The following is a 144,179-nucleotide window of genomic DNA, read 5'->3' as shown; positions in this document are numbered from 1 at the left end:
TTTGTACATGTAAGACACCCCTAGGGTAGGCCCTAGGTAGCCCCATGGGCAGGGTGCAGTGCAAGTTAAAGGTAGGACATGTACTGATGTGTTTTACATGTCCTGACAGTTAAATATTGCCAAATTCGGTTTTCACTGTTACAAAGCCCTCTGTCTTATAGGTTAACATGGGGATTGCCTTTAAATATCCTTAAAGTGCAGTTTCCCGTGGAGAGCACATGGAAATATGAAGTTTGGGGTCTCTGAACTCACAATTTTAAAATACATCTTTTGGTAAAGTTGGTTTTTAAATGTTCTGTTTGAAAATGCCACTTTTAGAAAGTGGGAATTTTCTTGCTTATACCATTCTGTGACTATGCCTGCTTATGTATTCCCTGTCTGGGTCAGACTGACAGTTGGGCTGTTTGTGAATCTCCACTAAACAATGACACAAAGGGAGCTGGGGTGTAGCCTGCATATCTGTATGAGCCATCTGGGCTAGAGTGGAGGGAGGAGTGGTCACTTACACCTGAATGTGCTGTGCCTGCCCTCACACAATGCAGTCTCCAACCCCATGGTATGAGTATGGAGCCAGGCCTAGGCAAGGCAGGACCTTGTGAATAACTGATACTTTACCTTTAAAGTTTACTGACTTCAAAGGCAGAAAGGGGTATAAGTAGTGGACCCGAAACCCCAGAATTTCAGATTACTTCTGGAACCAAGAGGAACACCTGCCAAGGATAAGAGCTGAAAAGCTGGAGGAAGAGTACTGCCCCTTTGCCTGTGACTGTGCTTTGCTGGGTTGGCCTGCAGCTGCTGCTCCGGCCTAAATGGGACAAAGACTGGACTTTATGGTATATTCCTGCTTGTGAAGTGTCTCCAGGGGCTTGGTTTGAGCTTGCTTCCTGTTTTGAAGTCTCAGGGCCATCAAGGACTTCCTCTACCAGCATCTTGACTCTCTACTGAGACTCCTGCCCTGCCAAGTGGTGCCATATCCAGTCCCTGGGTCCTTGAAAGGTGAAGCTGGTAGAACAAGGACTGAAATTCACGCACAGGAAGCGGGAAAAATGTTGACGCAACACCTACTTGTGGCTGCTCAAATCGACACAAACCCCACGGAGCTCGCTTTTCCATCACTGTGCGGCCAAATTTCTCACACATCATCGCTGGGCGTGAAAATAATCATGAACCCTTGTGGATCCGAGGTGCCCCATTCAGAAACTGACGCATCGCTCTCTTGCGGAAGAGAAAAACGCTGCATCGCCTACCCAACTTGAGAAGAAACGACGCACAGCCTCACTCACGAGTAAGGAATGAACGCATCTATGACTTTTCTGAAGCACGCTTGCCCGTGTGGCTTTTTTGTATGCAAACTAGGTACTTTGTGTAACAACAAAGTTTTTTATTATTTTCTATGGAGTAAGATTCTATCACTTTAAAAATTCATAACTTCACTTGTGTATGTTGCCTTTTTCTCATTTTGGTCTTGTTTGATTAAGATAAATATTGGCTATTTTTCTAAACTGGTGTGGTGTCCATTTAGTAGTATTTTCACTGTATTACTGTGTGTGTTGGTACAAATACTTTACACATTGCCTTTGAGAAAAGCCTGACTGTTTGTGCCAAACTACCAACGGGGTGAGCAGGGTTTGTCTTAAGGGTGTAACTCCCTTACCCTGACTAAAGTGTGAGTCCCTGCTTGGACAGAGTGCAAACTAACTGCCAACCACAGACCCCATTTCCAACACCATGGCAGACTGTGTAGGGGATGCTGTTAAAGCCCCTGGCACAGACAGATGCAAGGTGTTATAAAAAATATACATCTGGCAGCTAGGACATGTCAAAAAGAGCAAACTAACACCTTTTGTTAGAAAATCATTCTTGCAAGGCCAGAGAAAATAGCACCTGAAGCTCGCCGTCTGCCTGGACTAGGCAGGAAAAAGAGCTTATAGTGCTTCATTCTGAAATCCTGCTATTCCCTTGGGGAGGGCCAAGCCCACAGGGTTTGGCACATCCTTGTTTAATTAAAGAGGGAGAGGGGCATGTGTTTGCCCCCCTCCCCAAGACCTTCTGTAGCCCTATGGACCCCATATCCTGGTCCCAACAGTCTGACTCTGAAATGAGTGTCCGGGTTACCCATCACCCTGGGACACAAAGATGAGTGCTGCCATGCTTCCAGTGGTGGTGTGGTGGCCTTGTTCCCTGTGTCCATGACTGGTAGTGGCTGCAGGGTGGGGAGCCGGCAGGGCATCGTGGAAATGTGATGCCCATGCTGCCCCAACGATGTGCAGCACCCAGGTGCCTGATTTGGCATCCATCACTACAGAAAAAAAGGAAAAACGCAGTGGGAGGCTGAATGTTTAAAAAACAAGCAGCAGCGGTGTGAGGCCCCATACGGAAAGAGAGTGGAGAGCGGCTCATTAGATATGCAGGTTCGAGGGCAAAGGTGTAGCTCATAAGTCCCACAAGGAGCCACAAAGTGCATGTGTGGTCTCTGTGGTGCCCCAGGAAGGTGCTAACGCGTCCCTCTCTAATATAATTTATTCTCTCTGGGACTCGTTTTAGGCCAATGACCCTGATTGAAGACACCTTAGAACGAGATAACTAATCACCATGTCAATCAATATGTCAATAACGTCATCAATAAGACTCAGAAACGACCATGACCTTTCAGTCATGAATAACCACACCAGTTTTGTACGATTTTGTGATATTTATACCCTGTTGATTACAATTCTACTAGCAAGTTTATTAGTCTCAAAAGGAGGAAAAGTATATAACGGGCAAAGTAAGGCAAGGATAGTTTGAAGAACCAAACAGCAAAGTCTCTATGCAGAGTTACAAAGTGTCTGGGTCATAGCAAAGTTCGCAACGGCATCTCCTAAGGGCTTCTCGTGTCATAGGGTTTTATCCCTTTTCTGTTGTACAGTCCCCTAATTTTTGATTGGATGGGGTCGGTACCCCACTATCTCCATCCAATGGGTTTGCTTTGATTTAATCAAAATTGTCACCCCATAACAGTTCTCACGTAGTTTATTGGTTCTTATGATTGACATCTCCAGCGGGCAGAATATCTGGTATGATTTCATACTCTCATGGTCCTCTCGCATCTTCAGTCAGTAGGTCCATTGTTTGTACCGGTTTAGGCGACCTTGTACCTGTTCTAGTCTACACTGTTGCATTCGGCAAAAATGGTTTACTGAGCAAGTCGAATTTCATGGGAACGGATCTACTACGGTTACATTCATCCTTTAGCTTTGGAAAAATACGAGTACATTTCCTTCAGCAAGTCAGCACACTGCAAGTCAGAAAAACACATTTAATATGAAACCGGGTAGCTAGGACTCGACTCATGCTAAATAAAGCCTAATGATTTATTAGCAAAACCTTAACATATAACTTTTTAATATTAGTGTAAAACCATACATTATCATATCATTTTCATTATTATTGGTCAATTTCATTAGTCATTGTATATATTGACGGCCACTCCCCGTGGGCACATTTCAAGCGCACGTTTAGCAAAAACACATTAATACATTTTCTATGCAGCATTATTATGCATTAGTTCATAAACATTTCATGTTAATTTTGAGTATAAGTGCTATGCTCTCTCAAAGGTCATGGACAACACCATTGTGTTGTGAAAGTGCTTGCGGGCACCCTGCAGTGCAGCAGCTCGCCCCCCCAATCCATCAGAGCTTCACCCATTAAAATGTCCAAAATGTCTCTCAGGGATAATCATCCCCTGGAAAACGTTTTTTTTATTTTATTCAGGCACTTCTGTAGCTGGTTCTTTTGCACATAGCCTCTGAGGCGCTAGGACCCCTGTTGATTAGTTGGTAAAGTGCAGTAGCAGCATGATATATGCAAAAGACAGACTGGCGCTCATTGAATGATACCACTAATTCTTTATGACAATGCAATGGTATATGTTTTAATGCAGGTTATTGGAACATGATGCTGTTAGTGGTGTTGCATTCATTTGGCATGACGCATTTCTGTTTCTAGAAATATGGTGATAAAGTGATAGCCAGCCGGTCTACTTTTTTGATAATGCTTTATTTGTGTCTGGTATAGGTGAGGGGGATATTGATTGTAGGATTCACAGTTTGCTTTGGGAATGACTGTTCCGATGGTGTCACCAATGGTATTTCCATTTACATAATTGTATATATTTGTAAATTAATGCATAGTACTTAGTAGCTTGTGCATAATAAATTACATTTCCTTTTTATAAGAAAATGCACTGACTGGATAATGATTTGTTGAGTGTTATTGTTGTGTACTAGCACGTTGGAATTACTAGCCCACACCACGTCCCTGGAGTCGTCCTTGGAATGCTCTGCTTTGCTACCCTGAGAGTCAAGTCCTATAATGGGGTACTTGTTTCCCAGTAAAGATACTGTTGTGGACTGGGTACGGTGAAGGAATCACATCCTTTGCAGCTCATAACCTAATTCGTTACAATGCCAGTGTGGCATATTCTGTCCCATGCTTTTCACCTGTCTCAGAGTCACATTCATTCTTTATATTTCAGGTGAGCTGCTGAGCAAATTACCAACGCCACATTTCCCATGAACAAGATGATGATGTGCACCTTGCCAAAGCTCAACTAACGGCTGAACTAAATAAGCAGTACTTTTTCTCAGGTCAATTTTTGCAAGGACTTTCCCAAATCCCAAGGAGAATGGCACTAATGTAATTGCTCAGTGCCACCCCAGAGCGTGCTGCACTTTCAGTCATTTCAAAATGCTTTGATCCCATGTAAAAAATTCCAGTTTCCCACTGGGTGATGGCCAGTAAAGCAATAAAAATCGAATCATGGGCCCAGAGGAGCACCAGCACTCGCCTGCTAATGAGTGCAGCTGGCGCGAAAAAAGGCACGTGGACAATTCAACCTGGCGCTTTGTCTCTGTTCGTGGCAGGAATGCACCTTCATGCTCGCTCCCCTCCGAGCAAGGCACATAATTACCTGCCTGCTTCATTAAACTGGATTCCAGCCCTGCCTGATGCATTCAATTGTAACTAGTGTACATTAAATTTAATTAAAGTCCTCATTTGCTCTTCACAGCAATGAACTTTGAGTTGTTATGCTTGCTGCTGCCACCTCGTTGCATTTGAAATCCGCTTCTACATTACATACTGTATCTTTCAAGCTGAAGGCTCTCCCCCCATCTTTCAAAGCTCTCGCTCTTCCTGTGTCTCCATAAAGGCCTTTGCTGAAGTGCACTAATATGGCTGGTTAGACAGGGCAGGGCGATCATGGAACACTATGATGTTCCATTTACTGTTTGAAAGCCACTGCAGGGAAGACCCCGTGAGTCTCCTCTTGTTTTTGACTGGACCGTCACTTTCCTTTGACAGTGTACAGTGTACCAACCAACAACGCTCACACATTCTGGGGCAGATTTAAGAGTTCCTAGCGCCTCCTTGTGCCAAATTAGCGTATTTGTTTTTTGTTTTTTTTACGCTAACGTGACCCAAACGAGGCCAAAATCACAGCACCAAAGTTACAAAGTAGTGCAATGCATGCATTGTGCCACTTTGTAACCCTGTGCGTTACATTATGCCTGTGCCAGGCATATTGTGTGCAAAGGGGGCTTTCTCCCGTTTGGGGTGGGGGCTGAAAAAATTGGCGCATAGAAATCTAAGCGATTTCTTTGCATCATTTTTTTGGCACTTTTAGGCCATATTTATACTTTTTGACGCAAAACTGCGCTAACGCAGTTTTGCGTCAAAAAAATTAGCGCCGGCTAACGCCATTCTGAAGCGCCATGCGGGCGCCGTATTTAATCAATGATGTTAGCCGGCGTTAGCCGCCGGCGCTGCCTGGTGTGCGTGGAAAAAAACGACGTACACCAGGCAGCGCCGGCGTAGAGGGATATGGAGCTTGGGTGCCAAAAAATGGGGCAAGTCAGGTTGAGGCAAATTTTTCGCCTCAACCCGATTTGCGCCATTTTTTTCGACTCCCAACCCCCATAGAAATTACTCCTGTCTTAGCAAAGACAGGAGTCATGCCCCCTTGCCCAATGGCCATGCCCAGGGGACCTATGTCCCCTGGGCATGGTCATTGGGCATAGTGGCATGTAGGGGGGAACAAATCAGGCCCCCCTATGCCACACAAAAAAAAAAAAAAAATGACTTACCTGAACTTACCTTAATGTCCCTGGAATGAGTCCCTCCAGCCTTGGGTGTCCTCCTGGGGTGGGCAAGGGTGACAGGGGGTGTCCCTGGGGGCATGGGAGGGCACCTCTGGGCTCCTTCAGAGCCCACAGGTCCCTTAACGCCTGCCTTTTCCAGGCGCTAAAAAACGGCGCAAAAGCAGCCGTATGTAATTTTTTGGGACCCACCCACTCCCGGGCGTGAATTTTGCCCGGGAGTGTAAATACGGCGCACATGCCTCAGAGTCAATTTTTTAGACGGGAACGCCTACCTTGCATATCATTAACGCAAAGTAGGTGACCACGCTAAAAAATGACGCAAACTCCATGGACTTTGGCGCTAGACGCGACTAACGCCAAAGTATAAATATGGAGTTAGTTTTGCGTTGGAATTGCGTCAAAAAAACGACGCAATTCCGGTGCAAACGGAGTATAAATATGCCCCTTAACGCCTTCTTAGAACAAGCGTTAAAAGGAGGAACACTATTGTTTACAACAGGCCTCAATGGGCTTTGCAAGATTAGTGTCAACATTTTTTATGCTAATCCTGCAAACCTCTGAACTAGCGTCAAGCATTTTGATGCTTGTTCCCTAACTACCGCTATGGTGCGCCATATCTTAGATATGGCACACACATAGTGGCGTTGGGGGTACTAAGGGGGGCAAGAAAAGTGGTGAGGCATTGGATGCAGCACCAATTTTCTTAAAACTGCCCCCAGGTTCTAGAATTTCATAGGCAAAAAGAGGTTGTATTAGTGGTTACAATTAAAAAACAAAATCTTTCAAGCTGCGTTCACTGTAATTAGACTTAACTAAGCGTGTATGGGTATGTTAACACACAGAAAAACCTACAACAATTTGACCAGAATAAAGATTATTTATTGACAGGAATACAGCTACCACCCAGCTGTGTCAAAAGTTAAGTAACTGCCCTTGTTCAAAGTACAGGCTCCCAGTGATTGAAATATTGAATAGCAGAATAATCATGCCCACAGCTGCATCATAATAAGGAAAACATAACTCATCTCTCTCCCTAAAAAAGCAAACAACACTCACACGTATGCACACACCCACACATGAAAGACAAACAGGAACTGATGCACAGTTCCTCCTTCCTGGGCACATAACTCATATCAAAGTTGCATTTCTTGGTCGCGTTCCTTGTTTTGATCAACTTCACCATGATCCTCAATTGCATCCTCCACTACATTTGGTAATGATTCTGCACAGATTCCTTAAACCCACTCTCCAATTTGGACAACTCCCTCATACTCTACATAGTCCCATCACTCAACTTCACTGCATCCCCTACAACTTCTCAATTATTTAAGAAGGCCCAAAGAACGTTGATCATGATTTCTCAGATTCTGTGCCTTGCGTTTCAGTCCCACTGTATCTTCTTCCTAACTCTTTTGCATGGGGCTCTTTTCAACGTCTCCTCATACGTCCTCGCTGCAACGTATCTTAGTAACCTACCTTCCAAATTTGAAACAGTAATAACTCCTACATAAATGGGTATTAATATGGTATGATGGTATGATACAGATGACTACTAAATGGTGCATGTCAACTTAATTCAATGAACGTTGTATATTCTGCTAGTTTACCCTAATTGAAATATACAACTAAACAATGACAGAGGATTGGTAGGGTGATGACCGGACATATCTTTTTCCTACTTCATCTAATAAAACCCTCTGAAACTAGATAAGCCCCATTTATCTAGCTAGCTCATCAATCAAGACATCCTACCTTTCCAAAAACAACGCTGGCTTTTAGGCTAGGTCCTTTCTTCAACGTCATGCCCAAACTTTTTGCCTTCACTCTCTTGTTTTCTGAACCCATTTTTGCTGGCTTATAGGACTCTGTGCACTTTACCACTGCCAACCAGTGCTAAAGTGCTTATGCTCTATCCTTAAAAAATGATAGAATTGGCGTATACCAAGTTGGCTTATTTAATTTACTTGTAAGTCCCTATTAAAGTGGTACTACATGTGTTCAGGGCCACAAAATTAACTGTTACTAGTGGTCCGGCAGCACTGATTGTGCCACCCACTTAAGTGTCCCTTAAAGCACATATTAGCCTGCCATTGCAGCCTGTACAGTAGTTTTTCCAAGGCTCAAAGCTCTCATTTTAATACATATAAGTTACCCCCTAGGGTAGGACCTGAACAGCCCAGTGAGCTGGCATTTTCTTGTCCTAACCATTTGGTGCCTGTGCCTGATCCTGGGTCACATGACTAAGTGTAGCTGGCAGTTTGTCTTTGTGTATTGCTCCCAGACAGTGAGGCAAAGGGAGAGTAGGTGTTGGCAGGATGGGCCACTCTTAGTTGCTGAGGGGGAGGAGCTGTCACCTACCACACCTGCACATCCTCTGCCTGAGAATTCTCACAAAGGGCTTCACACTAGTCTCTTGTGACACCAGATAAGCTGGGGTCAGGACAGGGAGAAAAGGGAACCCTGCCACCCCATAGGGTGGAAACCTCTAGAAGTGTCCTGTATTTCAAAGTAGTCTCCAGGTATAAATATTGAACCTTGGACCCTAACTCTTCAGTACACTTCTGGACCTGTGGACTCTGCCAGGCAGAAGGACTGCTGTGCTGCTGAAAGGGCTGCCACTCTGCTGTATGCTGCCCGGAAGGGCTTCCGCCTTATGGTGCTGGCCTGCTGCCCTCTTGCCTGGGTGAGAAGGACTAGACCTTCTAGTCTAAATCCAGGACCCCAGACTGATTCCAAGGGATAGTTGGCTGGCCTCCTGATCAGAAGTCCCAGGGACAGAAAAGGCATCTAACAACCTATATCTCAGCACCTGGACTCTGCCATCTGTGAATCCTGTCCTCCCAAGTGATGCCACAACAGTCCTGGATCCTTGAAATTAGGCCTGAATGTGCTCTGCCAGCCCATGTACGGATTGAGCAGAACCGGCGCATCTCCTTCATGGTGCAGCTCATCACCCGCAGAACCATGGCATTGCCTCTGCTCCTTGATGCAACACTTTCAGAACTGACGCATCACCTCTGCTGAGTGGACTTCCTCAATGCAAGGATTTTGCATCACACATCACAGCCCATCAGAACCAGTGCTACATGATGCATATTCATGCAAGGACGTTGTCTTGCCCAACGCAGAGCATTGGAACAACCACCACTCCCTGGAACTGCCGCTGTGTGGTGCATCTCTTCGCCCAGACCCTGCTTCACCTCTCTTGTGTGACACATCTCGATGCGGAGCTCCACATCCCTTCGCAACCAGAATTAAGGTATTGTGTTCAGTGAACCTATGCTGGTCCTAGTAGCCAGCCAACATTCCATCATGGTGGGCCTGAACTTGTGACTTTGTCCCAGTCCAGCAAAACCAGATAATCACAGTTGGCACTTTGTGCTTTTGGCACTATTTTTACTTAAATATTTGAAATTGCATATCTCCTGTTCTAATGATTGGATTTTTTGTTGTTTTGATCTTGATTCATTTACTAAAACTTACTCTATGTTTCTAGCTTGGTGTAAGATTTTTCTTATGTTTTCACTTTATTAGTGTTTGATGTGCTGCAGAAATACTGCATACATTGCCTCTAAGTTAAGCAGGACTGCCCTGTCCCAAGCTAAAAGAAGGCTAAGCACAGGTTATTTTGGGGTTTGCTTCTGACTTCACCCTGACAAGGATTAAGGTTGCCTCTTAAGTATGGATTCACCCCCCACCACCAAGTAACCCTCTTTCTTACACTGGTGAACTTGATGTCTGCATGAATAGCAGATTGATCCACATATCTAACATCAGGCCAGCTACTGCACTGACAGGCTGGGTGCTGCCAGGAAAAGGCCTCTTGTCGCTTGTTGTTTCCTTCTAGCCTTACAGAAAGTCTGCCAAATGATCCTTAAAGACTACTTCTTTGTCCTGGGTACAAGAGGAAGCAGGTCCACTCTTTCAGAGCTTCTCTCACGTCACAAACAGCAAGTCCAGTCCTCTTCTGATCTCACACATGCACAAAACTGTTCTGAAGTGGGTGCCTGGAGGGGGGCACATGTATTCCTGGAACCAACTAGGGGGTAGGGTGACTCATAGGAAGGTCCAAACAAATGGGATAAAAGTTCTCAAAGCAAGCCCAACCCACTATTTCAGTAATTCTTATTTACCTAATTGCATACAGGCTCAAAATGCCATAATTCAGGGCATTTACATGATGGTGAAAGACTTCAGCTACATTCATCTTGGGCTCTGATGGCTGGAGGTGTGTGTGAGGAGTGCACTATGGTAATCATAGTGTTCTCCCACATCTAACAGTAAGATCCAGTTTGAGGCTGGCACTGTACCCACAACAAATACAGAGACAGACGTTTGATAGGACAAAACCAGGGTCCTCCAGGAACCAGAAAGAAAAGGAAAAGGAGTCCTGATAGTCAGGAGCAAGAGTCCTCACACACCGCATTTGGTGTCATGCTTCATCATCGGACAGCTCCTCGTCAGGCCGGCGCTGCAATGCCTGACGGGCACCCCCCGAAGGGGGGCTCTTTGCCGGAGATCTTTTTTGTTAACGATGATGCCGTGGAACCAAGTATGGTTCCAAGAAAGAGGACGGAGAAACAAGAAGAAAAAGTAAAATTGGCTCAAGACCTTCACTAAATAATTTATTATTTGCTGTTGGGAAATGGCCAAGATTAAAAAGGTAACAGCGGAGTGATACAAGAGATAATGCTCAGACACCCACACAACAATCAGGATAGAGGAAGACGGTGATTATCCGATATCCCTCAATGTATGGTCAATATGCGTTCGACATGTTTCGCGTCTCTTATGGTCCAACAGGATCCCCTGACGCTTCTTCAGGACCTACTTAATCATTGGAATTCTCCAATTGAAAACAAAGGTAAAACCAATTTAAGCTCCTACGATCTAGCGCTCACCGTCAGAACGTCATCAGTCACTTACTGGAGGTCAACCGGACTGGCTTTCCTTTCCTATCAGTCACCCATCTCCATTAGAAAAAGGGCTTCATGGGATCACGCAGGCCTGTTGCCCGGTTCACAGCGAATTTGTGTGACAGCCGGCTCTTCGAACAGCACCTACCCCTGCGTCTGCGTTCCCGGAACTTGAGCCAATTTTACTTTTTCTTCTTGTTTCTCCGTCCTCTTTCTTGGAACCATACTTGGTTCCGCGGCATCATCGTTAACAAAAAAGATCTCCGGCAAAGAGCCCCCCTTCGGGGGGTGCCCGTCAGGCATTGCAGCGCCGGCCTGACGAGGAGCTGTCCGATGATGAAGCATGACACCAAATGCAGTGTGTGAGGACTCTTGCTCCTGACTATCAGGACTCCTTTTCCTTTTCTTTCTTTTTCCTCCTGTTAGCTTTGGAACAGTGTATTATATTTTATTATCAGGTTGACTGGAGGGTATACACTGGACCATAGAATCCTCCTATCCCTTCTCTTTATTTGTAATCCTCCAGGAACCAGGCAGTGGATACATACAAATTGTTTTGCAGTTTTGTTCTCTCCTTTGAAGTGTCCCCAAATTGTTACATGTGACTCAAAAGACCTGTCAAGCAGGATTTGACACTGTAATGCCAAAAAGGATACCGACAGCCTGCTCCCTACATATGTTGTGGATTTCAGAGGAATCATCTTTGCCCGTTCAGGTAAGCCTATTGTTTGCTCCTGGGAGGCATTTCACACCTTTTTTACACCTATTCAAGGCTGAGCATGGGCTAAGTGTAACTTTCCAAAAGATACTTTTCCTTATTATTTATGAAAAATTAAACATATATTTTGAATTGGATTTTAAATCATTATTAAAGGAGATGTTTAATTATTTTTCTAGCAGTCCCCATTTCCAAGATACAGTATTAATTGTTTAATCTCTACTCTGGTTTTCTACATAGGACAGCTCATGTTAACACAGCTAAAATAGATTCACAGCCTTGTCACTGTAGGGACTTGGTAATATTACTTTTCTACGTGTCCCACTTTTAAATACCAAGCACCCTGACTTATGGGCTACAAGGCTTACATAGTGGTGACATCCTAATTTAAAAAGGAGGTTTTTACCTGCCACTCTAGTGGATGGCATAATATGTGCTGCAGCTCACTAGTGACATTTACCTTCATTACCATTGGACATATTTTGTACCACATATTAGGATCTTGTAGGCAAGTTATATAAACTAATTAGGAGTATGCCAATTCAACCATGTTTTAAGGGGGAGCACCATTGCTTAATTTGAGTCAGTGGTTTCCAGTGCTCGGCACCAGCACTTAATTGTCAACACCGGCACATGGTTGCACTGTTTATCTAACGTAGAGATGAGCACATCAGCAGTTGTTTATTAATTCAATATATATTTTTTTTTAAAGCCTCATATCTGCTGCCAAAGCCATTCTAATAGCTTTGAGGGCCTGGAATAGTCTGTATTGCCACACTTGAAGGAGTGCTATGGTCAGTAATTGTGGTGGTACTGTCAGTGGCAGAGCTGATGGGCCAAGGGTGGCACCTGCTGCAGTCATCTCCTGACGAGGGCTCTGGTGCTTATGTTTCTTTACAAATTATCACTAGGGAGCACACGCTTACTACTGGTTAGCAGAAATAAAGAACCCAGAGTTCTAAAGCCAGCAAAAGTATATGGTCCAGCAAAAGACAGAAAAACAGGGGTGACCACACAGAAAATGTAGATTTCCTACAGCCCTAAATATTTATTGCACTTCTTATTAATTCCAGATTAATTCAAACAAATGTTGATTGTAAATGTGTTTATCTGATGCATGCAAAGGCGCCATGGCATCTCTACTGCTCATCTTTACCTGCAAGGAGTAGGTGAGCATGTGTTGTGTTATGCCAGTTTCGTTCCCGGGTGCTCTATCATTTTGTTTGGTATTTTAAGCACATTTTCACACCTACACAAATGGTGCAGATATTATTCTTTAAAGTGTTGAGAGGCAAAGGGGTTTCAATAGAATGGGATGCTAGGATGCATGTAAAAATGAAAAAAAGAGGCAGGACAAAGCCCATGGGCCTTATTTACAAAGGTAAACTTACACTTTTGGTCTACGTTTACTATTTTTTGCTATTCACAAACTACAAGCATAGTTTTACTTGTAGTATCTTACGACTGCAGAGACTCACCTATCTTTGTATGTGCAGAGTTCTCTGCAGTCATTAATATAATACACATAAAACCACACTCATATTTTTTAACTAGCACAAAATAGTGAACTTACACCAGAAGTGTAAGTTTACTTTTGTGCATAAGGCCCTACAGACGGAATTAGAAACTAGGCTACCTCTATGGGTATAGCTGGAGCAGGTGTTTGAGGGGATGCCTAAAGTAGAGGGATTGGGAAGTGGTTATGGAAAATAGGGATACGTGAATGGAGGAAGGGAATGGCAAGATAAAAATGATATGTTAAAAAAGGAAGTGGTGGGATTTTGATTGTGGTTGAAAAGCCTAATAAATGTTCTACTAGGACAAAGAAGCGAAAATAAATGAAGGCTGCTACTGCAGTTTGCAGTCGAAAGAAGGCAACCAGAGTGTTCCTGGGGAACTGAGGAAATGTATATGGGCTCAAAAATGTATGGGTTACAGGCGATTTCTAAAGCATGAATCTGCACTGAGTACCCCTTTGTCATAGTCTTTGGTTTGTCAACCTGACATACTTTTATCATACACATCCTGTTTTTGTTACCCACCCTGCCACCAGTCTCTGGACATGTTAACAGGTCCCTTATTGGACGTTAAAAATCAGATTTGTACATTAAAAATGGCGCTACGTTGTTGGCATCGTGTTATCCTTCTTAATTATTCATTAATTATTGTGCATTGTTTTCTTGAATTGTTAAATGATCGTGCCCGCGTATGACAGCGATGCGCGTGTGATCAAAGAGTTTGCATTCACTCTCATGTGATGAGCTCAACTACAGCACACAATTTTTGTCTGATAGCAACTGAAGTTGTTCCTTATGATAAAGTGCAGCATAGTCAGAATAGATTTTCACATCACATCAATTTCGGCTCTCTTTCATTTTAATCAACACTTCCTGTTTTTACACCTTCTCTTGAAGAAATATTCGTAATCTAAATAATATACATTGTTCAATCAAGTAGCAAGATAGAGTGGAGGGCGAGAGAAATAATGAAGTTACACGAAAGAGCAAATCAAGAAAGGAAATAAAAGCATCTGTAGCAACAAAAGAAGACAGAAAGAACAAGGATAAGAACATCTCTAAAAAAATGTGTGTGAAAGAAGAGTGGAAAATAAATTCAACCCCACAAACGTTGTATCTATTATGTACTGTTTGTACGGGAATCAAGGTGTGCATATTTTACACTCAACACTACAACAGAAACAGTCAGAGTAAGCTCGGGAAAAACATCATCCATTAATATTATGGTGAACAAACATAAATACAGAAAAACGTTGCTTTTTACACGTTTTGTATACAGTGAAAAAAATCCACCCGAATTCACGTAAAGAATAACTGAACACAAGAATGCCTGGCTATGAGGTTGTCCACATTTCACAAAGGAATGGTGTGATCTTTGTGAACCCCTTCACCTTACTGAGTTCATCCCTAAATGCTGAGGGATATATTTTGTCCTGGTTATCTCTCTCTCTCTATCGAAATTTCGCCATATGTATTATTGATGTGTTTCATTTGCTAAGAGAAGAACATTCAAAAATGCAATGTCGGTGTGCCAACATAATTTCAAAAGAAACATTTTCGAGCTGTTCGAATAAGCTGTATTTATACTGGATTAATAAAAATATGAATCAGTTACATTTTGAACGGCTAATCTTTAAATCTGTAATGGTTAGAGCTGTTGGAGTCTGTCTTTTAAAAGCAATACTAATATGAAAAGCTTACAATATATTGTGTAATGAAGCTGCATAGAAAATGTGATAACGTAGAAATTAATGCACACGTTTGAAATGTGCCCAGGGGGAGTGGCTACCAATGTATACGAAGACTAAATGAAAGTTATTAATGCTGAATTAATTATGTACTAATGTTTTGAATTTATATTAGCATATCATAATTAGAGTGATGTATTAGGAGTTTGCTCATTAAGCACTGGGCCTTAGTTTAGCGAGGGTCCGGACCTAGCTGCCTGGTCTCATATTAAACTGCATTTTTCTAACGTGCAATGTGTTGTTTTCCTGAAGGACACAAAACTGTACTTTTCCAGAAGCTAGATGTGTGTGTAGCCATAGTAAATTCTTTCTCATGAGACCCGACTTGCTCAAGGAGACATTGTTGCTGAATGCAACAGTGTAATTCGTAACAGGTGCAAGGCTGCCTGGAGTAGGAGAAAACAATAAAGCCACTGACTGGAGTGTAAAGTGTAACTTTACCTGACATTCCACCCGATGAAGAAGTCAATAACATGGGCCAATCAACGACATGAGAACTGTGTTTTGTGGAAAATTCTAGTGAAGTGCGTGGAGAATTATTGGACAGAGATAACGATGCAGCAATTATTATCCAATGAGGAATTAGGAGTAAATTAGGCAGTTTTGATATAACCGCATGATCTGAGGAGAAATTGGACATTCCACTCCAAGCCATCCTTTGCCATTCTACTGAGCCATTTTGGGCCATTCCTTTGAGACTTTGCCGTTTATTCGTCCTGATACTCTAAATCATCCTTTACTTATTCCTTTACCTGATACTTACTTCTCCTCCATATGAGAGAAGTCCTTGTTCCTTAGCTATGCCAAACTGAGACTTTGCCCTGTGCTATCTTTGCTGATGATGAAAACGACTGATGTCCTGAGGATGAAGACTGACACTGTTTGCTCATCCGTTGGATGGGCAATTATCTGATGAAATATTTTAATTGTCTGTTTGCCTTTTATTTCTAGGTACCAACTGCTCTTCTGATAGAGGCCATAGTTTAGACGTTTTCCAAATTTGTGTTCGCTAAATTGTTTTGCATGAAGCCCAACATGCTGATGCTAATCCGAGGTCAGTTAAGGTGTTCACAAATATCTGACGCAAATAGACAATTGACTGAGTTCTTGCTTTGTTGAATTATTCATTAACAAATCTTTGCTGAGTTGCTTCTTATTAATGGCGTGTTAAAACTAAATGAATATTTTCTATACATTGATTTATTGCGTTTCTAATTGCAAATCTGAAGAGTTACTAATGAGATGAATTGCTAATGAGATTAACAGAAATGACTTTAGATTGTAACTAATAGGGAAATAAATATCCTAACACTTAACTAAATTGGTGTGGTTATTCATGACGGAAAGGTCATGGTGTGTTCACTTTATTGACTGTCATTAAAGGTTACTGATTAGCTTGATGATTAGTTATTGCGATTGTTGTTGAGATATTGATCTATTGATTGGTGATGCCAAAAGACATCTCGTACTGGGAAGTCCCCGAAAGTGGTTCATCGACCTAGGCGTGTCTCCTTGTAAGTTTACTTATCAAGGCTCTGACGCGCTATCAGAGCCCGCCTGGCCAACTGCTGTATAATCCTGTTGTAAGGACTCTCTGAGATTTTGAATGACAGTTGGAACTAGGGCCATTGTTGACTCATGGTTCTGGACAATAATGTTGGTTTAACATGCCCTCTTGTTTGAGAGCACTGATATTTTAACCCATTGGTAGGGGGTGTTTACTTTTGCATTGACATCCATCTCTGTCCTCTCCCCTAGTAGACTGTGTAACTATTGACTGCCTAACAGTAAGAATGATAGAAAACAACAAATAAATAATATTTTACTTTTCACAGGGAACCCAAGTGGCTCGATAACTTGTCATCCCATCAGCCATTCCTGGTTTTTCAGCCAACTGCATGTTGCCTTCTAGGGCTTGTGGCTTTATTTTAATGCTCTCATTGTGGGCACAAAAACCCCAAAAAGCAAAATAATTTTGGTGAAAAAACAGCAATAAGACATGGACTGGAACCACTTGGGAAGCTGAGTACCTGGCAAAGCTTGTGGAGTATTGTGCTGCTCCACTCTGTGCACACACCTTATGCACACCCACACCACAACAATGGTGACAAGGTTGGTATAACGCTGCTATGATGCCTGTTGACCCTGCGAGTTCGCCAGCCTGTGCCTCTGCTCAAGCCCTCACTTGTGACACCCACTCCTCCGGGCCTGCTGGCAGTGGCGTAACAAAACTTGAGGGAGCCCCTATGTACAGTACATGGAGGGCCCCCCTCCGGACTCACACAGGAGCTCCAACGCCAGAGTACTGTCCTGAGGGGCCCCCTGGAGCTCGCCCCCCCACACCACGGGGGCTGTGTGGCCCTTTGTTATGCCACTGCCTGCTGGGACATGCCGTGTCATGTGCAGAACAGGAGCACAAAGACATCCGGCCACCAACCTCCACCCGGCACTGGGAACACGGCATGTGTGGCACAAGATTTATCCGGCCACCAGAATGCATAGTGCCCCAACCAGGACACAAAACAGCACATGATGACATTTTGGAGCCCAGGGGCAGCTAGGAAAGCACACTACAGGCTCAATCTCACAGGCTAAGGACTCAGGACTACCTGGAGCTGCACTTACTCAGAGTGGAGACACAAAAGCATCTGGACTGCAGTAAGCGCTGGCCTATAAAGACACTGTAGCTCCACTGGCTACATAACCTGATTATCCTCTTGTACGAGGATGGCTGGATGGAAACACCAGACTGCGCGGGTTGTCTTTGGTTTAGTAGATTTGATTTATTGGATTGATATGTAATATATAAGCAACAGTTACAGATGATTGTTCTGTTCTGGTGGGCGGTGGTGACTTCTCCTTCAGGCGTGTCTCTCGCGTCCTCTTCTTCTTCTCTTTCTCCCAGGACCTCGCGGGAAGCGGGAGGAAAAAGAAGAATATAGAACCAGTAAGTGTGGGATTGCGGTTTTACTCTCTTAGTATTTTCCCTCTCTCTCTTCTTCTCGCCTGTATTCCCCTTTCTCCTGTCTTTTCTCTTTTGATTCTTTCTTCTGGTTTTCTCTTAGGCCTGTTCCATTTCTCTCCTTACTCTCTTTCTTTTCCTCTGGGTCGAATATTCTAGATTTTCTTTCCTTCCTGTTTTCCCCTTCTCGATGCCTTGCCTTTAACTTTTAATCATACTCATTTACGACTCTCCTCGCTGTCTTTTATCGCTCTTCGATTTGTTTTGCTTCTTCCCCGTGTTTCTTGTCGTGGCCCCGTTCCCCCCCCCTCCTTTCTACAGTGCCCCTCGTACCGTGTCCCCCTTGGGTTTCCTTTCTTCGTAGTGCTCCCCGTGCCGCGTCCCCCTTTGTTTTCCCTTCCTTCGTAGTGCTCCTGTGCCGTGTTCCCTTTTCTTTTCCTTTCTTGCCCTTTTCCCGCACCTCCCGTCTTCCCGCCCCTTCCCCTTGTACCGCTCCCCGTACCTGGAAAGGCCACGCTTCTCCTGAAGCGTGGCGGCTTTTCCGTTCAGCTTCCCGGGGTCAGCGGGCGTCCTCAGGGGTTCCCGTTGATTACGATTCGGGCGGCGCTCCGCTCCTCCACGGAGCGGCTGCTTCTGTTCTGGTCCCAGCGGTTTCTCCAATCGTCTGTTCCTCCAAGTTCGCGAGCTCCGATGCCTCCCAGCTCCTATTCCCGTCGTGCTCCCCCGAAGACAGAGGAAGCTGACTTTTAAATCCCGTTATGTACCGCGGTCTCGTAATACAACCAATGCTAGCACTGTCATCCAGGGTCACTTCTGGTGCAACAAAGGCAGAGTCAGCACAAGTCCGGGCAGAGTGTGGGTCGGATCGAGGAGACCCATCACACCTCTGTGGGTAACAAAGCGGTGCACTAGCTGCCATAGCCCTAGCCATAAATTACCATGGTGGGTATTCCCTCTCTAGAACCATTTCTCATCACAGGATCCCCTTCCACCCACAGCCCCAAATGGAACGTATGGGTGGAATAGTTGGAACTCTACTTCACAGTCACTTGTGGAGCTGTAGAACGAAAGGGGACACTACTTCTCCACTTTGCAGGGGCTGATGTATACAAATTGTCTTACACACTCAATGAAAAAGGGCCTCCTCCTATGTAGGCCACGATGGTCACAGCTCTCAATGCACCTATGGTCAAACAAAGCCTGTGTTGCTGAAGGGACAATTCACTACTGTGGTCATCCATGAACAGAAGTCAGTTTTCAACCCACATATATGCCATTCAAGAAGGAAAAGGCATGCCATACCATAGAAGGCCATCACTTGGTTCACTTTGCCCTCAGAGTACACACCAGTCAATTAGGTGGCATACTCGCGGAGTTCTCAACAATATTTGAAGGCATTAGGGGGGTCATTCCGACCCTGGCGGTCCAAGACCACCAGGGCCGGGGACCACGGAAGCACTGCCAACAGGCTGGCGGTGCTTCCCAGCCCATTCTGACCGCGGCGGTAAAGCCGCGGTCAGAAAAGGGGATCCGGCGGTTTCCCGCCGGATTTCCCCTGCATGGGCTGAATCTCCATGGTGGCACTGCAAGCAGCGCCGCCATGGAGATTCCGACCCCCTTCCCGCCATCCTGTTTCTGGCGGTTTTTACCGCCAGGAACAGGATGGCGGGAACGGGTGTCGTGGGGCCCCTGGGGGCCCCTGCACTGCCCATGCCACTGGCATGGGCAGTGCAGGGGCCCCCTAACAGGGCCCCATAATATTTTCACTGTCTGCTTAGCAGACAGTGAAAATCGTGACGGGTGCAACTGCACCCGTCGCACCCCTGCAACTTCGCCGGCTCCATTCGGAGCCGGCTTCCTTGTTGCAGGGCCTTTCCCGCTGGGCCGGCGGGCGCTCTTTTGGCGGTCGTCCGCCGGCCCAGCGGGAAAGCCAGAATGGCCGCCGCGGTCTTTTGACCGCGGAGCGGCCATATGGCGGTAACCGCGTGGCAGCCGGCTACCGCCGCCCGCCCGCTGTCAGAATGACCGCCTAGGTGTCTAAAGCACAAAATGGTACCCTACACATTGACCGTACAGTCAAACCAGTTGTGCTGTGACATTGTAGAGTGACCAAAAAGTGGAAGCCTAACTCAGAGACCTAGAAGTATCAGACAAAATTGAAAAGGGAGACGGTCCCATGCCATCAGTGTCTCCAACAGTGATAACAAGAAAACTCAAACAGCCAGGTGAGGTCTGCATATTTGTAGATAAGAAGCTACCCACCATGGCCATAAAGTGAAAATGGCAACTCAAGCCGTACACAGGATTTTTGTACAGCAAAGGCTGGTTGCTCAAGCCATCCAATCGGCACATTCAGGTCTCCAAGGCATGGTGAAAACCAAAGGATACCTCAGACAAAAGATGTGGTCCCCACTCCTGGGGGAGCTAGTTGAGAACATTGTGCAAAGCTCTATGTCATGCCAGGCCACTGGCAAGGCTGACCTGCCTGCACCCATTTCACAGAAGAAGGACCCCAACACCCATGGGTATGTGCCAGTCTCAATTTTGGGAGCCCACCAGTTGGCCGATACATGATGGTCATCGCGGATGACTACCCAATGTACCCCGAAGTTGAATTGATACCCCCTACTACTGCCAGAGAAGTTATACCAAAGATGGAGAAAGTAAGTGCCACCCATGTCCTTATTCAAGAATTAAGAACAAACAATGATCCCTCATTTCAAAGTTAAGATCTCACAGAGTACTTTCAGTCATGGGGAAAAAGACTCAAGTAAATCACACCTTACTGGCCTCAGATGAATGGGGAGGTTGAGCACTTTATGCACACTATTAATAAGATAATTAGGATAGCACACCATGAACGCACTCCACTAGGATAGGCCATATACTCTTTCCTGCTAGAGTGCCATCAGAAACCACACACCACCACAGGGATGGCCTCAAGTAGTGTTTGTATGAGGCAAGTAGTGCGTGTTCGCTTTCCCCATCATCCCAGCTGGGAATCTGAGACAATGGATGATCACAGATATCCAACAAGCATTGCAGAATCAGGCAAGTGGCATGGTAATCGATTATTCAAGTTAGGGGCATGGTCTTGGTCAAAGATCGGTGTTCTGGCAGCAAGTTTTTTTTGCCCTTTGAGCCACAGTCCTGTTTAGTAGTCCAGAGAAAGGGCACCATGATCACATATCAACACAGAGATGAAGTCGTCATCAGGAACATTTCATTTTTCTAAAAAGTACACTGCCCTCAGCAACAGAAAATGATAGACCTGTATAACAATACTGGTGTCCTGAGGTCAATAATAGTGGAGAGCATCTCTGTCTCTTTTCAGCCTATGGAGTTGCCAGCTCAACTCGTGTCTGAAGATGCTGTGTCATCAGACAATCCGAGAGATACGACTGTACATCCTCGAGTGATGTCCCTACAAGTTGAGGAGTAATCCAAAGCCATCCTGCAGACTAAGGCCCAGATTTATGGTGGCCTAGCACCATTCCAACATCACAATAGCGTCATTTTCTTTAAGCTAATGTGGTGTTGGAAGGACAAAAACGCTGAACCATATTTACAAAGTGGAGCAATGCTTGCATTGCCGCACTTTGTTACCCCTTGCACCACATTTTGCCTGACCAGTTCTGGGCTGGGCATTGGAGTACCTGGCAAAGCATGTGGAGTGTTGTGTTGTTCCACACTGTGTGCATACCTTATGCACACCCACACCACAACAGGCAGCAGTAGTGCACATTTCCTCAACGCTTTGAATAGATACAAAAAACGGGTAGAGGCAGAAGGAGGAGCCACACTTTAGTCTCACAAACAGATTAGGTAGAACATAAATAATAACAGTGCAAGCTTCAATTCTTCAGATAGTGGATTCAAAACAGAACAACAGCAGTGGAATTGTCCCATTGTCATGGAATGGGTACAGCAAAGCAGCAGTGCAGGCTTCCCTCTCGTACATAATGTATACAGCTTGGGCAGGAGCAGTGCAAGCGTCTCTTCCATACAAATCAAGCACAGCTGGGTGACAGCAGTGCAATCTTCCTTCCTTATGGGAAGAGTACAAATTGGGCAGCGCAAAGCAATCTTTGTTTTCTCAAAGAATACGTACATAATAGCACATGCAAACAAGCATCCATTTCATGTAGAAGACAGCTACAGTGCAAGCATCCTTCCCCTACACAATAGCAGCAGTAGCAGTGCAAGCTTCCATCACTCACAGAACATGTGCAGTTTAAGCATGAGGGACATGTAGGTCACACACTAATATCTGTTGTTGGTGCTTAATCCACAAGATGACTCTATGGGTGGAGGAGTGAGGAAATATGTGAGTTCTGTTTTTATGTTCTCCTGCCTCCTTCGTTCCTTCTGGTCTTTATACTTCTCTCTCCATTAGATATCTGCCCCTCTCCCACTATCTCTCTCTGTATCCATTCTCCATCTTTATCCATTCTCTCATTTTGTCCATTCTCTCTATCATGCTCTTCCTTCCTCCCTTTTTCTCTGTTTGTCCGCCTTTCCTTCACTTTCTCTGTCATGGTCTCCTCTTTGGCTTTCATTTTTTTACTTCTTCTGAATCTCCTCTCACTTTTTTGCTATTTCACCTTCATTTGTGGTTTTCCCATTTTCTGTTACCCTAACATCCCTCACTTCGCTCAAAGCACCCAAATAGGAATAGATTTGGCTCTGAAAACACTTGCACAAGAGCAGAAAATGGCAGTGTGTGTCCAATTTAAAATATATGCTTGATAACTGTATAAAAAGGGGTTTGAAACGTATTTAAAAAACCTAAACAAGCAATCACAGCAAGAGAGCATTCGGTTGCCTTTACGAACATTCACAGGATGGTGCACGTCTTGTCAGTACATGAAACGGGTGGGGCCTAGAAATGGCTGTATTCTCGTAGGAAGCATTTTCCTAAAAGCAAACAGAGCCTTAAAAAGGGTACAGAGAAGCTTATTTCAAGGTTTTAGGAAACTGATGTCCGTACAAGTTCTCTTGGTCGATGGATAAAGAATTGCACACAGGAACGTAGCTTCAGGGGGTGTTGTGGCCCAGGAGCTATGCCCATGTTAAGCTGCTGCATGCTGCATCAGGGATGGGCAAACGGTTGGGCAAACCAGGAGGGAAACAACATTAAAGATACACTGACACTGGGTGTAGTAAGGGTGAGAAGACCCCGAGCGGACCACAACCCATTTAGTTATTACCTCTGGCTATGCCTGGCCAGAAGGTGAGTGTTAACAGGTCCGGGTCAACATTACGGCAGCATAATTCCTGTGTGGCTTACTACATCCCTCCCCAACTTGGCATTGAAACATCAACTATCTTGAGCAATACAGTTTCTTAAATTTTACTTTAGCACTGGTCGGGCCAGATGTCGCATGCATTTTTGCGGTCTGCTACTGCAAAAATGCATTTTGGTATGTATGAAATCCAATTTGCGATTCGGTAACTTGTTACCGAATCATAAATTGGAATTGTGACTACATACTGATTTAATTTTAGGAAGGGGTGTGTAAAGGGCGTCCCTTCCTAATACTGAATCGTAGCGGTGTGCAGGAATGTTTTGTGACCGAAATGCGGTCGCAAAACATTCACATTTTACCACCTACTTCAATTAGATGGTAACCCATTCGTAAACGGGAAGAGGTCCCCAAGGTACACCCCCTTTGTGAATGCATGCAAAAAAAAATTGAAGAGCAGGCAGTTGTCCCACGGACCAGTGCTACTCTTAAAAAATGAAAAGAAAACTTTTCATTTTTCTTTTTTAAAAGCATCCCAAAACGGGCTGTATTTTTTTAAAAAAAAGATTGCTTTATTTAAAAGCAATCAGAGACATGATGGTCTGCTGAGCCCAGCAGGCCACCATCTCTGTGACTTTAGCGTTTCCTAATTGGTCACAAATTGCGACCAACATCATGCATATTAATTAGGTAGGTCACTTTGCAACCCGTTAGGAAATACAAAATGAAACTCTGTGAGTTTCATACATTTGAATAGCAATTCCTTAACTGCGATTCGCAGGGAATCTCAATTAGGGAATTGCAATTTTTTAAAATGATACATCTGGCCCTTAGTCCTTTAGCTGTTGGCTCGATGGGGGATTAGGCCTTGGTGTGATACTCATGACTCCTAGGTTCTCTCCCAGGGCTCTGGTTGATAGTACTTTCTCCTGGTGGAGCATTGCAACTCCCTTCGCTCATAGAAGGGCTGTCCATTATAATGTCCTGTTCTTCTCTTGCTGGCATGTGGGAGTCGGGATTGTCACTTTGTGGAACCATGAGATATTTCTTGTGACAGTCTTGTAACCTTTGCTCACTGTTACCATTGTGCCATCCACCTTGATGACTTCCCAGATACCTGGATCGAATGGCATCCGGAAATCCACCTTGGCCTCCAGTCTTTAAGTATTATACTGCCTCCTTGTGAGATGTGCCTCATGGTTGCCTGCCTCCTGCCACTTGTTTGTGCATTGTTCGTCCTTCACCTGGCTTGTGTCTTTAGGGGATCATAGTTTGGCAGAGCTCAGTTGGTTTGAAATGGGATTGTATCTCTTCTTTTTTATTTGAGCATCATGTTCCATGGGCTTGTCATGTAGTACAGTGTGGCGTACCCCTACATTCTCACAAGAATCAATGGAGGCTGAGCTTGGAGTTACTCTTCACTAGAACAGCAATCCTCAGAGCTTTGTTGAGAGTGCGCATAAAACATTCTGCAGCAATGACGTATTCTCAGGAGATCAAGGAGTTCCCTAAATTCGGTTCCTTGGAAAGGGGGTCATTTATCTGTTCAGATTTCTTTGGGCATCCTGAATAAAACAAAGATCTTTTCCAGTACCACTACCAGTGCTACACTGGAGAATGCTGTTAATTCAATGACATAGACTATAGGGTAGTTGGAGAAACCGTCCACTAGAACCATTGTTATCCGGGAAAGCTCCCAAAGTCCATGCTCACATTAGACCAGGGATAGTAGACGGCTCTTCAGTAATAATGGGTGCCAGGGCCTCTTGGGGGCTGGGGTGGTGTAATACTGGGCATTGCCGCATACTTTCATCAGTGATTGTTTCAAGGTTTGGGAACCATACATCCGCTCTTAGGCATGATTTTACTTTGGCAGTGCCTTGATGCCCTCCATGGGCCGATAATACCACTCGTTGTTGCAGACTTTCAGGAACAACCGGCTGGTGAACCCTGAGTGTGAGGCAGTTGGGTGTGACACAAAGTGTGTCTCAAATTCTCCACATTTGTGTGAGGTTTTCTCAGTTGAGACCTTGGCAGTTCCCGGAGTCATGGAGAAAATTCCACTACAATTGCTGTTTGGCGTTTGCTACTTTTCTCTACATGACGTCCTTCTTTGTTGCCTCCTCAATTTAATTAAGACTCATTAACTTTGGACAGGCAGTAAGTATTCTTCATACAACTTTGTGTCTTCATCGCCTCCTCCCTCGTTAGCCGGATGGCGTGAGAGGAAGTTTGCAGGGTTTCTAGACCATTGTCAGTATGCAATGTTGAAGTTGTAGTGCTGGAGCTGGGTGGCTTATCATTCTGTCTGAGGTAGTGGGTGAGGGGCTGTGCCTTTGAAGAGTGGTACTAATGGTTGGTGGTCTGTCTCAACTATAAACGGCCTTCCACAGAGGTACAGATGGAAGTGGACACACACCCACTTGATGGTCAGGGCTTCTCTCTTGATTTTTGTCTACCTCTTCTTGGTTGGGGTTGAGTGCCCTGCTGGCGAATGCCAATGGTGCCCACTGCCCAGATTCGACTTCTTGGGTGGGAACTGCTCCTAAACCTTTGGGGCTGGCATCTACCAACAACTCAGTTTATTTCTTGTAATAAAGTAGGCCATTGTTGCTTTGTTAAGTAGAGCAGTTTTGATGTTCTTCTTCTGACGGACCCCACTTCCAGCATGCATCGTTCTTCATGAGGAATATCAGTGGCTCAGCAATTGTGGCAAGGTTGGGGATGAACCTGTCACAATATTTTGTCATCCCAAGGAAACTGCTGACCTTTAACACAGTGGTGGGTGCCGGCACCTGTTTGATAGTGTGTGACTCCTTTGGATCTACTGGTACACCATTCTGGTTAAAGACGTAGCTGAAGAATTCAATTGAATTTTGGAAAAAGGAACATTTTTCTCTGTGAAAGGTGACACCATGCTGTCATAGAGGTCTCAAGGAGGCTTTTAGATGGTTGTGATGTTCTTCTGCTGTTTCTGAGAATATAAAAATTGAATCACTGATATATTCGTAATCTCCAGGCGTCCTGAGAGGGTTTCTTTGATTGTGGTTTGGAATACTTAGATGGCTGAGGAAATCCCAAAGTTCAGTCATGTGTAACAGCATAGCCCCAGATGGGTTGAGAAAGTCATGATGTATCTGCTTTCTTCAGACAGGAGTAGTTGGTGATATCCTGAGATCAGATTTAGTTTGGAATACCACCATGCTCCATTGAGGTCCGTGATGATGTTGTCCATAGCTGGTGTGAGGTGTTTTTCCCTCCGAAGGCTTTGTTAGGTAAGTGCATATTGTTGCACAAGCGGACCTTGCCAGGTTTTCTTGTTTTTTCAGCAGTCACCATCAACGATACCCAGGGAGTGGGTCCTGGTACTTTTTTGATTACCCCGAGGCCTTCAAGTCTCTCAAGTTCTTTCTCAACAAGGGGCCGCAGATGAAAAGGCACTCATCGGTGTCATAGTGTGACTGGTTTGATGGATTTTTCAATATGAAGCTTGATTGGTGGTGCTTTTAGGCACCCAAAGCCATCAAAGAGCCCAGGAAATTGCTGCAACAGTTCTTCCACCTGGGATGTCTTCACGCTGTGTGCAAACGACACTAACCCCAGGTCTTCAGCAGCATGGCTTCCAATCAGCATGTCGGCTTCTCTGTCAACAACATGAAATGTTGTGAAGATTTCTTGGTTGTTGGTTCTCACTCTTACTGTCAAGTGGCCTTTCAGTGTAAGAGGGGTCTGGCTACCGTAGGAGAATATTTTGGTGTGAAAGAGTGACAGGGGTAGTTTTAACTTGAGATGTTGATATTTTTGTATTCCCATGACGTTGACAGACACTCCTGTGTCAATGAGCACTTTGACTTCCGAGCCAGCGATTTCTTCTACATGTGGGTTGTGACCTGTGGTGCTTCTTTAGCTTGCTCAGGAGTTATATGAGAAAGACTTCTTCCTCTTCTTCGGATTATGATTCCTCCTGCTGTTTTTGGAGGCTTCATGGGTGGCCAGCAGTGCCACACTGCTCAGCTTCCCCTTGCGAGCAGCACTTTTGTTGGTGGCCGCCTGCCACTCACTCCTCTACCACTAAACCTTCTTCTGCAGACAGATGCAAAATGATTAATTTTTCTGCATATAGTTGGAGCTTGTTCACCCTTGAGGGTGCTCCTCTCAACCGCAATATCTACAGTGGGGCTTGGGTCGGTACTGGCCGATGTTTTAGGTTTGCTGAGTTTCCCTTTTGTCATGATAGCTTCTGCGCACTCTACTTTAATGGTTGGGGTTTTTTCTGGTGCTTGGGTTATCACTATGTCCATTTCTGATGCTCTTGCAGCAGAGATGACATGTGATCAAGCCATGAGAAGGAGATCATCCCATTTGATGTTGGGTTGACATAGAATGAAGCCTGTGAGTTTTTTGTTGCAGCAGCTTTGGATTAATTGAGCCCTATTTCTTTGAGTTAGTTGTCTGCCCTTCAGGTGATGGCCAGTTTCAAGTCATGCATAAAAAGTGTTGATGGATTCACCTTCCGCTGGTGAGCTTGACGCAATTTAAAGCGCTCAAAGTCAGGATTTATTTGGGGGTCAAACTGGGCGGTGAGTGCCTGTACCATTGCATCATAGTCATTAGCTGCACCGGTGTTGGGAGGTGCTAAAACAGTTTGTAAATTTGTTCCTCCATGTGAAGCAGGTGCAAATGTTTGACAGCTATGAAGTAGTTGTCCAGTCTTTCTATCCAGATGCGGTATCGCAGCACACCAGTGGCTGGATTGGCCAGTTCGCTGAATGGCTGCATGACGCCAACAAATGTGTTTGTGGGTAATACTGGCTTGTTGTTGCACTGGCTGTGGGGCTGCATTGCAAACATCAGCCATGGCAGTGTTGTGCTAAGTTCACTGTAGAATGCAGGATAGGAAGGTTGCGAGCAGATAAGTGGCCACAGGGACTATGAGAAGTGTTGGTGTGCCAGGCAGGTTCCCAGAGGTAGCGATAGTGGAGTATTTGTTCTCCCTCTTTATTGTGCCTAAACCGGGGGGGCAGCTTCACTGGTAGAGGCATGCAGGAGAAATAATCAAACTTTGTTGCCTGGCAGGCAGAGTTCCTCTATTTTCATCTTTTTTTCTCTTTTTGAGTTGGCACTTGTGGCTTTAAGTGGTGCTGAAGTGTTCTACCCATTGCATTGTTTGTGTACTGCCTGATAGTTGAATGCGGGGTGGTGCACGAGTCAGCTGTACTGACTCACCACATTGCCACTGTGGATAGGCCTCTGTAGACTCCGAGTGCTGTAGACACCGTCATACGCTGCAAGGGGGGGGGGGCACATGTTCCAACTCCTCCACATGGTGTCCTCTGACAGGGAGCCTGAGTCTGGATGGTGACGGTAGGTAACAAATCTGGGTGCCAGATGGTGCTGTGATTGCTCCGCAGTGTCTGGTGAAGGCCACTGCACTGTGGGTGCCACTCAGAGGGTGCCAGGGCAAAATCGGCCTCGTATGGGTTGCGGTGTCCAGTGAGGTGAGAGTGACACACTGTGGAATGCACAACTGTGCCGGGTTGAAGCACAGAGGCTTTCAATAGAGAATCTGCCTCATCGCCAAGTGCTGCGGGCCAGGAGCTGGGCCCCTGTTGAGCTTGGTTCGCTGCATCAGGCCTGGACAAACCAGGAAGGGAACAACATTAAGGACACACTGACACTGGGTGCAGTAATTGCGTGAAGACTCCATGCGGTCCATGACCTATTTATTTATTACCTTGGGACAGACCTGGCCAGAGGGGGAGTGTTAGCACATCCAGGTCAACATGACACCATTATAATTCCCCCACTACAGGGGGAGGGGCTGTTTGGGGTGTTACAACATATTTTGTTTAAAGTACCACTAACTATCCACACTGCTCTCCCTTTCCAATGCCCTTAATCCCCCCTCATATCCTGCTTCTCAGATAATGTATGTTGACAAGATATGCCAGCATGATTGCTGGAAAACTGAAGCTCACATCCCCAAAATCTAAAACCAAGTTACACTCTTGACTGCACACAGAAATAACTTGCAATGTTACTGCTGGAAGCCATTTTGAGAATGCCACACTACCCACAAGGAGCCCAGGGTAGCTGCGTAGGTAACGAAAATAAAGAGATATGCACGGAACAGAAGCGTATCGAGTCTGTAACACAGCACAAGCCACTGAACGTGGAGGCTGCTCTCCTCGGCCTTTAAGAGAGAGGTGCTAATACATATCACGTCTTCCAGGATTTCTTCAATCAAGCCTTTAGTTTCTGAGTCAGCATTCCCAAGTTCATTCTTCTGTGCAGCACAGTCCTCTGTTTCCTCAACGAATGGCATGTCTGCAAGGGAAAAATAATCGCTTAGAATATGCATACTACTTTATGACTGTATATATTGACTTCCATTTTGACAATGTAAACAAACGGTGTTAGTATTACCAAACATAAACGTATTTATGGACCGCAGAAGAAGGGATGAATTGTGTGTGATGGGATCCAAAGTTGAGAGCATCTGGTTGTGTGAGGATGCACTTAGAATATAACAGCCCCCAGGGGGCGTCAGCTACGAGGAGAGGTGAAGCATGAGAAGACGTACATGTGCTACCCCTTTTAAGAATTTCAGGAGCACTTTGTCTGAGGTGGAGCCTCATTCTGCCAGTCTCACAATAGCCCAAGGCTTTCACCTGAGTTCAGCCATTATTCAGTACCGTCTATCCTATCAAAACAACACCCCCCAGGTACGATCTTCAGCTACTTATGGGTTAAGGCAACAAATTGTACAGTGCCCAAGGTGCCTGTGCATTTGCAATATCGAACATTATTGACCTTCATCCACTTGTATATTCAATTCAAGTTCTAAATAACTCCCGACCTACCAACTTTGTAGTTTAGAATTGTGATAAGCTCTCTGCCTCACCCTCCGCCTGGCACCTTCATGCGTAAGCACTGTGCCAATCACGATGTTCATGTTTAAAGCACTCCTTGGAGCCGGCACTGGGAATGAGAAGAATCCATCTGGATACTGAATCTGGCTAATATTATTCAGGCACCCCGGAAATCCAGACTGGTCTCAGTCAAATGTGCTGACTTTGTCCCATACAATTTGCTGACACTGAGGCAAAGTCGGTGCAATCACACTTTGCCAGCGCTATGTTTAGAGCAGTGATGTAGCGTAAATTTTATCTCTGCCCCTTCTGTCCAAAAAGTCATTAGACTGTGACAAGTTTAAGCTCATAAACGTAATTGAGAGTAAAACTAATGTAGAAAGCTGCGGTGACACACATTTTTTATATTCACTTTTCGACATAGGTGTCTCTTTGAGTAAATTACATGCTAGGAGGTTAAAGTTGATGTTAAAGTGTAATTTAGACATAAAACTAATAGCAAATATAGAAACAAATTTAGATGTCTTGTGTTTTATGAAAGATTAATGATTTCTGTTGGAAATGATTCTTTCTGCAGGGTTTCCCTTGTCCTTTTGGTATCTTACCTCTTGTTTAGTTTTTTGGTCCTGTGCTGAGTTTCGTTTTTGCTGGCTTTAGGACTCTGGGCACTTTGCCACTGCTGACCAGTGTTAAAGTGTAGGTACTCTCTGTCTAATTAGTATTGGTGATTAGTTTATCCACGTTTGCCATATTTGATTTACTAGTAAGTCCTTAGTATAGTGCACCGTGAGTGCTCAACACCTGTAAATCAAAGGCTGCTACTAGGCCTACCCCACTGACTGAGCCGCCCACATGAGTAGCCCTGTAAACATGTCTCAGACCTGCCACTTCAGTGTCTGTGTGGGCAGTTTTAAACTGCCAGTTGGATCTGGCAAGTGCACCCACTTGCCAGACCCAAACCTTCCCTTTTACTACATGTAAGTCACCCCTAAGGTAGGCTCAAGGCAGCCCCATGGGCAGGGTGAGGTGCAGGTACAACATGTATGTGTTACATGACCTGATAGAGAAATACTGCTAAATTCGATTTTTACATTTGCATGGCCTAACTCCCCTATTGGGTGACATGGGGATTGCCTTGAAATATATTTAAGTGTAATTTCCCATTGAGAGCAGATGGAGATATTCAGTTTGGGGGCCTCTGAACTCACAATTTAAAAATACATCTTTTGGTAAAGTTGTTTTTTAAATTGTAAGTTTGAAAATGCCATTTATAGAAAGTGGTCATTTTCTTGCTTAACCATTCTGTGCTTATGCCTATGCCTAGCTGTGGAATACACATTTGGGTCAGGATGAAATTTGGGATGTTTATGAATTCACTCTAGACAATCACACAAAGGGAGCTGAGGTGTGCCCTGCATATCCTGATGGGTCCTCCTGGGCTATAGTGCTGGGAGGAACTGACACTTGCACCTCAATAGGGCTGTGTCCTTACACAAATCCGTCTCCAACCCTCTGAAGTGTGTCTGTGGCCAGGGCAGGAAAGGCAGGGATATTGTACACTACAAAGACTTTCCTTTGAATTTTGTGTACTTCAAAGGCAGAAAGGAGTATAAGTATTGGAACTCTGAGGCCACAACTTTAGAATCCTTCTTGACTGAGGACATTGTGCCATGAAGAAGAGCTGGATGCTGTAGGAGGGACTGCCACTCTGCCTGTTGCTTTGCTGTGCTGGCCTGCTGCTTGCTGCTTCTGTCCTAAGAGTGAGAGGACTGAACTGTGCTTTCTCCATCCTACTTCCAAATGTTCACCAAGGGCTTGAACTGAGCTTGCCTGCTGTCTCAGGGACATCAAAGACTTCATCTGCCAGCATCTGGGCTCTCTTTCTGAGAGTCCTGACTCGCCAAGTGGTGCTAAATCCAGTTCCTGGGCCCTTGAGAGTGAGTTCTGGTGTACACCAAGTACATCAACTCAAGAGCGACTTTGGAACTGGTGCCACTGTCTGACTTTGTGTTGCTGCCTGCACCGGAGGTGTGGTCCCTACTGAGTGCAACAACCTCGATCGACCCCAAATGCCCGATGCCACCCCAGCAGCTCCCAAGTCCTGCCACAGCGAGAGTCCTGACTGCCATGTCCCCAACGTCCGGGACACCCAACTCTGTCGCAGAACCTGTGGCGTGATCGCAACACCACGAAGTTGACACCTCACATATTGGCCTGCTGGAGTCGTTGACCCCACCAGATTGTAAGAATCCGACACCTCACCACTGATACTGCATCACCTCCTCAGGCCTGCAGTAAGGAACCAACGCCTCACCTCCCCGGTAGCAGTAAGGAACCGATGCCTCATTGGCTCCAGCGAAGCTACACCTCCATGACTCCATGCAACGTCTTTGTTTCTGCTTTGTTTTCAAAGGTACTGTGCCTGGGGTCCATGCAACTTTGTGACCAGACTGCCCTCCCTCGCGAGTGGTGTCAGATTGTTGGGAATGAATCCATCAATATGTTATGATGGCCCCAGTTGGAGCTATTGTGTTCCTAGGAGCTTAACATAGAATTACGAATTTATAAGTTTGCATACTATATGTGTTTCATTAGAAATGTATGAATCAATTGCTTTTTATATTTTCTTGTGTTAGCATAACTGTGGCCAGCAGAGCTTACATTTTGCAGTCATGTAAAAGTGATGAATCATTTTTCATAACGTGAAGCCTTCTTTCAGATTTTATTCCCATGAGAAGCAAAGCCCTAGTATTATGTTTAACTGTAGAAAAACTGTATACATTTGGTCTTGACAGTTTTATAATGCAGGAACATGGACTGAGATTGAATACATTTGTTTCAAACTGTTTGGAGTCACACAGAAAGGAGATATTCCCATGACAGACTTGGGAAAATGTTGAACTGTTGCAACCTGAAGTCTGATGATTGATTTTAATTAGATGATGACCCTTCAACGTAAAATGGACCAACTTTCTGGCAGCATTCTATTGGGGGCAACATTGTCTGGGCATTGTGAGGGCCCCCCTGGACTATGGCTTCCTGCTTGCAATGCGCCAGGCGGTGCAGTTGTGGAGGGAGCCTCCCGGAGGGGGCTTGGCTGACCAGTGGCACGCAGTAAGAAATGCACTCTGCATCTCGCTGCGCAGGACTTTCTGGCAGCATTCTATTGAGGACAACATCGTCTGGGCATCGTGAGTGCCTCCGTGGACTACAGCATCCAGCCTGCAATGCGCAATGAGGTGCGGTTGCAGAGGGAACCTCTCAGAGGAGGCATGGCTGACCAGAGACACATGCTGAAAAAAGTGCTCTGCATGCTGCTGCGCGCGACTCTCTGGCAGCATTCAATTGGGGGCAACATTGTCTATTGGGGACTACTGCCTCTAGCATGCAACACGCTAGGCAGTACGGTTGTGGAAGGAGCTTCCTGGAGGGGGCATGGCTGACCAGTGACATGTGCTGAAATATTTGCTCTGCATCCCGCTGCAATAGGACTTGCCTAGGCCAGCACCGGGCCTAGAGCGGGCCCTTCTTCGCTGGTCCATGGCCGAAGTAGGCTGGGCTGGGTCTGCTCTTTTGGTCCCAGGATCGGTGCCAGGGTTATTGACTATCTCTGATTCCCCTTGGGACATGGGTGACAAGGCATTTTCAGGTGAGAGGGGGAAAAGGCCACAAGTAGTCCCTCTGCAACAAGTAACAATCGCACCACAATAGATTATTTTCTGGGCAGTTGGAGTCATCACTAAAGAAATTGACCTGGTCGTAATGCGCATATCTCTGGGTGCTGTTGGGCCATTTATGCCCCCAGGGACTGGTGAATCCCCAGCACTAAGTGTGGTATCAGTCCAGGATGCGGGTACAGAAGGTGCAGGATTAATAATTCTGCTTTTTCTTTGGATGTTCAGTCCCCAATGGGTGCTTCCTCTCAGCTGGATAAAGTGATATAACCATCAACTCCCTCCAACTTGCTCCATTCACTGGCTGCTAAGCATAAGTAAAAATGCAGGAGGGGGGCTGAAGCCATATCTAGCCCGGGGCTGCCCATTACCAGGGAATCTTTTTGCATTCCCCTCTCTAGCATAACATGGGCAGCTGTTTGAAAGATCTGATGGCGTCTCTGAAAGTGCTTCGTACTCCAATATGGGTTAAGTTGGACAAGCTGGAAGGAGAGACAGGGAAAATTCTGGCTTTTAGTCAAACTCAGCTGGAAGCTGTTACTACAGTACCCTCATGTCTTCTTTCAGAAACTGTATTAACTACATTGACAACGGGTCCAGCCCCACTTCACCCAAAGTCATTCAGCCAATTAAGGAATTGAGTCCTGCTATTCTTTCCCCTGTCCCCACTGTCACCTAAGTGGACAGGCAAACAAACGCAAGTGAACCAGTTGGGACACTTAATAGAAAGCGTTCGAATAGAACCAGAGTACTTCATTTCCTGCCTGAGGCTCACCCTTTTGTTGTTCTCTTAAAAAAAGGCCCCCCTCTTGCACAGGGACAGGAAGAGGTTCACGATCAATTGAAGAATACGTTTATTTATTGGTTTGCACGAAACTCTGATTTGTACACGTATGGTTTTTATGCAAATGTTATTCTAAGTAAGGAGCTGGTAAAATGGGTTGGTTCCCAACCTAAAATGGAGGGTTGGGATTGTACTGTAAATTTTGCACAGAGGTTAATTGTTGGAGCTCTTCTGAATCAATTAGCCTGGGTTAGATCTCTGACGGGATGTGTTACAGCGGTTCCTCTGGGTTTTTATATAGGACTGGTCCTGTTCAAGCTTCAAGATCTGTAGATGGTTTTTTTCAAGGCTGAAACATGTATAATGTCCCTACATTTGATCGTTTCTACAGTTTGGAACAGTTGTACTGACTTGCACTTAGCAACCAGGTACCGTATTCTGTTTATGTTCCCAAGGCTTTTACCATCCCTACCAAGGATGAATGAAAGTCTTGTCCTTCTATTACAGCTCATCCTCACTGGGGTCATGAAGCTAGTACAGATTCTCTTAAGTTGTCATATATTCTTAAACCATTAGCACCACCAAAGCCACCTTGGCAACAACTTTCTTTGGATCACTGTGATTTTAAATGTTTATTCTGGAATGTGGCTGGAGTTGCAAGTGAGATTGGAAATCAGGATTGGCTTAACCTACTCTCGACATTGTATGTCTGCAAGAGACTTGGCTTGGAGAGAGAGTTTATATTGATGGGTTCCAGTCTATTTACACTCTGGCAGCAATGTCTAGAGGCGGGCATAACAAGGAGGGACTTCTTACTTTACTATCTACTACTTCAATTAGGAGGATTTTCAAGACTCATTTAGAGTCTCCTCATGTCCAAATAATCACCATACCATTTGGTGACAATGTGGTACTTGTCATGGTAACTTTTTATCACAATATATTTTTTCAGACAAATGTGTATATTGTAACTGCACTTGATAGTACCCTGAGTTCTGTTTTAGATGATCTCCCGTCTCCCTATTTTGTTATTTGGGGGGTGGTGATTTTAACTGTAGGTTGTGCCACACTGGAGATTCAAATATATGTGTTATCCCTGATTGGGATGTTGGAGATCCCACCCATTTGTAACGTTCTTCCTGCGGTGATCTTTTTAATTCATTGTTGTTCAGATTGTCCCTTCCGCTCACAGTGGATCTTAGAGATCAACCTATGGAAGATTGTATATCTTTTCCTGGGAGAGGGGACAGGAGCTTGATAGATTTCATTATGGTTTTGAACCTCTATAGGCCCTGGGATATCAGGTCTGGAATCCTTCCAAATGGGCTGAGTGATCATTATTCTTTACTCCTCCACATTGCCACTGGTAGGACTGCACCATTGTACCCTACTAAGGATATTGTTTTGGTAAGCTACTCAAACAATTAGGGTATCACTCGTAAATGGACTTCAGTTGAATCGTCCTCTTTCCACAGGATGTTATTGAAGGAGGTTGGGGATCAAATTTTGGATTGCTTTAATGATGGCCTCCCCCCTAGTAAGGTCGTAAATGCATTTTATTTAGTGAATAAATCAATTGCTGGACTTTGGATCCCTAAAGAGAACACAGCTGTACTTAAATCCCAGCAGTGGTTTGATAACAATTGCTTAAGGGCTCATAGAAATTTGATTGGTCCCATGGGATAGAGGGTTGGTGGCGTGTCTTCGCTGTGAATACAAACAGGCCATAACTGAACGAAAAAAAGATATAGTGATTGATGCCAGGAATAAACCTAGTAGAGCTAGTGTTAGCGGAGACCCCCACTGTTTTGGAAAATAGTAAACGATACATTCTTAACATCCCCTATGGATGTTAATATTCTCCCCAACAGCGGGTTGACCATTTTAAAACCATGTACTCTAGTGGTAAAGAAAAGGGTAGTTCTCCTTCAAAAAATACCTTTAAGGGCAACCCAAAAGAATTGATGCTAGATTTACCAACTTACGTCGAGGTGATTTCAGTCTTCAGCCAGTGTAGTAGAAATAAGGACCCTGGCCCAGACAGGGTCCCGGTCAACATTTTTCTACACAATCAAGAACTGTGGGCCCTACTGTTAACTAATGTTTTGCGATCTGTGGCTGAAGTTGGTCCCCCTAAGTTGTGGTGTAGTGGACACAATACCCATTTTTAAAAAGGGCAACAGCTCAGACGCTTGCTGCTTCTGCTCGATCTCACTCATTGTCTCTACCTGTAAACTCATGGGCAAAATCCTTCTAGAGAGATTAGAGTTGTGGGTGAATGACAAGGGTGGCTTTTCAGATGTTCAGAATGGGTTCAGGGAAGGGCTGGGAATGGTTGAACAATGCCTCAGTCGTCATATCTTGATATCGAAGTACACTTCTGGTAATAGAGGGAGTATCTATTTGGGTTTTATGGATCTCTCGGCTGCTTTTGGTTAGTGGAGAGAGGTAAGCTGTGGTTGATTATGCTTGACATGGGTTTTGATCCATCCCTGGTTCATTTTGTGGCCCAGATGCATGATCGCGTAACAGCGAGTTTAAGGTATGGGATAATTGGTGAGCTTACTGATGCTTTTGACATTAATCACAGAGTCAGCCAAGGTTGTTTTCTTGCCCCGTTTTTATTCTGTCTTTACATCAATAATTTAGGAAAACGGCTTTTTGCAGTGGAGGCTGACATGCCAAAAGTTGGTTCTAGGAAGCTTCCTGCATTGTGAAATGCAAATGATTGTGTATTAATTTCTAGAACAGGTCTGGGCCTACAAAAATTGCTAGATGGGTTCTTTCTGTTCATCAATGGTTTGGGTCTCAAAACAAACATTGCCAAGTCACATGTGATGGTCATTGGCCCTTCATCCAAAATGCACACATGTCGGTTTTTGGACGAGGTAAAATTGTCAAATGTAAGTACCTTTACTTATCTAGGTATCATATTTGACTGTAATAACTCCTGGTCTTATTTGATTAAATTCAGAAGGGTCAGACTTGAGCAATCTACTGCAGCCCTCTTTAGGTCTGCCCAGAAACTGGGTTGGAAACACCTGGGTGTAATTTTGAACATCTATTGGGCAAATTATTTGTCACTGGCTGCCTTTGGTGTGGGAGTTTGGGGATATTGTGATGTTAAGAACTTGCAAGTGGCTGATAAGAATTTTTAAGGAAGGTTCTTTTATTCCCAAACAGCTTTCCCAGCACAATATGTCACTCTGAACTGGGGCTGGTCCCTCTTATGGATCATGCCAAACTAGTGCCATTGCTGTTATGGAGAGCAATCTGGGTCCAAGAGCTCAATAGATCTTTACTTTATGATGCTATATCCTCTGACCTGGCCTCTAAATTTAAATGGCTGAGCTATGTGAAGAAACAGTTTTCTATTTTTTAGAGAGAGAATTTCTATCACAATCCTCTGTCAATGTGTAATATCTCAAAAAAGCAGCCCAGGGATGACTTTTTTATGATGAGAGAACAGTCCAGGTCCCTAAAGGAAAGGGGGAAACATAAAGTAGTGAGCTAACTTTCCCTGGTTACAATGTATTCGATGAAGCCTTATCTTCTGTTTTCTCTAACCCAGTGGTTTTAGTGAATCAGATTTAGACTGAGAATTGTGCATTTCTTGGTTGCTTATCATAGTTATGCCTTTCATGACTCAGCTTCAGACTCGTGCCATTGTGATTCGACCTCTGCCCAGTCCTTGTTACATTTTATGTTTTTCTGTAAACTTTATGTCGTCCCAGTGAAATGTTTTTCAGACCCTTTGCTCGGGTTTTTTTTAATTTCTGGCAATGCAGACCCGCCCTTTGTATCCTTAAACTTTCAGCAATCTGACTTTATTTCCCTAATGGTTTACAAGTATATCTCGGCAGCAGTTTCTCTTAGGTGAGCAGTGGGGAAATAGGACAATTTTGAAATTCTGTTCTGCCTTAGTTTCTGTTTTTGGCATTTGGTATAATACAAAGACCTTTATGTGTTATTTGCAAGCAATGTTGATGTTTTTTTCTTTTTTTACATATTTATTGTTTTTTGTGTTTTCATTGTATGATTTGTATTATGTATTATTACTTGTATGATTTTATACTAAAATCAAAATAAAGTTTGACTTGCCTGACTGGACCTATCTTTACAAAAAAATGTCCCTCTCCTATAGATTTATACATACAAACATAAATAACAAATAAAAACTAATTATGAAAGTGTATACATTTTATTTCTAGTCATAAGTACATAAAATATAAAAAAGATCCCAAGCAAAATTACTACTAACATCAAGACACAAAGACAAAGAACATTTAATAACCATCACAAAAACAGACTCCCGACTCATTCACAATAAAACAACAAATAAGACAATTCTGATTTCCACAAACAATTATATGTATTAATATAGCAAATGCATTTCAGTATTTTATATATTTCTTTACTTTCTTTTGTCCAAACTAATTGCAAATAGTCTTTTCACAATTCATCGGGCATGTATCCTTGCCCTGCTGGTAGGAGTCTTTCTATTCCAGCATTCTTTACAAACATATTAATCAACTATAATTGGTATTCCTTACTCTTGTGGATATTCCAAACATCACCTCCCAGATGTCAATACAACTGTGGTGAAAATTCACTCGACCAGCCTTGATATTAATTCACAAAGTCCTTAGGCCAGCCATAGTGTTAACTGCCAACGCGCGTTTCAGTGGATTCCGAAATAAATTGATCCTTTATGCCACCTCCCTAAGGGCCACAATTTCAAATATATCAACAAGGTGGACGTTTCTCTGCATAGAAGTTAAAACACATTTATATTTATCTCTGTTAGCTTGTCATTCGTGTCCTTACAATACTTCAATTTAATAGGCACCACAAGATTGGTCACCGCTGTGATGTAGTTGTAGTGTGGTTAGTTTTACGTATTCATTGCGCTTTAGCTTCAGGCTTTAGGCCTTTGTGCACTTTGCCCTGAATATATATTATTCATTTGCTGACAGCTTAGAGCCTCTGTGCACTTTGCTCTACATGCTTTTTAGGCTTCGTACTGTTATTTTTCAAATAGCCAGTTCTACGGTGTTGTTTTTTTATTCATATCACACTCTTTTGCCTACTTCAGCACTGGAGTTCTCCATAACATATTTACTCTGTGCTTCAGTCGAGGATACAGTCTGGTACATTGCCGATAGACTTGGTAAGAGTTTAGACTTGGCATTCCTGCGTAGGGACATTTTGTGATCACGATGACATGTTAGTTATAAAATCACTTCCTTGTCCCAATACACGCAAGAGGGAGATTCCGACCAGGGAACCACAACTAGACGCTGACTGCCTCGTTGCAGATGCTGAACCAAGATCACAGGTCTTTGCTCAGGTATGAGGGCTGATGTCTCCACAGTGATTCTAATAGGCAAGCTAGAAGCTTAACATGCTGTGCTCTAAATAGAACAAGCAGAGGGAGAGTAGAAACTGTTAGACAATATGATAGCTTTGTTCTTATGTTTTACTCTCCTGGTAACTATTTCAATCCTACTGTGTTGTATCGTTCTGGTTATTGCGGCTCACGCCATAATATCTAAAATACAGTTGTTTTATTAAAACATAATATAAAACTTATACTGTCTTTGTCATTTGTATATGAGATCATATTGGAAATAAGAGAGTTGGTTTGGATCTGAGAAACCACGACTTCCCTGAGAAGTTCCAAAGATGTCATGCGCTCGGCTGCCAAATCATTCCTTCCACATGGGAGAAATGAGGCACTGCTAGTTAGCCGGAGCAAAAACCGGATTTAGGGTGACAGAGTTCTTTACACGTGGGTCAGACTCAGTCACCCACACCGTTATAGATCCTGCTACCTAGAAATCCAGTAGTCTCATTTAGAATAATGAGAGCCCACGCGACATAGTGAGTGTACACTAAAAGTGCAAAGACACAAATAAAAATCACCCATTTGCCAGGAAAGGCCCAACAGAATGAAAGAACCACAATCCACATTACAGATAAAGAGATAAACTAAATAAACGAAAAAAGTGCAAGATGTTATAAAAGTAGAATGAGAATGTGATAAAAACACCCTGAACAACCAAAAATGCAATATACACATGTCGGATCATTACCCTTTCATTTAAATGCGCGCCATGTTTTCCGGCGTAGCTTAAGACCACAATCCGCGTCTTGTATAATATCTCCAATGTAACTGAAACGTACAAAGGAAAATATATAAAGCGGGAAAATTCCCCATAACCAAGCAAATACAAACTTTCGAATGTTCGATTGAAATCAACCGCAAGAACAAAAAGGCACTTTGCTCCAAAAAAGACCGCTATCAACTCATATATCGAGCGCTGTTGCCGCTCTGAAACTACCAAAGCCCAGTCCTGTCATTTATACATATGCCCAGAAGGAGCCGGTAACAACGGGAATCAAAAGATTCTGTATATCTCGATCTTTGATCTCTGAACTTACCTCATTTTCTTCATGAGCACTGCTCGGTCATTCCGAATTGCAAACCATAGCCGTGGCGTCCAATGTCGCCAATCCATCGTCTCTCAGAATCTCTTCACTTTATACCGTCCAGGTGTTAATTCACCTTAATGTTCTCGAAGTAAACATTAAAGAAGGACTGAAAGGAACTAGATCTCACATACTTTCTGTGGCGGCCATATTGGAACATAAGAAATTGAATGTGATAAAGTCACACCAACAGAAAGATCCTAAACCCACAGGGTAATAGTTCCTAATACATCCCTCAAGTTTACACAGGAAAATTGTGATGCTATTAATTGTGTTTGACCAATGACTTTGTGTTTCACCACTGCGCATATTAGTTGCTCACTGTTCACCAGTAGCACATTACATGTTGTATTCAGTTTAGCTGCCTATTGGCTTTAACATGGAGTTAGCCATTACATTCTGTATTCAAGTCAGTTGCCTATTGGCTTTGACATGGCATTAGACATTACATTCTGTATTCAGTTTAGCGGCCTATTGGCTTTGACATGGCATTAGACAGTACATTCTGTATTCAGTTTAGCTGCCTATTGGCTTTGACATGACATTAGACATTACATTTGATATTTAGGTTAGCTGCCTATAGGCTTTAACGTGGGGTTAGACATTGCAGTTGAGACATTGTAGATGAGCTGTGTTTTTCCAAGCTGTGTTTTTCCACATGATAGACCAAGCAGTGTTTTTCACACCAGACCTTAGCTGATAAGAGCACGTAGATTTTGTGTTTACCTCGCAATCCAGTCTGAGAACGAGTGAGCTCAGGAGAATTGTCCACTCTCCAAGTTTCTTTGGTTCTCACACTGAGCTTGCTTTTAAGGATGACTCTGGACTACAGCAGAGGTAGATTGAATCTGCTTGACTTCAGACAGGAACGGAGACGTCAGTTGCCTGTCTCCCGTTTGGGTAGAAAATCTCTTTCTTGCAGTTGACCGGAGTCATCAACTTGCAGACCCCAGAAAGATGAAGCTGAATATAGGCCCTACAGCCTTGCCCATACAGTGATGAATTTTGGCTTTAATGCTTTTCTTTGAAGTTATGCTATAATATAATCTGTGTACATTGCAACTGAGAAGTACTGTGATATATTTTGCTTTCATTGCTGCGACTACTTTTGAACGTGTGCTTCCAATCTACTAATTTCGTCTCTCAAGAACCTCGTGGTGAAGGATTAATAACAATAAATGTCTTCTTTAAACTCAGAAGTGCATTCCAGAGAGGTTCTGTAAACTTGGTTATGAGATAAGAGCAGGAAAGCAGAACAAAAATATTCCTGATTTCAAAGATCAGCCCAAAAGTATGAAACCCAGAACTGGCAGTTCTTCACATTCATACAATTCACCCTCAGAATTTCAGTTCACTGATAGTGCAACATCTCATAGCCTTTAATGATACAAATAGCTAATAAATTGCATTTTGCCATGGAATTTCTTCATTTAACCCTTTTTGGTTAGTATCCAGAAAAAAAATCCCCAAAACTTCCAGTTTTTTCCTTCTTCTATCTGAATCCTCCCCATCCTTCATTATGATCTTTTCCAGAATGGTCCATTTGATGTCTTCTTCACTGTGCTTATATTCTAGCCAGTGAGATACAAGAGGGGCATTGAGTTTTTGAATTCTGCACGCTGAACAATGTTCATAATATCTGAATCTAAACTCCCTTGCTGTTTCCCCCACGTAGCCTAGCTTAAATGGGCAAAGAATAAGATATACAATATTCTTAGTTCTGCAATTCGTCATGCTTCTCAGCTGGACATTTTTATTATTGCTGGTAACCATTTTAGATACTAAGGCACCCTTACATGCTCCACATGTACCACATTGATAGTTGCCCAAAATCGGTTCTTGACCACAAATGGATTTTTGCACCCATTCCTTTTGGACATTCATATTCGATTTGACCAGAATGTTTCTCAAATTATTGTTTTTTTTAAAGGCAAACAGTGTTTTTTCAAGTGGTTCAACCTCTGGTCTGGAATTAAGGATGTGCCACTGTGAATTAATTATTTTACGAATCTTGTCATTCATATTTGAGTGACGAATAGAGCAGACCAATCTGTCGTTAATATTCTTTCTGTTCATTTGGAACATTACCTGTCATTCATAGTATTTAGCTCTCTTCAGGGAATCTTTGATCAGTTTAGGGGGATACCCTCTTGATAAAAATTTGTTGGCTAGAATGTCTGAATGTTGCAAGAAATCGCTTATATGAGTACAATTCCTTTGCACTCGTAAAAATTTACTAAATTGAATGTTTTGCCTTTGACTCCTAGGGTGGTAACTGTCGTAATGCAGCAATGTATTTCTGGCAGTTGGTTTCACATAAAGGGATACAGAAAGAGCTCCCTCATTATGCATAATGCATATATCTAAAGATTCCACCTGGTTTCGATCATATTTCATTGTGAGTTTCAGATTCGTATCACACAAATTCAACCAGATCAAAAACTCCTGTAATTGTTCCACTTGTCCTTTCCAAATAAAGAACACATCATCTATATATCTTGCCCATCTAGTGATGTTTTCATAAAAAGGGGCAACCTCATTGTAGATGAATTTAGCTTCAAACAAACCCACATAGAGGTTAGCAACACCTGGGGCACACGCTGCCCCCATACTGACTCCTTTTATCTGATGATACACGATCGAATTAGACTCAAAGAAATTATTACAAAGGATGTCTCCAAACAATCCCCAATAAACTGTTTCAACAAATTGGATCGCATGTGTTGTAGACTCTGTTTCACAACCTCTAAAGCTTGTTCTTGTGGTATATTTGTATACAATGCCTCTAAATCCATGGTAACCAGGAACTCAGTGTTTGGATTAAATTGTATACCCTCTACTTTTGAGATAATATGTCCTGTATGGTAAACATCCTTTATGCCGAATTTTTTATAACAAAGTCCTGGTTAACGAAAGCGGAACAACTCTTTCTTTAACCACGACTTCGTTATTTTGTGCCTTAACCACGCATGTCCTGAACAACGAACATGCATGGTTAAGGTACAAACAAGGGAGTCGGCTGAGGAGGACGACGCAGATGACAAGGTGACGACTCAGGTAAGTGGGGGGATTTAGGTTTTGGGGAGGGGGTGGGGGGTCAGGGGGTTTTAGGTTTTGGGGTGGGGTTGGGGGGGTGGGGCGTTTTTGGTTTTGGGGAGGGGGTGGAGGGTCAGGGGTTTTAGGTTTTGGGGTGGGGTTGGGGGGGGTGGGGCGTTTTTGGTTTTGGGGAGGGGGTGGGGGGTCAGGGGTTTTAGGTTTTAGGGTGGGGTTGGGGGGGTGGGGCGTTTTTGGTTTTGGGGAGTGGGTGGGGGGGTCAGGGGGTTTTAGGTTTTGGGGTGGGGTTGGGGGGTGGGGCATTTTTGGTTTTGGGGAGTGGGTGGGGGGTCAGGGGGTTTTAGGTTTTAGGGTGGGGTTGGGGGGGTGGGGCGTTTTTGGGAGTGGGTGGGGGGTCAGGGGGTTTTAGGTTTTGGGGTGGGGTTAGGGGGGTTGGGGTGAGGGATGTAGGGTGAATGGTGCCTATTGCTAATGATTTTATCAGGAATGCCTTTACAACAAAATATCGTTGTTAAGGCATTTGTGGTAAAATCATTAGTAGTAAAGACGAGATCGGTGTTCCGACCTCGTTGTTAAGGTTAGTAGTAGTTTAAGATTCGGTGTTCCGTCATATAATCGTCCTGTATCCCTCACATAGGACGGTAATTCTGCAACCAATGGTTTCAAAAAATTATCCACATATTTGGACAAAGGCTCGATCGCAGAGCCAATCATAGATACAATTGGTCGAAGAGGGGGATCAGCCAAGTCCTTATGAATTTGGGGAAAACCATATATCACTGGAAGTCGAGTATTTTTTGGAGTTAAAAATTCAAATTCTTTCTTGCAAATTGCCTCTTGTTGTAAAGCTAACTGGTTCCTTGCTCTAATCGTATTCTTAATCCTCATTTCCAGGTTAAATGATATTTTTCTGTAAAATTCTTCACATTGTAACATGTTGTACAGTTTAGTGGTATATTGATGGCTATCAAAAACTACAATCCCTCCTCCCTTATCACAGGGCTTGATAACAATCTGTTTGTTGTCTTGTAACCTCTTTAAAGCAAATTTCTTGTCTCTTTGTAAGTTATGACGTGGTTTAGGTATAAACCTCAGCGCTTGGGTCAGTTTGTTAAGGACCACTCTCTCAAAAATTAGAACCTCAGGTTCCAAGGATTCAATCTCCGGGGTGAACTGCGAAACTGGTCGTAGGCCAGACTTCTCGAAAAAAGGGCTGAATTCCAAAAACCTTTTTAAGTCTGATCCTTCTAAAAAAGGCATGTATGTCCTTTAGCATATCAAACTTATTCACATATGCACATGGCACAAAAGACAAACCCTTGTAAAGTACTTTTTCAGTGGAACAATCTAGAAAAACTTTACTTAGATTGAAAATTGGTATAATGTCTAGTCCCGCTAGTATTAATTTCGTCTTGTTTGGAAGAACTGAGATGGTTGTTCCGAACTTACAAATCTGTTGCTCCGGTTGTACCGATGTCTCGATCTGTGATTGTTCCTTCTGTTGCCTAAAAAACGAGTATTTGAAAAAGTTTGATCACCCTGGTTGCGTCTGTTCCCAAAGGAGTCAAATTGGTATGAACTACCCTCACCTTCCGACTCAGAGGTATCAGAGAAAGTCACAATCTTTTTAGAAGTCCAATCTGACTTCTCTTGAAATGTCTGGTTGGACTGTTTATAATAATTCTCTGATAAAAAAGGATAAGTTCTCTCTACGGTAAAATACCGAATATCCTTATTCAATATCTCTGTTTTCCTTTTCATTAAATATTGATTAAATGACTCAAATTCACTGGTTACCTCTTCTAGCTTTTTCTTAGCATCCTCTAGGGCATTTGATTGCTTTAATTTCTCTTCTAGTTCTTCTATCTCCTTACATAGTAAGGCAACTATTTCTCGTGCAGTCTCAATGATTAACAGCATCCAATCTCTTGAACATCTGTTGGAAATAAGTGACTACTTCTCCAAAAAGGCTTTAATTTCCACAAATAAACCTGGTATATTTCTGACCCTAAAGCCATTCGGGATCACTCCTGCCTTTAAATACTCTAAAATAAACTCAGCATGGGCTTCAGTCCTGCATGTTTTTTTCTTAAGTTCAAGCAATTTAATCCAATCATCTTTCAAGTTATTAGTAAGTCAGAACCCTTATTCTATATCTAGGGAAGATCCCATTATTGTAGCAAAGTCAACGTCCGAGAATCCAAATGATTTTATACTCTCCATGTGTGTACTGCAAAAAAAACAAAAAGAAAAGAAAAGAAAAAAGAAAACCAAAAAAGCAAATACCAAAGAAAATGAAGATAACCAAAAAGACAGATAAACCCAAATACCAAACCCCTCTACATCACAGCGAAGGGATATATATATATATATATATATATGAATCCAAAAAAAACTACCCCTATAGCAATGTGCTATATCACAAAGAAAGGTCAAAGAAAGAGGTCCCTAGGTTGATAAGGAGAAAAAACTAGGGAATCAAATCTATCTTCACAAAAAATGTCCCTCTCCTATAGATTTATGCATACAAACATAAATAACAAATAAAAACTAATTATGAAAGTGTATAAATGTTATTCCTAGTGATACGTACATAAAATATAAAAAAGGTCCCAAGCAAAATTACTACCAACATCAAGGCACAAAGACAAAGAAAAATTAATAGCCATCACAAAAACAGACTCCCGACTCATTCACAATAAAACAACAAATAAGACACTTCTGATTTCCACAAACCATTATATGTATCAATATAGAAAATGCATTTCAGTATTTTATATATTTCTTTACTTTCTTTTGTCCAAACTAATTGCAAATAGTCTTTTCACAATTCATTGGGCATGTATCCTCGCCTTACTGGTAGGAGTCTTTCTCTCCTGAGACTGACTGGACCAACAACTTGAACAAATCAGAGGGCCTGATTACGACCTTGGCTGATGGGGTACTCCTTCACAAAAGTGACAGATATTCCATCCGCCGTATTACAGGTTACAGTATGTGGACTTTTGTGACGGAGTAGCCCATCCACCAAGATCGTAATCAGGTCCAGAGTGTTTCATGTGGATTAATTTAGTGTTGGTTGATCAAACTTTGCTCGGGGAGGAGAGCAGCCCGAGAGCAGAATCAGCCCTTGTCCTTTCTTGGTCTGAGACAGACATTTTCCTGATGCTTGCAGATGCCCTGCTGACCAGATGCTTTGCTGACAAAGTTTTACCTCAATGCTGCATCCTCTCTGCCATTTGCCCTTGCCCCTTGACATGTCCTTTTAGCTTAGAATCTCCACTATGCTGATGCCTAGCTAATTTTATTTTTAGTTAATGTCCTGTAGCCCGAGTTATAATTTTATTCTAAATAATTTTTGTCCTTTTTGTGTTTTTGTAATTTGCCTGCATGTGTTCCTCCCCAAAAATGTATTTCCCTAATTTGGTTAGCCGTAGGGTTGACTCATGCCCAGCCCAAGACTATTGACTTAATTGAATTTGAATTAACTAAATGGTTGTACAATCTGAGCACCGCGTTATTTCTGTGTCTTATCTACTTCTTTTGTTTTTCTGTCTTATTCTTCTTAAATGCTTAGTGGCATATTTAAGAAACGTGGCATTGCACATAGTGCAGCGCCATTTTTCCTGCGTCCCCGTAGAGCCCCACTAACGCCACCATGGTGGTAGTTAGGGGACCAAAGTCATTATTTGTTATGCTAGTCTAGCATCAAAAATTCTGACGCTAATCCTGCAAAGCACCCAGAGACCCACTGTAAGCAATGCAAGCCTCCATTTAATGCCTGCTCCAAGCAGGCGTTAAAAGTGCCAAAAAAATGGAGAAAGACATCTCTCAGATTTCCTTGGGCCATTTTTTGGCCCCCTTACTGGGGAATGCCCTCTTGTACACATTAGGCCTGGTGCAGTCATAATGTGCGCAAAGGGTTACAATGTGGTGCAATGCATGCATTGCGCTACTTTGTAAATTTGGCGCAGCATTTTTGGCCTTATAACGCCACCTTGGCATAAAAAAAAGTGATGCTAATTTGGCCTTGGAATGGCGCTAGGGGTTCTTAAATATGCCCCTTAGTTTTGTTGATGTTAGTATTCCTGAATTTCTTTTGTCGCCTTGGGAAACCCTTGGTGATTATGTATCTCTAAAATTTAATTTTGCACATTATCTTCATGACTTTGAACTTGTGTTTGTAATAAAGCTTTGAACTATAATCCTGCTTGGAGTATTTCTTCAGGCTCCACATTGGTCATCGTGTCTAAATTATTGGAGTGGTGTTGAAGTAATTATTGATGGTTCACCACACATCTTTCTCTGTCGAAGGATGAAAATTGTGTCCACAGTAGCAACCTGCAATGAGTTAGGGAGGCCTCTTATTTTCAGCTCCAGCTGGACTCAACATAAATGCCTCACTTGATAGGTAATTAACATTCTTTTTGTTTGAGTCTGTTCTGACTGTGGGCTTCTGGGGCTTTAGCACCTTGATGCTAATATCATCAAGGTAACAAAGAAATTCAGTTTATTACTTCATAAGTGTTTAAGAGATAATTCATGATTTAGAAACACATTTTTGAGTTTTCCAAGCTATTGATGTGAGTGATTAGAGGTATCTGCCTATATGAGTAAATTACACTATATCAATTTATATAGCAGTCCCTTATGGCTTCATGTACAAGGGCACTGAGCCACCGGAAAGTCATTTTTTCTGACGTTCCAGTGGCGCAATGCCCTGCTCCATATTTACAAAACGACGTTAAGCCATTTTCTGTGGCTTAATGCCGCCTTATAAATAGGCCCCTTTACACGCATCACTTTGTGTGAAAGGGGCGTGCAATGGGTGTTGCGAGGGGCGTTCCACCGCAACACCCATAGCAACGATGCTCCAGATATACGAGAAATAGTAAACCGGAGGCAGCACCAAAAATGGACACCACCTCTGGGGTGGCCTTAAAGCGTCTCAACACAGAGAAATACTTTTATTTCTCCTTGTTTTTTCTTTTTCTATCTTTGCAGCATTCTGCTGCACATATAGAAAGAGCAAAACACCATTAATGACTGTTTATGTGCAGGAAGGTGCCCCTTCCTGCACATTAACAATCATTCCCTGCAACACAGGCACCCTTGCACTATGGTGCAAGGATGCTTGCATTGGCGTTAGACAGCTAATTTTTGTGCCAGCGCTAGGGAAAACACAGGGGCGCACTGTACTGTAGTAAGTACAGCGCATCCCTGCGATTCTGAAATGACGCAGCACAGTGCTGGAAAATTTGCCACTACACTACGCCACATCTTTGTAAATGAGGCCCTAAGTCTTTAGTGCTACTCTAAGGAATCATTTTTAGTAACCTAAGAATAACAAAATATGAAGAACAATCCAGTAAGTTCTAAACATATCCCTTCTATTTTGCATACAGCTCCATGATGCCTGTTCACAAGTCCCTGAGCTATATTGTATACTATACATTCTGAAGCAAAACAAGCAAACAATTGAGCTGTCTACATAACATTAAAGTCTAAGACCCGTGTATATATATATATATATATACATATATACACACACACATTGTGTTTTGTGGCAGACAAATTAATCCTTCATTCACTTAATCATTTCTTGTTCTTATTGTATGTGAAATAAAGCTTTTACTTGGGTTTATTCCGTTACCTGTAATGACTTGAATATTTCATCTCAAATGGACTTTGGGTACCAAAGGAAATTTAAGTTGTTTACTTGCCACATCCTTTTGATGTGGTCATATGACTTGTTTTGAGGTTTATAATCTAATGATGTGGGGTCCAAATTGGACCCCGATAGACTAGCTCAGTGACAGATTTTCAGGATTACTGATTTGCCAGTTAGCTCTATTCACATTAATTATGTACCATCTTTCTTTAAAAAGAAAAATCCCAGAAATCTGGCATGTCTCTTGCCGTGCTCGACCAACATTTTGTCACCCCGGCTCCGACATTAATTTTTAATTTTGTTTTCTAGATTTGTAATGCTGAGAGATGCCCTACAATAGTTTCATCTGAAATCGCATGTGGCCAATTAACAATTCCAATGCCTGCTGCCACTATCACTACGTTCATCCTTACAAGGGTGGTTGAGGCACTTATTAGTGTTTCTTCTCTAATAGTGGTGTTTGTGGCAAAATCAGATTATTGATCTCCAGATCTAGCTCTTTGATTTCTATTTTATCTCACAGAACCGGTTAATCATATGGCAGAATAACACAAAAGGTAGGTTTTGAGTAAATATTCTGTGCGGGAGGTTTCAAATGATGTAGTACTAAGGCCAGGGTAAAAATATGTGACAATTCAAGAAATCAACAAAAGGCGTTCTACGCATACCTACAGATTCAGTCCTCGATTTCAGCGTTTTCATATCACTCTCCTGATCATCAGTGTCAGATCCTCCGTTTGACAAATGCCGACAAGAAGCCGGGAGTAAATCTTTGCTCTCCTCTTCATCAGCACTGAAGAACTTAACAATCAGGATCGATTTAGCCAGACTTAAAACCAATAGACCCATACACACTGCGAAGAACACTCCTAGGACAGAACAAAAGTACACCTTAATATTGGATGCCCTGGGGTGGAGCTAGACAGCCTTAATGCCAAGCTGTTTGTAGGGGTCAGTACAACAATATAACAAAGAAATATAATTGTTTGTTGGACGATAGAGGGTAAACAAGAACCATACTTCAAAATCCCAGAGTGAGTCATATATTCTCTATCATAATTTCAGCGATATTAAATTTAGTCTTATGTTCTTAGGATATATTTGCTTTAAATGTATATGTGACTAATATTCAGTTTGTTCTTGTAATACAATGGCTGGAATTACTTAAAAACTAATGAAATGCTCAATTTTTAGAGTTGCCGCCACAAGACCTTTTCTGTTATAAACAAGTCGTCGAAGAGATTGAGGGTAATTCTCGTATTTAGGAAATGTTCCTGTGAGGCATAAAACTTCCGGAGAAGTCAAGAATGTGGATAGTCTACTAATGCTCTGCACTTGTGTCCTGCTCCTGGGGTACGGAAGTTATTTGGGAGGAGGATAGGCCATCGAACCTTCCGCGTGACCCAGAGCGGGGACTGCTGCTGCAAGCTTATCACGTGTATTAGCACCCAAGAGTTATACTGCATTGCGTAAAAATTGTGTTTAGTTTAGTCAAATATAATTTACTGTTTGTTGCTCTATTTTTTCTATAGAGGATAAACGCTTTGAATTGTTAAATCTTGTCTAGGAGTTGTTCAGTAACTGATTGCTAAGCAATGATGATTAAAATTTTGAAGCCAGTGGTGGCTGCTACTCAACGGGGGTGGCCAGGGAGTATTAAAAAAAAGAAAATAAAAAACACTTACCTTTTCCTTCGGGAGAGACGATTTAGTCTCTCTCCATCCTCTTTCCCGACTCACGGCAGCACGGAAGCACACAGGGTCCCAGACTCCCCTAAGCCAATCATGACGCTGCTGTCACTAGCATGACAGCAGCGTCGTGATTGGTCTGAGCGGCCTGGTTCGGGTCTCAGAAGTAGAAGCCTGAGCACGTTCTCCTTCCGTCTGTGCAATACAACCGGGATGAGAGATGCTAAGTGAGTTTGACTGTTTGGCCAGCCCAACATGCCGGGCCAAACTGTCATGCGCACTTATGGTGCGCATACCGCTTTTCCCTGTGAGGTAGCCCAGCCCCGCCCGCCCTAACCTGGCTCCCGAGGAAAAAGAAAATGATAATAACATTGCACTATTATAATTTTATTTGTCATTTTTCTGCACTACACAAAGCAGTGGGGCGACGCGCCTCCACCTTAACGGAGGAGGCGCCACTGTTTGAACCTCGCTAAGGAACTGATTACGACTTGCACAGTACTGGAGGGCTGATAAATTTGCATCTGAAATTTACGTTACAGTATATTAACATAATCCCCGTACTGTACAATTATGAGTTGAATCCCATGGAATGGGGAATTGAAGTGTGGAACCTGATTTACTGGTCATAAAAACAACATGGAAATGTTTGTTCTGGTGTCTCAAACACATATATTTACCACCTGATCCAAGCAGGTAGTAAATGTATGAGTGGTAACCTGCGTGGGGTAGGGACGAGGGGATGGGGTCTTGGGAGTAGAGAAGGGAAGGAGCAGATGACTTCTGGCAGGTGGGTCATTAAATGCCCCCCCTCCCAGAAACAAATATGGGGAGGACGAGACTTTGCTGCTGCAGCAAAAGCCTCGTGCAATTTTACCCGGTAGAATTACAGCCCATTAGATCGGGTCCAGTCTTCATGGAAAAACTGGATGTAGGAACACAAGCCCTCTAGTGATCAGGCAAACCAGAATTCTACACGATAATCCTGCTCCTCCTGCCTCATAATCAGGGCTCAAACGCCAGTTCTGCACAGGAACACCTCGCACCTATCAATGGGGTTTTAATGGCAGTTACTGGAAGCTCGTCCGTTATGTTGACTCTGAAGACAGTATAGCCCACCAGGATGCTGGTTTTGAACATGATCCTCGTGCCACTGTTTGCAGGTAGGTAAAAGCTCATCAAGTCAGCAAGCATGAGGAAGACACTTGGGATCAGTAGGCTTACGATGTACAGCAGGGGGCGCCTTCGGATCACAATCTGGAAAATGCAAAACAATTGGCATCAGTCCTAGAGGAGGCCATTAACTCCTGATCAGACACTGGCACAGGTACAATTCCCTAGGATATGGAACATTATTATACAGTAGTGATCGACTGACCAGCCCACTAATCTGTACATCTCATCAAACTTTCCAATATTGTGATGTAATTATTTTCAGACAGTTGTGTATTTCTCTGTTACTCTGAAAACCCGGCTGACTTTATTTTTCATTTAGTGGCTCAACAAACTCAGCTGTAATGCGCCAGTTAGGACTCTCACAAGTCATAGATATGGGTGTGAGAAATTTGCGTAATCGATTTTGAGTAATTGTCTGAATGAAATATTGGCAACATTAGACACAATTACATAGGGTTATACGAAATGCAAAGCTGTCATTGTGTGCTGTATTTTACTACAAAAAGCGTCCTCGTGTCAATTTGTGATGCGAGGTTTTATTGCGCGAAACCCAAGTAGCAGAAGCAACAGCTGCACACATTCTGGCTGTTTGCGTGATTCCCTGCACTCGCGGGAAATGTTACCCTGAAAAGCACATAATTATGTAACTTGGCGCAATTGTGTAATTTTATGAATTTGGGGTAAGAAGTATAATGTGAAATTCCTAAAATTGTACGCACAGTATGCCGCGTTATTTACATTTCACCCGGGCCTAATCACAACCAGAAACAGAACAGATTCTGGAGTTATGTATTTTTCAAATATGTTTCAAAGGAACACAGAAAGATAAACTGGTACAGTATACCATGGGGACAACCAAAGTGTAAAAAATGAAATATGGTGAGGTTAAATACCTACAAGTTATTTATTATATTATTGTTTCAGCCAGAATACAGAGAAGGCCCACCAACATGCAGTGCAGTGACCAAGATACTATTATTAATCCTAAAGATAACAGTAACCCCTAAAAATAATGGTGGTGCAGTTACCCAGTTTAAATGATTTGATTTTATTGACCAGATTTTCTGCCTGTTGTAAAAATACCTGCTAGATTTCGATTTTTCAAATGTCCTTTTAAGTTCACGAAATATCTCCAAACGGTTGTAAGATATGGCATTTTGGTTGGCATTGTATTTAGCGCAAAAGACACAATAATACTGATAGATATAAGTCTTATTTAATTAAGCAAAATCGCAGACATATTTGTCAGTGAGTAATTCTATATTTCTTATGCCATATCAAGATAATTTTGAATAAAAAATTCATAAAACAATGTAAGAGGCTTTTTACTAAAAAGAAATAACTATGCTAACTTGGTGAAAATGAAATTCAGCCACGTATTCCATATAAAGCACTTTGGCAAAGAAAATATTCCCAGTTGCAGATATTTATCATAGTTTGCTGGAAATAGCAAATTCACACTTTACAATAATGTAATAGGGAATTCACTTCAAATACAGATAAATCATAGGACAAAGCCTTATAAATTATCATAGGTATAATATTGGTATTCAAGAAGAAATGTGTACATAGAGAATATTTAGTATTATCGAAATCTGAATCTTGTAATCTGGCAAACCCTTCCCGTAATACGTGGGCATAGGGAATGAAGAATGAAAAGTAAAACCTATTTACATAAACTGATTTAGCATTTCTGCCTCAAAAATTTATTTTTGAAAAAAGCAAAGACCCTATCCCAGAACTATTTTACAATGTTCAGGTTTACACAAGAAATGCCCTACAGGGAAGATTCAGTCAGTACAATGATTAAGATTTTTCACTTACATTGAATTGGACTTGGGCGAAATCTCCGCCGGGTTCGGACACAATTTTGTAACGTGAGGGAACATCCAGGAGCTCCCATTCCCCATCGTTCATGAACAGTTGTTGGTCCTTTTTCTGGTAGATCCTCCTGATGGCAAGATTCAAATCTTTCACTGAAAGGATAAACTCAGTGCTGAGCCAATGGTTCACTTATTTAGAAATAATGAACTAAACATTGCTCCGCCTGTAATTCCGCCACCCATTTCACTGCCATGAACTCCACCATACCTGTGTGTAGCCAGCTGCTGAAGGTCAATGTGCAGTTCTGGATGTCGAAGGGAAAGGCGTACATTTCCAAGTTGCACGCGGATATCACCTGCATGGGCTTCTTGTTCCAGATGATTCCAGAAGAGTTGACATAAACATAGGGCAGACTCTGTGATCTTCCCTCCTCTACCCTGTGTGAAAACAAATTAAGGCTTATTAATTGAATCCTGCAGTCTGGGTGTGCAAAGGATGGTCATTTGTTCATCACCCAGTGTGATACTTAGTAGAAATACGGACAGTATATAGTTTAATTCAGTCCCTGTGATATTTTCTAAAGCAGAATAATCATGTCACTCAATCATCTGTTCATCATAACTCGCGGGAGATTGTCCATCACTAACCTAAGAAATTTATAAATATAATTTACTTAGAAAAAGTAGCTGGACCATGTGCCTCAACATTCACATGTAGTGTATAAGGTAGGGCAGCTTTACAGTCCTGTGAGAATCAGTTATCATGGTTTAAACTAACTGTCCAGGTGAGGACCCTTTTACGCATTCAGTCAGATGTACTAATACAACTGGTTGGAAAAACCGGTCGCAATTTGTGACCAGTGTTTTTGTGACCAGTGTGGAATTTGGCAAACACACATATGTACATGGCTGTCATTTAATGGTCACCAGGAGTTGCAGCTTCGACCCTGGCTTGCTTCTTGCGATCTCTGGTAATGCCTTTGCAACCTATGGCCTCCGAGGTGGCACAATCAGTGCCAAGAACACAGAGTCCCTACGCATGCCTTATTTTTAACATGTTTCTCTTATACTAATGGTGAATAATATTCTATTATTCACTATTAGTGTGATAAAAAATGGCACAGACGTATCTGAAACTTGTAAGTAAAAATGTTTTAAATTGTATGTTGTATGCATGCTTGTGAATACAAGTGTGTTTATGTGAGATAAGTGTGTGTATGTGTGAGTCCGTTTCTTTATGTGTAACCATTTGTAAGTGAGTAAAAGTGAATGTCAGTGACAGATAATAACTGAGGTTGTGTGCGACTGAGGCCCAAATTCACTATTCTTTGACGCAAGGCAATGTTGCACAAATATGCTGCAGTGCCTTGATATAAAGAGAGAAATTAAAATGCATCATATCTCCTAAAATATGGTGCATTGTTTCTCTTCCAAGGCACTGGTGCACTTTTGGCTGCCGCAAGCCAAAGCACACACCATAGTGCAGGAATGTATGTGTCCCTCAGAACCATAGATTTGTGCTGGAAGGGGCAGCTTCCAGTACAAGTAATACACTTTAAGGCTTTTCCCACATTGTATGTGTGCTGTACAATGCAGTACACACAAGTTGGAAAACAAGGATAAATTAAAACATTTTGTCCTTGTTATGCCTGCCTTGAAGAGGTGAAATATTTTCTCTACTAAAGTTTGTAGAAAGGATTTGGGTCAAATCCCATGGGTGGTTCCATTGGAACACCCATGTACCACCCATGATATGCCCACTTAATGCAAAATACCTCAAAGCAGTGCATAACTCAATTTTACGAAACTTTGAGATACTTTCTAAAACAAATCAGGGTTTCAGTTGGACAGTAAATCCACCCTAACACCTTGCACTGGGTTTGCAGCTCAAAGCGTTAGTACACCTGGGCCTGAGTGTCAGTAAGAATGAGTGTAAGGGGGTGTAAGAGAGTGTGAGTGTTATTTTAGGGTCATGTGACATGCCTTTCCGGAATAAATCTGGGGCAAGGGTCATATGTTGTCACTTCCTGTGATGTCATTAAGGTCAAAGGTTCCTAAAACTCAAAATCGGAGTGGGCTGCAACACAACATAGCTCATTAATATTCATGGTTGGTTCCAAATTGTAAATCGCTCCAACTGCTGGCTATCACAGGGATGGTGACCTGCAAGAAGCAGCAGACTGACATGTCTGTGATTGATTTCAATTGACCAACCTTATTTTAAGTAGCCTATTTTTCTTAATGGAAACAAGGCTGCTTAAAAAAGTTTTCTTTTTAAAAAATATTTTTGAGGCTTGGCAGTGGTACTATAGATCAGCGTCTACTCTCTCTGAAACTTTCACAAAGCGGAAGGGGTCTAAAGATGACTCCCCCTCTTTATAGAAAATGAATCACCATCTCAACTTGGTTGTCAATAACTTTGCAATGGTTTGCGACTGGATCTGCAGTCACAAACCATTGGCACACAGCACATAGATTCAGTATTTGGAAGCTATGCCCACAACACGCCTTCAAAATAGCGAATGGGTATCCAGTTGCAATGTAATCTTAAGAGGCAGTTAACCATTACAGTCTCCTACAATTGTACTTATACATTGCGAAAACATGTTTGTGGTCAAAAACTCAGATTCAGAGTGTTTATTACTGAAAAAGGTTTCATACTTCTGGCCCGAGTCCTCTCCCTGGCAGGGTTATCAGGTGGTTTCATGCCCATGAGGACTCAATTTTTCTCTTTATAGCCTCGTATGATCCAGTCCCAGGGGAAATAATGGCCAGTCCCATACTCCGCTAAATTCCATTTACACAAAACAAGACCTCAAATTCTGCAATGATTTTCTCCATCCAGTCAAAGTACAGGGCTGCAAGCCTATTGAGACTGAATTATCTTGTAATGTGAGGGAATTTCCAGGGCTTCCATTCTCCATTAATCATGGCGAGTTGTTGGCCATTTCGCTTCATAGTTTCCCCTGATATCAAGATTAAAATCATTCACTGGAAGGATAAACCCAGCGTTGAGTCTATTGCATAGCATTTAGAAACAAGAAATTAAACACCTCTTCTTTGACAATTCTTCTTAATATCAAAATTCTCCAATTTGTTGTTTGCATGGTCGTACACAAATCGTGACTGATATTCTTTCATGAACTAACTTTTGACAAAAATATCAGATCGGCCTTTTGTTTTCAGTTGTTCCAACTACCGTTGTTCTTTCTTTATGTGGACTCTACTGTCAAAAATATGATTTCAATGGTCTTGATTAATTCATTATTTGACCACTCTGAAGTCTTCATTTGCTAGTTTCTTAAGTCCATCTTCAGATGCTGTGTATCTTGCCTCGTTATAAATTACTACTCCTAGAACCATTTTTAACCACAACCATGTCACTGTATTTGCTTCTCCGGGGCTTGGAGATGGTATTTTAGCCTTTATGTTTGATCCAGGCATGTTATTTTTCTAAAATAATATCTCCAACATATCTGCGTCATAAAATAAATCTTGACCAGGGAGTATTCCTTCCTAATCTTGATATATTTCCACCCCTCCCCCCACACAATGTTTTGCAATAACCCATTTATTCTATTCAACATTTTTCTTGTAACTGCCTAACCTTCACATGATGTCTTTTTTTGAAACATTCCCTTTTCGAATTACAAGAATGGGTAGAAATTTTAATAATGCACAAAAAATCCACATCTTTCTAGTTTAGTGTTTCAGCCAAAAATTGTGAAGTAGGCAGGGAGTATGCAAGATTGTCTCAAAAGATTTTAAATATATTATTAAAAATTGTATTACAGTTTTACTATATAACTGATGTATTATTTAATTTAACTGATAGACTTATGTTGTGACGGAAAAGTCTTCTTCATTGTAAAAAAAACATTTGCCTCTGTCCTGAGTGCCAAACTGTACTGTTGTCTGGATCCTAAATGCTGATTTTTGTTGTCATAGGTAAACATGAACATGGAACAGACATGTGCACCAAGACATAGGCCTGTCTCACAGATTGCAGTCTTGTGGGACCGGAAGACCAAAGAGTTACCCTCATAGTGGTGGAAGGCTACCATCTTCGCCAATAGTTAAGCAAAACGAGAGTGTGCAGTGATCAGTAGTTCTGAAAGTCCATTTTACCCTGTATCACTGGAGTGAGGCCTGCAGGCTCACTCACATTTTTAGAAGTTTTGTTGCTGTGTATTTAAATCACCATTGGCCAACTTCAGTTGGATGTAGAGTACTGCGCAGCGCAGGAGTGGTGAATGTGCTGGATGTATGTGTGGCTGAGAAGGGTGCAGTACAGGGAAAGAGCAGTACTGTCCAGTACGAGCATGGTTAGTGCATTCACTGAGTGTGTGTATGCCTGCCCGGGATACATTGCATGAGAGATGTAGTGTTGTGCAGTGTGTGCACAATAAAAGCATGTGCTGGATGTATGCATGCTTGCAAGAAGTACCTTACAACAGTGAAGTGTTGTGCAGCACGTGCATGGTGAGCGTCTGTGCTGGCAGTGTGTGCATTTGCAAATAACACACCAAATAATGTACAATACAGAAAAGATACAGTACTGAGCAGTGCTTACAGACTAATTGTGTGTGCTACATGTATTTGCACCTGGGGTAGCACAATACATGGAGATTACTTTAATGGACAGTATATGTGCTGCATATGTACACTGAGTGCAAGTGTACCTGCAATGGTACATTAAATGAAGGATCCTGGATTCTATTTTACGAAGCCCGAGCCTGTCTGGTGAAGACATAAGGAGTAAATGAATCCCCCAGACAGATTTGGGTATTGCTGCTTTCCTGTGAGCTAAGTGAGAGACACTGGAGGAAGAAAGAGAGAGACTTCCCCGATGCACTTCAAAAAGGTGCTCTTTGATTCAATTATTTGATCACAAGGAAGGTGCCTGGACACATCTCAGGAAGGAGATGGAGCTGATAAGGGAATAATAAAGAGTAGGGCTGGGAGCCCAAGATTAACCTTTTGAAACACAAATCAGTGTGGCTGACATCCAGGTGTGAACTCTAGTTAGTCCCATGGCCTGTGTTGTGGGTCTATCAGCTTTGGGGCCTCTCCTGCTGTGACAGATAGTCCTTCAAGAGGAGAAAGAGAAAGGAAAGGGTACATTTCAAAAGAAGCAGAACGCCAAAATAAAACTTCAAGGACCCAGACCCTAAATCACATTGGGTGTCTACAAATGGACTAAAAGAAAGGGAGGTTTAGACCCCAACATTTGACAGCTGCCAAGCAGCCAGCCAGGCTATGTGAGAAGGAGAAGCTCTGCAAGACTTCTGCCTGTGACCTGGACTTTGGGGCCAAGGCCTGCTAGTATCCCTGCTGTGTGAGTGGAAGTCATCCATAGAAACCAACACCACTTGCCCTGGGGCCTGGAGCACCAGCACTTGCCTGTTTACCAAGACCAGTGGGCCAGGTGAGGAAGAGGAGAGTATTGGAGGTAGCGAAGTCCAGTGGGGAGCCCTACCCGAGCAGACTTCCGGTGCGAGATGCGAGGAGATGGCTGGGCACTGATTGGGTCATTATCCATGTGCGGGAGTAATTTGGCAACCCCTATGTGCCAGGAGAGAGCCGCTATGGACTGAGCAGTGTTTTGAGTGCCCTGCGGGTGGTGCCAATCCCGTACTGCCTAATTGTGGTGACCCTATATGCTAGAGGGGGCCATTGTAGAAGTGATTGTCCCGACAAAGCGCCAAGACTTGTGTGCGCCTTAGTAGCAATCCTGCTTGCCATGAGGGGTGTTTCTGGTAATGGTGATTGCACAGGATAACTCTATGCCATGCAGTCAGGCACTGCGGCAACCCCGTATGCCAGAATGGGCTGCTGGTACTGAGTTTTGCCAAGTTCGGGCCATTGCCCAGGAAAACTTAAGCTAAGTTTCCATCGAGATCTGCCACCTGACCATACCCGTAGACTCTGTAGGACACTCAGAGGTCTTTCCTCCATCTCTGGGGTCCAGTTGGTAGCACAAATATCAACCTCCTTCTCCTGTGTCCGGAAAACTGAACTTACTGCACCTACAGAAGCTTAGAGCACCTCCAATCACTATTGAGGTCGGCAGCCAGCTCGGGAGAGAGCCTGCACCTGCAGGGTTCTGCTGCATATATTTTGAGCAGCCGACAGCTATGAACAGGGCTTGAGTTTGCAAGTATCTGCAGTCAGGGCATCTGCTGAAATCTGACGCTTCTGTGCTGCCGGAGTGGGAAAGACTTGAAACAGCCTGTCAGACCCAGGGAGAATATGCAGGCTACACCCCAGCTCCCTCTGTCTCACTGTCTAGAGGGGATTTATAAAACAGCCCAACTGTCAAACTAACCCAGACAAGCAATCCACAAACAGACAGAGTCTCAGAATGGTTTAAGCAAGAAAATGCCTACTTTCTAAAAGTGGCATTTTCAAACTAACAATCTAAAAACCAACTTCACGAAAAGATGTATTTTTAAATTCTGAGTTCAGAGACCCTAAACTCCACATTTCTATCTGCTCCCAAAGGGAATCTGCACTTTAGTAATATTTAAAGGCAGCCCCCATTTCAACCTATTAGAGAGATAGGCTTTGCAACAGTGAAAACTGAATTTATCAGTATTTCACAGTTAGAACATGTAATACATGTCCCCACTTTAGCATACACTGTACCCTGCCCATGGGGCTACCTAGGGCCTACCTTAGGGGTGCCTTACATGTAAGAAAAGGGAAGGTTTAGGCCTGGCAAGTGGGTACACTAGCCAAGTCGAATTGGCAGTTGAAAACTGCACACACAGACACTGCAGTGGCAGGTCTGAGACATGTTTACAGAGCTACTACTGTGGGTGGCACAACCAGTGCTGCAGGCCCACTAGAAGCATTTGATTTACAGCCCCTAGGCCCCTTTAGTGCACTGTACTAAGGACTTACCAGTAAATCAAATATGCCAATTAGGATAAGCCAATTACACATACACTTTTTTCATAGGAACACTTGCACCTTATCACTGGTTAGCAGTGGTAAAGTGCCCAGAGTATCAAAAACAGCAAAAACAGAGTCCAGCACACATCAACAACCTGGGAAGCGGATGCAAAAGGTTAGGGAAGACCACACCAAGGATGCCAAGTCTAACACATGCCCCTCCCAGCTGAAAGTGGGGAGAAACTATCCAACCTCATGGGAGTTCTCATCACTAAGGCGGAAGATTCTGGACAGACCATCAGCATTGTTCTGTACCAGGGCAGTGTTCAACAGCAAAGTCCATTCCCTGTAGGGAAATAGACCACCTCAACAGTTTTGGATTCTCACCTCTCATCTGCATTAACCATCTGAGGGGTCCGTGGTCAGTCTGAACTCGGAAGTGAGTCCTAAACAAGTAGGGTTTTAGCTTCTTCGGTGCCCAGACCACAGCAAAACTTCACGCTCAATTGCACTCCACCCACGTTCCCTGGGAAGTAACCTCCTGCTAATGAAGGCTATAGGATAGGCCCTCTTCATTTAGCTGTGATAACACTCCTCCTATATCATGCTCTGAAGCATCAGTTTGCGCAACAAACTCCTAGGAGAAATCAGGTGCCTTCAGCACAGGTCCTGTGCACATGGCTGTCTTCAGGGCATCAAACACTGTCTGGCAAGACTCAGTCCACATTACATTTCTGGGCTGCTTTGTGGAAGTCAGCTCATTTAGGGGAGCAACAATAGTGCCATACCCCTTGACAAACCTCCTATAGTATCCAGTGAGACCTAACCGGCCCTCACTTTAGTCTGGGTCATGGGAGGCTCCCAAGTCAGAATGGTGTCAATTTTTGGTTGTAGGGGCGCCACCTGGCCACACCCCACCTGGTATCCCAAGTACACTACCGAAACCTGCCCTATCCAGCACTTACCTGCCTTAATAGTGAGCGGTAACCGCCAGAAGACCGTACCGCGGTCAAAAGACCGCGGCGGTCATTCTGGGTTTCCCACTGGGCTGGCGGGCGACCGCCGAAAGTCCACCCGCCAGCCCAGCGGGAAACACCCTTCCCACGAGGACGCCGGCTCAGAATGGAGCCGGCGGAGTGGGAAGATGCGACGGGTGCAGTTGCACCCGTCGTGAATTTCAGTGTCTGCAAAGCAGACACTGAAATTCTTCGTGGGGCCCTCTTACGGGGGCCCCTGCGGCACCCCCTACCGCCATCCTGTTCCTGGCGGGAGACCCGCCAGGAACAGGATGGCGGTAGGGGGTGTCAGAATCCCCATGGCGGCGGAGCGCGCTCCGCCGCCATGGAGGATTCTCAAGGGCAGCGGGAAGTCGGCGGTACACCGCCGACTTTCCGTTTCTGGCCGCGGCTGAACCGCCGCGGTCAGAATGCCCAGCGGTGCACCGCCAGCCTGTTGGCGGTGCTACCGCCGACCTCCGCCATGGCGGTAATTACCGCCAGGGTCAGAATGACCCCCTATATCTTTGATATTAACCCTAACCTTGTCAGTCACTCTGTAAACTTTATGTTTAACAGGAGGACTGTCCCCAGTGTCCACATCATGTGTATACAAGTGTGTGACTCCTGTGATCAAAGAGAACAGAGAGGTGAACTGACCCAACACCTGGTGACAGTCCCTCTGTTGTTCTGGGGTCAGGGAGGAGGAGGGGTTTACACCCTCTACAGACCCATCCTTCTCCTTAGCAAACAGGAGGTCTGGAAGATTCTCACTCTCTTCCTCCACCCCAACATCTGCTGCTAGGAGCATTGTTAGCTCAGTTTGTTCAAAGTGTGGCTTGAGCTTCACTGGTGCCATCACCCACACTTTCTGGCCAGGCTAAAACTCAACCAGAGTGGCATTCTGGTCATACCAGTGTTTCATGTCGTCCTGGCTTGCCTCTAGGTTCTCTTGTGTGAGACCCCTGAAGCGGGCAGTCTGGTTTCTAAGATCCAGCATGTAGCTGATTACATCTTGGGGGTGGTTTACTGGGGGCTTTCTCCAAAGCCTCTTTTACCAGTCTCAAAGGTCCCCTGACAGGGTGGCTATACAATAGCTCAAAAGGAATAAATCCAAGCCCTTTTTGAGGCACTTCCATGTAGGTTAACAGAAGGCATGGCAAAAGGACATCCCACTTACACCTCATAGGCTCTGATAGGCCCATAAACATGCCCTTCAAGGTGCAGTTGAACCTCTCAGCCAGACTGATGCTTTGGGAGTGATAAGAAGTAGTGAACCTATACGTTACCCCACACCCCCTCCACAGAGACTTCATATATGTTGCTATGAAGTTGGTATCCCTATGGGGCGTGGCTGCGCAGCCGAGGATGGCGGCTGCATAGAATCTGAGCTCCAGAGGGGCCCACGAGTTATCCATTGATTGAGGCACGATCTCGGGGCTACCCACGCGGGCCGCGGCGGGTGTCGCGCTGGGGGCTCGGCAGGGAGCAGAGGAACCCGTCTCGGCCGCCGGTGGGAGGACTCCGACGGCGGCAGAGGCGGAGGACGCCGGCGGCCTGGTGCCCACGCCAGTGACCGGGAGCGGAGGTACCTGGGCGCGCCCAGGCGCGAGCAGACCGGACCGCCGAGAAACACGGGTAAGGCGGAGGCGGTTCCGGTCGCCCTGGGGCCTCCTGTGAAGATCCGGAAGTGCTGCGAGCGGAGCGGGGAGACCGGCAGCTCGTACCTGAACGCCGGCGCGGGGCAGGGGAACCCGAGGCTTCCCCGCGCACGGCTTCAGCACAAAGGCAGAGTGGAGGACTGGGCCCCAGGAGTCCAAACAAGGCCAAGCTGGGGAGCGCTGAAACATCGACGGCGGCACTAGCCCCCTGGAAACAGAGGGGGCGCCGCGCTAGAAGTACCCAAAAAAAAAAAAACAAAGGAAATACAAAAGGAACAGAAAAGGGAAAGAAAGAAACAAAAAGGGAAAAAGTCTGAAAGGCCTGAAGGTTGAGCGTCAGGACACTGGTTGGAGGGGAGAAGCATAGCCCACACAGCGGCCAGCAGGGGGGGTGCGACCCCAGTGCCAGTGCCAGTTCAGGATGGGCGCTGTGGCCCCTGGTGAAATGTAGACTGGGGGGATCTGGAGGCCACCAGGAACTGGGGTGTGAGGAGCCCAGAGGCAGCGGCGTAGGTTACTGGACTGGCAAGGGGGGACTGGTGGGACCAGGTCACGATGAATCGCTTGACCCCGCAAGGCAAGTAGTCGGCAGGATAACTGCGCAGGAGTGAACGGGATAACTGCACCGAGGTGGGGAGAGTGGGACAGCGTTACCACCAAAAGCTGCGGAAGAAGGGAGAACCGAAGTGGTAGACAATCCCTCACGCAGGCCCTACTGAGGCGAAGCCCTGTACTTGCGATGTCCCCCAAGAACCAGTACAAAAATAAAATCATGGAACGCGCACTATCAGTGGAGCGCAAGGGCGGAGACTCACAGGACCCCACGCAATCCAAAGTCCAGGACACCCTGGACAAAATCTTGGGCGCAATTGAAGACATTAAACAACGTTGCAGCGCGACATCAACCAAGTTGCAGTCGAGTTAGGACTATTGAGGGCGGATCACCAAAAATTAGCCGATAGAGTTAAAGAGACGGAGTCCACCCTAGCGGATATAGCACCAAAACAAAAAGATCTAAGGGAAGAAAGCAGCCCTGGAGGCAGCGGTCACCATGAGCGGGGAGGCGTCCCACCCGGAGGGCTCAGGAGAAGATTCAGACGACACAGCTGTGTCCTCCGCGGAGGGCTTGGGCGGCCCTAGGGTGACCCCGCAGACAGCAGATGAACTCGGATAACTGAACAAACAAGATGACCCCGAGACGAGGAGACTTGCACAAGCCTGAGGCCCCTCCGAGCACGCCCCCCACAACCGAATTCTCGTCCATTCCGTCAGACTGGCAAGAACTTATATTAAACTGTTGAATACGTTGCACAGTTGCACAATTTTGTGGGCAACCTACTGTTTGAGAGGCGCCCTGGGGAGGGGGAGTTGGGTTTTAAGTTTACAAGTTTTGATGGTGATGGGGCAGAAGTGGTTAAACGGTGTAAGGTACGCAATTAGATCAGGGGGGGACCGGCCTCCGGGATGGGGTGGGTAGACCGCAACACCTCTGATATATCAACATGGCTGAGTATAATCTCTTAACTTGGAATATACGGGGTATGGGGTCGCCAGCCAAAAGACACAGAATATTATCCTATCTGAAGAGAAGGGGTATTCAGGTGGCAATGCTACAGGAGATCCACCTAGCCACAGGAGAAGCAGAGAAGTTGAGACGCAGGTGGAGAGGACAGGTGTTTGCCACGGAGTACTCCGTGTATGCAAGGGGTGTACTGATTTGGGTCCGCGCTGGGGTCCCCTTCGAAGTAGTGTCAACTGACATAGACCAGGAGGGCAGATTCGTAATAGTGGACGGGAAGCTCCACGGCACCCCAATTGTTCTGAGTAGTATCTACGCTCCCAATCAGGATCAGGCCCCCTTCATAACGAGTTTTTCGGGTCATCTTACCCGACAGCAGACAGGAGAACTATTAATAGGTGGAGACTTTAATAGCATACTAGATGTCGACTTGGACCGTTCATCCCTGCCATTACCAGGGGCAGCAACACATAAGGTAGCTAGGAAATTGAGAGAGTGGTTGGGGTCCTGGAGCTTGGTCGACGTGTGGAGAGAACAGCACCCCCATGACAAAGACTACTCATATTACTCTGGTCTCCATCGGATGCACACCAGGATAGACAGGGTGGTGTGCATGGCGAACTTGGTGCAAGGGCTGACCCACTATGAATACCTGGGGCGTACCTTGTCGGACCATAATCCCTTACTGCTTACGTGGAGAGAGGCCGAAGGCAGGCCCCCCCATCCCGGCGTGGAGACTGACCCCAGCCTCACTAGAAGATCAGACATACAGAGAAGCCCTCCGTTTGCATCTAGTTGACCATATTAAGATTAATAAGGGATCTACCCCTTCTAGGTCAACGGAATGGGAAACGCTCAAAGTGGTGACGAGGGGTTACTGCCTAGGACAAACGGTGAGGGTGAGAAGAACGCTGGAACGGGAGCTGATCAGGCTTGAGCAGATAATACATGAGGGGGAACGAAGCAGGGGAGGGGAGGCACAGGAGCAGGAGGAGTATGCCCAGGCGAGGAGATCTCACTCCCAGGTCGAAGAACAGCTTCTCTGCCACAACATGCAAAAATATTTAGCCTCACTACAATCAGAGGAGGGTAGATCGGCAGGATGCTAGCGTGGCTGGTGCGGCCGGGAGGGGAGAGTGAGCCCATCACGAGCATGCGAGATAGGGAGGGGGAACAAAGATGCAAGCCGGGCCCTAAAAATGATGCTTTTAAAGAATATTATACGTACCTATACAGAAGCCCGGGTGAGCTCAGGACAGAGGAACTAGATAGTTATTTACATCAACTCCCCCTGACTACGCTGACACACGAAGAACGTGATAGATTGGGGGGACCGGTCACAGCAGAGGAAGTGCAGGAGGCCATCTCGCAGTTGGCCCCAGGGAAGACTCCGGGTACAGATGGTCTCCCAATGGACTTTTACAAAAAGTATGTGAAGTTGTTGACCCCCCATTTAGTGGAGATGTATACGGAAGCATTGCATCGCGGCATATTGCCTGACTCGCTTAGGGAGGCCTTGGTGGTCCCTCTGTCCAAGCTGAAAACAAGGGAGGCCTCGGTGACTGATTTCCGCCCCCTATCGATGCTGAACAGCGATTTTAAAATCCTCAGCAAGATAATGGCAAACCGCTTGCTCAGCTGCATACCTGCCTTAGTGCACACAGACCAGAACAGATTTGTCCCGAACCGCAATACCTCCCTGAACCTCAGGCACCTATTCGCCATTTTACACATGCCCAGAGAAGAGAAACCACCATCGGGAGTGTTATTAGCAGTGGACTTTGAGAAAGCCTTCGACTCAGTGAGGTGGGACTACCTGAGGGGGGTGATGCTGCGGATGGGCTTCGGGGAGGGATGGGTGAGACGGGTGGACCTACTATATGCGGCTCCACTAGCAAGGGTTAGGACGGGCAGGATGGTATCGGAGACCTATCCTATATATAGGGGAACAAGACAGGGCTGCCCTCTGTCCCCACTGTTATTCGCCCTGGCCATTGAACCGCTAGCTGCCAAGATGCGGAGCGACGGAGTTGACAGAGGAGTGGAGTGGGGACGGTCAGTGCATGTTATACGCTGATGACATTCTCATTTACCTCAGAGACGGAGAGTCCGGACTTCCCTGGGCCCTATAGACTTTGGAGCATTTTGGAGCCCTGTCAGGACTACGCCTTAACAGGGGCAAGACATTTGTCTTCCCTGTGCTGCCGAGCGGTGAGCGCCCTTCCACGTGCCTGGAGGACGTGGTTTGGGCGCCACGAACCTTTAAGTACCTGGGTATACAGGTGTTCCATGAAATGGGGGACCTGCGGGATGGTAATATCAGCAGGGCTCTTCGCACTTTGCGGGCTTCCGTTGGGTTCTGGCATTCCTTGAAGTTATCTATAATGGCCAGAATATCACTATCCAAGATGATTATGCTACCCTGCCTACTGTATTATTTTGCTAATTTACCGCTGTTGATTCCAGCTGTGTGGTTTCGCGAGTTGAATGCCCTGCTTAGGGAACTTATATGGGACAAAGGCCGTAAACGCACATCGCTCTCCATCCTTTGCAGACCTGCTCAGTCGGGGGGTCTAGGAGTACCAGATTTTGAAACCTATTTTTTGGCATCACAACTGCAGTGGGTATCCAAGTGGTTTGCTGGAAAAGGTCCCCTAGACAGATGCACTGCCGATGGCGAGAAGAGCACGGACCGAATCATTGCACACATGATAAACCAGCGGGTGGCCCGCCAAACAGATAGCCTAATGACGAGGGTCGCCGCGGCGTGCTGGAAGAGATGCACAAAACGGGTGGGAGTGAGACTGCCCTATTCGCCTGCCCTGCCGCTGTCGGCACTGATGGTGGAGCAGGGAGATGGGAGCTTGGTGGGCACTGGATTAGGAGTCTGGAAAAGAGCGGGAGTGGAGACGGTGGGGGACCTATATCGGGAAGGGGTGCTGAGACCCTTTGCCGACCTGGTGGCAGGTAGAAGCATACCACAGGGGCAGTTCCTGTTATACCAGAAATTAATACACATCTTGAGGGAACATTGGGGGACGATTAACACAGAGCCTGCTATTCACCGGGTATTACACCTCCTATTAATATCTGGGGACGACACCCACCTAATTACCAAACTGTACCAGGCCCAAAACGAGGACGCAATAGACCTGCTCCAGCCCCAGAGGGAGAAATGGGAGAGGCCAGTGAACAGGGACCCAATAGACACGGAATGGAGTAGGGTGCTGGCGTACCCGCGGACGGTCTCCAGAAACACACGACTAAAATACATCCAGTATAATTACATCCATAGGACGTACCTTACTCCACATCACTTATCCTTCATATATGGTGGTGCCCCAAGGACATTCCCCAGATGCGACGACGCAGACGCAGACTTTGATCATATGTTATGGAATTGCCCAGAACTCCAGCAGGGCTGGGGCGTGGTATTGGCCAACCTGAATAGATTATTCGATGTGGAATTGACTTTGGCCCCTACTTTGTGCTTGCTCGGCCATTTCTTAGACTTAGCCCTGGTCCTTTATAGGAGGTTAATCACCTTGGGATGGAAATCACCCAAGAGCCCCCCATTGCAAAGATGGAGACAGGACATGACGAAGTGGGCTAGGGCAGAGCTACAGGTCCTGAAGAGCGAAGAAGCACGAGGCCTCCGCCAGACCCCCATAGCACCCACCTGGGAGGAAATCCTGATGAAATGGGACTGTATGGCGAGGGGAGAGGACCCAACTTCAGAGGAGGAGGCGGAGACAGCTATACTGGAAATGGGTTAAGAAGGAAAGATAGGACTAGATAATAGAGATGGTACGGCTCGTAGAAAGGGCCAGAGGTTACAGCAGAGAAGAAAGAGTAGGCGGCCGAGGACCTGGCCAAGGGCCTTGAGAGGGTGAGACGGGGATAGCTATGACTGGCTAGGCACTGACCCGGATGCCCACTTACATACCAAAGAGCCAGAAGAGACAATAACTGGGGACCAAACCACGACCCCGTGGAGCAATACCATGGTTTATCCCCTTAACCAGTTCCACTCACACCCACAGACACCATCAAGTAGAGTTGTTGTTTAGTGTTAGTTGAAGGCTGTCAAACGTGCATAAGAATAAAAAGATCGCTATGCCGCGCATACGGAAGGAATGTATATATATGAGACCTCAACAAACTGAGTATGTAGATTGTATAAGGCTGAAATACGGGATCCGGGAGTGACTCGATGTAAATAACAACGCGCATAGATTGACAGTGTGATGTGAACACGAATGACGATGGACTTGGCGAACGCAAGTTTCGACCATAATGTGAAATGCACATGTACGACAGCAAAATGTTAATAAAATGTTAATTAAAAAAATGTTTTAAAAAAAATAAAAAAGTTGGTATCCCTATCAGATGCAACTTCCTTGGGGAAACCCCAAGCGGGTAATAACACCCATCAATGCACGTCCCACCATAGGGGAGGTGATGGAACTCAGAGGAATGGCTTCTGGGTACCGGGTGGCTTGGTCCACAAGACCAGGATAAACCTGTTTCCCATGGCTGTCTTGGGATCCAGAGGCCCCACAATGTCAATACCAACCCTTTCAAAGGAGGTACTAACCACAGGAGAAGGTTGAAGAGGAGCCTTGCATTTCCCCCCACTCTTCCCACTTGCCTGACAAGTTTGGCAAGACCTACAGTGAGCATCCAGGTGCTTGCACTTTTGGGGCCAGTAAAAGTGGGTGACAAGCCGCTCAAAGGTCTTGTCCTGCCCCAAATGACCAGGGGCAGGACAAGTGGCTCATGAAAGGCACTTCATGAGCCAGACCCAGTAGGAAGGCTCTGAAGCACTGGGGTACCACCAGCACACAGGCTGACCCAGGCTAACTCACTATATAGGAGGTCATCCTCCCAGTAAATTAAATGTGATTCAGGCTCCATGCCAGATGCCAGGTCTGTAGCCTGCTGCCACAAACACTCCAGAGTAGGGCATACTCTCTGTGCCTTACAAAATGCCTCCCTGGTGGGACCCCCTCCTGCCACCACTGTGACAGCTCAAGGACCTCCCCCAGCTCAGCCACCTGTTCCCTCAGGCTCTGGGGCATCACCCTCACGTTCAGCCTCCTCCTGGATGTGGGAACTTCTGGGGCTGGTTTCCCGCGGCCCTTGACTGTCCTCCTACTGGCAGATTCCTGGGCCACTGTTTCAGGCTCCAGTGGCTTCTCACCACCCTGACAGGCTGCCATTGACCGGGTAGATATGCATACCCACCCAGGCAGACCCAACATTCCAAAGTGTGACCTATGGTCCACCTCCTTCCAAGGGGAATCCTCCAGGTCATTGCCAAGCAAACTATCAACAGGTATGGTTGGACTCACAGCTACTTTCAAGGAACCTGAACCCCCCCCTTATTCAAAGTGAACCTGTGCCACTCTGCAGAGGTGCTCTGAGTTGTCCACTGCAACTACTTGGTGAAGTAAACTGGGATCTATCTGCTCTTCAGATACCAGGTGACTCCTCACTGTAGTCACACTGGCTCCAGTGTCTCTCAGAGCCTCCACTCTCTGTCCATTAATGGTCACCCACTGCCTGTACTTCTTAGTGTTCTCAGGCACTTGTGCTCTCTGGACCATCGCACTGTCCCCTAGTGAGACAAGGGTCATCTCAGCTGGCTCCCACCCACCGGGAACCAACTGCTCCCCAAGCGCTACTCTGGCCAAACCCTGTGATTGAGCACCAGTGGGTGACGGTGTACCCCTGGGACATTTGAGGTCCCCCCTCACATGACCCACAAGGTCACATGTAAAGCACTTGCGGGTACCCCACTTGCAGGTTTCCCTTTGGAGAACCATGGTTTCTTCTCACTGGGGGCTGGGATTCCTTACCCTGGGACCTAGGTTGGGGCCTTTTAGAGAACTCCCCCAGTTTACCCTTACCCTTCCACTTCTTCTGATGGGGATTCTGCCCACCCGTGGCATGATCTCCCCATACCTCTTTTGGACCCTGGTGCTCTCCCAACAGTCTGCGTCCTGCACAAGCTTCCTGGGATCAGTCAGCTTGCTGTCAATCGGGTGCTGGTGCAGCGCTAGAAAACAAAGACTATACAAATGTTCCCAGGCAACCAAATTGTACAGCCCCTCAAAGGTTGTTACCTTAATGCCCTTCACCCAACCATCCAGTGACCTGCAAAAGGAATCTACACACTCCAATCAAGTTTGGGACTCTTTCTTTTTGTAGGACCTAAATCTGTCCTTATACTGCTCAGGTGTCAGACGATATCCTGTAAATAGGGCATCCTTCATTATAGTGTAGGTGAGTCCCTGATGTTTCCCTAAGGATGCCAGAGTGTCCCTCCCCTCTACCTCAACTTGCTTCCACAGATCTGCCCCCCCCCCAATGTGCCTTAGCGGTCAGGTTTATATGGAGAGCAGACTCATACCCCTTGAACCACAAGTATATGTCATCCTGCCTTTTATAGTCCTTCACTAAATCCTTTGGAATGTGTACCCATCTCTCAGGCTGCACTGAGGTACTGCTGCCACCATCCCTACTGGACTGGCTCCTTTGATCCAGCTCCCTCAAGCTGAGCTCATGCACCAGCAGTAACTTTTTTTCCTCAATGGCCAGTCTCCTCTCTTCCATCTCCCTTTGCATCGTAAACGTCTCTAATTCCAACAGGTGTGCCTTCTCTGCCTGTCTGTTCTGTAACTTTTCGGGAGTCAGACCCTTGGATGACACACTGCTACCTGCCCTGGAGACCCTCTCCACAGGCATAACAGGTCCAGCCACTATACCATTGTGTATTCTCTGCACCTTCTCATACTCATCCTCATCCTCCTCCTCTGTGTGCCCCTCAGCCTCCTTGGCTGTCACACAGGCCCTCAGTGCCTTTTGCAGATCCTCCTTCCTGGTGGAGCTCCTAATTTGACAGGCAAGATCCTTACAGAACTGTTTCAACTGAGCAACTGTGTAACTTTCCAGTTTCCCTAATTCAAAAACAGCTCCAGCTGGTGCATCTCCAGATTAGGACATAAAGGCAAATCAAAAGTGAAAAGTTCCAAGGCAGAAGAAAGAGTTCAGAATGAAAAGTTCAGAATCAATAAAAAGATCACCAAAAATATGGAAGTAGAAAAAAGTCCAAAAGAGAAACAAACAAAATCACAAAGACAAGTAGTACGTGGTCATGTAATGGTCTGCACTGAAGACAGTAGTGTACACTTAATCACTGTATGTCAAGTACAAATACAAGTCAAATCCCAACCGCTGATCACCAATGTTAGAAATGGGGCCTTTGGTTGGCAGTCAGGTTACCCCCTGTCCAAGCAAGGACCCTCACTCTAGTCAGGGTAAAGGAGAATCACCCTCAGTTAAACCTCACTTACCCCCTTGGTAGCTTGGCATGAGCAGGCAGGCTTAAGTTCAGAAGCAATGTGTAAAGTATTTGTACCAACAGACACAGTAATACACTCAAAATGGACACCACAGCAGTTTAAAAAAAATAGGTAAGATGTATCTAAATCAAACAAGACCAGAACAAAAAAAATCAAACATACACAAGTCAAGATATGAATTTTAAAAAGAATAAGAATCTTAATCATTAGAAAACAGTGACAATGCTGTTGTTACACAAAGTACCTGGTTACTGTAAAAAATTAAAGCTGCACTGGCGAGCGTGTGTCAAAAAAGGGCAGCAATGCGTTGATTTTTCACTCGCAAGCAAGACCGTGTGTTGTTCCTTCTCTGGTTGGGTCAGCGTGCATTGTTTCCTCTCTGCTGCAAGAGAGTGATGCGTCGATTCCCAGACGGGCACCTTGGGTCCGGGCAGGCTTTGCATAGATTTTTCATGGCCAGCGATGTTACGTTTGAAATCCTCCAGGAAACCGTGCAGGTGGGGCTTGCGTCATTATCAGCAGCCACTAGCGGGTGCTGCGTGTCGATCTCCCAGCTGTGATGCAGGTGGGGTATCGATTTTAGCAGCGAGGCCGTCAGCAAAACGTTTATCAGCTGCATTGCGGATGGTACATCAAAACTTTCCCCGCTCGGTGGTCTGTGCATAGATTTAAGTCACTTTCCACCAGCTTCACATTTCAAGGGCCCAGAGACAGGTTAGGGCACCACTTGACAGGGCAGGAATATCAGCAGAGTCCAGGTGCAGGCAGAGAGAAGTCTTTGATGTCCCTGAGACCTCACCAACAGGAGGCAAACTCAGTCCAAGCCCATGGAGATTCTTCACAAGTAGGAAGTCACACAAAAGTCAATCTTTGTTCTCTTTCAGGCAGAAGCAGCTACTGCAGGCCAACCCGGCAAGGAACAGTCACAGGCAAAGGGGCAGTACTCCTCCTCCCCCTTCTCCTTGGCAGAGGTTCCTCTTGGTTCCAGAAGCAATCTGATTTCAGGGATTTTGGGTCCAATACTCTACCCCTTTCTGCCTTTTAAATAGGTCTACTTCAAAGGAAAGTCTCTATTGTTCACAAGATCCTGCCTTGCCCAGGCCAGGCCCCTTACCAGGGGTTTGGAGACTGCATTGTGAGAGGACAGGCACAGCCCATCCACGTGTAAGTGGCACCTCCTCCCTCCACTCTAGCACAGATGGCTCATTGGGATATTCAGGCTATACCCTAGATCCCTTTGTTTCACTGTCTAGAGTGGATTAACAAACAGCCCATCTGCCAAACTGACCCAGACAGGCAATCCACAAACAGGCAGAGTCACAGAATATTTTAAGCAAGAAAATGCCTACTTTCTAAAAGTGTCATTTTCAAACTAACAATCTAAAAACCAACTTCACGAAAAGATGTATTTTTAAATTGTGAGTTTAAATACCCCAAACTCCATATTTCTATCTACTCCCAAAGGGAATCTGCACTTTAATAATATTTAAAGACAGCCCCCGTGTTAACCTATGAGAGAGATAGGCCTTGGAACAGTGAAAACTGAATTTAGTAGTATTTCATTGTAAGGACATGTAACACACATCAGTACATGTCCCCCCATTAAAATACACTGCACCCTGCCCATGGAGATAGCTAGGGCTTACCCTAGGGGTGCCTTACTTGTATAGAAAGGGAAGGGTTAGGTCTGGCAAGTGGGTACACTTGCCAAGTCGAATTGGCAGTTTACAACTGCACGCACAAACACTGCAGTGCAGGTCTGAGCCATGTTTACAGGGCTACTAGTGTGAGTGGCACAACCAATGCTGCGGGCCCACTAGTAGCATTTGATGTACAGGCCCTGAGCACCGCCAGTGTAATTTACTAGGGACTTACTAGTAAAGCAAATATGCCAATCATGGATAAGCCAATTACACAAACATTTTACATAGGAACACTTGCACTTTAGCACTGGTTAGCAGTGATAAAGTGCCCACAATATCAAAAACAGCAAAAACAGAGTCCAGCACACATCAACAACCTGGGACGCAGAGGCAAAAAGTTAGGGGAGACCATACCTAGGATGCCAAGTCTAACACTTACTTACACTTAACTGAAGGTGAATATTTCCAATTTACACAGATCACTAGTAATCATTTTTTAAAGGATTCCTTTTAAGAACCGTTTCATAATACAAGATGCTCAGGGCACCATATGGGGAGTTTTTGTGAGTAAAGTTATTTTTTGTTTCTAAGTACATAGGGCTCAAAAACAAAGGGGCCTTTAGATTTTGGTGGACCAGCACAAGTAATACATATAGGGTGCGCTGTCCCTGTTTGTGCCACGGTGTGCCTTCAAGCAGGTGCGACAGTCACATGCAGGGACAGTGCACACTATTGCAATGATTGCACTGCACCCGGGACAGCTGCAAATTCAGTGAAATATGGAGCGCTGCTTCAAAGCCACTCCATGTTTCGCTGTGTGTTTGGCAAGAGGGTTAAGATATTTCCATATCCTCGGTGCAGTGAGTAACTGCACCCACCTGAAGGGGGATGTCTTAAGGTCCATAGGACCCCTCTTTCACCACTCCAGTGTGCTGCCCTCAGGGGATACACTTTCAGTGCACCTCCTAACGGCATGTTTGCCTCTGCATCCACATCCTTAATACAGAGCGGGCACAGAGGCTAAGTGATTTCCTGTATCCCATGCAAAGGGTAAACGAAAAAATCTCTATATATTCAATCCACATTTCTTCCTTGTATAGTATTATGAGTAGTGTTAAGGGAAGGTACACTACATCCTGGGTTCTATTTGCTAGTCCCATAGCTGAGCTATCCCACATAGCTATTAATACCTAAAACACAGGTTAACACTATCCGTACAGAGGGGGATACTGAGAGATATTGAATACATTGATATCCAGACATTCATCCTCAACCTCCTGTGTTCAATCAAGGACAGAGATCAAACTTAATTTCTCTCATATGGAATTATGGTGGAACTGCCAAGGGATAGCCCTAGGATGCCCGGAAAATAATATACTTCTTTGAAGAAAAGGAGGAAATAATGTCAATCACATGTTCCAAAAGTGTCATCACGTTTGACAGTCACAAGACTCAACTGTTCCAGGCCCTGGCAGTGACATGCATGTAAATGAGGAGTGGCTTTTATCAGACTTCCCACAAAAAAACAACATCCTTAATCATTGGGTATGTTCCTTTAAACAATTCTTCACTTGGAAGGGGAAGAGAACAGAGGACCCTGCCTTGGAGGACACTAGAACCACTTTTGGAATAGAAGATATTGTGGTGAATTCTGACCCCACTGGTGCAAGAGGAGATGCACAAGGCCCATGACCAGCGTGGCAATTTGTGAGGAGAACAATGAAAAGAAAACAACCAACAGAAGTGGACATTTTTAAAGTAAGGTTAGAGGTCTTATTACAAGTGAAGAAGTTCGGCATAGCTATAGAAGAGGAGTCAATATCTGCCACAATGGCATTCATTTCACATGGCAAATTCTTGTCAATATAGCCTTTGGATAGTCAGAAAGTTGATTGTTAGGCAGAACGAGGTTGGGGTAAGAGGTGGTGGTCCAGATAGTTACAATGGACTGTGTTACTACTGAGAAGGGTTGAGTGCAGTTTTGTTTAGTAGTTGTGTTTTGTTTTTTGGTTGAGGGGTAGCTATGGAATGTCAGACACCTGCAGTGTGAAGAGCTGGCACATACTGGAAAACAGCAATGGTGTAGGTACGAGAGGCTATTGTCAAGTCCATCATTGCAGAAGAAGTTCAAAACAAATCATATTCAATGGTGAAAAAAGTTATTTATGTCAAAGGGATGAATACCTTTGCCCAAAGGCTGGGGGTCCTGAACTATTTGAATCTGAAGGGACCGCAATATGATATCTCAATTATCCCGGAAACTCACTTACTCAAAGGGTACTGAGTGCATCTTAAATTGAGGTGGTTCCCCATACAACAATTCTCCTCAGGAACAGTCAAAAGTAAGGAAGTGTCTATATATGCTAACAGATTTTTTATAAGACAATAGAGAGAGGTGTAGCTGATGGGACAGCAGGTCACTGACTGTTCTGGTCACAATGGGCTCCCAAACATGCACAATGTCTAAACTATATGCTCCTAATAATAACCAAGAAACATTCCTCAAAAAGCAATTTTGGACAGCATCCAAATACCAAGTGTGTCATTATAATCATCATTTTTAACCTACTGATGGACATTATAAAAGCTAGGAAACATTAGAGGTTTGGAGGTGGAGGAGCAGTGCCTAGAGCAGAGGTCTTCAAACTGGGGGGGCGGGCCCCCATTGGGGGGCCTCAAGTGATCCCAGGGGGGGCGTTGGCTCTGGCCAAAATATTTTTTTTACAGATAACAGGGCTTTGTTTTAAGCAGAAGCATGTTATTGCATTGTTAAAAAGGTAACAGTACTTAACTGCAATGTTTAAATAGGTCTAGACATATATAAACATTGCAATCTTTATAAAATAATTGTGAAGACTTCTGGGAGGGGGCCAAGAATCTTTATTTTTCAACTGGGGGGGGAGGCGCAGCATTAAACAGTTTGGAGACCACTGGCCTTAGAGGATTTTGGTATTGGTTGCAGGAAGTCGGCTTAATAGAAGTATGGCATTTACAAAAAGAAGAGCAGGTTGATTCTACTTGGCAGCACACAAACCATAGACTTGATTAGACAACCTCTTGGTTAGTAACACCCTGCTACATGGGGTGTCAAAAACAATGATAGGCTATGAAGCTTTATCAGACCACACAGCAATCTTATTGACACTGAGAAGCACACAGTTATGGATTGGGGAGATGGTGACTGAATACTAGTCTACCACATTAGGCTGTTCTTAAAGCAGAACCTGTAGATAATATTAGGCATCTCATGTTAGGTAATGAAAGGGCAGAGGAGGAATGGCAATATTATGGAATGCACTGAAAGGTGTTATTAGAGAACGCTATATCATAGCAGAGGCATTTTAAATAGGAAATGGGCTATGGTCAGAACTAAGCTGGAAACAACCTTTTCCTGAGTTGGAAAAATAACATAAAGCCACTATGTCAGTTAAGTTTTGGTGCAAATTCTAGCAATGCAAGCCCAAGTACAAGTGAGAGAATAAGGGAAATTGAAGAGGAAAGAAGTAAAAGTGGAGAATGAGAACATAGCAAAGGTCTTTAGGAAATTCAATCAAACACTATACAGCAAAGAACTGATGACAACATCAGCACCCTTGGCATGAACCCCAAGTTTTCAAGCCAAAACATTAGAAGTCCTCTTTATAGTAGAAAAGGTAATGGAATGGAAACAAAGGTTGAGAAAAAGGAACTCACCCAGCCCTGATGGATACACAGCTGTCTTCCGCAACACTAGCAACACTTCTAGATAGACTATTCAACTCAGATATGGAAACAGGATCTGTAATTAGTTCCATTCAGGAAGTGGCTACTACAGTCATCCACAAGGTTGGTAAGAATGCTACTTGATGTGGGTCAAATAGGCCAATATCCATTATAAACCTAAACACCAAGATATTTAGCAGTATTTGGACTGCAGAACTAGACCCTCTTCTGCCAGACTTGATAGATCCCAAACCATTTGGCTTCATCCAGAGAAGTCAATAGAGAAATAGTGCAAAATAAATCTATAGAGAATACACAAAATATTCCCAAAGACATCTAGCTATTGTCACTAGATGCTAATAAAGCATTTGACAAAGTCAAATCGATCTACCTCATTCATACAATAGCCATCTTGAGATATGGACTACAATTTATTGGGGACCTTGGTGAGCTACAAAAATGCCATTGAAAACTTTAGGTTGAATGGCATACTATACAAGAATATTTTATTGAGGGGCGTACCGCTGCTGTTCATGCTTAGCCTAGAGCTTTTTGCTTACTGTGTCTACTAGAACAATGAAATCAAAAACATTCAAATTGGAGTCAATATTTTTAAACTCACAATGCTCACAGATGATATGTCTGTTCCGGACCTGCTACCCTTACTGCCTCAGGTGTTACCTGAGTTGGAAAGGTTTTGCATGCTACTAATGCATGGGAAATGTCATGCACTAGACAGTAAGAGATCAGAAATGTGGCCAGATGTGGATCAGCTGGATCACTTCTACACCTATTATGACATTGCCCGAAACTAGGAAAGTACTAGGTTCGGAGTTCTTGAAAATACGTTTGAAATACAGATTTTACGTTGTCTAGAAAATGTGATATTATGTCTTCCCAGTAGAGACCATTGTCAGTGTACCTCCACAGAGAGTAACAAATGTCTATGGCTAGCAGCGCAGTACTCCTGTCAGTCCTGATGCTGTTGGGAAGTTAATTCCCCCAACGTGGAGAGACTGTATAGCTCAAGTGTGGACATTCCTAACAATGGAAATAAGTACCCTGTCTTTAACAACAGATACAGTGCATTTGCCACCAACTGGTCTTTCTATTAAATTCCTTTCTGTTGAATGTAGGGAATTACATGTCCACGCTATTTAATGGTCCTATTGATACTACTGATTGAGCTTTCTCAGATCAGGGGTGACAGGTCAAGTTCAGTGATTACCTCTAGAGGTAGTTGAAATACAGCATTCGTTTTCCCACGTTGAGTTCCTCACCTGTCTTTGGATGTATGCAATGGTACTTGTTATGTGTCTAAACCAAATAAATACGTTTTATCTTAAAATATACATTCGTTAGAGTCGCTTTTACCCTAACTCTATTGTTTCTACACTTTCAAAGTTCAATGGTTTGTCGGCAACCATGTACTCTACAACATAAAACATCTTACAACTCATTGATGATGATATCCGGCACCCAGATTGCACTCAAGGGTATTGACACCTCTCGGATTCCACCATATGTGCTAGCGTTCCAGGCTAGAAACTCGTCCGTCCACATCTGCAAGGGAAAAAAGGTGCTATCAGCTGGGACAGGCCATGGGTGGTTTCTTTGGTGACACCTTGTCTAAAACTGTACTCTTTAGAATGCATCACATGTTTGGTTAATTAGATGACACAATATACAGTTTGGTTGGACAGCAGGAAGGGTACGTCGAAGAGAGATTGATTAGGAAGTGTGGTTAGGGACACAGCATGCATGAAGGACAGAAAATGCAAAGTCCTACCTCTCGAAACCAAATGCTGGTCGTTAGTTTTTGATTCTGCCCGTCCTGCCAAAAAAGAAAATGTTACACTGAGGTATGACAAATGTTCGCACTGACTTAAGCAATGGCAGTCTTTCTTTTATTTCGTTTATCATTCATTTCCATCTCTATAACTCTCCTTTGACCACCTCATCCTCCCTCTAGATGGTAAAATGCTGATTTTGTTTTTGCCTAGAGCGAGCACTGTACATTCTTGTATTCCTCCTATCCATACACATGTGCATGTGTTTCTAAAGCACGTGTACAGCAATGTCCTCACGATAATACGAGCATTATGAAACTTGTCTAGCTAGACATAGCATTAGTATCAGGGAAAGTGCAAGATTTTGAAAAGTTCTGTAAATGTAAGATGATTTTTATTCTTCCACGTGTTGTTGAGAAACACATTTCAAAAACCGTAACAAAAATGAGGATGCTCTGCTTCTCTGCTGTTTTGTGGTGTTTTGATGTGCGCAGATGAGACCAGTAATCAGGAGATTGTCACAAACAAATGTAGATTACTTTCTTAATGTAGTGGGATGAATGTATAACACCTAAAAATAAATTGGTAGATACATTTGGAGCCAAATTTGCTTTAGCATAACTGCATGCTTTTATTCCAGATTATGGACTGAAGGATGTATTTGTAAAACAACCTTAGCGGATTTCAAGCTCTTTGCAAAAACAATAAAACATACCTGTTTGAAGTAATTCCTCCCACTCCCGCGCAAACCAGGACCTTCATAGAGATACATATAGTAGAAAGACTTGCAAGATTTATGTGAATCAATGATTTAAAAACAATCAACGGTAAGTCTGTCTTAGCTTTATCTGAGCAAGGATGCTATGTAGTTTTAAATTCAGACATTGAAATATCCTGTGGAAAAGTGGAATCGTCATAAAACTCTTCAGCTCTTGCAGCCTCATTCATTATTCATGTCTGTCTGGACAATGGTAACAATTCCATCCTTGATAAAGAGGCGCCTTAGCTGCTCCTGACACTGAATGGATCTGGTGTCTTTCTCCCATTTTAATTAGTCTGCAGGGCATTAATCAGAGTGTTCCACATCATGAAATTTACTGCCATACTGTGGGCTAAAAGTGCAGGAGTTACTCATTTCAGATGAAACCTACTCCACTTTTGTGGTTCCTATATGGATCATTTATCGACCATATCTCATGTAAATGTTCTCTGGTCCAAGTCCCTCTCTAAACTTTATTTGTCATCTTTTTAGGGGGGGAGGTCTATTTTTATTGATATACAATGCACTGGTTCTGCAGTAAGAAGAACAGTGGCCCTTAGCAATGAGAGGCTATATAACATAATATGCCTCAATACACCCAGGGAGCCTGATTCCATACAAAATATGGGCCTCAATACACCTATGTTTGGGTTTAGATTTACGAATTTCAGGAATTCTTAATGGCAGTTTTGTGAAGGCCGTAGATTCCCAGAAACAAATATAAAAAGCGTAAGTGATTTGTTACGCTAAAGCAAAGGCATTTATGTAAAATATAATTGTGTAATAATGTACAAATATAAATGGGAAAATGTCTTGCATAAGTGAAAGTACACTTTCTACTTTTTTTGTCTTTTCGCCTCCAAGGTAAAAAACCTAATAGTGGGAGTGTTACCGCCCTAGAGTATCCCGGAAAAACATTTACATTTAAGAGAAGTAAATCTGTATGTGGGATTAGGCTGAGAAAATATGTGCAAGTTCTCACAAATACGTATATTAGTACGTGTTCCTCAATTTAAGGCCACCCCTGCACTGAAAGGTCAAGCCCTCGCTCCCTGTGAGCTGATGTATTGTCATGTAACATTACAGTACTGTTGTAATATTACATGTAAGTAGGTCTGAACCCACTGGAGAGGCCATAGGGCAGACCGGGGCTACTAGATCCTGAGAATGGTGGTTGAGGTCATTTGATCAGTGGCGCTGGTAATTTTAGGAGGGAGGGGGGCGGGCGGGAAGCACACTCACACTTATTCATTCACACACGTATGGGGTTGGTGAGACTTCTGACCCCTCCCCACTCTGTGACGAGGTGTCACTGATTGACACTCACCCTGGGCGCTTCAGGGCTTAAACCTGAAGCGCCTAGGTTGAAGTCATTGTCACCGAGGGGAAGGGCCTCGAGGCACCTTTGCTGAGCTGAGGAGGTCACGCCCATAGGAGCAGTGACCTCTTTAGCCCAGCAAAGTTCAGCTCAGGCAGCCAGGACTTTGCGCAAATCGCGCATGTCTCGCTCTTGGCTGCCTGATCTGAACATGAAGAGTGTCTGTCAGGCTGACCTTTGCTCAGCCTGACAGACACTCTTCATGTGGGACAAAAGGTGGGGGGGGTGGCCCATCCCCCTTACAGGACACGCCGCGGCTGCGTATGATACTAGTGTCCAGTCATCTGTCCTCCTGTGCTCTTCATACTCCCAAGTACACCCTTTCCACACAACTTCCAAAGTCCTGAGGGCAAGCAGTCAAAAGGTTCTCGGGGAAGTAGTGTGGGGATCAAGAGCTCAGAATTCAGCAGGGGGGCAACAAACATGGTAAATAGGTTGTGCATCCAAGTGCTTCTCTTACACAATTCAATGGAACTCAGCTGCAAGATCTTAAATAAAACTAAGCTGCCTAGTTAACCAACACACCCGCTATTGAGTCCTCTCCCTCGAAGTCATTCTATTCCAATGTACCCAGAAGTACAATTTAAGCACAGATGTATTTCACCAGGTTTCTACTGGCTCGGAGTAGTTTGCAGTTCAAGACAATAGTTTGTTCCCAAATTAAAGGAATCGCTTCAGACAACATCACTTTCCTGGGGCAGAACGCAGTCCGACATGGGACAGCAGTGGCAGTTTTACTTGGGGCGTGAGTCGTGGCAGCAGAACTGCTCAGCAGGAATGGTCGCAGGCACCTGTCCATGCAGATACAACCTCTGGGCGAGATTCAATGGGTGTTCATTTTAGGCACTTGCAACCTCTGTGTTCATACAGGAGGTGCTTCTTCGATAAGTTATGGCCTCCAAGATAGACAACAGCAGCTCCTCCACGTGATTTGCTGTGGGCGTCAGTGAGAGCGTCAATAAACCTCTGGGCATTGCAGGGGTGTCCGACAGCACGGGGTGACCTCTTCACTTCATTTCTGTATGCAGGCCACTGCAGGGCTGCAGTGGGAAACCAGAAGTCCCCTCGCTTCAACTTCAGTCCCAATGGCAGTCAGCAACTCCTGAGTATTCATTATGCCAGGAACTCAGCTGCCTTCTCCTCCTGGGCAGTCTGTCCTCTTGTATGACCGAGTGTGCTCCTTCCCTCTGGCTAGAATGGGCAACCCTTTGAGGCTCTCTCCTCCAATGTAAGGCACCTAAGGGCACGAACCCTATGGCATCTTTTGACCCCACTCATACAAATAAGAGTGTTTTCCTTATTGCTTAATATCTTGGGTTGTGAAGCAGACCAAATAATTGACGGATGACAGAGGGTGTGTCCCATATGTTGTCCGGATGAGGACCCTTTTTGTATTAAACTATAATAAGGGACAAAACGTTGACTTCTGTAGTTCTTAATCTATGTACCTTCCTAATCTATGTTAACACTGGACAAACTCAAAACATTTGAATTGCTGTGTTTCACTACTTAACATTTCTGAAGCCAATATTTTATTCTGACGTGAGTGGCTTTTTCTTTCTCACCAATCGCCATTTCATAACTCACATGCACTGCACCATTTTCACTGTCACGTGCTGTCAAGAATCAGTACCTCTTTATTTTCTGAACTTCACAAGAGCAGAATGATACTGTAAGCCAATGCCACCCCCCCAAACTCCTCAGTGTCCACTATAATCTATAGAGACTAGGAAAGGGTCCGCGGGAGGGGAGGAGATAAGCGAAAATACTTCCTCGTCTGCTTCTTCAGGGCTTCTACAATCACCTTGTCTGCTTCTTTTGTGACTCAGATATTGCAAGAGCTGTACAAATAATCAAATCATTAATTCACTTCTGCCTAATGTTACTGAAAGATCTTTACTCTTGTTCTATTAGTACCACTCAAATAAGTTTAAAACATACCCCTATTTAGAGAGACTTTAGCTTCTTCTCTGTCTTTTCATATAGATGTTAATTTAATGAGTATTAATAGAAGTAGGTCTTTCGTCTTTAGTATGTCTTTGTATTAAAACATAAGTTTGTTACTTCAAAATATCAGCAAGCATCACTGAACTATTAATATATTTTCCCTTTATGTCAGTTGTGTGACCGGAGCTGAGAGGAATTGCAATAGTCACTTCTACTCTGGATTCAGGTAAGTGTCTCGTTTTCTTTTTTCTTTGTTTCTTCTTATTTCGTCATAAAGTACCTCAGGAAAACCTCAGGAATATTCGACCTGGGCGTTCCCTTAAAATGCTTGTTTGCTACACACAACTTGTCAGAAGACCGACGCATTAGAGGAAATCCTAGCACTAATCTGTCGGACATGCACAGTGGTAACTATCACTAAATACTACTCTAAGCCATGCACCTGCTCAAAAAAATCCACTATCTCAGAGATTTTCTTCAGTGGAGTGCGCCGCTTGTGAGGCTGCATGTACACTTCACACTGCTCTGTAGTCCTCAAGCTCACTATCAGCTGAACCACTAGAACACTGACTTCTAGTCATTGCGGCCACCATCTGCAGGGACTGCTGCTGCCATACTAGTCTCCATGATGATGGCTTGAGTCCTTCTAAAGACTGATTACTCTGAATTACTCGCATGGTTTGGGGAGTGAAAACTCGAACTGTGCTACAGTTCCTGACACCACCCTTTGTCAAGAATGGGCCATCAGGTTGTAGTTTGTGGGGGTACTTACTATGAAAGGCCTTGACCAATCTTGGAGCATGGACATCAGCTTGGGACTCCCAAGATCTTTCTTTTAGTCCATAGCCTTTCCAATCGATTAAATAATATAGTTTCCCTCTAATCTTTTTTTAATCTAAGATTCTTTTTACCACAAATTGGTCGCCTCCTTCAGTTTGAATTGGCTTAGTTGGTAGTTGATTCTGGAAACCTGGAGAAGTTTTCTTAAGTAGGGAGATGTAAAATGATGGGTGAATCCTAAGTTGCTGGGGCAATCTAAGTTTGTGTGTCACTGGGTTTATTATTCTTTCTATAATATAGGGGTCAATGAAGCAATGTTGGAATTTCCAGTTCCCTTTTAGTCTCAAGTGTTTATTGCTCAGCCAACCTTGTCTCCTGTCTGACAGCTCTTTTCCACTCTTCTTTCCCTATCAGCAGAATCTTTATATCGTCTATTTGACTGTGCCAAGTTCTCTGCAGCTGACTTATGAGTAGCCTCCCGGTGCTGAACTAAGTAGTTTACTGCAGAGACAGTTATTTTGTTAGTGCTAACTGTAGAGTTCGGGTGCCTACCATAATTTAAGAAAAAAGGAGTATAACCAGTGGAGGTGTTCTTGCCATTATTATGTGCAAACTCTGCTGCCCAAAAGAAATCTGGCCAGTCTCCTTCTTGGTCTAACAGAAATAGTCTCAGGTATTGTTCCAGCTCCTGGTTAGCTCTTTCTGACTTCCCATCTGTCTCTGGCTGATAACTAGTTGAGTATCTGGTTTCAATGTCCAACCCTTGAGTGAAAGCCCTCCAAAAATGGGACAAGAACTGTAAACCTCTATCAGAGATAATGATCTTGGGAAAGCCATGGGCTAAAACTATATGGAGACTGAATAACTGGGCCAGTTTTTTTGCATTGCATTGGGATGTGTTTTATTGCAAAGAAAATGGTCCACTTTCGTAAAAGCATATACCATAACTAAGACAGCATTGTATCCTTTACTGGGGGATAGGTCAACAATTAAATCCATAGTAATGGTATGCCAAGGATGAGGGTGAATGTGTGATGTCTGAAAAGGACTCTGAGAAGCTTCTCTGGTCGATTTTCCCCATGCACAAGTTCCACAGCTAGCCACATATTGCTTGATATCCCTTCCCATGCCTGGCCACCAAAACTGTCTCTTATTCAAATCTTCTGTCGTTTGAACTCCTTTGTGACCTGCCAGAGGGTTAATGTGACAATCGTATAGAGATCTCACTTGCAATTCTGGAGTGGGCAAATACAGTGCTCCATTATGGTATGGCAATTGAGCCCGGATTTCTCTTGAAGGATCCTCATCCACCCACTCTTGCATTTCATCTAGTGTCAGTACTTTTTTAATTTCTTCATCCAATGTTTCTTTCACAACTGTTCCCTATATCTTTGACTCCGGAATGATCATTTGATATTCAACTGCCACTTTCTGTCCTCTGCTAATTATTCTTGACAAGGCATCAGCCTTCCCATTCTTATTCCAGGGATGATAGGTTATCACAAAGTTGTAATCTCCAAATAAGAAGGACCAACAAAGCTGCTTGGGTGTGTGGGTTCTTGTGGACTTTAGAAACGCTAAATTATTGTGCTCTGTAATTACAGTGACAGAATGCCTGGCTCCCATCAAATAATGTCTCCATACTTTGAAGACATCTTTTATGGCTAATACCTCCTTCTCTGTTATGTTTAACTTCTGCTGGTAAACCTTTCTGAGATCTGCGGACTACTGGATGTAGCTGTCCAGTTTCTTTATGTCTTTGTGATAGTACACCTCCAACAGCCTGATCTGAAGCATCTGCTTCCAAGTAGAAAGGATCTAAAGGGTCTGCATGGAGCAGGATGGGATAAAAATAAAACTCTTCTTTAATGACTGAAAGGATTCCTCAGTTACTCGAGACCAGATAAATGAAACCCCTTTTCAGCCAAGTGAAAGGAATTACCTTCTGGGAAAATTCTTTGAAGAACCTTCTGTAGAAATTCACAGAGGTCAGGGATGACCATTCAATCACTGCTTTTATTTTTTGTTCATCTATGGTTACTCCTCCTGGAGATAGAATGAAACCCAGGAAATCAACTGTTCAGACATTGAAGGCACATTTTCTAACTTCATGTACAGATTGTTGTCTCTCAGACATTGTAGTACACCTTTCACATGCTCCTGGTGTTCTTTTTCTGATACTGAGTAGATTAAAATATCATCAATATAGACTACTGTACATCTGTTGATGAACTCCCTCAACACATCATTAATGAATTGCTGAAAGGTGGCTGGAGCATTGCACAGACCAGATGGCATCACCTGTTACTCAAAGACGCCATACCTAGTTTAGAAGGAGGTCTTTTATAGGGTCATCTGATGTCCAGATTCGTTTATATCTGAGCCCCCTTCACCTGATCAAAAAAGACTGAAATTAAAGGTAAAAGATAGAAATTTAAAAGGTTATTCAATTCAAGGCTCTGTTGTCAATGCATTTTCTCAAATCTTCTTTTCTGCATACAAACAATAATGAGATGGGTGAATGAAACCGTTCTTTAGGTATTTCTGAATATATGCCAGATGTTTATTCTCCCTTTCTGTAAAGGCATAGATTCTACTACAAAGGAGGTTGGCACCTGGTTCCAACTCTGTCTTACAGTCATATGACTGATGAGGAGGAAGCTTCTTTACTTCCACTTCATTAAATACATCCCAATATTCTTGGTACTCCTCTGGAATCTGATTGGCATCTATTACACAAACTGCAGCTCCTGCTTCACATAAGCCAGTGGCTAGGCTTGTTTCCCTTGGTGGGGAAATCTTGTGGAAGCAATATTCTTTACAATACTCTGAGTTCATTTCCATAGATCTTTTTTTCCCAATCAATTGACGGACTATTTCGGTGAGCCATGGAAGTCCAAGGATTATTTGGAATTGAGGTGCATCTATCATGTCAAATTGTATGATTTCTTGATGTCCTTCCTTGAAAATCAACTCTACTTTTTCTGTATGACTCACAATGGGACCGGAGGAGAGATTTGTCCATCCACTGCTCTAAATGTCTAACTCCTAGACTTCTGAATAGCCTTCAGGCCAATCTTAGCAGCACATTTCAGGATGCAGAAGTTTCCAGTAGCTCCAGAATCTACCATGACAGAAATGTTTGACAGAATCTGCTTCCCAAATTTGAGAGTCATTGATACTGTGAGATGCGGAGCAGATGACTGTAGGGTGTTGGCCAATCGATGAGCCTTTGGAGTTGTTTTTTTCTGAAGCACTCACCAATCCAACTCCTCCTACTGGTGGTGCTGCAAGTTTTCCTTTGGTGGGAGGTAGGCCTTTTTGGACAAATTTTTACAAAATGACCACATGCTCTACCATATAGGCATAGGTAATTTCTTCTCCTTTTCTCTTTCTCCTCCATCGAAAGACGTCCTCTTACTGCACCTACCTTCTTCAGTTCTGCTGCTTGACCATTTTCTGGAGTTCTTAGATTTTCTATTTTCATCCAATCAAATCAAGGTATACTTTGGCAGAAATCTCTCTTCTTCTCTTCTCTCCTCTCAGTTTGCCTATAATCTATTTCCAAAACTAAATCTATTAATGCCAAAATCTCCATAGGTCGATTGGGGATTTGTGAAAATGCATCTTTGAGTGCATCTTTCAGACCTCTATAAAACAAGGCTGCTCTCTTGTTCTCTGGCCAATCTGTTTTGACTACCAATTTGTAGAGTTGGGCTAGATAGGTCACCAACTCCTTATTGCCTTGTCTCAATCGCAACAATTCATTGCCCGTAGCCTGAGCAACTTTTCTCCTGTCAAAGATTCTAAGGAATTCTTTCTTGAATTCTTCAAAGTTATATAGAATTGGTGCATGTTTAGACGCTAATGGCAAGGACCAAGCAACCACATCTTCACTGAGATAGGACAATACGAATGCCATTCAGAATTGTGCATCAGGGAAAATCGCCAGATGGCACATGAAGTGAAGTGAACATTAGGTTAGGAATTTATGGGCTTTTTGTGGTTCCCCATTAAAATAAATTTGAGGTGCCAACGGAATTACTGATGACAAAAAGTGGACCACTCGAGTTGTGCTTCTAGGATTGAGGGTGCTTGTGGAACTAGTACCCTAATTTTCTGGTGACAGAGCTGAAAAATTAGTTCCATATAGGTACCCAGCCTACTTAGTTGCTAACTCAGTAGTTTCCTTTCTAGATGCCACTAGATCCTGTCTTAGGCTCTTATTCTCATCTCTAACAGTCATTCATTCCTTCTGAATAACTCCTAGAATCTCTCCCAGATTCCTTAAATCTAAACTTTCAGCCATTCTGCTCGGGTGAATAAGTTGCAATCGGGCACTTCACTCTGTCAAGGATCAGTACTCTTTATTTCCTGAACTTCACAGGAGCAGAGTGATGCTATAACCCAATGCCCCTCCCAAACACCCCAGTCTCTGCTATAATCCATAGAGACTAAAAGAGGAATTGGGGGGGGAGGGTTGGGGGAGATTGGAGAAAAGACTGCCTCGTCTTCTTCTTCAGGGCTTCTAAAATCACCTTGTCTGCTTCTTTTGTGACTCCGTTTGAGATATTGTGAGAGCTGTACAAATAATCAGATCATTATTGTACTCCTGTCTAATGTTACTGAAAGTTCTTTACTGTTGTTCTATTAGTAACTCTCAAATAATAAGTTTAAAACATACATCTATTTTGAGAGGCTTTACTTCTCTTCTGTATTTTCAAATGGATGTTAATTTAATGAGCATTAATAGAAGTAAGTCTTTCATCTTTAGAATGTCTTTGTATAAACATAAGCTTGGCAGTTCAAAATATTAGCAAGCATCAATGCATTAGTATCTTTATTTCAGGAATACTTGCATTTGCGGAGCAGAGAGAAATTGAGTCGTCACTTCAACTCTGGATTCAGGTAAGCGTCTCATTTTCTTTTTTCTTTGTTTCTTCTTATTTTGTCATAAAATACCTCAGGAAGATTTCTTCAATAGGCTGAGATGAACTGAGCATATTATGTACTTCTTTGAGGATATGCAAAGTTTCAGCCTGAGCGTTTCTTTAAAATGCTCGTTTGCTACACACAACTCGTCAGAAGACTGACGCATTAGAGGAATTTTTAGCACTAGTCCATCGGACAAGCGCAACAGTAACTATCCCTAAACATTACCCTAAGCCGTGCACCCATGTGAAGAAAAGCCACTACCTCAGAGATTTTCTTCAGTGAGGTTCACCTCTTGTGCGGCTGCATGAGCATCCCACACTGCTCTTTCATCCTCAAGCTCACAATCAGCTGAAACACTAAAATGGTGACTTCTAGTCAAGTCAGCAGTCATCTTTGGAATCACCACTGCCAGAATATGTCTTGAGCCCCTTTAAAGACTGATTACTCTCAATCGCTTCCAGGGTTTGGGGAGAGAAAAAGCGAACTGTGCTACGGTTCCTGACATATGCACTGCGCTGTTTTCACTCTTTTTTATTGGAGTACCTTGTTTCATTCTGATGGTACCCATTTCCTAAACTTTGTGATAAAACCATATATATGAGTTAGTTCTCCATGGGACTTTGAGTCTTCTAAGCATTATTGTTTTTTGGAAACACTTTCACTGATATAATGAATTATTACCTAAGCATTAAACAAGTATCTCTGAGAGAACCATTGTTCTCATTATTAACTCCTTCCGTCTCTAAGCAAACGGGTAGGCTTATCAGCTAGACAGACTTTCAGCTTCTCCAGCAAGTTGTGCAGAATTCAGGTGATATTCCCTCACCTCGGGGAAACGAGTTGTTGCTGCCCCTGTTACACATGTTCATTGAGCACTCTGAAGAGGACTCCGTTCCTTGGTCATGAAGAACCTGGAAATAGAACAGAGTGTGTTGGTTTGAATCCCACTTTTATAGTTCAGTTCTCCATTGAAACTCCACTGAAACAACCCCAACAGAAAAATAGTCAAGCTGTAAACCAGAGTTAGAAGGTGCAGCCACCAGGGTCACCGTGCTCACCGCTCACGGAGTCTGTAAACATTTAGCAGTCTGGTGCTGTAAGCGACTAGCAATGAACCTTTCTCAGCTTGGCTGGACATGCAGCTGGATGCAGTGTACACTTAGAAATGGTTCTGCTTTGGGGAGGTTGTTAATCATCCTTTTTGGCCTACCTGGAAATTCTTTCTGCATGCTGTCATATATCTTCAGAGATATGAGTTTGGCATTTTGAGGGGATTTATAGTTTGACTCGTCTGCAGTCTTGAGGCTAATATCTGTTAAGTCTGTTAGAGATATTAGGACCTCTTTTGCATTTGAGGAGTGTTGTTACGCTATTGTCATCCACCGTTCCTTACTATGCATCATTTCATGGCATGTATTAGGACAGAGGCCTGTATAGTTCACGGTACATACTTTTCCTGAATTGAATAAGTTAGAGACAATTTGCATGCTGTGCTTACATATTTCCTTGCTTTCCTGTTATTCACTGTGCCAAAAGGTCCTTATATTTCTGGTGTTTGCCTTTTTCTAATGTTTTTTTATCATCTACTCTCTTCATGGATAATGGGTGCCTCTCTTGGAGTATCTAGATGCACTGGTGTAGAGATATGTGTGTTTTGACCACTGGCTTTGTGTTGCACCACTGTGCACCTAGCTTAGCTGTCCACTGTCACATTAGTGGTCACCAGTTAAAGACTCCATTTTGTATTCAACTTAGCCTTAGCTTCACTGCCACGTTAAAAGCTGCAAGTGATTTTCCATGTTGTACAATATGCATTCTGTCTTGTTTTCGTACTATTTTCCCACCAAGGGCTTTGGTTGATAAGAATGTATTCAGATGGCAGGGAACCACCTTGTTTTGCGTTGGCACCTTGGGATTGTGGCCACATCCTGACGTGTTATTTTCAAAGCTAGCCGAAAGCAATCATCATTTTTTGAATAACTAAACTTCTGCAGGGAGAGGAAAGTCTGAAATTTTCCTCTCTTGGTTGTTTAAAGTATAAGAGGCCGAGACCAGATGGACTGGGGAAAGAGCAGATCTCAAGCGCATACAGGACGCTGGAGTGTGTCATCCTTCCTGTGAGGCTAATTTATCTCTCTCTCCTCAATCGATTCTGGGATCTGGCAATTTGATGCTGTTAGGAGAGAGATGAAGGAGTTTTGCCCTTGTCTGATGGTGATGCATACTTTTTAATTCATTATTTGTTTTGCATTATAATATAGGTACATATATTTTTCTGTGTATATTGCAGTGGCGAATCAATCGTATATGTTTTCTTTTCATTGCTGTGACCATTTTTAAATGTGTACTTTCAATATGCTAATCTCCTTTAGGAACCTTGCGTAGTGAAATAATAAATGTCTTCTTTGGACTAGGAAGCGCATTCCAGAGACTTTTGTCAGTGCATGAGCGTTTCAGCTCGGTCATTAGTGAACAGCAAAACAACTGTGCACAGGTCGTCAACTGTCATCTGCACACAGAGTTACTCTTCAATACAAAAATGTATAATGTGTTCAATACCTCTGTACGCCTATGATGCATTTGAAGTACATGCGATTTGTAAATACCTAAACTCATTAGTTGAACACAGGTTGTATAAAATTAAGTGGAAAAGTAATATGGTGGTTACCCGCCACTATGTAAGCTACAAAACAAAGTAACACACTCATTGGATGACGTAATCAGTGATGTCATCTGTAATATCATCAATAATGTCATTTGAGTTGTCATGAGTGATGTCAGAAACGATGTCATGGAACATGACATGAGTGATGTTATATGTGACATCATAAGCAGTGCATTGCGAGGGAGCCAGTAAGAATTAGCTCTGTTAACTATAACTGGTTAATTTCTGTTTTTTTAAGTTCAAAACGTTAATGTTATCACAAACATATTCACCTAATTATAATGATATTTTCAGTGAATTTCAAAGTTTTTTTTTTTTAAACAAAAGTAGATCTTTTTATCGATCTATAACATTACTTTACCTTTTGTTTTTTCTGTGAATTTCTGAGGGTTTTCAACATGCAGTAATATTTTATTTCCATATGTGAAGACAACCCCCCCACTGCACATGGCCTTTGGCTGTGTATGTGGCACAGGATGGCTGCAGGTCCTACCCAGGACAAGACCCTGCGGCAAAACCTCCCACTGAGCATTGACTTTTGTAGCACATGGTGTTGGGTTGGCTGCAGGGTCTAGATTGCAGTCATCTCCCAGGGCTTAATGCACTTAATAATGGGAGGTGGCCACGTGGCACTCCTCTGAGAGCCTTTGCAGGCCCTGGGGTCCCCATCCCTCAGAGCTGTATTTCTTGAAAGGGGAGGGGCTCCATACAGTCCCCACCTTCTGCCTTCGGAGGGCCTGCGACCCCATCCCTCAGGGTCATGAGACCCTCCTCCCTTTTAATGTTCCCTGCAGATAGCCACACAGAGGTAGCCAACCCCATGCCACACACGTCATTTGATCACCAGTGGCGTGGGGTTTTGTGCAGGGCATGTCTTGCAGCCATGCCCTGCTTCCAACTTGCAGCAGACAGCCACCCTAAGCTGCGCACAGCTTTTCACCATGTGCAACGGGGTATTGGCTACAACTTGGCCTGCCACCAGGCCCTGTGGCTTAACTCCCTGCAGGCTGCCAGCTCCTTACCGCACAGAACATTTGGCATGCACAACGAAGTGCTGGCCTTCCAGCCCAGGGGGGACCACATCCCCTCTGGCCAACACATATATATTAAGGGAAGAGAGCTGTAGTCCCTCTCCTTGACCCTTAACTGGCCCTGGGGACTCCATTTCTGGGGCCACTTTTAACACAAAAGTGCAGAGGCCACCTGCCTTAATAGGCGTGGGGACAAATACATTAAAAAAAAGGCTTGTGACCCTGCTCCACAAGCCTTTTCAGGCCCAAGAAATCCCATTTCCCAGGGACAAAACCAATAAAGAAAAGGGAGGGGGGTTATGTAGCCCCTCTTCCTGAGATTTATTATGCCCCGGGGACTCCATCACCTGGGGCTAAATATAATAAAAAAGGGGAGAGGGTACCCCCATACCTCAGGCTGTATTTCTTTTAAAAGTTGAGGGGGCACACTGCCCCTCCCCTACCAGAGCCTTCTCAGGCCCCACGGACCCCAATACCCCGGAGCAGTCTATTTTAAAAAAATGGTAGGGGGGCCATGTTGCCTTCCTCCCTAAGCCTTTTTTGGCTCCTAGGAACCCCATCCTCCAGGGCTCAATTCACTTAATAATGGGAGGTGCCAGCGTGGCACCCCTCTGAGAGCCTTCATAGGCCCCGGGGTCCCCATCCCTCAGGGCCATATTTCTTTGAAATGGGAGGTGATCCATGCAGTCCCCATCCCTCGGCCTTCAGAGGGCCCAGCGACCCCCATCCCTCAGGGTCATGCGGCACTCCTCCCTTTTAATGTAATGATGGGTTCTCCAGGTCCTTTTCAATGTTGCAGTGGCTGTGCAGCCTCCTCCCCTTATTAAGTCCATTGCACTCTGGGGCATGAGGTTCCCAGGGCTGAATATGGCTCTGGGAGAGAGGCTGCATGCCCATTTTCCCTTTATAAATAGATTAGGTCCAAGGGGATGCAGTATCCGGGAACAAAAACAGCTTGGGGGCCTGCAAGGCCCTTCCCCTAAAACATTAAATTGGGCCACAGCAGATGAGGTCCCCAGGCTCAAAACAGTTCAGGGAGGGGGGGCCCTAATGACGGCCAAGTCCCCAAATGTATATATTTTCAAATAGTGGCAGCCAATTTGTTTTGGCATTGCGGGATCGCAGCTCAATTTACAGTTTGTATTTTCCAAACACTTCTTTAACATAAGCTACAGCAGAAACTGCTGAACGGAATTACACCAAATTTGGCAGGAAATAACATCTAGGTCCACAGATTGTGCTTTTTGCATTTTGGTGTCAATCAGTTCAGCAGTTTGTTTTAGAAATTAAGGTTGAAAAATAATTCTATATGTGGACAGTTAGGTCCCCAAGAGTCTCAAGAGACTCTTTCGGGAGTGGCAGTTTAGAAATAGAGCGTTCTGATTGACTCAGGGAGATTTATTCACCTTGGGCTATCTCACTCTTGTGGGACTCAGACTCCTGCGAGCACTCTGATTGGCTGCCAGCAACACGAGAAAATGTTGCCTGCGTATGTCATCAGTGATGTCGTCAGTAATGTCATCAATTATGTCATTGGAGATGTCACCAGTGATGTCATAAATTATGTTGTAGAACATGTCATGAGTGATGTAATGTGTGAGGTCATAAGCAGTGCATGGCAGTGGCGCAAGTTAGAGTTATCACTGCTAACTATAACTGGTGAATTTCTGTGTTTTTTTTTAGTTCAAAACGTTAATGTTGTCACTGTAAATTTACTTAAATATAATGTTACTTTAATTAATATTTAAAAAAAAATATATATATATATACCTATATATATATATATATATAAACAACTTAGTGGCAGGCGGTCGCCATTAGGATCTAGGGGTGATCTGTCAAGCAGGGGCCGAGATATAGGGGGGGGTCCCAGGACATGTTTTCCCCGTTTATTTTTTCCATAGGGATTTTAAACAGCAATAGTGTCGAAACCAATTACACCAAATTCGGCAGAAAAGTAGCTTTTGGTCCAGAAAGAGCCCTTTTTGCTATTTGGTGTAAAATGTGTTCAGTAGTTTTAGAGAAAATAAACAAAATTTAACTTTGTATATATAGGGATGCGAACGATTCAGGACCCCTCCCGATCTTGTGCTGAGATCTGATTGGCTGACAACACTTCAGTAAGGAAGTGTTGTCAGCCATGTTGGGACTTCTGCCTAAAGATAACTAATTATGGCTCTCATGACATCTTTGATAACATCATTGATAATATCAATGTAATAGTTGTAGTAAAATGTTTGGTGAACAAACTGTGCATGGTGGGGGCACGAATTATATTTACCTTAGGGCACAGGTTATACTTACTTGAGGGAACTCCAACTAAAAGTGGTGAATTTCTATGGTTTCATACATTTAAAATGTGAGCCTAAGTATAACGTCCCTGTAACCTTTGTTTTTTTAAGTGAATATATATATGAAGTCCACAATCCTGCCGCATAATTGACCAGCCGGACGCCGAGATCTCATGGACTGCAATTGTCTTTTATTCAAGACATACAATACACGTTCAGCAATGATGTGTTTCGGCCTCCAGGGCCTTGTTCACATCTTATATGTAATACCCACTGGTGGTTGCCTGTAGGTAGTTATAGTTAGGACTGTGCTACCATAGGAAAAGTATTTTTTGAGTTGCTTAAATCTTTGGCGCTGTTTGATGAATCTTCACAAAATTTTCCAAAAAGTGTGCCGGTGATTCTTGTTGTGCATGGAAAAATTAGGGGTGATCCATCTAGTGGGGCCGAGAAAAAGGTGGGGGCCAAAAAAAGTGTGCTTCCCATTTAATTCCCGTAGGAGTTTTGAATACAACTACAGCCCGAACCGCGGGACGGAATTACACCAATTTTGGCAAAAAGCAAGATTTTGTTCCATAGATTGTGCTTTTTGTTATTTGGTGTAAATTTGGGCATTAGTTTTCAAAATATTAAAGGGAACAGAAAATGTATATCTACGATCTTTTGTGACAAATTCACAATTATCATGGTGGTTTCACTAATATGCGTGCCAAGAGGAATGTTGTGATTGACTGGGTGCAACCTGAGCAGAAAGTTGAGGCCATCGGTCCCGGGACTGAAAATTCAAATCAAAAGTGCTATAAGAGCGCAGGTTAGAGGTACCCATGAGCCCTTGGGTGAAATATAGGGCTCTTTGAGGGACCATTGATGTGTATAATATGTAGAAAAACTTGTTTTTTTTCCACATGCAATATTCACCACTTCATCGTGACCGTCAGCATGGACCCCATGTAACAGTGGGACAAATTTGTGAATATTGTCCAAAACATTTTAAAAACGTATTCACAGACTCATTCAGAGACTAATACATTCACTCATAGACAGGGTCATAGGCTCATGCAACCTCTCACCTGTGCGTGATGTGGGCTTAGGTGATTAAAGAGGGTTGGCTGCTAGATCTGACCGCAGGTCAGGCCCTGTGGCCAACCCCCGTGCATGGCTGGGTGGTTATAGGGGGGTTGGCTGCAGGGCTTGGCCGGAGGCCAGGCCCTGTGGCCAACCCCCACCACACACTGCCTTCAGCTGTGCACTACGTGGGATTGGGTGGTTATGGGAGGTTGCTGCAAGGCCTGGCCCCAGGCCAGGCCCTGTAGCCATCCCCCGTTGTGCACGGCAGAAGGCTATGTGCAGCGGTGGTTGGATTAATGTAACATAATTAAACTTACTTTATGGTAAAAAAACAAAGGTTATGGAGATGTTATAGTTAGGAAGTAGAATTTTTAAATAACATTGAAATCCGTTTAAAAAAACAAAGGTTACAGGAATGTTATAGTTAGGTTTGGAATTTTTTGCACAAAGCCCTAGAAATTCAGCAGCTATAGCTATAGTTATTTCAAATAACTATAACTTGCGCTTTAAGATAACTATAACTTGCACTGCTAAGTACCCCACATATTTCACTCATGACAACTTCTATAATGTGATTGAAAATATAAGTGAAACATTAGCAGTCAAATTATTGCAGAAAAAACTGTGCACAGTGGGCTGCGAGTTATAGTTACCCTAGGGGCTGAGTTTTATGGTTTCGTGTGAGTAAATTCGGAACCTAACGATATGTCCCTGTAACCTTTGTTTTTTTAAGTGCATTTCTGTTTTTTCAAGTTCTTTTTCCTAACTATAACATCCCAGTAACCTTTGTTTTTGCATTAAATATATAAATTACATCTACCTACATAGTATAGGAGTTGCAGGTTTTCTGGATACTTTACTTTGGTAGGATGATAATAAAACCTCGACAGTGTGGTAGAATACCCTTATCAGTGTTGATCCTTATTCGTAGGGAACCTGGAAGCCTCGCATTGGAGGTGGATGCACTCGAAACTGATATGTCTTCAGTCCATGGGCTTTACGTGCTGCAGTCTATTTCGTAATATAGGTGCCAAGCATGGACGATGATTCAGTAAAATGTCTACAGCAACTGAAATGACATTGCATATCCTCTGATCCCCTCATGTCTCAGCAGTTCCCTGTAAAGAACTTTAGTGCTGGCATTTACAAATATGATGAGATTCACCGGTATCCCCGAAAAACTACACTAATGACCTTCAGAAAATAATTCAACTCACTTGTTTAATCAACAAATTAACCAACTGACTATTAGTACTCCTACAAATGATTGTTCTTCCAAAATCTTCCCGAACGACTAGTAGAAAATAACTGCAGGTTCACCTTTCTATGAACATACAAGGCAAATGGCTAATAAAAAATAACTCAAGGCTAACATGTTCCTCCAACTCCAAGCCTACTGGCCTTTAGAAAACAACTAAATACTCACCTTTTCTCTGTGCTTTCAGAAGGCCACTCAAGACTCGCCTGTCTTCTTAAAAGCCCAACCAAACAACCCTTGGAAACGTTCAACACCAACTATTCCCAAACAAACTAACACTCTGGTGTTAAGAAACCCATGCAAGACTCACTTGGTCTGCCAATGAGTCAACCAACCAGTCTGCAGATAATCTCAAGGCTGACCTGTACTCCCAATTTAGCATTCTTCTGTTCCCACAACAAACTAACCTGCGTCCTGGATTTGTAAAAGCTCAATATACAATGTATAGCATCACGGCATTAAGCAGGCAGAGGAAAGGAATGAGCACAAAGAAAGTCACCAGAACAGAACTGTTTTGAGAGATTTTTTTAAATTGCAGAAATGATTGGGGCAGTGTTAAATTAACTGGAAGAGCATTCCAAAGTTGTGGGTCTAGTGCCCTGAAGGCTAAGCCCTAGGCACTGGCTTGCCAGTAAGAGGACTCCAGACTAGACTAAAGGAGGTAACACAGAGAATCAGCTTCTTAGCAGAAACAAAGGGCCAGTTTTGCAGAAGACACAATGAGAAACACAAAAAGTTGTAACTTTTTTTTTTTTTTTGCTTTACAGGAAGCCAGTGGTGGAAGTGCCTGTGTCCAATACTTACTCATGTTTAAGTAGTCTCCACACTAATCTTGCTGCCCTTTTGGGAGACTATGAAGCATGGCAATACATTAAAATAATCAATACGTTAAAACAATCATGGTCATTCCTCTGAAGCAATTTTATCACATGGTGACATGGGAGGAAAGGAATAATATTCTTCAACACCTTAAGTTGATGGAAACTTGCTGCCCTGCATTTGTTTTTTTGTAATGTTTTTTTACACTGTTTAATATGGTGCCACTTCACCAGTTGGTATTATAGTACTTTCAAATTAACATAAACTGCTTCAAGCGTGATAAGGTTACTAAGGTTTTCACCGATGCTGCCGGAAAAGGAAACTGATAAAGCTAAAGACTTCAGAGCCAACTAGCACTGTCCACTGCAAAAAGTAATCGCTCTGTCTTTTCACAATTCAGTTAAAAAAAAAAAAAATGTCAGACATTCAGCTTTAAATGCCCAGTAAAACAGACAGTCGTCTTGTTGCCTGATGAAACTGGCAAACTGAGCTCAAATTTGAGCAAAATCCTGGTCTCACCAGCATAGGATAAAGTGTTGAAGCTGTAGGAGCGAATAAACGCAAACCAAAAGTCACATGTTCTCTCAATTACTATATTAAGCAGCTCTTAAAAAAAGGGTTCTCCCTGCAAACCACTTTATTGCTCCTCTGAAGAGAACTCAGCATTCACATTCGCCCACAAAACACAGGGATAAATTACAGTTTGGTGGATGAATACTCCATCAAAACTAGGCGGATATCCAATCGCCTTATTACAAGTACCTAAGGGCCAGATGTATGTAGCTTCAGGTTTGCAATTTCAATATAGCGAATTTTTGCGATTCTCTATTAGGAAATCACAAACTACTATGTACAACAGTGTGTTTAACAGTGTCTGTGGCCCCCTAATGGGTCGCAAGAGACCTCCCTCATTAATATTCATGAGGCAGGTCGCAATTTGCTACCTATTTGGGAATGGACACAATCACAAGAACGGTGGCCTGCTGGGGTCAGCAGACCAACATGTCAGTGATTGCTTTTTAAATAAAGCTATCTTTTTTTTTTTTTTTTTTGTAATGCAGCCTGTTTTCCTTAGAGGAAAATGGGTTGCATCACAAAAAGAAAAATGAAAAGTCCCTGGGACCACTGTCTGCTCTTAAAAAGATTTTGCATCCCCATTCGCAAAGGGGAAGAGGTCTCTTGGGGACCCCTTCCCATTTGCAAATAGCTTACCACCAACTTGAAGTTGGTGGTAACTGGAATGTTTTGTGACTGCATTCCCAGTCGCAAAATATTGCTACATACCAGTGTGACTTCCTATTAGGAAGGGATGCCCTGGGCATGCCCCTTCCTATTAGTGAGTCGCAAACCCTATTTTGTGAGTTGGTAATAGGTTACCGACTCACAAAATAGAGTTGGTACAGGCAAAAAAGCATTTTACCAGTTGCAAACGGCCCAATAGGCAGTTTGCAAACCGTAAAAATGCTTCATACATCTGGCCCTAAGTCTATATTTGTGTCAGAGAACCCTGTCCTCCGAGCTCTAAATAAGGGCCTTAGCTCTTTATTTTCAGAAGACCCAAGACATGTCTGTTCCCCTCCTCATCTCAGTATGTCACCATATCTCAGACACCCTCACCCTCAAAGGACTAAGGGGCATATTTATAATGCCCTAGCGCCACCTTGCGCCACATTAACATTATTATTTTTTACGTTAATGTGGCCCAACGAGGCCGAAATCTCTGCATCGAATTTACAGGGTGGTGCAATGCATGCATTGCGCCACTCTGTGCTGCTTTGCGCTACATTATGCCTATGCCAGGCATAATGTTTGCAAAGGGGGCGTTCCCCCATTAGGGGAGCTGGAAAAATCGCGTAAGGAAATCTATGAGATTTCCTTGCGCCATGTTTTATGTCACTTTTAACGCCTACTTGAGAGCAGGCGTTAAAAAGAAGGTTTCCATTCTTTAGAATGGGCCCTATTTACTCTGCAGGAGTAACACCATTATTTTGGCACTACTCCTGCAGAGTACATCAATAACGTCATGAGAAATGACACTATTCCCCCTTACCCTGGGCCATGTGGTAGTGGGTGCTAAGAGGCACAGGGAAGGTGGCGCTGCACTCGGTGCAGTGCCACTTTCCATAAACCTGCCCTTAAGTTGCCACATTGAGATATTTGTAAAATACGAGTCCACGTAACTTCGAGCACAAATATACATGGCAATAATGTCAGCCCTCTCTTATCACAAAATATCCGAAATTGAAAAACGTGAGGTTGATATTCAAACCAAATGGCATCACCTTATAAAACTTGGTACCAGCTGGCAGGAGTAATTAGTCGTCTAGTGGCAGCGACACTAGACTTGCCTGACGCAATCTGCATTTTGGGAATCTTTCCATCTTGCTTGTTAAGAGCAAGGGGTATTTTGGAGAATTAGAATTCATTAGTCTTCCTAACAGAGGGAGCCTATTTAGACTCCAATTGGTGGTTACAAAATGTACTGTCAAATCCCTGTTCGCTTAGTCTTTATCTCCAGATACGAGAAAAGGCATGAAGGCGAGCAGATGTTCTGAGTCTGGCTGGGGAGCTTTAGTCAATGGAGTGGAATATACTGAGACATCAGTCTCAGAGTAGGCAAAACCCAGCGTAACTAAGAGACAGTATAGCTCCTTAAAGCGAGCAAGACAGCGTGTTTCATTCATTTTGGCCAAGGCATTAAATCATATGTAGCCGAGAGAGTTTATCGGAAAGAAATGAGTGACCGGTTATTTCAGAAATAAAACTAACTTATATTTGTGGACCGTTTTTTTTGTAAGTGTTAAATTGATATTGAAATCAAATTGCTATTAATATCATGTTGATATTCAGTGGAATGTCAGCGGTTAGCACTGGTTCATGCCACTTCGCAACACTTTGCACCAGTTCCTAGGTTTGTGCGTGGGAAATCCTTTGAGAACTAGGAAATTCCATGAAATACGACAAGCGGAATTGAGTCACTAAAAAGTAGTGAGTCGGTCCTGTGAGATTTCTCTACAGGTGTATTTTGTGTATTTTGACTTTTGACAAAAGTATTTTCCAGGTGCTAATTGTTGTACTGTGTTATGTCTGGGGGAGGCGTAAAACTCTATGCTGGAATAATAGTTGTAGGTCGAACAAAAAAGCAGCTGTATTATGATAAACTACTGATTCTGTCTGAAGGAGTTGAGAACTGTTTCTGATCTTAAAGATGAGAAAAGCAGGTTAGAAAATTGGAAGACGTGCTGTGAAGAAATTCCAGGTTGGACCTACTACGGACACGGATACTGTGGCAAAAAATATCATGGATACAACATCAAGGGAAAAACATTGAAGGGTAAGTGCATACAGGGAAGTATAGATTACCTATTCTTAACTATACTGTCAAGGCACATATATGTAGGGATAACTATAGAAAATCTATACATACTTACCTTTTAATATTGTGTCCCTCAACACTTTGTCTACTATGTTAGTGTTTTTTAATATTCTGTAGGCAATATTCAGGATCCACACCTTCCCAAAGCATTAGGAAATCTTCAAATTGTGGGTCGGGTCCCTTTGGGGGGCCAAAATTGATCTCAGGTGGGGTACCAGACTCTGGCCAGGAGAATAATCTATTATGCCCTGAGAAACAGGGACTCATGCAATGTAGGTAAAAGAGCTGTGTTTTTATTTAAAGAAAAAAAGAGTAGCAGTGAGAAACTCTGTAATGGGCATCAGTAATGTTTTATTATGTTCTGGCTGACAGTAGATGTCAAAGTTGGGGGAGGGGGTTAGTCCTCCAAATATCTCTCAATTTCCCTCCACAGTTTCTCTGTTAAAATATCGCACATTTGATTATTTTACACTTTCAGGGAGTTGTCAATAATGCATTTGATTACATTTTTAAAAAGAGTAGCTGAACATAATTGCAATTTTTGACTTTTTAAATATATCCGAGCTGCAAATCTCCTAGAATAATTGGGAGAAAAATATTTGTCATGGGGGAGACACAGAGGGTGTTCGAGGCCCATTGATTTATTTTTCACACGGGGGGGCGCAGCATTAAAACGTTTGAAGATCTCTGAACTCACAAAAAAGTAAATATGTCCCCATGCAAAGGCATAAATCTGCGTGTAGGGAGTTGTGCGACAGATTATTTTATTTGATGCAAAGCGCACTGAGGTTTACATGACGGAAATTTACTATTGTCCTAAAATTTCTGCAGTATGTGTGTTTTCCCTACCTTGCTTGCATCAACTATCCGCAAAACAGAAAAAACTATACCATATAGCCTCAATGGCTTAATATCAAAATTGATTTCCAGCAGAAAAGCACCCTTTCAGATTTTGTAATTGTCAACTGTTACTCGTTTATATTTTTTTGTTCTGAAGCTGCATTACAGCGAGAAATTGGAGGAACCACCGATGGTGAGATTACTAGTCCCACGGGACAGGAGGTAGCCCATAGTCAGGGCCACTAGATTTATGCAATTGTGCGATCTTGGCGATTTTTGCAAAATTATGGATTTGACACATTTCCACATAATCCATCATCGGTGGCATAATCTGCAGATTTTAACTAAAATAATTGTTTTTAGATCAAACGGTTCAAAAGTTAATAAAAATGCGACAACACATGTTGCAGCGTAGTGGAAGACCCTTTGCAAAGCTGGACTGGTCACCGTTTCTGTTGCTTGTTGCTATATTTGGGTGCTAAATTGGTACCAAAGAGGTGCAACCAAAGCCCAGAGAATGCTCCCAAATTTAAAAAATGACGAAGTAATGCTGAAATACTATTACAAAGTGTGCTACATTATGCAGCATAATTTGCCTTTTCTTGTCACATAATTTACTGTACCCTGGTGCATAATGTGGCCCTCTCCTGCTGCATAATTCCAGATAATTGGCCTGAGCCAGACTCGAGCCTTGGTTGGCTCACCCACATATCAATTTTGAGCTAAATACTGTCCAGTTTACAAATTCAGGTGTTCTTTGACTATTATTTCTTTACATTCTATTTGTTGCTTCTGGATAATTACTGTATATATCTGTCCCCTTAAACATGAAATTAGCATTGTTACAATGTTGATCACAGAAGAACAGGAGGTGTAATTGAACATACCTTTGGACTTCTAAAAGGTATATTCAGATCTCCCCACGAGAGTGGTGGTGCCCTACAATAGTTGCTAGAAACGTGTTGCATAATTATAGCAACATGTGCAATTCTGCATTAAAATGTGACTAGAAAAGGATTAGAACTAAGCATTCATTTCAGAGTCAGAGTCTGTCGAGGAGGATGAAGAGCTGCCAGCACCTTAACTACATTATCAGACAAGGGCAGCAGAAGGGCTAGTAAAAGTAATACAACACAAGTACACTGTTCCATGCAGAAGAGAAAAAGAAGAAGAAAAATTAGAGTGACCTGAAATATCAGGAGCAAGAACCCTCAAGCATCATAATAGATGTCTGGCATCATCACTGGGTAATGCTCCTCGCCAGGCCGGCAGTGCAATACCTGACGGGCTCCCCACAAGGTTTTTACCACAACCAGATGTTGTAGGTTCTAAATTTCTCCCAAATCCACTCTGGCGCCTGCTTCTATGCAGACTAATATTATCTGTTGCACAAATACTGCTGAGTCCGGACTGCTCCCCACTTTTGCCTACTCCTACTTGTGGGCCACTTGCAATTTGTGAAGTTTGCAATGTTTCCATAGCATGAGTAACTTGAATGAGGCCTCAAGCTACATCTCCCTAAGCTCACAGCGCTGCATTTTCTGCACAAACTCCAAGTCTTCCTCGCAGTTGTCTTGACCTCATCACAGGTTCCTGGCTAACACTCTGTGTGTCTTTTTCAACACCTTCTTCAAATGACTGTGTACGATGTGTAGCTCAGGGACTCATAGTTTCAGCACAGGCGTTGTGTCCTGGCTGCCAAAATCAGTCGGATCGCCAAGGAGCATTTGAAATTCATCGTGGCCCTCTCCTTCTGAAATATCACTTCCTTGAACAGGGATATCTTACCGCTTACCGCCTTCTGTTTTGTCCTGGATCTGCGATCATACCTTTGCTTTTGTATTTCTTAGATGTATCTCTGTGACACTCCAACAGAGTTGATGTTCTTATGAATTACTTGCCAAACTGTTTTCTTTTGAGATAAAGGTACCGTATGAGATGTTTTACCAATCAGCTCATCATTGTGTCCAACATTTTTTTCAGTCACTATTTCCAGTTCTTTTTCTGAAAATTGTAGCTTGTTTTGTCAGGCCCCACCCTTTTTCTCAATGTCTTTTCTTACCATTTTTATAATTTGGAAAGGTGGACAGCACAAACTCAGGAAGGTTTCAGTTCGATACTCAGTTTAATCTCCAGCATAATAACTCTCTAGTTTTCAAATGAGCAACACTTCCTAGTTGTGAGGTCATCAGTCAGTGGCCAAAAAGCGACATTTGCTAATTGCGAGCCAATTCGCAATTTAGAGAATCACAAAATCTGATTACCTAAATAACATACAGAATGAATAATGAATGACAAAAACACATAAGAACTATCGTACATAGCAAACAGCCATTCCCAAATTGCAATCTGCAAAAAAATCACAACATGGAAATAGCTATTTTGATGCTACGTATATCTGGGCCAGTATGTCTTTAGTGGTGATGATGATAAACCTGAGGTCGAAGATCGAGTGGCTGCAAAATGTCACTGCTCCCAAAGTTGAAATTGTTGGACCAAAATATACTTGTTGTCAGAAGCACAAAATAAATCCCAAAGAAAACAATGTTAATATATTATAGTCAGTGGGGGTGTAGTGGAGTAACTTTTTGGTACTTTAAAACACAATCCCCAGCATCAGGATTTTGCAGATGCTCTTTGCAATGTTCATCGTACAAGAGGAAAAGTATTGCAGATTGAGGGGTAAAATTATGAGCCTGTTGCGCTGCCATTGCATCACTTTTTGTGATGCAACAGCAGCGCAAACCTTGAAATTAAATCTATGGGGCCACACAAACCTACTTTGCATAGCTTTGAGTGGCCTGATAAATATGGAGTAAGGCAAGGCAGAGCCTGCACCACTCACAGATTTTGATGCATCCCCAGATTTACATGATCTTGCAAACCTGGGGATGCGCCAAAACCTTACGCCTTCCAAGGAGAGGCACAGCAAGGAGAAATGTCTTTTGTTTCCTAGTTTGTTTACTCTTTCTGTGTTTGCTGCATTCTGCCACACATATAGAATCAGGTAAAAGCCCCCAGGGTTGCCTTTGCGCAGGAAAGTGCCCCATCCTGTACAAAAACAATCCTGCCTACTAAACAGACACCGTTGTACCATGGTGCTAGGGTGCCCTCCTTGGCACTAGGCTGCCAAAACGGCATCAGCTCAGTGGGCATGAACATGAATGCTCTGTACACCATATATACAGCACATTCCTGCCCTTTCCCTTTGACGAAGGGCAACGCAGCAAGGTGACTTGCTGAGCTGCCCTGAGCCAAAAGTGCATAAATGTGGGCCAGAAAGTTTAAGATGTGTTTTCTTCATAGAAAGAAGAGTAGTTATTAAGTTGGATAGCATATTTTGATTATCCAGTGTATTTTCATATTGAGAAGCCGAATAGATAGATTAAAAGATATCAGACCTATGGACTTAACCTTCTTGGCCTTAGCTCAGTTGAAACCCCCCTTGTTCACAGGTAATACATATTTTGCAAAGACTTTTGTAAAATTCTGTGGTAATAACTTGATTCCTGGGTCATACACATATTTTTCACATACTTTTCGCAGGGTTGTGTCCGCCCTCTGAGCAGAGATAATACTTCTGAAGCAGGGTTACGATGTAAAATTTAAAATAAATGTTCTTTTGTATGTTTCTGCTAAGCTAAGGAAAATAAAGAGTCTTTTCTTCCTTGTAGAAAAGTCATTGGAGTGCACCTGGAGAACTAGGAGTGCTGGTGAAAATGTTTGGTTGTCCCCAAGCGTACTACATTAGGAGGTATATTTATACTTTTTTATGCAAAACTGCACTAATGCAGTTTTGCATCAAAAAGTTTAGCACCGGCTTGCCAGTGCAAAGGGTGGGCTAATGTAAAAAAATGACGTTAGCCGGGTAGGGGTGGCAGTATGGGAGAAGGGGATGTTGTACCAAAAAATGATGTTAGGCTGGTTAGAGGCAAAAAAATGCCTCTAACCAGCCTAGCATAATTTTCCGAGGCAAAACCATCCATACCAGATGACTCCTGTCTTATAAAAGACAGGAGTCATGCCACCACCCCAGTGACAAGCACAGGGGACCAGTGTCACCTGGGCATGGCCATTGCACTGTGCCATGGAGGGGGCCCCAAGTTGGGCCTGCGATGGCACTTTAATTAAAAAAAAAAAAAACTTTCCTCTACTTACCTGGGATGGAGTCCGCCATCCATCGGAGTTCTTCTGGTGTGGGTGGGGGATGTTCCTAGGTCTTGAGGAGGGCAACCGTGGACCCATTCTATGGTGTTTAACCATGGAAATGGGTCCACAGGTCCCCTAATGCCTGGTCTTACCCAGGTGTTAAATAATGGTCCAAAGCAAGCTTTGCACCATTATTTAGCCCCTCTCCCACCCGTGCTTCGTTTTAGCATGGAGGATAAATATGTGCTATGTGATTAGCACCATTTTTTAGATGGGAACGCCGACCTCGCATCTCCTTGACGCAAGGTAGGTACACGCATCTAACAAATGGTGCAAACTCCCATATTTTGAAGTTAGATGGGTCTAACATCAAAATATAAATATGGAGTTAGTTTTGCTCCGAATTTTCATTAAAAAATGACGCAAATTTGGCTCAAAGCAGGTATAAATATGTACATAGGGTTTTATAAAGCACCATAATTGTGCCATAATCTATGTTACTGCAACTATAAGGATATGATGGATAAATATGGACCTTTCTCTGAGAATTTACTATTACAGAGGAGAGCACTTGAGTTTTGCTTGTTTCTGTCTACCTATCACTTATATTTGCACCCTTATTTTGCTTAGGCAAAAGAAACCTAATTGAACGGCCTCTTTGCTCACTATCGGATTTCTTTGCGTAAGCAGGTCAATGATAGAGCCTTAAATGCAGACTTAACTAGACAATAGATCATTCCTTTATCTCACAGAATATTTTTATAGACATATTTCAGTCGTGTTCTCTTGTGGATTTTCCATATTTGATTTTCAGCTATGCAGAAAATTCACATGAGTACGTATTTAGAAATGTATGTTTTCATGGATATGTCGTTTTGATAAATGTGTCATCTATTCATAATTTTAAAAAGATGTGCAAATATATGTAAATCATTTTTGTAAGTCTATGATGTGCATTGTGAATCGGATCCATTGAGTCTAACCCTATATTTTTTTGAAAAGGCAGGACTTGCAGTCTGTTCTAAGCCGGGATGTAATACAGGCCCTGCAGCCCCTGTGGCACCAGGTAGTCCCCAAACACTCAGGGAACTGAAAATCCTTCAGGGGGGACCTATTCAGCCCAAAGCTGATGAATATCTGTGAGATATTGGAAACTCAGTGGCCTCTGAAAGGGCCGGCCCATCATTTTGTGTTATACACTGGATCTACGATCTGTCATGAGGTCGTGAGATGCTTAAACTGGTGAGCCCTCCACTTACCACGTCAAGCACAGCGCAAACAATCAGATCAATGGAAACTGTTGTGGCAATCGTCCAATCCCTGACAGGCCTTACTCCCCGATTGTAGTTCAACAAAAGGTGCTCGGCCAGTTGATGCAAGGTGGAGTTCTTGGGATGTGCACCCCCAGAAACTAAGCTTCCTGTGAAGAGGAACAGAAGGGTGGAATGGTCATTTACCAATCTGGCCACATAATGGAAGACAAAAACAGCACATCGTCTAGCCGAAAACATGATGAGCTCTTAACATATCTGCCCATTTTACAATATCCCAGGTGCTTAAGCCTTCCAAAAATTCATTACTTCCCCACTGCAATGCATTCTCCCTCACCGGGGTGCAGATTTAGGAATTTTTACAATCATATACTTTCCAAGAGGGCTCTAGAAAGGGCTTACGAATTCCCAATTGTATTCATACAAATGTTCGATTAAATTAATGTGAATGCCGTTCCACGTGTGTAAATGTACATAGTTTTAAATTTCACTTGCAAAAATACATGTGCATTAATTGTAAATAATTTTTTTCTTCACTGGAGTTTTTTTCCATGGACAAACCCTTCTCTATGCCATCAACAAGTTTTTGCGATGTACCCTTCCCAATTCCTCACAGGAGACACATTTTGCTCCTCATGGGTAACATTACACGATGCTTTGGGCATATTATACATGCAAAAAATCCGTTATGAGAGCAAATTGACATTTTGAGAATTGTAAATATCAAATTCCTCATGTAAGCCAAGCCATTCGGACGTCCTAGTGTGACACTGTAAAGCATGCTCATTTAGCTTGCAGTACCTTGTAAGAAACTTTTTTGACACACCAGAAAATGACCATCATGTATTATTTTTAAAACTAGTTGGACTTAAACCAAAACTTTAGCAAGAACCTTGGTGTTCTGGCATCTATAAAAGCTGAAAACATATATAACAGGAAACCGAGCCAGCAACATGCATTAGAAATAACCCAAAGCTGAGGGAAAGATATTAAGGATATGGGGCAGGGCTGGCACCTTCGCTATGGCGAAGGAGCGTTGCCCCCTTGGCCAAGGGCCAGGAGATGAAAAATGAAACAATAGCTTTCTATTGTTTCATTTTCCATCTGCTGGCTCAGCCAGCAGCACATGGGAGGGGCGGGGCAGTGCCACAGGAGTTGGGAGAGGGCTGAGTGCATTAAGTGTGCAAGTGTGTTTGGCCAGCCGTCTCAGGCCGGCCAAACACACATGCGCACTTAAGTTTCTCCAGCCCGCCTGTATACCCAGCCAGGCTGGAGAAACTGCACAGACCCCAAGCTGGTGTCTGAGTGGCAGTAACTGCCACTCTGACCAATCCTGCTGCTGCTTACATGCTATGTTTAGCATGTAAGCAGCGCCAGGCTTGCTGGGCAGCCTATGCTGGTGTTCCAGTAAATGCTGGGACACCACGTGTGAGGAAGAGGAGCGCGAGGCAGCAGGAGACAAGACGGCGTAAAGATAGATTTTTTTGTTACATTTATTTCCCCCCTCCGTCTCCATCTCCTCCCCTTGAGATGTGTGGCGACCGCCGCTGATATGGGGCCAGATGTATCAAAGGGTTTTACCTATTCTGTGCTTATGGGAAAAGGTGTTCATATGTATGACTCTTGATGCCAAATGATACTTTTTTTTGACGAATCGCTTAGATAAATTTTGGGGTCAACTCTATAGCATGGCTACTGAGAAATAAGCTTGTTGAGAGGCAAAGGTGAACTGTAAGAGATAAGTCAGAGGTTTTCCAAAAGCTTATTTTTTCTGAAAAGCCATGAGGGCTGCAGAAGAATCAGCCACATGTAAGACGTCTGTGAAAGAAAGAGTCACACTGGAATACCAATATCTGCCTTTCTCTACCTTGCCAGGCAAGCTTCCTCCTCTTCCCTATTCCTATCATTCTCTTTCCCTGTCCTCACTTCGGTCTCTCTTGCTCACTCCTTCCTCTTACTTCTGCTGCCCCCTTACTCTTTCTCTCTATTTTTATATCATTCTCTACCTGCCCTCCACCAGTCGCGGCTCACTCCTATTTAAAGGGACGGGGCGGGGCAGGTGCGGGGAAGGGGGGGAGTGGGACATTTAATATAAAAAAATAATAATAATAAAGAAAAAAATGTACTTCCTCCGTTGCCGCCGTCCTTTATCCCTCGCCGCTGCTGCAGGCACAGGCTCCCAGCCTGCCCTGCGGCCAATCCTGATGCTGCATAGAGCAGCATCAGGATTGGCTGGGAGCGCTTAGCCATGGCGCTCCCAGGCAGACTGGGAGCCTGTGCAGGCTCTCTACAGCCCAGCAGCTGTGTTGCTGGGCTTGAGAGAGCCGTCTGTGCATGTGTGTTAGGCCGGCCCGAGACGGTGGGCCAAACACACATGTGCGCTGAGGGGAGTGCTCTGTGCACTCCCCTCCGAGGCTGTCATCCCCAATGCCACGCCCCTTTCACCACAAACAGATAATAAACCTAGTTTATCATCCCTTCGTGTTAAAAGGTTTGCAGCTTCTGCTGCTGGCAGGGGGCGATGAGCCTCTGCCCTTATGGAGGAGCCACCTCTGCCCTCCACTCTTATTCCCTCTTCTCTCTGGATTTCCCGTTCTAACTCTCTCTCTTCTCTCATCCTCACACTACTCCTCCCTTTCTCTTCCTCTCCATCTATTACCTTCGTTTTGTTTCTCCTCTCTACCTCATGTCTCCTTATTGGCCCCAGCACTCTTTCTTTCCTTTACCACACTTTTTCTATCTTTCCTATGCACCTTTCTTTTTCTCTCTTGTACGTGCTCTTCTCTCTGTAATACCTTCACTATCTTTGCATCCTGGTCTCAATCCTCTCATTTGCCTAGATCACCCTAGGATGTTTGATTACACGTCATGCTGAGTGGGAATGCTGTATGGAATTCTGCTCTGCCTGATCATGACTGGACAGACATTCCAGCACCTCGCCAAGCAAGCTCTCAGAAGAAGCCTGACTTTATACAGAGGGGTTGTGTGATTAACCTCTCCCTCCAAGAAAATTAGAGAAATATGGAAGCAAGTGGTACACTTTATTGTAAATGTTTTACACTATATTGGTTGAAACACTAAGGGGGTTATTCCAACTTTGGAGGAGGTGTTAATCCGTCCCAAAAGTGACGGTAAAGTGACGGATATAACACCAGCCGTTTTACGAGTCCATTATATCCTATGGAACTCGTAATACGGCTGGTGGTATATCCGTCACTGTACCGTCACTTTTGGGACGGATTAACACCTCCTCCAAAGTTGTAATAACCCCCTAAGAGCCAAATTATCAAAATGCTCTGAGGTCACTGCAGGCGTGCTCCCTGAATTTTTTGCTGCAACCCAGTTGCACTCCCATATTACAGAAGTGATCTCAGAACCTTATAAGGACCCTTCTGTAACAACCTTTGCAAAGATGCTCATTTTAAGTATGCACAATGCGAATGGGTGTTCCCTTAATTTCCTCATTCGCACGGGTTTGTGGCTCCATGTACGTGAGGGAACACCATTTTCCTGCTGATATTGCCAATGAACGTGTCTGAGGAAAAAGGCTCTCCAGAGGAGCATTACTGCCGTAGGGAGTGGCAGACGATTAGTACACGCCTTAGTGCACCCTTTAGGAGAGTGCACAGAAGGTCCAATAGGCCAAAAAGAGACTGGCCAGTCGTAGTGGTTTGAACTGAAGTTTTGTCTTTCAGTGCTCCAGAGCAGGTGAAAAAATGGATATGCTGTGACTCCGCTGTAGAACGCAGATCGCATATATATTTTTTTTTACAGTTTTTATATATATCTACCTATATCTATATCTATATGTGGGGCCCTCTGCACCCATTCTCGGCCAGCCTTTTTATGGCGGTGCAAACACCATGAAATGGCTGGCAGAGAACAAGGCCGTAATCCCCAGGCAGCACTGCTTGCAGCGCTGCCCTGGTGTATTAGGACCGCCACTTACCGCCCGGTTCCCTGATCCTGGCGGAGCTTGTGGTCCCCTAGTGGCCCCACCACCAGGGTTGAAATATGGCACTCGGACCTCCACATTGGCAGCGGTCCGACTGCCGTCCATGAGTCTGGCGGTCTATTAACCGCCAGACTCATAATGAGGGCCTTTGTGTTGAACCCGCCAGGTAGGAGATTATAAAACGCACCCAGGTTTTTCTCACATGCTGGTGCGGGCACAGAACCTGCTATGTCCCACAGGTGGGCTCCCCGGGACATAGCTAGTAAGCCAGCCCCTGGGGAGAGGGTTCCTGCGGCCATTTATGGCTCAGTGAAGGGGGCCCGTCCCTTTAAATTACTTTAGTTGTGCCAGGAAGTGGGGTCCCCTGGGCCTTTAGAGGCTCAAGACGGGGGCAGTGTGGCACCCTCCCCTTTTTAAGAAACTTTGGCCCTGGAGGTGGAGTCCCTGGTGTCTTTAATGGCTCGAGGAGGGGACCATGTGGCCACACCCCTTATTGAACACAGCCCTGGAGTGGGCTCTCCAGGGCTTATAATTAATTACTGCAGGCCTGCTGACATTCTCTTTTTTTTGTTTTTTTATCTATCCCCAAGAATATCACAGGATTGCAGCATTTGTTGCTAATATTTTTGTTCTTGGCTCCCTAGGGGTCACTCTGGGTACCCCTCATCTGGCTGAGGTGGTCAGGGTGTCCCTACTATGCCCCCTTATATTATTTTTCTGTTTTTACTTCAGCACAGGGGACTAGGGAGATAGCTGTCTGCTTTTGCTTGGCAAGAGCTTTGAGAACTCCCACCAAGCAAAAGCAAGCACTCTGCTTCCAGCAAGCAGGAGCTGTCAAAATGCTCCTGCTTCCTAGAAGCAGACTTTTTTGGAGATGCGTTCTTGATGCACAGGAATATGATCACATCTCCACCAAATAAAGAAGCACTTCATGAGTGCTGTGCTTGGTGTGAGGTTGGGTGATTTTAGGGGGTTGGCCGCAAGGCCTGGCCACTACTTATGCCCTGCAGCCAACCCCGTCCCCGGTCATGGCCAAAGGCCGTGCGTGGCGCAGGTTTCGGTGGTTATCAGGCGTTGGCTACAGGGCTTGGCCACTATTCCGCTCTAGGCCACACTACTGTATGCCATTTCACTCTATTCTATTCCACCTTTGTAATGTGAATCAAAATATTATTACAAAGAAAGAGTCATTCTACTCAGAGCATTCAAATTACATTTAAGTTTTAGGTCATTGCTTTCTGCTTCAGGGAAAAGTATTTTCCAGGCGCAAGGATGAACTACTAGGCGTTTTACTCCTGATGTCTTGGGGCCCGACCGCCTATGAATCATGAGCAAGAGGGCAAAGTACCCTCTCAGCACTTGACTCTCAGTGGTAGCATGGGTCCAGCAGTCCAAGGGTACTCTGGGTTGGGGGTGGAGATAGAGACAGGGAGGCGTACACAGGCTCACAACTGAAAATACATCAATATCAGCAATAACTGATTGTCCAGTCAAATATTCACTTTAAAAAATAAGTTGTATTTATATATATATATATATATATATATATATATGAACACAAAGTAAAATACTGCATACACAAACAATACACACAGTCCCCTGAAGTCGGGGCTTCAGTTTCAAAAGGCATCTTCCTAAGTCCCACTTCCTTCTCACTATTGGTATTGGTTACTCCCTATTCACTATAGGCGACATTCAGGTGAAGCCCTACTAGTAGTCTGAGTCTCAGGAATCCCACTCTGACTCTTATAAAAGTAAAAAGTGTTCCAGGGCTAAAGCCTATGTGGCAAATCTATTTCACGGGGGCCTTCCGACCCTGCGATCAATCTTACCCACTCCTGCAGGAGGTGCACGACTGGAGTCTCCAGGAGAATTTCACTCACAGACATCGCTGAGAGCTGCAGCACCTGCTCTTGGTGAGTTGTACTCGCTGCTCTGCAAGGGTAGCGGTTCGCCATCCACAACGCTTCTTATGGTGAGACAGTAACTTCTTCTGATCCTTCCCACAGGTGGGGGGGGCTGATTGCTCCAGTTCTAAACCTCAGTCAGGGGCTCGCACAAGTCATCGCATGGCATCTCCTCTTGATAATGGCTTGAACCAGGCAATGGTCCTTGTCCTTTCTGGTGGCCCCCTCTGGCATACGCGGTCCATGACCATACTCAGCACATGGGCAAGTGCCCAGACTGCACAGCAGTAACTTACTCTTCATGTCGGCCCACTCTGGCATTCGGGGTCACCAACTTCACTCTGCAAACAGGCTACAGCCTGATTGGCATAGGAGAATTCTGGCCCCTTCTGGCATATGGAGTTGCAGACTTCACTCCACACCTGCTACAGCCTGATTGGCAAAGCACTGATACCACAGCTGACTTCACGGTATCCCCCTTTGGCATACAGGTTGCAAACTTAAACCAGCACACAGGCTATGATCTAATCAATGCAGCAGCTGTCCCCTATTCCTCGCAGGGCACACTGGTCTTAGCAAGCAGGTAGGCACTGGTGTTCCAGGCACCAGGGGCAGATGATCTTGTCTCCTCCCTGAGTCTTCAATGTATTGTAACAGTCACAAGCACACATACGTCCAGCACCTGCAAACAACACATGCACTGCACATCACTACATACTAACTTGAAATAGGCCAAGGATGAGTTAAGCAAACAGCAGCAGAACTTTACATGAGTGCGCCTGTAGGCCTCACTCTAATGACACAGTTAAAAAGGCTTGTTCACTGCTACTGATCACTACACAGTATGCTGCCACCACAGCGCTCATGCTACTTAACTCCTGGTACTTTGAGGGTAGCACTTCATGCACCCCTGCTGGTCCAATGAGACTGTGATCCACGAAACAGGCATATGTCATGGTGCACAGGTATGATACGTGTTCGTCCAGGACAACAAATATCAGCGCGAGGGATCCAGACACTATTGCAGCTGGGGCACTCAGGGCAGTGGTACAAATCCGTCACCATGCATGGTACTTTTCTTTCCAAACAATTGTCTCCTTTTTAAATGGCTGATTACATTAGTCAATAACTGAAGGCGACCACTCACTGTTCAAGTGCCTGGTGCAGGAAGTTTAATAGCTTTTAATCTGTTTGAGCTAAAACATTTTTACTAAATCCTCCAATTGTACAGAAGATGATGTATTATGTGTCAAATGCCACAAATGTATATCTGTGCCAAAAAGCACTGCAGGTGCACAATCACATTTTTCAAGTACCCCTTCACTTAGATTTCTATCTTACAGTCTCAGGCATCCATGATGTAACAAATAACAGCTTTATAACAGTGTCCACATTGCTCTAGCCTGTAAGGGACAATTGCCATTTTTCCACTGCCCATTATATAAAGTAGCATAGGCACGCCAGTTTCCACGATGCCCCATCATATAGAGCGCAAGAGCCACACTACATGCTGATGCCAGTCTGTAACATGTTGAATGGTCTAGGTGCTTGGGATCCAGAGAATATCAGGGTATTTCTAATGGACTCAGAGACCCGTCATTACCATAAAGACATCTAGTGGAATGGACTGTACTAGGGAATATCAAGCATTATAATATTGTGGTATCAGAATATCATGGACATAATAACGAGGGACAAAATATTGAAAGGGAAATTCATATAGAGGAAATATGGATTTACCATTCTTAACTCCACATCTATGCACATTGAAGATATATATCGTCGAGGTACATATCTGGAGTTTCTGTAGAAAATCTCTACGTTCCTTTTGATATTTCTGCCTCAATAATCTGGTGACGATATTTTGTGACATCGAGATTCCCATCTCCATATTCCGAGGCACACCATGCTGTGGCTCCCCTCTTTTCTTTGCCACAACTACTCTCCAACTAAATTCTGCACATTTTCTTTAATGAAAGTAGCGTAATTTGAAAGGCTGTAAAACCATGTCTGCAGAACATGCGTTCATATGTACTCTGGAAGAGGAAGCAGCATACCAGTAATTAGATGCTACCAGTGAAACTCTGCTGCTTTTAGACCCTGCCTCTGTTTTTAGACACCCGAGTTTGACTGATGAACAAACTATAAATGGTGGCGGCTGAAAAGAGGGTATGCATGGGCTGAGAAGCATGCTGATTTCTAAGATCTGTGGCTGCATGCTCAAATTGGAGGATAGTTTAAGTCTTTCAGCACATCCAGCCCTGGAAGCATTCTCCGCGCCTACCTGCAGATACTCCTTGGTCCTCTCAGCTGGTCCACCTTGTAAGTGCTCTAGACTTTCTGTATTATGTGATGCAGCGTAGCTCGTTGTAAGCACTGTGGGGCAGATTTATGGAAAGTGGTGCTGCACAGAGTGCAGCGCCACTTTCCCCGCACCCCTTAGCACCCCCCTACCGCCAGCATGTGTGCACCATATTTAAAATATGGCGCACCATAGCGCTGAGTAGGGGGCAATAGCATCATCTTTCATGAAGCTATTAATGTACTCTGCAGGAGTAGAGACAAAATATTGGCGCTACTCCTGCAGAGTACATAGGGTCCCATTCTAAAGAATGGAAGGCACCTTTTAACTTCTGCTCTTGAGCAGACGTTAAAAGTGCCATAAAAAATGGCAGAAGGAAATCTCATAGATTTTCTTACCCCATTTTTCGGGCTCCTCTAATGGGGGAACGCCCCCTTTGCATACATTATGCCTGGCATGCATTGCGTCACACTGTAAATACAGCGCGGGGATTTGGCCTCATTGGGCCATATTAACATCAGAATAAATTAAATTAATGTGGCGCAAGGTGGCACTAGGGGCCTATAAATAGGCCCCTGTATGTGTTATTTTTGTGTCTGTTGTGCAGTATGTGCTGAACACAAGAGGGGGCATATAACACTAATGACACGGGGGCCTCATATGCTTGTGTGTCTCCTTTCCCCGCACACAGGGCACTTTTATATTACAGATGTGACCACAGATGCTTGTGCAGTCCCTTATACAGATTGCCCTGGTGGTACATGTACACTGGGGTGATATCAAGATGGATTTGTCTCGGAACGTGGTCCCATGAAAATGATGAAACAGTTTGCCTCTGCAGCTGCACCATACTACGGAACTGGTGCCCAGGCAAAGGAGCTGTCGGGGCAGGGGCCTACTAGCTATGAACCATAAAGAGGTGACACACAGTCAGTGCACCTCTGATGACGCAGAAATGAAGGTTTTACATTTATTAGCGCATTAAAGTAGTGCCGCAATAATCAAGTGTGACTTTAATCAAACGAATAAAGATTGTACGGGGACAAATGTGCCCTCAGAGTAGTTTGCCAACATTTATAAGCGTGCTTTATATAACGTGATGTATTAGAATTGTACGAATCTGACATAATCATAAACGTGTGCTATGATTTGCTTGTTTGAAATGTTTTAGCTTAGCATAACTTTAGTGGAGGCTTTGGCCTAGTTGCCTTGTCTCACGATTTAGATGCTCGTATTTTTCCAATGTGCTAATAAACGTGTATTTCTGCTTGAAGCTGTACTTTTCCACTGAGATCGTTCACATGCTTATCTTTAGGGTTTCGTGCCAGCCCGGCATCTTCTTTTTTGCTCCAAGGTCAATCTGCAGGTGCGGACAATAGAAGCTCTGAAAGTGAGTTAATTGGTATAAAATGTTGCAACTTACGTAACCGTCTCCAAGGATAATGTATGCCTAGGTAGAAGCTTGAGAACTGTTGTTTTTGATTGGACAATTTGAAGCCAACCTATGAACCCTCCAATGGAAGACCCTACTGGATTTGAACTGTTGTCTATTTAAACCAGGTGCATGAGAGGAAAGCAGCTATTATTGGACATGCAGCCATTAGCCAGTACTCATCGGACATTATTGGCCATTACGAGCCCGATACCCGCCATTTGCAGGACTTTGCAGCTATTATGGCCCACCTTGCTGCGACGCCATTTTGAGAGAGACTCTGATGCTTTCTCTAATCGAGAGAAAGAGACTTAATTCTCGCCTTAGAGACTTTAACTTTGATTTGTCCCTTTGCATGAAGTAGTAGTTTATCTTGCCGCCGTGAGGCAAATTGCCCCGTCCACCCTGTCCCTTTACCCCGTCCCATGCTGATCGAGAAAACGGTACCTGTGAGACGAAGACTTCCTTGACTGCTGATTGAAATTGGTAAATATGAAAGGACATTGTACAATTGCATTGTGTTTCTTTTAGGTAACCAACTGCTGATTTTTGATAAGAGCCCTAGTTAGGAGTTTTCCAAATTAATGTTGCTAAATTGTTTTTGCATGAAGTCCCACATGCCGATGCTAATTTGAGGTTAGATGAGGATTCCTTTTGTTGCACGATGCAATTTGAGACCTTGTTATGCTGACTAAATGTATGCAATTAGTTCATTACAGATTATAGTTTTAGTGATTTGCATTGCTATTATCGAATGCCTTGTTATTCAAATGCTGCATAGATTGCACCTTTTCCGCCGTTATGGACAGCTATTAATGTTCATTTACGTTTATCATTTGGTGTTGAGACACATCTATATTGTGCTAGCTTTGTTAATATAGGGAAATAAATTCATTAACTTTGAATAAACTGGTGTGGTTATTCATGACCGAAAGGTCATGGTTCGCCGAAATGTATTCTGGATTAATTGTTAAGTGTTATGTTGATCAGGGAATTGCTTATGTTCGTTATTGATTATTGATCTGATTAAATTGATTGATCTCGGGTGAAGAGAGTCCCACTTGGTCAAAAGATTCATCGGCCTAAAGAGCGTCCAAAATACAGGTAAATTATTAGTACGGAACGCTCTATCACCTCCGAGTAACACCCTAAGATGGGTCCTATGGACACCCCAGAGCCTCCGCTGCAGGCAGGTGCAGTCACTCATTGCACTGGGCTGTAAGGGGATCTCTGCCTCCCTTTAAAATGCAGGCCACATTGCTGAGAGCACAGTAAAAGGTGGACCGTTTGCTTTAAAAAGCCACTGTTCCTTTCACCAATGCACTGCCCAAGGGTAGGTGCGAATTTGCAGCTTCCCACAGGGGGAGCACATTATCAGTAATAGGTTTTACTGTCCAAGTCTGCACCCAGTGCACCTATTTAATGGGACAGTGCACCTTTTGTGTAATGCTAGCTCACGAGGACTTATCCCTTCAGAGAAGTGGATTCGAAACCTAGTGGTAATATTGTTAGTTGCTGCTGAGCATCACTGCGCTGCATTCAGTCTCACAAGTACCAGCTCAAACCTTTTGCAAATAGCCTCAATGTAGATAGTACAGGCTGGTGCTTTTTATGAATGCTTCTAGAAGAGGTGGAAGAACACACCTCCCCACTGAAAAAAAGTTCAACATGTAAGGAAGGGAGGGACCTTTTAGAGCTTGGGTCCTCGTGCTGAGAATCGCCTAAGAGGCACTTCTGCCCCCTCCTCCCGCCAACCTCACCTCCTACAAAAACAACCGAAATCGTGCTGAGGCTGCCACCCTGGTCTTGCTGTTTTTTGACACCTCTTAAAGGACTTCGGCTGGTCAAACCCTCAAAAGACGAGCTGGAAACCCTCTCACTGCAGTGGTTTTCAGCTCGTCTTCGCTGTCAGTGTCTGACATTGGCTTCTCACCCGGTGACCGTGTGAAGGGAGCCAATATCGCATGACACACAGTGGCACAGTGTGAGTTGGCAGATCTGGAGGTTGCATAAGGTGTTTCTGAGGCTGTGAGGCAAGCAAGTCTTCATGCGTCATGCAGGGGTCAGACCAAGCAAGTGGAAACAGAGGTAATGATGTGGGGAGGGAGATGAGCCTAAAGTGCCCAAAACGTATGAGTGGTACTGATGGTACTGAGGGCAAAACAATGGCAGGCAGCACGTTGATACATACCCCTCTAGTGTTTGTATACACTGGCATGGCTGGAACCAAACGTCCCGGATTAGCCGGGACAGTCCAGGATTTTACCCGACTGTCCCAGCAGTTTTAAGGAAATTTAGCTCATGTCCCGATTTCTAGAGAGGGAGGCCTGAAAATAGTGGAAAGTGCCTTTTTATATTTTCCAAAATAGGGATAGTGAGCAACCTTTATGAGAAAGCAATTTAATTAAAATGCATAATACTGGCTTTAAGATGTTCATTTTTATTTATGTTTTTAGTGCCTCTTCTGTAAGTCTAGCCTGGTGAGTGCCGTCATTCTGTGAACTGGGGTGAGGTAAAATTCTAGACCTTCTTCTATTTTTCTAAGATGTCCCTTTGTTTGCTTTAAAATATTGGTCACCCTAGCATAACAGCCTCGATCGCCTACTTCCATGCTGTATGAAAAGATCAGGTTTGAGGGTTTTCACGAATATAGTCGGAGAACCGATTGGAATTCATGGTGTCCATTTTCTCCTTTGAGAGATATGGGCTTATGATTGGAAAACACTGATGATTAAATATCTGTCCAGCTCAAGAGTGAAGATGACATTTGGTGTGACATGGCTAATGCAGGATTTGATAGGCGATGGGGTATATGCGTGTGCGGTTTTGAGAGTGTTGTATACACGACATTTGAGATATTTAATGTTGCATTTGACATATTTAAATTTGTAGGCGTAAGTGATTCGCCGATAATCACACATTGTTCTGTCAAATGAAGGCGCTGGCATTCTAACTAGCTACCCAAGTTCCAAAGTATGCAGCTTAGCCACTGAATTACATCTCCTCCCTAAAACACTTGATTATGGATCAGTAAATATCTCTGGGAGGTTTTGCATGATTACCTGGGACACTGATTAACGAAAGCTGAAAACTCTGCTTAGTGAGCAGGTATCTGTTTACAGCTATCACACCTTGCAAAAGGTGATAGACACAGCCCTGATGTACTGTGTGACAGGTGCATTTTAAGCACATGGTGAGTCTGTCTTCAGCAGCTGTCTATGAAGCTTTGTCTGCACATGTATGAATGGACTGCAACAGAAAGCTAAAACCTTTGGAGTATCCCAGCATTGTGATTTTCTAAAAATCTTCAGGTTTGTATTTGATTCATATATTATTTTGGTCAATGCTACAAATGTGTGGTTGCATAACAATGCAATCTGAAATTTCTACTCAAGTCTTTGTGTCCCAAAATGACTTTTGTGCGATGACAACAAATAAAAAATAAAGAATGAAAAATATATACTTTAAAATGTAAATAAAGTATTGCGACGATTTTGCATGGTGTTAAAGTGCAAGAACGTTTATATTGAGTGCAAAGCACAAGGACAAGAATGTGTAAAGGAACATGAAGTAGAGGAATCATATAATTACTTACCATATTTGGGCCAGATTTCATAGAAAATGATGATGCATGGCGCTGCGCCACTTTTAATAGTGTAGTGCAACGTCATTTTAACAACGAAGGGATGCACCATATTTTCTAGAATACAGCGCACCCCTGTGTTTTCCCCTGCTCTGGCGCTAAATTTTGTGCAGGAAGGAAAACCTTTGTGTACAAAAACAATCTTAAATGGCGATTTGCTCCTTCTATTTGTGCTGCATAATGCAGCACACATAGAAAGAGCAAAAAATAAGGAGAAATTAAAGCATTTCTCCTCGTTGCACCTTGCTAACACTTGGGGTGGCGTTAGATTTTGGTGCTGCCACAGGTTTACAAAATGCAATGGGTGTTGCTGTGGCAGGTTTTACGCCACCTTGTAAATACGGCGCAGGGCATTGCTCCACAGGAGTGTCACGAAAAGTGACTCTCCGGTGGCACTAGGGGCTCTTAAATATGCCCCATGGTCTAGGAGTGTTCCCTTTTTAAACAAAAACAATTTGCAAAGGCCATACTGCGAAAAAAAACCTCTCCGATGTTGTTCGACTAAAAGAGGCCTTGCTTTAGCTGCAAAACATAAAAATAATTTTTAGGTTGTTGGATTGTACTGTGAGCTTGGGGCAAGAAGAAGGTTGAAATATCACTGGACGTTTAAGAACAAAAAAATGCAACGGGAAGCACAAAAACACAAAGAAAGGATGTGATTAGGTGAGTTGGAGAGCGGAATGGCTGGGAAGGTATTTCTGTCATACAAACTAGAGAGTATTAAGGAAAACACTCTAATCCCTAAATGAACAAAATTCGAATTTTAAGAAATTGACCATTGTTTTTACTTTACGATTTTAACTGAGACTCAAAGATTCAATTATGAAAAGTTTCCCAGGAGCTGAACAGGAATGTGTGCTCTCTTTTTGAGCCCACAGGGCTCTTTGATATTACATATGTGGCTCCTGATGCTCGATCGGCCCTTTTGTGACAGAGATTGCCCCATAGCACATGGATCGCAGGTACAATCTCAGAGGTGTTCCCTCATTTAGTATGATTGGGGTGTGTGCCCATGCAAATGAGAAAACAGTTTGCCTATGTGCCCACGCCGTAATATGGAAGTGGGCACTGAGGTAAATGAGCTGTCAGGAGAGCACTAACTAAACACCACAGGGAGGTGGTGCACAATCTGTTTGACCTCTGTGATCACCCCTTGAAAAAGGAAAACGATTCCAATGAACACCCCAGACATCCCCCTTGTATGTGGGTGCAGTCAATCGCTACAGGCTGTAATGGGATCTTAGGCCAGATATACAGTGCTTTTTTTCTGGTCGCAAACGGCCTTATACACAGAATCAGGCCATTTGCGACCAGAAAAAAAGCATTTCTGGATGTACAGACCCCATTTTGCGATTCAGTTATCCATTACCGAATCGCAAAATGTTTTTGCGAGTCGTTATTAGGAAGGGGCATGTCAAGGGCGTCCTTTCCTAATAGCGAGTTGTAGGGCCATGTAAGATTGTTTTGCGACTATGAATGCGGTTGCAAATCAATCACAGTTTCCACCAACTTCTCGATGGTGATAACCCACTCGCAAAGGGGAAAGGGTCCCTATGCGACCCCTTCCCCTTTGTGACTGCAAACGAAAATATTTTTTCAGACCAGGTAGTGGTCCCACGCACCACTGCCTACTCTGAAAAAATGAAAAGAAAAAACTTAATTTTTTTGTTTGAATTGCATCCAGTTTTTCTTTAAGGAAAACGGGCTGCATTTTTAAAAAAGCATTGCTTTACTTAAAAAGCAGTCACAGACATGGTGGTCTGCTGCCCCCAGCAGGCCACCATTCCTGTGAGTGGGGCCATTTGCCGTGGGGTCGCAAATTGTGACCTAACTCATGAATATTAATGACCCCATTGGAGATCACTAAATGGGTCTCAGACACATTTGTACATTTCATTTTGCAAGTCTCTAATTGTGATTTACAGTGATTTAGAGACTCGCAAAATGAAATGGTCCTACATCTGATCCTTAGTCCTTAAAAAATGCAGGCTGATTGCCATCTGCACTTTGAAACACGAGCAATGCATCAAACAACTAATCCCTCTGTCACTAGTTTTCTATTCCTAGGGCATGTACAGGCGAGCCTCTGTGCTGGGGCAGTGCATTTATTGTGATAGGACATACTGACCAACTCTGCACCCAGTGCACCCAGTAAAAGCTGTGCTGTGAGGTTGAGAGGGGCAGTGCACCCACTTTATAATGTGGGCCCTGAACTATATTATCAAAAGCTCCCGGGGGCACAAATGGCGTGTGTGCCCACTTTGATATTATAGAAGGAGCCACAGAAGCTTGCAGAGCCACTTCTGCCATATAGATCACACCAGCCCACACAGAGCGCCGATGAGTTCTCAAGGGGGGAGGTACCTTCATTCCCCTCTTTGCCTCTCTGTCCACGTTCTGTTAGACACAGGTGCCAAGACAAATATGCAATCAGGAGGCACTGAATGTGCACCACAAAGAGGTGGTACACAGCCAGTGGGCGCTTGGAGAGTGGCTCTTTGAAGGCAGCAAAGGGATCAAGGGGCGTCCTATGGAAACCAGGTATTCTGCAGGATGTACCGTGGTCTGCACAATGAAAGACGGACCGATTGTTGCAAACAGCTAGTCAAACTTTCACTAATGCACTGTTTCCAGTGCAGTCGCAGGTTTTCATCTGCACACGGAACAGATAACACATTGGGATAGAGCACTCGGTCTAACTCTGTAATTCAAGGTGAGCTGTGCTGCAGAGCAGGGTGAACCTCTCTGTGATAGAGACGGAGGAGTGCAATTGGTACGTAATTGACAACACTGCCTCTGCCCGGCAGCCCCTACCACCTTTGATCTGGATAGTAAATACTTTTCACTGGATAGTAAATACGCTTCAGAGACTTTGCGCTGCTGCAGAGCCCTATGAATCTGGTCCTTCGTATATTAAAGTTGCATGAGATTATGATCAAAAGCCCAGACAACATGTTGAGTGGAAAGGGATGCGGAAAGGGATGCCTATGAATTTTGTGAGTTAAAAAATCAAGCTATCTCCTTAACTAGGACCAGATAACGTGTTTAGGGGCAGATTTAGGAGCCCCTAGTGCCACCATAGTGTCATTTGTTTGATGCTAAGGTGGCGCTAACGTGCCATTTTTCCTGTGTCATATTTACAAAGTGGGGCAATGCATACATTGCGCAACTTTGTAAACCCTTGCGCCACATTATACCTGCACTAGGCATAATGTACGCAAGTGGGGCGTTCCCCTGCTAGGGGTATGAACAAATGGTGTAAGGCACTTTCAACGCCTGCTCAGAGCAGGTGTTAAAAGGGGGCTTCCATTATTCATAATGGGCCCTTATGTACTCTGCAAGAGTAGTGCCACAAGGTAGGCTCTACTCCTGCAAAGTACATCGATAGCATAAAAAACAATGACGCTATTGCCCCCCTACCCTGTGTCATGGTGCATTGTATTTTAAATACGGCGCATACATGGTGGCTGTAGGGGGCTCTAGGGGGCAGCGCCATTTTTCTTAAATCTGCTCCTTAGTATGGTAGGGGAGCAGAGCCAAGTTCACCAACACCATCTGCAGCAAAGTTGCAAGCACTAGCAGGCTGTAACTCTCCTCCACTCTTCTGGGTATGACGTACAGGCAAGGGGTAAGGGACAGAGCTGGTGAGGGCCGGGAAGTGATATGTGATCCCTGAAACAAACAGCACACCGGGGGGACATAGCAGGGCTAGGACAGTGCACATGCCAATGTCTTAAGAGACCTCGTGCAGGGAGGTAGGGGTAATGGGCCTCAGGTCATTGCACATGGATGGCCCAGGGCTCAGAGCTCGGAGCAGAGGATGGCCGCCATGTGCCACCAGTCTACCCCCTGTTCTGAGCACCCATGAATGAGTTTACGAATGGTTTCTTGCTCACTCATATACCCATTTTTTGCACAAACAGCTTTGCACTTTGCAAAGTTGTGAAGTTTAAAAATACTCTCCTGCCTTATGTAATAATCACTCTTTAAACTCCTGGCAGCACTTATCGTCTTTTTAAGTTTACAGATCCAGATTTCACTTCCGACATGAATTCATTGCTATGAAAAAGGTAGATCTCATTTATCCTTTATATATACCAAAACTTTATAAGACCCATTTAGTAAAGATTTTGGCCCAGATTTGCTTACAATGTGTGTTGGCATTGTCACGTTTGTGACACAGACCTTATGCAAAATCCATTTTGCCATTTATTAAGCAATCAAAAGTTGATTTGTGTGCCACTGTGTGGTTTGTTCAATTCAAAGTAATTCAACTTAGTGCATAGCACTGCCCTGCAATACTTTGTGTCCAGTGGACATTACATGAGTGGGCCACAGGCATTCCTATGCATCCACCTGTGTATTTTGATGACAAATAGGAGTTAGAAAAACTTGTTAACCAGGGTTTGCACAAAACTCCTGCGCCTACCTGACAGGTGTGTAACTAGGAGGAATATCTTTATTTCTCTCTGTTACTTTCACTGTGAATGTGTGATGCAATCTGCATCACACAAAGAAAGAGGAAATTGCACAAAAACAATCCTACTTATAAGGCAGACACCCTTGCAGCTTGATGCATGGGTGCCTGCGTTAGTGCTGGGCCACAGACACTACTAGGAGAGAGCATATCTTAGTAGATTTGGCGCACTTCTGCTCTCTCCCTTTCACACAACGCAGCACATGAAGTTGCCTTGCTGCATTGCATTGTGAGGACTATTAGGAAACCTGACCTTTTGTGCACATGTGCGAAAATCTGATTTGCTAGCAAGAAATCTCTAGTCTTCATTCACCACCAGGATCAGCCAATAGACAGATTCTCTCTGGAATAGGACATGGGGCGCACCTAAGCACTGCTCAGTAAAAGCTTTACATGCACCAACAAACATCTGTCTGCGTTTGCAAATTAAGCTGTCTTCTTAAGCACTTCCGCCTGGCCCTTCCATGTGGCCAGTGAAGGTGATCCATCTACGCCATTGTCCTCATGGAAGCAACCACCAACAGCAGCAGTTGGCTGCATAGAGAGAGAAGAGAGATCCTGGAGCTGCAAGAGTTTTGACACCAGCTCGGCAGAAGAGCATAGGTTCTAAAAAATGTTAGCACTATGTATTTGTGTGTTTATGTTTGTACATATGTGTGCACAGGGATGTGCGTAAGAATATTGTGCCAATGGTGCCCCATGTGAAATGGTGTCCTTCACTTAATGGCACCAATTATTAGCATTTTGCCAGCAGTTGTGGACTTGTCTTGTGAGCAGTTTGGCACTGCTAGGTGGACCAGTATGAAAGGGCCTGTGTTTGAGCCATTTCCTTGATCCTGTGGTAAGTGGTGGGACCAATAAAGCAGCCCCCACACTGGCCTTTTCAAACTGACCCATCTGACAGTGCCAGACTGCCAGAACTGTTAGTCCAACACTACTTGCCCTCATCCATGGGTTGATTCCCATTACTCACCCATGGTAAGAAGCCATATCCCTGGCATAATGCTGGTTATATAGAACTAATGAGAGGGGCCCACACCCCAAGGGAGCAGGGCACTTCAAATCAGTATCACAAGAAAATGTCCCTTGGGATCAGGATGGCACACAATGCATACAGTCAATTACTCACAACATACATCCACTTAATGTACCTCCTCACCGTCGATAGGGTACCATGTTTTAAGGCACAAACCACCAGAGAGGAGATTTATGTAGAGCTTTAGTGTCATAAGGACCATATATAGATACCTGCCAGATTGCCGAAGCTGTTAGTCCAACACTACTTGCCCTCATCCATTGGTTGATTCCCATTGCCCACGCTTGGTAGAATGCTGGCCCTCACACAGTAATGGTAATTATTGCCAACATGGTGATCCATGGGATGATGTCCACTGCTAAACCTTGTATAGTGTTATCCCTCACAAATTACAGTACGTTTTGACAGCTTGCGAAGAACCATGAGAGATGCCAAGTGCCCATCCTAGTTAGTACTGACCCATTCAGAATAGTAGTAGTTCCTAGCAATTTGTGGGCATTCATCGGATGATGCCCATCGTCCACTATGATAAAATGCTGCCCCTGACATAATGGTATTTCTTGGCAACTTTAGCATATCCATGTGATCATGTCCAGTGTTTGTTTTTCGTAGCTTGTTAGCATTTGCATAACAGAAGTATTTCCCAGCAACGTGTGGTCGTCCATGGCATGATGCCACCTCCTTGCAAAATACTGGCCCTTATACAATGGTGGTAATTCATCACAGTGTTTTAACTGTCCACACCTCAGATCTCATCTAATAGTCCCTGATTTTAAGCATGCCTTTGACCATGTACAGTGCTCCACTGCCTTTTGGCTAAGTTTGTGCGCTAGAAATACCACATACACACATATATAATTCTTGCCAACTTCTGGACATCAATGGGAGGATGTCCAGTGCACACCCCTTGTAAAATGTGGCCCCTCACAAAATGGTGGTAATTTTTTTCAACTTCTGCTTATCGTAAAAGGCTGTGCATTCCCCACCTTAGTAAAATACTTGCCCACGCACAGCGGTGGTAGATCTTGGAAATGTGTGGGCATCCATAGGATTGTGCACAATGCACACTATGGTAAAATACTGGTCTTGGCACATTCAAAGTAACTTTTGGAGTTTGTGGGCATCCATGGGGTCATGTCTGTTGCTGAAATACTGACTCCCAAAATGGTGGTGTACCTTGGAACTTGCATGTGTTGAATATATGTTGCTTACCATTGGTAAAATGCCGGCCCTGAAACAATGGAAGATTTTTAGTCAACTTATGGGCATGCACAGAACATTTCCAATTCATGGTAAAATGGTAGCCTTGGCATACTTGTGGTAATTTCTGGCATATCGTGGGCATATATAGAATGTGTACCTTTTGCTGGCACAATGCTGGTTCTGACAAAATGGTGGTCAGTTTTGGCATATTGTGTGCATCGAGGCCCCCCGTGATACCCATGCAGCACATTAAAGAGGTTTTGGAAGTATGGTAGCAATTGTGAGCATTTAGTGCACTATTGTGTCCAAACATGGCATAATGTTCATCCTGGCAGAATGTGGGTATTGCTTATCATATGATGAGCCTCTATCTCACAACAATGGCAATTTATGACACATTGTGGACATTCAGGGCACCACATCTGTTATAATGCTGGTCCCTGCATTTTGGTGTAATGCTGGCCCCTGTACTATGTTATTATTTCACATCATATTGTGTGCATGCTCGGCTTGATGGTGCTCCAAATCATATAATGTAGGCCCTGACTTAATGATGGCAATTCCTGGCATGTGGTAAGCTGCCATGGTATGAGGGTGCAAAAGTCTAAATATAAATAATTTAGTATAAATAAAATCACAAGCAGGTTCAGAGAAGTGAGTAACCAGTGCAAGTGAACCTATGAAATACGTCCACTTGTGTACAAATCCAACCCTTTCTCCAAAACCTAGGGCATCTTTTCTAATGCTTGGGTTTTTGGAGCAAGAATTTGGAAAAATGAAAGCTAATGCATTTGTAAATGTTCATTATAGACTTCCAGTTGAGCTGTTTTCAAGGTATTATACAAGAGAACTGCATGGCACTAGATAAAATGATATGCACAGAATTACACGTTGAGTCTGGTATGGTAGCAGTAATAAGAACTCCAGTCTTTTGTTTCAACAGCAATGTAGTCACTAGACACATCTTAAGTGGATGACCATGGCTTGTACTTTATTCTATATAACTGTAATTCTAATTGTAATTGTATTTATATAGTGCTTACTACCCCTGACAAGACTTCAAAGCACTTTTCGGCAAGTAGCACACTACTCCGGAACCCAAAGGGATTAGTGGTGGATTACTATAGGGAAATAGGAGTACAGTATTAGTATTAGTGTAGGGAGGTATGAGTGAATTTGAGCGAGGACATGAGTCTGTTAGTTGGATTGAATTGAATAATTGACAGATGGAGGATAGAAGAATCCAGAAGTGTTCATTGGGAAATCATAGCAGTAAGATGAGGTTTGGGATGAGTAAAGGAGAGATGGAGGAGAGAAGAGTCAGTAGAAAGGGATTAGGGAGATAACAGTAGTAAAATGAGGTTTGGGATGAGTAATATCAATCAGCTCTTAAATGCCAATTCACTTCTTCATCGTCTTTTCACAATAAATACATGAGGTCTGGTGCCTTTATTGTAACATTTTGTAATAGATCAGGCCCATAGCATGGTCATTGACTTTCCAGCTTAACCAACTAACATAAATACATTCATCAAGACTGCCCTCCTCACGTATGTGCTACTGCCAGATAAAAACAAACACCATAAATGATCTACATATGTAAGACATTTTAATGGCACTATATGCATCCCCCGAAACTTCAAGCTATGTCCCATTGTTAAGTTGACACTTCATTTGTTTTAGTAAGACTTTGTTAGGAAGCCATACTGGTGATGGTTCAGGCAGCTATGTAAACAAAATAATCAGAGCTACCTAGATATGAAGCACCTTTTTCATGAGGAAGCACACAAATGTTGCCCAATCAAACCATGTACTCCTGTCCACCAACATGTAGGCGGATCAAAAGCCTCTTTCTGTAGTACTACTGAAAGCTATTTTTTAGTTTATTCACATAAGGTCTATGACAGCTATGCTGTCAAGCCAGACCTAAAAAGGTGTATACTTTGTTCACAACATACACATTTGCATTTCTAAGAGCTATATAAAACATGAACTACAAATACCTAATGAAATGTCCAATTAATAATGATTCTCTACGGGCTTTGACAATTTACACCTAAATTATACCCTCAGGATTATAGTATCATTTGCTTGAACGTAGATAACATACAAAAACTTGCAGACCCCAGCATGTCAGCATAACTTTGCTTTTTCTCACCCAGTTTAAGTAAACTCCAACTGGTTTTGACTGAAATAGAGTTATCAGATCTCAGTCCTCAAAAGTGTGCAATAATGCCAGGTTCACATACAATATTTCCAGGAGCAAACCTTTCGGGGGAGGGGGTGTTTTGGGGTCTTACACCCTCCTAATACATGTATTTAGTGCTAAATAGTTGGGTACAGGTGCTTTCAGTAGGGTATGTTGAAGGTTCTGAATTTTTAAACACACTCAGAAAAACACGCACACACTCTCCCTCATCTATTTAGAAACACTTCAAAAATGTTGATTATTTCACAAAATAATGTGCCTTCTCTCACTTTGTGGCTCATTTACAAGCCCCTTACGCCACTGTAGTGTAATTTTTTTATATGGTACGGCGGCGCAAACAGTCCCCCACACAGCGTCGCATTTACAAACTGGTACAATGGTACCATTGCACCAGTTTGTAAAGCCTTGCACCGCATTTTACCTGTTTCCAGGTATAATGTATGGAAGGTAGGCATTTTCCAGCAAAAAGGGACGCAGAAATGGCACAGTGAAATCTATAAGATTTCACTGCGCTGTTCTGCAGCGTCACAGCATCATTTTTTTAATGCCTGCACAGGGCAGGCATTAAAGTGACGCTGTGCTGTTTTCAATGGGCCCCCCTCTAGCATTGCTGGACTAGCGTCAACATTGTGATGCCAGTCCAGCAATACTACGGTTTAGCGTCACAGCTGCGCCAGAATTTGTGGACACTGTGCGCCATGGAGCACTGCAATGTAAATACAGCGCTCCCATGGCTTCGTTAGGGGGGCGCAGGGCAGAGCAAGAAAAGTGGCGCATAGATCACGATGCCCCATTTTCTTGTAAATGAGGCCCTCAGTACCCCTACCAATCCGCATTCCTCTCCCTCTCCGCTGCCACTTAAGATGCTCCCGTGCGCCCTTCTTGCCGTATAATGTTTTCCTTCCTCCGTTGCTGTGCTGTAGATCAGTGTCTATGATCACCTCAGGTAACGAGGGAAGCCCGCCTTCTCGAAAAGCGGACCCTAAAGTTATTTTCTAAGCAGAGCAGATGAACACTCGCTGATAGATTTTGCAGTTTGAGTATACCCGGTCATTTTTTGTGTGCAAAAGAGTACGGCAGTATCGGATTTTTGCGGCTATTTTGATAAAGGCTTACACTTACCTGAGCCCAAGGCGAGGACCACCAGCAGCAGTTGAGTGGCCATCGTCACCTTAAGCAGTTTGGGTCTCTTGACGGTTCTAGCAGGTCTGGTGTGGTTCAGCTTCCTGTTATCTTTTGCAAACCTTGTCGATGTAGCCGGCCCCGTTCACCGTCAAGGCCACGTGCAAATTTCATCATTAGCTTTCGTTTTCCATACTCGAAATACTAACAACTCTGTCTTTGGGAGGCCACCAGTCCCTCCAATGTGGAATCCGATGACGGATTAGATTACATTTCATCGGCTTTCCATTCGGGTTGCGCGTGAGTAATGGCACAGAAGGCGCGTCCCGGAGGCATGGAAATACAGTGCTAATGTCATTTCCTCTAGTGCTCTTACCTGGGGCTATGAGGTTGCTGGCTTGGCTGCTGCTAATTCCAGTAATAATTGACGCCTAAATGGCATCTCTAAATCAGAGATTTTCACCAGCAGCCCTAGAATTTGACAGCAGTTACTGCGCTCTTAAATTACTCGGCTAATGGAAACCTGCCCGCGTCTAATGAAGAATGATTGTGAACACGGACTGGAAAATGAAGAAATTTCCGCGCTTTTATTCCTTACCGAGATGTTAATGAAAAGACATTTCAAACTTTGCTTCGTAGAACGGACCTCTCAGGTTTCACGTCGGAGCTTTCGAGAATGTAATTGTTATTTAAATTCTTTAAGCAAGTGTATGTTTAAGAATGGCCACCTTGGGATTTCAGTGACCTCCACGCCTTGGCTGCTTGGCACCATGACACTCACGAAGTTGATAAGTCAAAGGGGAGCGCTCTGGTTGATAGCTGGTTAATGCTACGTTCACAGGTGTTGTCAGAACAATATCGGGCGCTTGGGGTAGTATCAGGTCAGGGCCACTTTTCTTGCACCCCATAGCGCCCCCCTACCTCCGCCATATCTAAGATAGGGCGCACCATAGCAGTAGTTAGCGAACTAGCCGCAGCATATTTGACACTAGTTCGGAGCTTTGCAGGATTAGCAGCAAAAAAATACCTGCAAAACCCATTGAGGCCCATTGTAAACGATGGTGTGCCTATTTTTAATGCCTGCTCTGAGCAGGTATTAAAAGTGCAGGAAAAAATTACACATATTTTTGAGCCATTTTTTCGACCCCACTAACGGGGGAACGGCCCCTTTACATACATTATACCTGGTGCAGGCATAATGTAGCACAAGGGGTTAAAAAGTGGCGCAATACATACTTTGTGCCACTTTGTAAATTTGCGTGGTGATTTTGTCCTTGGGCCACATTAGCTTAAAAAAATGACACTAATGTGACACAAGGAGGCACTATGGGCTCTTAAATTGGCCCCTAACTTTCTTCTACATTCATCCCTTTTTTTCCCTTGGGTTCAGCCTCCATTTTGCGACACCCCGACACCTTTGGTATGTATCCAGGAGAGCAATGTTGCTTATTTAGGAGGCTGCTTGCTCTTTTCTTCTTTAATGAAGAGTGAACAGTGACTCTGACTCAAGCCCCTTGCAGCAGCCCAAATGCATGTTTAGATGAAGACATGTGGGACCTGAAAAGAGCAGAATGTGCAGGATGGACTCCCACACCACATTAAGAGGAGCTAACTATTTATTTCCCACCTGTCTGTGTACGATATCACAGCCTATAACATTTTCCAAAAGTGCTTCAGTTCAATTAGTCTAAGTCATTGGTACTCACAAAATTTTCCCAAAAGCCAAAATGTTTGGTCTGTGATGTGATCGAGGGGTGCATTATTGCCAGCAGTCAGGGGCTTGGTATGGGAGGAGGCGTGGGGGTTAGGGTGATAGTGTTTGTGGGGAGGGGTGTTGTCGGTATGGTGGGTATACCATAAACATTTATTGATTGAACTGCACAATGTGAAACTTAATCCCAGCTTCCCCACTTTGCCAAATTGTGTGATTCTAGTCAATTGTTTTATTTCTGCTTCCCTCCTCTTTCTACCATATCACATATAAAAGGGCCTTAAAATACACAACTTCAGGATGTGTGCTGCTATACAAAACCTTGTCCTGTGTTTGGCTTAATAACCTATAATAGTGTTCATGTAGAACAGAATCCCAGTTTACCCAACGAGTGCACATACCAGCCTGCGTCTTAGTTCAATACTCAAATTGTGGTGAGGAGGGGGGGAGAGAGGATGAATTTCGTAAATTCATTTTAAAACTACCACTTTAAAAAAAATACTTCTCAATTCACATATATATTCCGATGTTCTAAGGTGAAACGGTTCTACCTGCTAATGAAATAAACGCTTTTAATGTCGAAGTGACTTTTGCTGCAAGATGCCTTTAAACGGAAGGTGTTCCATTCTTTTACATCATTAAACTTGAATTAAATGATTGCCTATTTATTTAACATCTTTTTATGCTCGTGCTGATTTGAGTAAATAGCAGTCTAGTGCTGCTGTTCACCAGGGGGCCGCAGGTAAAGGTCAGGGGTGAGTGTATCACTTGATGCGGTGAATGAACAGATACAACTCCATGGCATCAGTACTGACTCAGCATGCGCTGTCATGAAAGTGCTTCAGGGTTACCGCAGGGTCAGGTGACAATGGGGGGATGTTTGCGACGTTATCGAGTCCTCAGACCCTGATGTTTAGAGTGTCCATGAAAGCGTCACCTGCGAGCATTCCAGCTATCACACCCATTGAAAACCGTTACTGAACCTACATCCGGTGGTGACCTCATGACACCATGTTAACATCCACTCTGCCCTATTATAAAACGTGTTCGCTGGACCTTGACTTTGGCAACGGATTTTAGTAAGTTTAAGGGGAAAATTAGGGAGAACGTTTTAGGCCGGATCACTCCCACTGGGCCTGATGCCTGAGCTTCAGTTGATGCAGCTGCGATGTCTCTTTCTTCCTTGAAGGACTAAGGCGAGTTTCTTGGCTGTGTTTCTAGCTGACTATTAGTCTCGTTTAAGCATTTAGCAAAAGGTTGAGCAGGTTTTACTTTAATAAATGTAATCTGTGGAACTTTGACCTTTGGTGGGGGGTCCAAACCCAGCCCCTTCAGACAGGCCTCTTAATATTTACTATTAATAATTTACAGACAGAAGCCTTTCAAATTGGCCTGCCACTGTCTCAGTCACAAAACCTCAGGATCATGGCACCTCATCCAGCTAACAGACTTCATAAACACCTATTTAAACATGTTTTAAATCTGACGTCACAGAATATTTGCATATTCTATTTGGGCAACGTGAATTGTAATTGGTTCAAAATGGAAAATTGGCGATTCCAAGTGACTGTATCTTATGTAGGCTCCATAACATTTATCTGAACCGTGCCTTACATGTCATATGTAACGTGTGGGTGCTCTACAATAATGTTTACAGAATTTTAGGGCCAGAGGTACTAACAGTAAAAATAGCGATTTCATAATTGCAATAATATCTAAATCACAATTGGGAAATTGCTATTCATAGTGTATGAACATTTTTGTTTTAGAATAGCATTCCAAGTGGGTTGCAGATCAACCTATCTCATGAATATTAATAAGAGTGTGCGCAATTTGCGCCCCACTAGCAATGGCTGCCATCAAGGGGATGATGGCCTTCTTGGGACTGCAGACCACCATGTCTGTAAATGATTTTTAATAAAGGAGTCATATTTTTCAATGTAGTCTGTTTTCTTTGAAGGATAATGTGATGTATTTAAAAAAAGAATATACACCGTTCAAGTTTCATTTTTAAAGAGTAGGCAGCTGTCCGCTGCCTGCTCTTAAAAAATATTTTACATAACATTCTTAAAGGGGAAAGGTCACATGGGGCCCCTTTCACATTTGCAAATGGGTTACCACCAATTTTGAACTGGCGTGAAAGTATTAGGCCCTCATGCATAATTATATTTTATGGTCATTAAGTCACCAGCTAATAAAATCCGAGTCTTTCTTACAGCAAAATGGCATTTTATCATTCACCAAACCCAATTAACAATTCAGTAATATGTTACCAAATATTACAGAATCTCTAATTGGGTTTGGGAATAGATACCACTTTGGTATCCGGAAGGTGTGTGTTAAGAGTGCCCCTTCCAAATACCAATTCTTTTAAGAAATGTATTAATGTTTTACAACCAAAATCCGGTCGCAAAACAATATTTTACTACTGCCTCATAAAAAACATTTTTATGAACAGGCAGTTGTCCATTAGACCAGTGCCTGCTCATAATAAAGGTTTTTTGTACTTTTCTTTTAAGGCATCTTTTTTTGTTTTAGAGAAAAGGGGCTGCATTTGAAAAACATTTTTTATTTTATTTATAAGCAGTTACAGATATGGTGGTCTGCTAACCCCAGTGAGCCACTCTTCCTGTCAATTGTAGTGGGTTTCAAAGTACAACCTACCTCATGCAAATTAACGAGGTAGGTCGAATTCCAACCCACTATATATTGTTATTTTGAGAACCAACCTATTAATGCCAATGAATTCATTAGAAGTCTGTGCGCAATTTGCAACCACTTCTTACAAGTCAATTTTGTACACTCATTTAAGGAATCACAATTTGAGAATTGTTGTTTGTAGCAATTTATGATTCCTTAAATTGAATCTTTGTACATGAGGGCTTTACTGTTTTGGGACCAGAATTCATTTGCAAAACATTAATACATATCATACCGATTCAGTATTTGTTCACTAAGTGCAATCAACAGACTACTTTGGACATTATGGCCCTGATTTATACTTTTTGGTGCAAAACTGCACAAGCTCAGTTTTGCACCAAAAAGTTTAGCACCGGCTTGCACCATTTCTGTGCACCAGTCGGGCACCATATTTATGGAATGGTGCATGCCGGTGCAAAGGGTAGGCTAGCGGCAAAAAAAAGACTTTATTTGGGTTGGGCTGGCAGTATGGAAGAAGGGGTTTTCGCACCAAAATATGACCTTAGGCAGGTTAGAGTAAAAAAAATGACTCTAACCTGCCTGGAGTCATTTTCTGACGGAAAACTATCCATACCACATGACTCCTGTCTTAGAAAAGACAGGAGTCATGCCCACCACCCCAATGACCAGCACAGGGGACCAGTGTCCCCTGGGCATGGCCATTGCACCCAGTGCCATGTAGGGGGGCCCATTTCAGGGCCCCCAATGGCACTTTAAAAAATAAAATACTTACATGTACTTACCTGTACTTACCTGGGATGGGGTTCCCCATCCTCTGCTGTCCCTCTGGTGAGGGTGGGGGTGTCCCTGGGGCCTAGGAAGGGCACCTGTGGGCTTATTTCATGGTGTTCCACCATGTAAATAGGCCAACAGGTCCCCTAATGCCTGCCCTGACCCAGGTGTAAAAAAATGGGGCAAAGCAAGCTTTGCCCCATTTTTTGACCCCTCCTCCCTGCCGTGCACCATTTTTACATGACAGGAGTATAAATATGGCATTAAGGCCATAGAGTCACTTTTTTTCTCAGGAACGCCTACCTTGCATCTCATTAAGGCAAGGTAGGTTTCCACTTCCAAAAAATGACTTTAGCTCCATAAATGTGGTGCTAGACAGGTCTAGCACCAAAGTATAAATATGGAGTTAGTTTTGCACCGAATTAGAGTAAAACAAATGATGCTAATTCGGTGCAAACAGAGTATAAATATGCCCCTATGTGTTTTAAAATATTTTAAATTTAATCAGTTTATAATGATATGTTCTGATATGAAATGAGAGACACAGGAGAGTGACAGGAAAGTGGCTTGCCTTGGTTTGTTTTGACTATGATTATTATCGAATAGAAGAAAATATACATTATGGGGGTTATTACAACTTTGGAGGAGGTGTTAATCCGTCCCAAAAGTAACGATAAAGTGACGGATATACCACCAGCCGTATTACTAGTTCCATAGGATATAATGGACTCGTAATACGGCTGGTGGTATATCCGTCACTTTACCGTCACTTTTGGGACGGATTAACACCTCCTCCAAAGTTGTAATAACCCCCTATATCTCTGGTGACCAATTACTACAGAAAGCTCCCCCATGTTGCCCCGGCCTCTGTACCTTGCTAAAAAAAGAGAAAAGGCGCCAGGAATCATTCATATCTTTCCCTTTATGCCCGACCTCCCTCTGCTGGTTGTGTCTTATATACTGAGGGATAGACTTCATAGTTTGTTAGACATCCTCCCACTTCTGTGAGAAAGGTGGCAGTCTGTAGCAGCTAGCAGCCTACCATAGAAAAAAGGTACTGATCCAGGGGTTTGTAACAGGTTCAACCTTCTTTAATTGCAAACCTTGCTCTCCTCTTTTGTCTGTGGACTGGGGGCAGCCATATGGACCCTCCACCTCTTCAGCTGTCCTTTGCAAAGTAGCTGGAATCCTCCTCAATATCAGTCCAACGGACCACATTGGTATTTCATTGTGAGCTGGCATCCTTACCAGAAGAGTTTCTCTGATGCCAATAGCCCAAAGAAGGACCACATTTGGAAGTGCCTCCCTCACAGCTTTAGGTACAGTTACACTTTGAACAAGGGTTCCTGTTGAGAGTCTAATGCCATTTTTTGCGAGAGGCCTTAATGTTGACCTGGCTAATCTGTCTTCCAAGGAGGCCCTGCACCAACATACCATGTGAAAGTTGGCACTTCGCAAAACTGGGATAATAACTATCATATGGGATTTCACCAACGCTAGTTTGTCTTCTGTAAGAGGGGCAGGTTACATCTGAGAAAATATGGAGAGGAACAATCCACTGCGGTGATATAGCTGTGAAGAGGTGTAAGGAATGAGAAATTCAAAACAAGCCTTGTGATATGACCCGCTGAACTTTGCCCAAAGGGAGGTCAATAACTGAATGGACATTTATTGTGAGAATCCAAGTGTGAAAAAACTCTTTGAGAAGCAAGCATCTATACATCATTTGCTTCCTCCTACATATGCTTATATTTCTAACTTTCAGGAAATTCATAAAAGTCCCCACAGAGCACGAAAATTTAAATTTGCATGAACCATAGATTTACTTGCCTACTCAATTTGATCGCTTCCATGTACACTCCTTTCCTCCTTACTCCAGATGAAATGCTTTACCCAAGCATCACATGACCACTTGATGCGCATCCCATCCAGCCAATTATAAATCTATTTTCATCTTTATAACGGACATCCTATCATCTAGGCGTCCATAGCAAAGGACGGACAAAGACGAGGGCATCTTCTGTTCAGGCCATGAAGCAACTATGACAGTCAGGTAGGTAATCACTATCATGCCCATCATGCGTCTCACCCACAATGCTGTACACAAGATGCCCACACTCACATTATGATCACACAAACGCCACTTTGTACATCTAGCATCGGCCACATCAGCCCCATGTCACTCACCAGCACCTACACATCATCTTCAGCACAATCTGTTCAACTAATGCTCATCAGTATTCCCACTGCAATCACACAGGCTCCATACATAGCTGACATGATCCCATAACACGTTTTAAATGCACTCTTCATCACAGAAATATAGCTCACGCCCGCATCCACACACATCTTAAACATCCTCATACCTACAGCTGACATACTTCCAGCACATTGTATGTCCTAAAACAGAAAGGGACTTTCAATCATTGAGTGGTCAAACTGTGCCCGTTCTCGTACCCCATGGTAATGAAAAACTGACTCTGAAAATGTCTCTATTGTGCTCTGTATTCATTGCTGTCAGAAGTGGGGTTATTCATTTGCGAATGGGGCATCTACCAACTCAATTAACCCTCTCCAGTTATGTCTAATGACAATTCAGAGAGAACCTCTGCTCAACCACTGAAGCCTGAGCATGAGATCAAGGAGTACTAATACCTTCAAAGTAAAGAACACAAAACTATAACATTTTGTAACCAACTTCGAAAAGTAGAAACATGTTCAATGAGCAAATAGTCATTAATACCATATTAATAGGTTATGGGTAAACTGGGATACGATTTTTAATGTTTTAAGGCAAAAAAACAACTGGAAAGCAGTCAAGCAATATGGAAAAACAACAGTTTCCATTGGACCTGGACCTAGGTACAATTTCAGACCGACCACAATGGAGTAGAAGTTAGATACATAATGCAGGTTGTCAAAGGTTTTAACTTTAGACACAGTCTCACACCACTGGAAAATCTTCTTCTAGCCAACTACTTGACAACTGAAGAGCAGTTCTAGATCCTGGGTGCCAGCAGGATTCACAAGTCCTCGAGTCCCTGAGTTCTTGAGTGAGACCTCTTATTCCAGCAAGAGTCTGGAGTCAGAAATCAGAGACCAAAGTCTTCTTTCAGCACGGCCTTCTTCTTCAGATGAAGTCTTCACAGGTCTAGGAATAGTTTGAGGTGGTAGACACTCAGGTGCCAAATTTAATCTAATTTTCTCCCTGTCTCCTTTTGCAGCTCTTTGCTTTACTACAAAATTACCCAGCAGTCCCTGTTTAAGTATGTCAGACTCCCCTGGTTACCAGGCAGACCTGCCATCAGTTCTTTAAAGATACCTCTTGTTATTAGCCCCTCCCCTTTGGAACCTGTTTGCTGGTGTATTTGAGACCATCTCCTTACCATATGACTAACGCAGGGCAACAATGCTTGGCTTTGCCAAGCCCAAAAACCTGCAAGCAGTTTACCATCCCTCAGCTCTAATTCATATTGAATTTAAAATACTGCTGAAAATATTTGTTACCTGACTGGTGCGCTCTTTGGTGCATCTCAAATTAAACGGGTTAATTCCTGGATGCAGTACCAGGCACTGCTTACAGCCTCTCCACCTTCTTCTCACCTGAGCAGTGGTCTTGGCAGATTGTGTGCTGTTGTTGTCAAAGCTGGAGAAAGCATGTTAGTTGGTACGATACTCATTCCTGCTTCACTGAGTCGTGGACACACATTTAGGTGAATGGGATTCTCACACTACCATTCAGGTATGGAGAAGGGCTGCAGGGTTGTCCCCTCTCCCCATTGTTGTTTGCACTAGTTGTACAGCCATTGGCTACATGGATACGCATAGACACCCAAGTATAGGGCATATGGTGGGAAGACAATTGAGAATCTCCAAATACGTGGACAAGCAACTATTATCTGTCCTAACAATATAGCACTTCTATCTGTGTCTTATGGACATTGTATGAATATATATAGTGATCGGTATTGCCTCCAGGTTTATTGAAGGAATCCAATGATGCCCCTATTGGGGGAAGCCTGCAGTCTCTGTCTTCCCCCCACCCCTCTCCAGATAGTGGTAGACCATTTCAGATACATGGGCATGGAAATCACGAGATGCCCGCACCGATTCTGGGACCTGCATATAGTCCCCTTTGAGACAAATTGAAGCAGGAGTTCAAATCCTGGACTTGCTTCCCCATCCCATTGATGGTCCGGAGTGCATTATTTAAACTGATCTTTATGCCACACTACCTCGGTACTCTACAAAATTATCCGTTACCGCTCCCACTGAACTTTTTTTACAGATGTACTATCTCGAATTAGTGATTTTCAATGGGGAGCTGCAGCCCTGAGAGTTTTTTTCATTATGTGTAGGCAAGGTTCTTACACAGGCGGCTTGAGGGTTGTAGATGTCAGTCTTTATTACTGGGATTCACTCAGAGTGGCTTAAACTGTGCAATTTGGTACCTAGTTCCCTGGCCTGCAGAAACCAACCTGACACCATTCCAATGCCACATTAGTGTCATTTTTTTACACTAATGTAGTGTTAGAAGGCCAAAAACGCTGCGCCATATTTACAAAGTGTCGCAATGCATGCATTGCACCTCTTTGTAACCCTTTGTGTTACGTTATGCCTGCGTCAGGCATATTGTATGCAAAGGGGCGTTCCCCCGTTAGGGGTGCAAAAAAACGGCGCAAGGAAATCTAAGAGATTTCCTTGCACCAATTTTTTCAGCACTTTTAACACCTGCTGAGATTAGGCATGAAAAGGAGGCTTCCACTTCTTACAGTGAGCCTCTGGGTGCTTTGCAGGATTAGCCTCAGAATTTTTTATGCTAATCCTGCAAAACGCCAGACTAGTGTAAAAAATACAGACACTAGTCCCCTGACAACCGCCATGGTGCGCAGTATTTTAAATACACTAGATTTCATGGATTTCCCAATAAGTGAGGTTCTATTACAACATTTCTCTAAATATAACAATCTATTAAATGCAGTATGTCCAGTTTCCACACATGTACTATGATTTGTCACATCTCCACACGAACTCTGGGTGAGTGCCTTATGCTCAATGCAGGCTTGACAAATTACAAATAATTGGTTGAATTCTAACTGAGGATTTGATGTCACTGCCACTCAGGCTGTCTGGAAGTAGTGTTTATTATGCAAACATAGACTCCATCGTCTGCGGGTCTTTTACGACTACTAAATATTTTTTAATTGCTGCAAACATCAGTGGATTCCATAAATATGCAAATGCAATTAGCTCATAAAATAGGCAATAAATATCTGAATTGTCGTTCTCCTAAAACTTCTTTGGGGTCTGCTCAGTTTTATTTCCAATTGCAGTACCAAGTTATGGTTTTGTAAAGGTACGCGCTACGCCCTGACAGTGTGCTTATGTGCTAAGCCGTGTTGCAAATGTGGCATTTAAGTGTTTTTTTTAATTATCCTGAAAATAATTAGTTTTTTAGAAATTATGTGAGAGACATCTTGATTTTATTAGTTGTCTGAGATCCATTTTCGAGGGCGGAAACTGTACGGTTACCAAAAGCTCAGAGAATACGCAAAATAATTCTGCAGATTTCCCCAGTCTGCCAGCGCCCACAGACCATACGATAGAAACTTTGAACTGTTGAAAAAATGTGCACACCAATATAGCAATACTTGCTGCTTCTCTCAAGTGAAAGAAGTGAAGAATTTTTGCGCCAATGCACTTTTTAGCTTGGGAAAACGTGACTAATCCCAGTAACCAACCACCACTGGATTAACCACTAACCATTGGGCTGCAGAGTAGCATGCAATTTGCCATAAAGCACTTCAACCTCTCCTCAGGGGTAGCAAGCACTATATGAATGTAATTACAATAACAATTAAACAAATATTTTTGTACCCTGGAAAAACAGCGGAATTTGTTTTGAACACACAGGGACATTTAAAAGTGCCTCCACGTGGCTGAAAAACAAACTAGCACTCATCAAAAGCCTTTGCTATGTTGGTTAAAGTCCATCCCGAATGTAAATATTGCCCAGGGGTGTTTGGTAGTCGGACCCTGTTCTCATAAGCAGCAATGGTCACTACAATGAGGTCACAGGGGAGTAAATAAAAGGGCCAGGGGAGTGCGCCTCACCGAGGCCTAAAGGGCAGGGACTCAACAAACTGGAGACAAGTGGAAGGTCGCTCGGTTACCATTGTGCTGCTCACCAGGTTGGGGAAGAGGGAGGCACTACCAACACTGACACAAGTATTATGTGGAAAAGGCTGCTTTATTGGAAAACAGGTGCACGTACAGCTCAAAAACCTTGGCCTTTGCCTTACAAAACTAATGAGCCCACTATACAGCCAATTACCTACAAAAATCACCACCCTCCCCTACTCTCCCACTGCCCCTTAACCTTGGTCTTGCCATATTGTACTCCTTAAACTGTTCAAACTGTTTACTTTCATTAACTACCTTCTAGTGCAATGTAACAATGAACTTGCAACTAACATAACTCCTAAGGCAAAGTTTAACTTCCTGGATTTTCCAGATCTGCTGTCCTCCACCCCCCCTTTCATTCTCAATGTGGACTGCCAGGCTCGCTATTCCTAAGTTTTTGTATGCAATGTGAAGTCGCCATGTCTTCTCAGAAAAAGGCAGCCCGAGTGCCTTTTTTCTGCCCCCCAACACTCAAAGCTAGTTCAAAAGCTGATGCAACCTGTCGCACATATGCAATAAGTACAGCTCCAAGCCCATAAAGGACAGGTGCACACCATCACTGCTAAGAAAATGTGCTCCAAATAAGTAATCTTCTTATCCCTGCAAAGCACATGTATTTCCTTATTAACCTTTTGACGTTTCTGCTCAATAGCTCCTGGTTCTTTTGCTCCCCTCTCACACCTCCGCAGGACAAACGTAGTCCAAATCACATGGCAACCACTCCACTGCCTCTGAATCTCCAGCAAATTATTTTTCATTGCCTTCAACACATCCAAACCTGTCTGCACTAATAAGTCGTTCTCTTCCAGGTGGATTACCAGCAGGTCCAGACATTGGCCTCCGGACTCAAACCTATCTAAACACAGCAACAGTTCCTGCCATCTCATCCATCCTTTTCCTTTCCAAAGCACACAATAACGCTCCTGATCCAATCCCAAGTT

At 43.8% G+C, this 144,179-nt stretch overlaps 1 protein-coding gene across 1 annotated transcript; it reads right to left on the bottom strand.

Annotated features, from left to right (window-relative positions):
• Positions 1 to 28,884: 28,884 nt before the first annotated feature.
• Positions 28,885 to 132,161, bottom strand: HTR3B (5-hydroxytryptamine receptor 3B). The gene is made up of 9 exons (XM_069221324.1): positions 131,913 to 132,161; positions 108,615 to 108,775; positions 80,058 to 80,102; positions 79,722 to 79,831; positions 54,753 to 54,922; positions 54,486 to 54,637; positions 52,532 to 52,742; positions 50,466 to 50,666; positions 28,885 to 29,577 (listed from the first exon to the last, which is right to left on the bottom strand). Exons 1-9 carry the CDS (start codon positions 131,953 to 131,955, stop codon positions 29,288 to 29,290), a joined length of 1,383 nt encoding a protein of 460 aa, XP_069077425.1. The 5' UTR covers positions 131,956 to 132,161; the 3' UTR covers positions 28,885 to 29,287.
• Between the last annotated feature and the right edge of the window lie 12,018 nt (positions 132,162 to 144,179).

This window comes from Pleurodeles waltl, chromosome 3_1 (assembly GCF_031143425.1).
Source record: "Pleurodeles waltl isolate 20211129_DDA chromosome 3_1, aPleWal1.hap1.20221129, whole genome shotgun sequence".
Taxonomy (NCBI): domain Eukaryota; kingdom Metazoa; phylum Chordata; class Amphibia; order Caudata; family Salamandridae; genus Pleurodeles; species Pleurodeles waltl.
The sequence above is the reverse complement of the archived record's forward strand: the minus strand, read 5'-3'. Positions and strand labels throughout refer to the sequence as shown.

Excerpts from the sequence above, each read along its gene's own strand:
- HTR3B (XM_069221324.1), bottom strand. The coding sequence starts at position 131,955 with ATGGCCACTCAACTGCTGCTGGTGGTCCTCGCCTTGGGCTCAG. Across the intron at positions 79,832-80,057 it reads CCAGCATTTGGTTTCGAGAG|ATGTGGACGGACGAGTTTCT; the intron begins GTAGGACTTTGC and ends TTTCCCTTGCAG. Across the intron at positions 52,743-54,485 it reads TCGCCCAAGTCCAATTCAAT|ATTGTGATCCGAAGGCGCCC; the intron begins GTAAGTGAAAAA and ends TGCATTTTCCAG.